We start from the raw sequence: 144179 nt of genomic DNA, 5'->3' as shown, positions 1-144179 counted from the left end.
TTCACCCAAACTTTCACTCATACAAAAGCTGTCCTATCAGTGGCCATTAGTCAGTATCACTAACAAGTGGGATGCTAAGTGGGCAACTATTATTGGATGGGGCAGTGTGGAAAGATATGGAATGGGACAAATGCAGAGGACAAATTTCACCACATCTAGTGTGTGTGTGACAATCATTGGTACTTTAATCTTAATCTTTAATACTGAGCAGGTCACTGAAAAAATAGAATCCATCCATTTATTTCCCCACACAGCTGATCTTATTTAAGTATTCATGTTTAAAGGCACTCCAACCTTGGCCCGTGACTTCTAAACTCTGAACCTAAGTGAAAGCAATGAAGTAACCCGCCAACAGCTGCAAATTCCTGCTCCAACGTAGCAAACTTTTGGTTATGCAGAGGCTAACTATTGGCATGCCAACTTTGGCAGCCAGCGGAAACTTACTCACATTCCATCAATTAATGTTGTAAATATTTACGGTGATGTAGTTTTTACAACAGACTATTTATTGAATGGTTGCACACTGAAATTTATACTTTTTATTCATGTTTACTTGCTTATTAGATTTATGCAGCAACCTGTTTCGGCAACAAAGTAGTCGGGCCTGAATTAATTTTGCCCTCTGCTGGTTATTGTTGAATATTTATATACAGGGTGACCCAAAAACAGAAACCATAAACATTTATTGTATCCTATAAATGTCCAAAGAAATATGCTGACCTTGAACTTCAGTCCGTGTATGATCATTCCCCAAAGTTTCAGTTTTCTTGGTCACTTTGCGTAAAAGTCATGTTCTTTCCATTATATGCTTCAAATGGTCTCTGTGGTGAAAGATGGTACAGACAGGTTTGACGTAAGCAAAGTGTGATCCTTGGAAGTGTTTTAATGTTCAACTTTTTGTATGTGTGTAAAACATAAATACATTTGTGGGACCCGCAGTCTTTTTGTTGTCATGCGACAGCTGGTCTATTCTACTTTAGAGTGGGCCAGGACTGACAGCCACTGTTCCTTTGTTTTATTTTCATACATAGATGTTGTAACATCCCTTTAGTCAATTTCCATTTGTAGGGGCACTTTGAAGGTACAGTAACCTGTAATCTGTCAACTACCTTGAGTGATCTGTCATGAACATGTCTTTTACTTATTAGCGCTTCAGGGGTTAGTCTCAGACTGCTATATTGTACCAAGTTGCGACCTAAGATCCTTTGACTGGCCTGACTGTTTCTCCCTGATTTACAATTACGTATAGGCATTGTCATGAAGCAATGAAGCTAAAGGGTGGCCCAAATGACCCAGAACTAGTGTTGTCCCGATACCAATATTTTAGTACGGGTACCGGTCCGGTACCAAAATGTATTTCAGTACTTTTATAAATAAAGGGGACCACAAAAAATTGCATTATTGGCTTTTTCTTAATAAAAACTCTTAGGGTACATTAAACATATGTTTCTTATTGCAAGTTTGTCCTTATATAAAATAGTGAACATACAAGACAACTTGTCTTTTAGTAGTAAGTAAGCAAACAAAGGCTCCTAATTTAGCTGCTGGCATATGCAGTAACATATTGTGTCATTTATCATATTATTTTGTCAAAATTATTAAAGACAAGTGGTAGAAAATGAATTATTAATCTACATGTTCATTTACTGTTAATATCTGCTTACTTTCTCTTTTAACATGTTCTATCTACACTTCTGTTAAAATGGAATAATCACTTATTCTTCTGTTGTTGGATACTTTACATTAGTTTTGGATGATACCACAAATTTGGGTATCAATCCGATACTAAGTAGTTACAGGATCATACATTGGTCATATTCAAAGTCCCCATATTTCCTGAGTTTATAAACATAATAAAAACATTTAAAAAATGAAATAAGATTTTGTGGTGCTAAAAAATATCGATGTAATCATAGTAGTATCGACTAGATACGCTACTGTTCTTGGTATCATTACAGTGGATGTTAGGTGTAGATCCACCAATGGCGTTTGTTTATATTGTAGCATCCCGGAAGAGTTGGTGCTGCAGGGAATTCTGGGAATTTGTTCTGTAGTGTTTATGTTGTGTTGCGGTGCAAATATTCTCCCAAAATGTGTTTGTCATTGTTGTTTAGTATGGTTTCACTATATGGCACATGTTTATGACAGTGTTGGCGTTGTTATTACGGCCACCCTTGGTGTGACATGTATGGCTGTTGACTAAGTACTTCATTCACATGTGTTTAGTGTGGTCAAAATTAAGATAATCACCATAATGGTTAATGATCAGACATAATGAAATGATGTCTTGACTTTGTCAACTATAGACAATATTGAACACGTACATTATCATGACTCCGGTGTGCTGCAGTGTGTAGTGAAGCCTGTATAGCTATCACTCGTCCTACAGCAGGGGTGTCCAAAGTGCGCCCCGGGGGCCATTTGCGGCCCGCAGGTAATTTTTTAACGGCCCCACGGCACATTCTAAAAATACAATGAAAAAAACAACAAAAAAACATAAAAAGTGGTATAAAAGAGCAAACAGGTGAAATGTAACAAGAAAATGTTGCATTATTTACTCTAATAACACAAAGCTGCAATGCAGGTAGTTTCTTTCTTTAAAAAATAATAATGAATCAAAATCAATGTCATTATGAATTATTGACCTATTCAAGGCTCCATTTACTTCACATTAAATATTCCACTTTGAGATATTTTGGGGGGAAAATGTTGCATATTTTTTGGTTGCCATTTAAAAAACAAAGTTTTTTAAAGAAGGGCCTAAAACGAACAACCAAAAAACATAAACAACAATAAAACTTATAATTGACGGATAGATCTAAAGTTGATCTTGAGACTATTGTGGTAAAAGTTAAAAAAAATGTTGGATTTATTTTTTTAAACTTTACTGAGCAGTACCATTTTGGATCCCCATTAATTTTAGTGGGACTTTTTTTTTTTTTTTTAAGTGTCATTGCTTAAAAAAATAATGAATTAAAATCAATGTTGTTATGAGTTATTGACCTTTTTAAGACTCCAATTATTATATAATCTCAAATATTCTAGTTGAAAATTTTATTGGGGGAAAATATTGCATATTTTGTGTTTTTTTCCCTAAAAAAAACACGGTTTTCCTTGACAAAAATGGCATACAACTTAAATCTTTAAAAGCGTTATATTGACAGATAGACCTAATGTTGATCTAGAGATTTAATTCTTGAATAATAATAATAATAATAATACTAAATAATGACACATTTGTAATATTTTTTTTGACCAAAACCTTTTGGGGTCCCCAGGATCAAGTCTGAGTTTAGGCCAAAATGTATCTTTTTTATACATATATTGTATTGGTTTTTAAAATAAAAAATATCAAAATGGCCCCCGCTTGCTTTGATTTTTCAGTGTGCGGCCCTCAGTGGAAAAAGTTTGGACACCCCTGTCCTACAGGGTTGATACTTCAAATAGATGTACTTGATTTGTCTCCATGGAGACAAGGACCAGTGATTTTGAAGTATTTAAAATACTGCGGACAGACATTATCCGCTAGCTAGCTAGCCATGTCTTAAAGCACCTTTTCCTGAGGGCGTTTCAGTGTTACAACTTCACCTTTATCTTTAGTTATCAAGCCAACATTTGTCCGTTCTCCCTTCTCTGTCTACACACTGTGTCTGCTTGCAAGTACTCCGTGATTGTACGCTGGCGAACATGCTCGTCTGCATGACACGACGTGACGACGACAGGTGGGGGACCGGTACTTTTTAGAGGCGGTATAGTACCGGATATGATTCATTAGTATCGCAGTACTATACTAATGCCGGTATACCGTACAACCCTACACAGAACCCATACATCTTTGATTAAATCCTACAAAGGTCCAGCAAATTTGCTGAAACTAAACTTCAGCCTGTATACGAGCCTATCCCAGGGTACACCCCGGACACGTCGCCACCTCATCGCAGCTATGTATGAAAATGAAACAATGTAACAGTGGCTGTCAGTCCTGGCCCAATCTTAGGTTAAATAAACCAGCTGTCGAATGACAACTGTGTGTACAACAAATGTATTTATGTTTTACACACGTTAAAACAAGTTCTACTACCACCCCTCCCTTACAACATACTCTGAGTGCGACAAAAATACCTTGATATTTAAAACCTGGTTGTCTATATGAAGAGTCCAGACACGAAAACAGTTAACTCAATTTTCCCTGTTGTGAGGAAATCAGTGTTTTTTGTAGCGCTTGAAACAGCCATCCTGCTGATGTGGGTTGCGATTGAATGGTTTCTAACAACTAAAATGATAGTCTCAATTTGAAAAATACACATTTATTACAAAAATGCAATTTTGATAGTTTTGTACAAATATTGCAACAAAAACAGATAACTCCAGACGGCGTTTTTTTGTTGCCAAAATAGACTAATCCTATATGGTGCCAGACTAGCCCTAAAAATTTGTGAAAATACATCATTTTTTCAGATTGATTGATTGATTGAGACTTTTATTAGTAGGTTGCACAGTGAAGTACATATTCCGTACAATTGACCACTAAATGGTAACACCCGAATAAGTTTTTCAACTTGTTTAAGTCGGGGTCCACTTAAATTGATTCATGATACATATATATACTATCATATATACTATCATCATAATACAGTCATCACACAAGATAATCACATTGAATTATTTACATTATTTACAATCAGGAGTGTGGAGGGGGGGTGGGGGGGGGGGTGGGGATATGGACATCAAGTAGTGGACATAGAGAGAGAGAGAGAGAGAGAGAGAGATCAGAAGGCATAAGAAAAAGAATCTGCATTTGATTGTTTACATTTGATTATTAGCAATCCGGGGAGGGTGTTAGTTTAGGGTTGTAGCTGCCTGGAGGTGAACTTTTATAGCGGTTTTGAAGGAGGATAGAGATGCCCTTTCTTTTATACCTGTTGGGAGCGCATTCCACATTGATGTGGCATAGAAAGAGAATGAGTTAAGACCTTTGTTAGTTCGGAATCTGGGTTTAACGTGGTTAGTGGAGCACCCCCTGGTGTTGTGGTTATGGCGGTCATTTACGTTAAGGAAGTAGTTTGACATGTACTTCGGTATCAGGGAGGTGTAGCGGATTTTATAGACTAGGCTCAGTGCAAGTTGTTTAACTCTGTCCTCCACCTTGAGCCAGCCCACTTTAGAGAAGTGGGTAGGAGTGAGGTGGGATCTGGGTTGGAGGTCTAGAAGTAACCTGACTAGCTTGTTCTGAGATGTTTGGAGTTTAGATTTGAGGGTTTTGGAGGTGCTAGGGTACCAGGAGGTGCATGCGTAATCGAAAAAGGGTTGAACGAGAATTCCCGCCAGAATCCTCAAGGTGCTTTTGTTGACCAGAGAGGAAATTCTGTAGAGAAATCTCGTTCGTTGGTTAACCTTTTTGATTACCTTGGTTGCCATTTTATCACAGGATGAATGCTTATTCCATCACTGACATTAATTAATTTCATCCCAACAAACACATTTTTGGGGTGATCCCTGGACAGGGGGTCTGGGGTTCACGGGTGTCATGATGCATCATGACATCATTACATTGACAGCTGCATCACAAGACAACAACAGTAGAGTAAACACACGATTCAGTGTCATTAGAGATAATAGTGGCTGCACACAAATAAATGAATACATGGACCAAATGTTTTCAAATATTTACCTTGGTCCCAAAAAACTAAACTAAATTAAATGAATAACTTTTTTCCCGCCATGGCAAGACACTCGCATAATGGCTTGATGGACGAATACCATCCCCGACGCAACTGTGGCTAGGTATTGAACCCATGGTCTCTGCCATGAAAAACAGAAGCATGCACATTTACACCTCCAGGGATTTATAAAAGACTTGGTGAACACTTTGTGATTTGTATTCTCTCATTAGTGACAGCAGGACAGGGCTGGGAATTAGTTTGCTGTAAAATGTCCTACAAAGAAACTGTCAGCACTGTTATTTCTTAATTCCATTGACATTTTACAAACTATTGATGATTTTTTTTTTACAATATTACGGCACAAAGTGTGTATTTCTTAGGCTCAATGAAGGACATGTACTTTTGTTTCTGCCTTTGGAACGATTCCGTTTTTCAAAGAGGCGGTTGGCAACGCTAGTGGGGCTAGCAGAGTTATCTGCAATGCTAGCAAGTTAGACTTTCTAGTTCGCTTCACCGCTTTAAACCGTGACAGAACAACTTTCTGATTGCTTTAATTTTAGTTTAGAAGAAGAAGACTATTTCAAAAATATTTTATTGAGCGACTGTAATGCCTTATCTCACCTGCACGCCACAATCAAAGAACTATATGTCTAATGTTTAGACTGGTGTTGTCCCGATACCAATATTTTGGGACCGTTACTTTTTAGAGGCAGTATAGTACCGAATATAATTCATTAGTATCACGGTACTATACTAATACCGGTATACCGTACAACCCTAGATTAGACATTGTTTCTTTTGACACACAAAATATTAAGAACAACTGCAAAAATATGTTTTTTATATCAAAGCTTCTATACCACAGGCCATGGTTCCTAGCCGTAAAAAGGTAGATTGCGTCCTTTCAGATTGGAAGTAAAGTCTTACCCTAGGTGGAGAAGTACAATATCTCAAGATCTTGTTCACGAGCGAGGGAAGGCATGAACACGAGATCAACATTCAAATTTTGCACAGCGTTTACAGACACGCAGTTTTGTAAAGGACCGTTTTGGTGATGCCCAGCCAGAAGGAGGTCCCGAGATAGAACTAGGACACGCTGGAGGGATTATGTCTCGCAGCTGGCCGTGGAACGCCTCGGTTGTTACAGCTGCATTAGGTGGCCAAAGACCAGGAAGTCTGGGCTTCCTTACTGAGAGCGCTACCCCTATAACCCCAAGTGGAGGAAAATGGATAGATGAATGGATGGACACTCTTTCAATAGTATTAAATTAGGGGGAAGTGACAAGACACTGACGAAAGGGAAAAATACAGATGCTAGTTTTGTAAACATTTTGAAAAAAACACAAAATGTGTATAATGTTGATATAGACCTACTTTAACATGACAAATATATGAAAAAAGGGCCTTTTGAAAGTGCTAAACTTACCCTCCAGACCTTAAGCCAAATTCTTACGAACTAAGCTATTGTTAAGGCTTGGCTAGTTTTGTAAGCGATCACACCAAACTATCACTAACAAAACAAACAGTAAAATAGCTACAGTGTTTCACAACTATATCAATAACTGTGGTAGTTTGTTACACACCATATGTAACTACGTCTACAGCAATGTGCTTCAGCAAGTATAGAGTTGCCAAAATTAACAGCTGTGCGACACCATCTCAAGTATCAATTAACCGCAGAACAAACCCACAAAATGTCATCGTATTATGTATAACCTGAATCATATGCTTCTGTTGGATTATATAATCACGGGAGTCTTTTTTGTACATGTTTGTTTGGTTAATAACTACTTAATGAACATCTATTAATAGTCATTATTAGATTGCAGATTAAAAAAAATAGAATGGTAATTCTGAAGGTGTTCAGTGCAGGGAAATTAGATCAGACATGTGAGAGTCACTTGAGACGCATAGCAACAGGTTCTAAGGTCCAACGGGAAGGTGTCACAGTCTCCCACTGTGATACCATTACCATCGATTCCCAACAGCTCAACACCATTCACTTCTGCGCCCTTAAAAGCACATCACACTTCTGAACATTAAAATAGCAAATCCTCCGACGTCCTTATAACATGTTTCAATCAGCAGTGTATGAATCTAGCCATGGTCTGAAGAAACTTGAAATCAGGCACATTGTTCCCCTTTTACATGTTAGTTAATGAGTTTGAAGGAAAAAACTTTATGATAAGACATTGAAGTCCAGTATACACAGCCTAAGAACTGGGGTTGTATGGTAAACCTGCATTTCGATTGCTATCTCTGTAAATTCATACATTTTTACGGTTACTGCAATTGATATGCATGCAAAGGTTTAATACATACTGTATGTTCAAACCAACACAGTTATTATAGCAGATTGCAGAACAATATGCCACATTGTAACTCTAAGTAAAATTGAAACAGAATAAATAGGGGCATCTAGATTGCGAAATGTAGTGTTACCCAAGCCTGATTCTCTGCTATGACCTTTCAACTAAACGTAAGAGCCTCCTCTTCTCGGATTGGACCACTGCTTTGTGCTTACATTAGAGCATTCCTTGCTTCCTTTTAAGGAATAAGGTCAAACATGTCTTGGCGTGCTCAGCTTACACGGGTCTTCTTGCGTAGGTTGCATGTTTATTTCTGGTGGACAGCAGCTTTATGTTGTAAAATTATTCAGCAACTCAAACACCTGTGTTGTTATGGAGAAAATTGAAATTGTATTACAATAGATTTGCACTCAGTTGCAAATATACAACATAATTAACAGTCAAAAATGAGATAAAGTGCTTAAACTTTGTCATCATGACTTAAAATAAAATATTTCCATACCTTTGTACAGTATAACAATGTTGGGCTGATGCTGATATCAGACTGTGAAGTGTAATTTTAAATTGTACTTATTTTGAGACTATCAAACACTCTAACAATTATTCAAGACAAGTTGACATTCTTAAATATTTAGAAATAAAAACATGCCGTCGAGCATGCACAGAAATATAGAGCTACAAAATAATCTCCAAAATTTAGTCAGAGCTATTTATCTTTAATTAAAAAAAAACAACCTAAGAATATGACCAAAAATAGTTTTCATAGATTCCAAAAATATTTCCTACATGTCTTCATTTGGTTCTTATGCAACACTACCACTCAAGGAAACACAAAAATACACCACTAGGTTCTGTACATTTGAAGCAAATAGTTTAATTTTTTCATTAAACAGTATGGATATGGAACGTTGTTTGACCCTATTTATTTTCTAATAAAGAGTTTAAACCCTATTTATTTTTTAATAAGGATGGAATGTTTAGCGATGTTTTTAGAGAGACTTAGACTTAGACTTCATTTTATTGTCATTCAAATTTGAACTTTACAGTACAGATCAGATCAGAAATACTTTATTAATCCCCGAGGGGAAATTAAAATTTTCAGCACAATCCCATTCAAGATCAGACAAACATTACAGGGAGATAGAACAGGATCGCTGACGGGTCTGCCAACTTCCGGCGCCCCTTACAAAAAGGTGAGATACAGGTAAACAATGGGGGGGAGGGAGAGAAAAAAAATAAATAAATCGGTCTAAACCTGGGCCCCTGGAGAGGGGGTCCAGACTGAGGCCAAGGGAAAAACCAACTCATAGCCATAGCACACATCCCTCTTACATGTGTGTAAGAGGGAAACATCAAACATCAAAGAACACAAAGGACATTAAATCCTGCATACAGCTATGAATAAAAAGTAAAATAAACATATACACTACTGTTCAAAAGTTTGGGGTCACCCAAACAATTTTGTGGAATAGCCTTCATTTCTAAGAACGAGAATAGACTGTCGAGTTTCAGATGAAAGTTCTCTTTTTCTGGCCATTTTGAGCGTTTAATTGACCCCACAAATGTGATGCTCCAGAAACTCAATCTGCTCAAAGGAAGGTCAGTTTTGTAGCTTCTGTAACGAGCTAAACTGTCTTCAGATGTGTGAACAGGATTGCACAAGGGTTTTCTAATCATCAATTAGCCTTCTGAGCCAATGAGCAAACACATTGTACCATTAGAACACTGGAGTGATAGTTGCTGGAAATGGGCCTCTATACACCTATGTAGATATTGCACCAAAAACCAGACATTTGCAGCTAGAATAGTCATTTACCACATTAGCAATGTATAGAGTGTATTTCTTTAAAGTTAAGACTAGTTTAAAGTTATCTTCATTGAAAAGTACAGTGCTTTTCCTTCAAAAATAAGGACATTTCAATGTGACCCCAAACTTTTGAACGGTAGTGTACACTGTGGTGGCCTCTGCTGTGTTCCACGCCATCGTCTGCTGGGGTGGAGGGAGCATGGCCAGAGACAGGAGCAGACCCAACAAAGCAACCAAGAGAGCCGACTCCACTCTCGGCCGCCCACTAACTCGGCCAGTGTCCAGTCCGCATGGATGAGCGAGGATGCGTCTTAGGAGACTGAGGTGTCCGATACCTGCTCATTCAGCCAAGACACTGTGAAGCTTGTCCGTCCCGGTGCTCAGCGCTAGCTCCGCAGCCCTGTCTCTTCATCCACATCTCCTCTCCTCCAGTCTCTCCAAACGGACTCTGGTGTGGCAGAGACCCAGCAGCTGGTCTCCATGGCCAAAAGGCTCCCGGGAGGCAGAGCCAGAAGTGCACAAAAAGCACAGCAGAAGTCACGAAAGTGCCACCCCTTGTCACACAGTCCCAAAGGGTCCCGAACCAAAAGGCAAAAAAAAAAATAAATATATAATAACGATAAGATAAGAACACAATTTTGTTGCATTAGCTCGTTGTAGTGCAGGATAAAATATTTATGTTATTAGTTTGTATGAAGGCTGTCAAAGTTAATACAATAATGCATGCAATTAATCATACAAAATATTGCATTAATCATGTATATATGCAGATTAATCACACCATTTATTTTGACCGCACATGCTCCTTTGCCTTAAGACAGGGGTCGGCAACCTTTACCACTCAAAGAGCCATTTTGGCAAGTTTCACAAATTAAAGAAAGTAATGGGAGCCACAAAAAAAATGTTTAAATTTAAAATGAAAAACACTGCATACAAAGCTTAAACGCTTTGTGCTATGTTAACTAGGGGTCTCCGACACACGCACCAGCACGCACTTTAATGTGGAAATTTGATGTTAGAGCAGCCCACGAGTTTTGAATGAATGGCGCTTGATAGCGTCATACTTGCCAACCCTCTCATTTTTCCCCCCTCTCATTTTTCCCGGGAGACTCCCGAATATCAGAGCGTGATGACACTGCATTTGGCGCCCTCTACAGTCTGCCCTAACAGTGTACCTGCTCGACCACATGTAGAATGCAATTTCAGCTTGCTCACGTAAGTGACAGCAAGGCGTACTAACTCAGCAGCCACACATCTTACACTGACGGTACCAATACCCAGAATCCCATGCAGCCCTAACTCTTCCGCTCAACCAACGCACGGAGAGGAGGGGGGGGGGTTGATGTGTGGGGGGATTTGGTGTTAGCGGTGGTGTATAATGTAGACCGGAAGAGTTAGGGCTGCATGGGATTCTGGGTAATGGTTGTGTTGTGTTTATGTTGTGTTACGGTGGGATGTTCTCCAGAAATGTGTTTTTCATTCTTTTTTGGTGTGGGTTCACAGTGTGGCGCATATTTGTAACGTAACAATGTTAAAGTTGTTTGATACGGCTACCGTCAGTGTAAGCTGTGTGGCTGATGAGTAACTATGCTTTGCTGTCTCCTGTGTGTGCAAGTAATAACAATGTGCAACATGTGGCTGGACTGGCATGCTGTATGTAAATGCTATAGAGGACAATTACTGCAGTGCAATTAGGGCGCGCCCTTTATTTAGTAATTAGAGTGTAAATAGGATTATTTTTTCCCTGGGAGTAATCTATGAGGGACACTGAGATCCATAAATCTCCTGGGAAAATCGGGGGGGTCGGAATGTATGTAGCTGAGCCGCATCAGAGTGGTCAAGGATCCGGAGCCGCGGGTTGCCGACCCCTGCCTTAAGACATCGCAAATATGAGTGAGGAGACTTTATATGTTCGCTCACTGGTAAGTTTTGTTTCAAATTACACTCTGACAGGTCTTTAGTTCACCAAGTTTTGAGCAAATAAATGACGTGCTTTCAAGTAAAACATATAAAAATAGTTGTGTATGACATTCTAAAAATAAGATATTTGGGTCTTTTTTTAAAAAAAATTATGCAAGCAAGTAATTTACTGGGATTAATCAGGTTTGATCAGAATTCAAAAAAGTGATTAATCTGTGTCTAACTGTGCCTCCACCCCGTCAGCCGTGTTGTATTTTTCAGCACTTCCATATCGATTCGACTGACAGATATAAGTTTGAACTATATGCTATTTTTTATTGGAAATGACATGGGAGCATTTTAGCATACATGTATGCGTAGGAGCCAGTCTGCCCCACAAGAGAATAGAGAAAAACGAGGAACTTCTTTGGGAGAACTGGGATAATCGCTGGCGTAACCAAGTCAAAATATGTCACCAAAGTTTAAAATTCCAAAAGGCTTGTTTGCAAACAAAAAGTTATATCAACATAAAAATACCAGATGTAGCGATACCAACACCGATATTCCTTATCGATACAGGTATTCCTTATCGATGCCAGTAGTCATCTGTATTCTTATTGGTACTATATGTAATTAATTAAAAAAAGGTTGTGATTTTTTTTTTTTTATGACAGCACAAGACGTTGTACACCAACAACATATTGTAACATCTCACAGCAGGAAAGTCTTTTATCATCACCTGCTTTTTAAGTCCTAAAAAAAGTCAACTATGTTTGCAGTGCAAGGTGCAATGCTGTTGTTATGTCATCTTCTTGTAAAGACCTCACAGATCCATCACTGTATTGATATTAATTCATAGCAACACAGTTAATTACAAGTATACTATTAATTAAAATTACACTCAGTTGATAATTATATTTATGTATGGCATTCATGTGCAGAGCACAGACCTTTTACATGATATATCCTATAAAATATATAAAATACATCAATACAATCAATAGGCCTTTTAGGTGGGCGTGCAGTGAAGCAAGGTGTGTCCTCAGATGGCGACGAGAGACCTGTCAGCGAATGCTATCTTGCTTCAGAGCAACTTTATGGATTATTATACTACTTAATTTTTTCACTTTTTTGAGTGGATTAAAAGTTCCCTGTGGATTACTCAATGGTCTAAATTTTTAAGAGAATACAGATTAAGAGAGTAAGAGATTATAATAATAATAATATAATAATATAATATATATATAATATAATAATATTAAAATAATAATAATATAATATAATATAATATATAATATAATATAATATAATATAATATAATATATATATATATATATATATATATATATATATAATATATATATATATATATATATATATATATATATATATATATATATATATATATATATATATATATATAATATATAATATAATATAATATAATATAATAATAAGAGAGTACAGTTCATGAAATTCGCTAGTGGTGGTCGAGAGTAAAGCGTGTTCACTTCAATCTGACACTAACTCTTAGTAGCGTGTGTGACTTTTAGGGACTATTGAGGAGGAAATGTTGTCTTTTGTGTGGTGTTGCTTCCTTATTTGTGACTATTCCAAGCTGATTATTTGATCCTACTCGTGTAATTTTTTATGCATCATCTGGATTAAAAAAATACAGATAGTTGTATCAATTGTCCAGAATCTAAGATCTTTCTCGTTATCTGGCTTAACCAAGCTAAACCTCCAAGCTGAGGCTTAAGCAGTCCATCTCCACGAGTAAAAGTTGCTGTACGTCACTGTTAAGTAAATGCGTAGAGGGTGTTCATGTTCGAAAGAGCTGAGATTGTCGTGAACCGCCCTCTTCCAGGTTTCAAAGCATCAAAGATATTCCCTACCTATGATCACACATGGAAAAAAAGGACAACGCCTCTTTGTTAGGGTGGTCTCGCTAACCACCCTAAGTAGCAGCTATTTTTTTTTATTTCATTCATTCATTTATTTCAGGCAATGAAACACAAAAAAGTACAAGGTACACAACACATAATAATATAAATTAATATAATGCAAAAGGTAATGCACAGTATGTATGTATGTATGTTGGGACGGCGTGGCGAAGTTGGTAGAGTGGCCGTGCCAGCAATCGGAGGGTTCCTGGTTCGATCCCCACCTTCTACCAACCGAGTCACGTCCGTTGTGTCCTTGAGCAAGACACTTCACCCTTGCTCCTGATGGCTGCTGGTTAGCGCCTTTCATGGCAGCTCCCGCCATCAGTGTGTGAATGTGTGTGTGAATGGGTGAATGTGGAAATACTGTCAAAGCGCTTTGAGTACCTTGAAGGTAGAAAAGCGCTATACAAGTATAACCCATTTATCATTTATGTAAGCATGATGATCCAGTTTTGTCTGAAAGGGAGTGAGAAGAAGATAGTTTATTTAATCCCACCCCCAGTTCTCCATTCAGTGATTAATACATTGAGCTTCACTGTGTTGTATCATGGTGGCATTACCACAAGTAACAATAATTATTACACTGTAACAATAATTTGTAGCAACAATGTAGGAAGAGTGAACCATACCAATAAAGGTAAGGGATACAATGGAAATAGACAACATAGCAATAATGGTAAGGAAACATTTAGCACATGTTAACACTATGAGACAGAGTACAACAGCAAGTCAAATTAAATACCCTCATCTCTATATTTTAACCAGACCCCATGATTGTATAACAGTTTAAATCGATTAATAGTTTAGCATTGCTTGTGTTGTAAGTCCTGGTTGTTCCAGAGTTTTATTCCGCATACAGACACACAAAAACGTTTACGAGTGGTGTGAGCTCTCGGCAATGAGAAATATCCAAAACCTCTCAAGTTATGAGCCTGCACCCTTGTTATAAAAAAAAAAGTTGTAGGTTAGGCGGCAATAATTGGTTAAATGCTTTATATAAGATTATTGATGTATTATATTTAACAAGATCATCAAATTTGAGCAACTTTGATTGCATAAACAGATTATGAGTGTGTTGTAAATGATCCACACTGCTCTTTTCTGTCATACAGTATGATCAGAGGATTAATTGTGTTGTGGTAAGTATTCCCCCACATTTCAACACAATATGTAAGGTATGGGAGTACCAAGGTGGATTATAGAGTGCTGAGTGCATTTTCATTAAAGTATCGTTTTGCTTTGTTTATAATTGAGAGGCTTTTGGAGATTTTTGTTTGAATGTGTCTGACATGGGGTTTCCATGATAGTATACTATCAATTATTACTCCCAAAAATGTATTCTCATTTACAATTTCAATTTGGGTACCATCAATACTTATTTTTTGTTCAGACTTTATGTTGCGATTACAAAACATCACTATCTTAATTTGATTTATTTTCAAAGATAATTTATTTGTGTCCATCCATTTATTTATTACTATTAGTTTTGTGTTTACTGTATGTATGAGCTCATAATAGTCATCACTACTGTAGAATATATTTGTGCCGTCTGCAAATAGTATACATTTCAGTACTTTGGATGTATTAAACATATCAATAATATACACATTAAACAGTTTTAGCCCCAACACGGACCCTTGGGGGACACCACATGCAATGCCAAGAGTATCTGATAAATATTGACCCATTTTTACAAACTGTACCCTCAATGTTAAATAACTTTTTAACCAGTCTCCAACCAGCCCCCTTTTGATTGATTGATTGATTGAGACTTTTATTAGTAGGTTGCCCAGTGAAGTACATATTCCGTACAATTGACCACTAAATGGTAACACCCGAATAAGTTTTTCAACTTGTTTAAGTCGGGGTCCACTTAAACTTATTCCATAGCTTTCCATCTAATCTTGTAGAATTGATGATTAATGGTATCGAAGGCTTTTCTTTAGATGAATAAAGATACCAACTGCATACTTTTTAGGCTCCAGTGCATTAGTAAAGTTAAAGTTAAAGTACCAATGATTGTCACACACACTAAGTGTGGCAAAATTATTTTCTGCATTTGACCCATCACTCTTGATCACCCCTTGGGAGGTGAGGGGAGCAGTGGGCAGCAGCGGTGGCCACGCCCGGGAATCATTTTTTGGTGATTTAACCCCCAATTCCAACCCTTGATGCTGAGTGCCAAGCAGGGGGGTAATGGGTAGGGTTGGGTATTGAGTATCGAGTATCGATTGGAACCGGGACTAACTTTACGATTCTCCCGGAATCGTTCAAAAGTTTAAATTTCGATTCCTATTTTTGATACACGCCGACCGGAAAAAAATATGTCCCCCGAACTGGAGGAAGAAGCCGCTGAGCACCAACGAAGAAGCGCCCACCGCCGGAAGTGTTAGCATAGCCGAGCGAGTCAGTCAAGCTCAAGCATGGATAGCGGGCGTCGGCGGTCGAAAGTGGGGCTTTACTTTACAAAAAAAAAATGAAATAACCGCGAAATAACAGAGCTCCATGTCCATCAACAAACGAGTGGAGAGAGAGCTGCAGATGTACCAGGACGTTCCACCGATACTTATGTCTGACGACCCTGCTGCATGGTGGTGGTCCGGTGGAACCAACAAAAGACTTATCCTTTGCTGTCAGATCTCGCTTTCTCCTATTTGTGCGTTCAAGCTTCTTCCACACCCAGCGAACGTGTATTTTCCACAGCAGGAGACACTATCTGTCCAGAACGCTCACACATCCTGCCTGAGAAGGCGGTTATGGTCATTTTCCTAAACAAGAACTGTCTCTGATTTTAAACTGTACCTGCTGCTAATCTGGACTGGGTTTTGCAAGTTGTTTCTTATTGTTTATTTGCTTTTCTGCACCAGGTTAGCCCATCAGTGGGAGCACGGTAACATTTTTAAGTACCTGCAGCATCATACACTTGTGTGTGTAAATGTGTTTTCATGAGGTTTCCTGCAGCATCATACACTTATGTGTAAATGTGTTTTCATGAGGTTTCCTGCAGCATCATACACTTTTGTGTAAATGTGTTTTCATGAGGTTTCCTGCAGCATCATACACTTATGTGTAAATGTGTTTTCATGAGGTTTTCAAAAATAAAGCTCTCTTGAGGAAAGTGTACCCCTGGGAAAATGTATTCATAATTTATAATATTTATATTCAAGTTCATATATTTGATATTTATATTCTAGTAGAAAACAGCCCTGTGAGGAATTTATAGTAAAGTTCATAAACAGTTAATAGAATTAAAATTGATGGAGAATGTCAGACTATTTCATTCAGAAAGACTGTAGGTTAGCTAGCTCATTTAAAATATCCTAAACTTTTTTTTTACCCTGCCCCTTAAAAGAATCGGAACCGAGAATCGTCAGGAATCGGAATCGAAACAAAGAATCGGAATCGGAATCGTTCGAATTCAAACGATACCCAACCCTAGTAATGGGTCCCATTTAATTACTTCAATAGCTTCAGTTATCGCCATTGAGGTTGTTCTTTTGGACCTAAAACCATACTAACTATCATTATTATATGATGTTTCTCAAGAAACGTTTCAAGTCGAGAATGAAATAGCTTCTCTAAAATTTTGGGGAAAAACTGAGGCAAAAGAGAAATTGGTCTGTAATTGGTAAAAGTGTGTTTGCTGTCACTTTTGAAGAGTGGAGTTACCTTAGCGATTTTAATTTTACTTGGAAAGCGGCCAGTCTGGAATGACAGGTTACTTTGAGGAACAGTTTGTAGAGATTGTTTTTGTTTTTATAGGCATTAGTTATCCCTTTTGTGATTCAAGGGCTTTTTTAATGTTTTCCTTTTATAATATATTGATATTTACATTCTGCGTTTATACATGTTCTAGGTTGCAGGCATTAGGATTTTCTATTTTAAGAGGGCAGAGTCCTCCCAGATTTTTTAGTTCTAATGCTTTCTGAATTGAAGTTTAACTATTTATTCTACAAAATAGGAGTAAGTACAAACAACAGCAATACCACACTATCTAAAGGTCAGGCAATCTCCAAAATGGACATCCGTTTCTCTTGCTTTTGTAGGTTTGTCTGCCTTTGGCAGGAGTCGAAACTGAAACTTAAATTGACTATTAATAACGAGTACATGCATAACACAGTGTGTATTCATTGTGTTTATATTATTTTAGCAGACTGAAGGCCAATTCTAAAGCATTCTTATTTTGCCAAAAAGAGGGAAAATATTCCCCAACAGTTTCCGCCTTTTCTAGTCACTTTGCAACAACAAACAATGAGTAGATGACATACAGGGATGGGAATTGATAAGATTTTTCTGGTTCCGATTCCACTAATGATTCTGATTAACGATTCGATTTCCTAACAGTTCTCCTATTGATTCTTATTTGGGGAAAAAAAGAAAAGAGAGGGGGATTGGCATCAATTTTGTTTAGTTTAGAGGTGATATGACCTTACAAAGCTAACAATGATGTTTCAAGGGGCACATACGTAGTATAGAAGAAAAAAACTACTTTTTTGTAAATAATTGAGTATTCTTCTGTAGAATTTAATCATGTGCACGTTACACAATGATGCAGCATTTAGTAACATGTGATAATAACTTATTACATGCAAACTGGTTATAATGGAAAAATATTGTTATGATTGTGATGATAATGGCTTACAGTTTATGAAAACTTTGAATTGATTTAAGCCATGATGATCAAAGTTAAAACAAATAAAGACTTGACATATCTCAAGTTGTGTATATTAAGTTAATATCACAGATTAGTTTCATATTTGAAGTTAATTGCTGACATTTCCACCATATCCTAATTTTATGAGTTTCACCTCTATACTATAATGACTGAGAGAAAATCTGGTTGCAGGAAAACATGCAACTTTCTCTGGCTGCAACTGAACATTCACCTATCGAAAATGCAAACATTTGACCACAAACTTACTCTCTGCTCGGTGACATTTGTTTAACGGCAGACGTGAAGTGGGGCTGCCCACCTCGGAGCGAGTCAGAATCTGTCTCTCGTCATGCTCATCTAAATGAGAAGGCATTCATTTCAATTTAACAAATAATTGTGCTAACATGATAGGCAATGAGTTAGTACTTGTTGTATTCTATGCTGCCTGAGATGAGATAGGAGCGATTAAAACACAACTTGTTATGATCCGTTGCCCAGATCATGTTTTGTTTAGTCATGTTCTGTTTAGTTTTGGACTCCCTTAGTTCCTGTTTTGTGCACCCCATGGTTTGTTTTGGTTACCATGGGTGCTGATTGGTTTCACCTGCCTCTGATTAGTGTTTGGCACGCTCACCTCCTGCCGGGCACTAATCAGAGAGCTATTTATTCACGTTGTGCGCCACACTCGGTCTGGCTTTGTTGTGTGCTATATGCAACAGTTACGTTTGGTTATTCCTGTTTCCTAGTTCATTATTCCTGTGCTAAGTTATTACCGTAGTTTCCGCGTGCGATCGGCATGCATGCATTTTGTTTGTTTCCTTCATGTTTGTATCTCTTATATGATTTATGACAAATAAATCATCTCCTACCTGCACGCTTCGTCCGGAGTTGTCAGTCTGCACCCTGGGAGAACAACCACGCAGTAAGATGCGACCCCGGCGCGACAGAACGAAGCCAGCCATATACCGTTCTCTCGCAACGGACTTTGAGGAAGTTGATGAAGGTACAAGCAGGGTGCTGGGAGCGATGGAGGCAGAGAAGCTCCGCTATTCCCCTGAGGAGCTTGACAACATGGTGTGGGACCCCGGTGGTTCGCTGGTCCCATCGGCTCCCTTCGGCCCGGGGACATCGCCACACTGCTGTACCGGACGCACCAGCGAAGACGGAAGCCGTCCAAAAAGGCTTCGTCTCGCCGTCAGGACACGCCAATCCCGCAATCTCCCCCTCCGGACAGAAGCAAGCCACAAGCAGCCCAGTCATCCTCGTTGCCGATGTTTGGTAATACAATCACTCATTTTGCCAAACATTTCACCAACTGGGCTGTGAGCCAAATGGACACCGGCGCCAATGACGTCACTCCGCTGTCACCCTCTGATGTCATCACCCCGCCCACTGGTAATGACGTCAGAGAGCAAGTTTTTTTTCTGCAATTCTTTTTGTCAGCCTCCTGATAAGGACATTCTTGCAACCATAGCGGAATATAAACAAAAATGTTTACGGACTCGCTCACCAGGTCTGTCCCTGTCCTCCAGGACTCAAGCTCCACCCTATAATGACTCTGGCAATGCCCCCAATGACTATTGCTCCGCCCACGGCACAGACTTTTTCCTCCTGTTCTCCCACACAATCTCAGGTGGGGGGTTGGAAATAGACTTTTTGTACAACCGAGAAGGGAGGAGTCTACACCCCTCCTAACCCCTCCCCCCCACTCTTAAAGACTGTTCCAGATATCACAGGAAGCGTCTGGTATCCGCTTCCTGAGGGGGGTGGGGGGCTCGTGCTAGGAGCTGTACTAGTGGGGTGGCACAGCTGCGCCCAGCCAGGCAGCAACCTCCGGCCTGGCCACCACAACCTATCCTTCGGCATGCTAAGCCGCAACCCCCAGCCAGGTCACCTCCGCCAAAGTCACAGCTAGCAACTGCTTCAGCACCAAGGCTGGTTCCCGTACCAGCACCTGCTCCAAGACTGGTTCCTATACCAGCACCTGCTCTGGACTGGTTCCCGTACCAGCGCCTGTTCCAGGACTTGTTCCCGTGCTGGTGCCTGCTCCGGGACTGGTTCCCTTACCAGCACCTGCTCCAACTGCACCACGGCTGCTTCCGGTCCCTGCCCCAAGGCTGCTTCCGGTCCCTGCACCACGGCTTCTTCCGGTTCCTGCACCACGACTGCTTCCGGTCCCTGCACCACGGTTGATTCCGGCCCCTGCACCACGGCTGCTTCCGGTCCCTGCACCAAGGCTGCTTCCGGTCCCTGCACCACGGCTGCTTCCAGTTCCTGCACCACAACTGCTTCAGGTCCCTGCACCACGGCTGCTTCCAGTCCCTGCACCACGGCTGCTTCCCGCGCCAGTGCCTGCTCCATGGCTGGTCCCCACGCCAGCGGCTGCTCCACGGCTGGCCCCCGCGCCAGCACCACGGCAGCCTCCTTCGACTGCCGCTCAAGCTCCAGGGTTGCCTCCGCCTTCCTCCTCTACGGCGGGCCGTCCCACTGCGCCGCCTTCGTTTCCAGCTTCGTTTCCACCGCGACCTCCGGCTGGCCTGATGTACGCCCTTGGCACAGACAGCACCGAAGGCTGCTGGGGTTCTGGCATTGCTCGCTTCTGCCTACTCAGCGGCCACAGATGTGGCCGTTCTGTGGTCGCCCGCCTCGCCTGCTGGGGCGGCGTTCTGCTCGCCGCCGCCACTTGACTTGTCCTCTGTGGATTTGGGGACACTTAGCCTGGTGACCCACCGCCAAGTCCTTCCTCCACCCTTCCCTGACTTTTGAACTGTCTCTTAGTTTTTTTTTCAAGGGACATCTGGAATCTGTCCTTTAAGGGGGGGGTACTGTTATGATTCGTTGCCCGGATCATGTATTGTTTAGTCATGTTCTGTTTAGTTTAGGGACGGCATGGCGAAGTTGGTAGAGTGGCTGTGCCAGCAATCGGAGTGTTGCTGGTTACTGGGGTTCAATTCCCACCTTCTACCTTCCTAGTCACGTCCGTTGTGTCCTTGAGCAAGACACTTCACCCTTTGCCTCTGATGGCTGCTGGTTAGCGCCTTGCATGGCAGCTCCCGCCATCAGTGTGTGAATGTGTGTGTGAATGGGTAAATGTGGAAATACTGTCAAAGCGCTTTGAGTACCTTGAAGGTAGAAAAGCGCTATACAAGTACAACCCATTTATCATTTAGTTTTGGAATCCCTTAGTTCCTGTTTTGTGCACCCCTGGGTTTGTTGCGGTTACCATGGGTACTGATTGGTTTCACCTGCCTCTGATTAGTGTTCGGCACGCTCACCTGCTTAATCAGAGAGCTATTTATTCAAGTTGTGCGCCACACTCAGTCTAGCTTCGTTGTTTGCTATATACAACAGTTACGTTTGGTTATTCCTGTTTCCTAGTTCATTATTCCTGTGCTAAGCTTTTACCGTAGTTTCCGCATGCGATCGGCACGCATCTCTTTTGTTTGTTTCCTGCATGTTTGTATCTCTTATATGATTTATGAGAAATAAATCATCTCCTACCTGCACGCACCGTCCGGAGTTGTCCATCTGCATCCTGGGAGAACGACCACGCAGTAAGATGCCACCCCGGCGCGACACAACTTCATTATAATTATAAGACACTGTGTGTTCAAATGTTTCAGCATATTGCTCACATGTCTTCCTCTTGATGAAGTAGCAGCCTAAAATTTTTACAAGTAGTGCTTGAAATCTTTTTGCAATCTTGTAATATGTAGTCAACTTCAGAGCGTTTGTAGTACCCGGGCTCTGCCATTTTGAGATCTGACGTCACCACCCACGTTGTGTAATGACGTCATCTCCACCCGGAAGAATTGATAAGAGATGGCATGCGATTCCAAGGAATTGATACACAGAGAACTGCAACTTTGCCCTGCTAGGAAACAAGCTGCCTGACATGTAGTCTCTTTCCAACATCATCCCAGTGCCCAAATCTGGAAACCTCTCGAAGCCAGACAACTTCCGGGGCATCAGCCTGACCTGTATCCCTGAAAAGGTCTACAATCGCATGATACTGAACCGCATCCGGTATACCATCGACCCTCTTCTGAGGGAAAACCAAAATGGCTTTCGAGAGGAGAGGACCACATAATTAGCCCAGATCTTGGCCCTGAGGAGACTAATCGAGGAGGTGAAGAAGAACAACCTGACGGCTGTATTGTGCTTTATTGACTTCAAAAAGGCAATTGACTCAATACACAGAGGCACAATTATGAAGATCCTGAAGGCCTACGGTGTCCCTCCCAACTTGCTCCGGGCAATAGAGGCAATGTATGGAGGAACACGGGCCAAGGTGGTGTCCCCACATGGCGACAGTGAGGAGTTTGACATCCTGGCCGGGGTAATACAAGGAGACACCCTAGCCCCCTTCCTTCTTGTCATAATCTTGGACTACCGCGCTCAGGAATGCCATCAATGGACGTGAGCAGAATCTTGGCCTTACCATTACAAGGCCAAGACACCCTGCAGTAGTCTTGACAGACCTAGACTATGCGGACAACATCAGCCTGCTCTCCAACCACATGGAGCAAGCACAAAAGCTCTTAAGCAGAGTGGAGTCAGAGTGCGCCAAGGTTGGCCTTTGACTAAATGCCAAGAAAACTGAGGTGATCACCTATAACATCCAAGCGGAACACCCACCTTTTACAACAACAGGAGGCACTGCTCTGAAGGAAGTCAATGACTTTAAGTACCTGGGCTCATGGGTCAACTAAACAGGGCGGAATCTAAAAGTGAAGAAGGCACTTGCATGGAGGGCCCTGAACGGCATGGCCAGTGTGTGGAACTACAATCACCCCAGACAAATCAAACTCAGCTCCTTCTACGCGACTGTGGAATCTGTTCTCCTATATGACAGTGAATGCTGGACCCTGAAGCCAACCCTGCAGAAGTCTCTAGACCGGTGCTACACCAGAATGCTACGTGTAGTGCTCAACATCAGCAAGAGTACACGTTACCAACGAGAATCTGTATGCTGGGTGAATGACAAAATAGCAGCCAGCAGATAAAACTTCACAAACGTGTGAGGTGTAGCCCAGCATGCTGCCACTACACCTGGAATGCACACTCAAACCTGGAGGGGGTTGCACTCCCTTACAAGTGTAGGCCAGCAACATGGCCTCCACAATCCAGTGAGACCGCCCCTGTGTAGAAAGTGGTTTGTCTTTTTGAGGTGTGGCCTATCACACAAACCGCTGATCCACTCTTCTGAACTCCACTGTTCTTGCAATGCCCTAAGAGGGCACAAGTTAAGCTTCTGCTCCTCCACTGATGCAAATGGAGGAGAATGAAAGGCCCTCAACTCCACAGTGGAACACCTATAAGATGAATCCACCACCTTAGGTACAAAAGCAGGGTTAGGCTACATGCAGACATTCGTCAGCCCAGAAGCAAATTGTAAACAAGCTGGGCTAATCAAAAAAGCCTGGCGGTCACTCACACGCTTTGCTGTAGTCAAAGCTAAGAGCAATACTGTCTTTGAAGAAACAAATCTAATTTCCACAGCATCAATTGGCTGGAATGGATGATGTGAAAGGACCAAGGGCTGAGAAACCGGGAGTTTACGACCTGCCCCTTTCAATAAATGGCATACCAAAGGGTGCTGCCCAACTGGCTTATCTCCAATGCCCACATGTCAAGCGGAGATGGCTGCCAAGTATACCTTAAATATGGAAATACCCTTCCCTCTTTCCATCAAATCCTGAAAGAAACACAACAGGTCCACCACTGAGCACTGAAAAGACATGATGTTCCTAGAAGTACACCATTCTTTAAAAACACGCTACATCTAGTTATACAAGAAACACGTGGAAACGGCTCTTGTACTCTGAATAGTGTCAATGACCTGATCAGGCAAACCTGCAGCAGTTTAATTCCACCTCTCAGGGACCAAGCCCAAAGTGCTACTCAATCCGGGTCCGGGTGTAGATCTCCCCTCCCGCCTGAGACCATAGATCTCTGTGTGCAGGAAGAGGCCAGGGTTCCCTGTGCGGAAGTTGAAAAATCTCAGCAATCCACAGTTTTAATGGCCATATGGGTGCTACGAAAATCAGTGACAGGCCCCGTTCCCTCACTCTGACCAGAGTGGGGAATATTAAGCTCAAGGGGGGAAGCATACAGCAACACATCTGGCCAGGGATGTGCTAGAGCGTCCATCCCCATCGATGCATCCGCGTCTGACACGGATTTTGCGTTTATCCACGAGGCGAAGAGATCTATGGCTGCCTGGCCGTATCTGCACCACATTTGATCCTCCACCTGTGGATGCAGAGACCACTCCCCTTACAGAAGGTTTCCTCGTGACAGAAGATCCGCCCACTGGTTGAGCACTCCTGGAGCATGATTCGCCCTGAGGAACAGGAGCCTTGTGCTGCACCATAACAGCACTCGCTGTGCCAGCCTGTGTAAGCGAAGCAAACAAGTGCCCCCCTGCACAGTCGTGTTTTGTGTTTTTTACAAGGACATGCCGACCCCTGAGATACAGCAGAAAGCGCCGCAGAGCCAAAAAAACGGGCCAAAGCTCCAATAGGTTTATGTGAAGCCGAGTTAGTTCCGGACTCCAAACACCATTCACAGTCCTGCCCAACAATGTTGCTCCCTAGCCCGGCAGGGACACGTCCGTCGTCATGGTCACCCTTGATGACACTGCTCCTTGCGCGACGCCTGCCGCAATGTGAGCGGTGTTCCTCCACCGCCGGAAAGCTGTCACCACCCCCATTGTGACTTTCACTCTGCGTGCAAGATGGCGACGTGGAAACAGATGCAGTGCTGCAACCCAGCGCTGTGCCTTGGTGGGCAAATCTCAGAAAGCGGAAAGACCGCGATGTGGAAGTATGCATTTGACAGGTCGATTTCAGTGAACCTATTGTCCATTTGAATGGAGCGGCATAACACTTTGTGAGTCAACAATTGAAAATTGTACCTTTGTAGGTGTCTGTTTAACCCCCGAAGATCCAAAATAGGCCAAAGAAATGCTCCTCCTTTCTTTGGAACAAGGAAGTAACAGGAGTAGAAGCCCCGATGCATCTCCTCTTTACTTTAAAAATCATTAATATGTCTTTGTATATGTCATATGTCAGTGACAATAAACATCAACAAATAAAGTACATTATACCAATTGGATGAAAGTTGTGTTTATGTTCATATTTCTGGGGAAGAGGGTCCACAACTTTCTTCTGATTCTCTAAGGGGTTCATGATTATAAAAAAGGCCACTGGTCTGCTGTACCTACTATACTGTAACAACTACATTATTTCAAATACATTTTCAATTTCAGGTTTTAAGTTTCATTAACCTTCCTTGTTATTGAAACAGGGCGATTGAAAATGAATTTGAAATTTTAAAAAAAATGTAACTTGTAACAATACTATTATCCTATTTTTTTTTTAAATATCTGAGTGAATGTGAGTGATTGATAGACTATAATTTATTTAAAGTACAAGTAACAATTGATGTAAAGGCTAAACACCAAGAATTACCAATCCTTACTTATGTGATTCTTAAAGTATGAAGCATTTAAATACCTGTTTTATGTCAGCCGTAAACACTAAACTGTGGAATGAATTCCATGTGACAGCCTGTGCAAACACTTTAGGTGTGTGGTGACATCTTGATGTTGACGGCCTCTTTTTTTCTGGTATGGGGGTTATTATCATCTTTTATAAGTCCAGTGCAATTTCATAAGTCCGTTTTCTTAATTCTGTCAATTTTTGCTGAGGTCGATATCAATCTATAGGGTAATAAGTCGAAACCAATAAAACTGCCTAAAGCAATTTTAGTTCAATCTTATTAATAGTTAAATGCAGTAATGCAAATTACAAGTCTCTGTGAGTGAGCCTGTGGTCTGCAACAGTATTGCAAATTTGCAAAGCAGCCCAGCTGCCATTCAATGACAATTCAAAGAGTTCTTGGTAAAATAAAACAATTTGTTGATTATTTTTATTTAATGTTATGTATATTGTTATTAGTGTTTCCCAAATTTGTTTTATACACATTTAAGTTTGTAGACATGTTCAATGAGTATTGATTCATTTCTTTGTAGGCTAGTGTGTCTTTTCTCTGTGCTGATTGCATTATTAGTTATGGTAAATGCACAATTGAATACAGCCAAAATAACTGAAGCTTTACATTTACCCTTGAGAAATTATGGTATGTCATTGTACAGCATAAAAGGCTAAGAGACTATATGACGCTTAAAAGGGAGTTCTCAATATGCCATTCAAGTTTGTAAGTGGTCTTCTAACTGTCTTTTTGAAGAAGCAGCAGCAGCAACTGTCCTGAATCTCAAAACTTTAACCTCCATCACCTGACCTTTAACCTGCAACACAGCTTCACTTTTCATTCTGGAAACTTGAGTTACATTGACCAAGTGTAATTAGATAGAGTGCAGCATACCAAATAAAATCCACATGCATGCTTCTCTTTTCCAATTTAAAAAAAGTTTATTTATTTTGTTTATTATGTTTGAATAGCAAATACATATTGGAAATTATGCAGATTACTTTGTTGTCTGTTATTTTTGTTTCCAATGTAGTGTAAACAGCGTCTGCTCAAGTGAATTAAACTGCAGAGTGAGGGATTTGCTAACAGTGACAGCCATCAATCAGTTACCTTGCACCAAACAAGAGTGGTTCCGCGCAGGCACATCAAGTGTTTTAATCAAGTCTTGACGAACAACAATGAATTACGCAAACTCAAATAGACTGTCAGCACATCAGTGTTCCAAATGTCTACATCAATGGAAAAAGAAAACATGTTAAAATATAAACTGGACAATCGCTGGTTAGGAAGACAAATCAGCTGCTCTGTTATATAAAAGCAATGAAATATAACAGACAGTGAACATGGATTTGCTGTAAGCATAAAATGTGCTACAGGGTTTGGTGACTGTGAGTACTTCTAGATCTAAATCAATTACTGTATTGATTCATTTGAATAAATCTCTGTTGCTTAAACAGACAGTTGAATTTTCCACAGGGAAAACGGCAAGTGCATGAAACTTTTCATATTTAGTGTCTAGTCTCAGCTGTCATTGTAACCATGTTTGGCATGTTCAATTTTTAAATCAGCTTGGTAAGCAAACCAAACCAAATATAAGGAGTGGAGTTGGAGCTTCACGGTGTGTGGCAGTTAGCTGGTGACATTCCTACTGGTGGTAAGGCATTTTTAGCTTTGCATTATAACCTTTGTTCAGATTTCTTGGCATTTTTAACAATGTAAACATTGTTGTGTTGACAAAGAAAGTTACATTTGCTATATTTGCTACATTTACTAGACTAACTAAACCCTTTTTTTTAAAAAAACAGAATTTTGGAATACAATATACTTCTCACTGGCAGGAAAGGTAAGGTATATTTTACATTAAAATTATAGTGTTTGTAAAATACTATCAGGAAGACATTTTGTTTTATTTAAAAAAATGTAAGTCATGGATTTTGATATTTGGGTTCTTCAGAATGCTGTGCACAGCTGGTACCAGATTGCTTTTACGGAGTTCCGTACAAAGTTTGCCCATTGGCCCCGAAGGAGCCAAAATAATTGTCATGTTTCTCAATTGGTTCTTTGATCCAGACCTAAACCACCACCATGAGTACCGACGCAGAAATGGCCTTATATGGCAAAGCTAGCATCTACCTTCGTAAACCAGAGAAGGAGAGAATTGAGGCTCAGAGCAAACCATTCGATGCCAAGACAGCCTGCTATGTGGCTGATACCAAAGAACTGTACTTGAAGGGAACAATCATCAAGAAAGAAGGTGACAAAGTCACCGTCAAAGTCCTGGACACTCAGCAGGTTGGAATATTCTTTACATTTTTCAGCTCAAAGGATGTGATCAATTCTTACTGTGACTAATGTCATCCTTTAGGAGAGGACAGTTAAAGAAGATGACGTCACTCCGATGAACCCTCCCAAGTTCGACAAAATTGAGGACATGGCCATGATGACCCATCTCAATGAAGCCTCTGTCCTGTATAACCTCAAAGAGCGTTATGCAGCATGGATGATTTATGTACGGAAATAAGCCCACTGAGAAGTATAGTACTTGTATGTATAGTTTTAAGACATGTGGTTGACTGTGTTACACCTCTGATCTCTATCAGACCTACTCTGGGCTGTTTTGTGCAACTGTGAACCCCTACAAGTGGCTCCCGGTGTACGATGCGGAAGTTGTGGCTGCTTATAGAGGCAAGAAGCGTATGGAGGCTCCACCCCACATCTTCTCCGTCTCTGACAACGCATATCAATTCATGCTTACCGGTATGTAACAGGCTGACTAATATCAAATTTCTACTTATCAAAATATTGCTGCTGCAGAAATACGCAATTGATGTACTTTTCTATTTTAACAGATAGAGAGAATCAGTCTGTCTTGATCACGTAAGTGTTTGTTTCTATTTAAATTAATACAAAAAAAACATGTTTAAGTTAGTTTGCCTTTATTGCCAGTGGAGAATCTGGTGCTGGAAAGACTGTGAACACCAAGCGTGTCATTCAGTACTTTGCCACAATCTCAGTTGGCGGAGATAAGAAAAAGGAGGCTGCGGGATCAGCACAATTCAAGGTATGTAAATTTAGGAACAAGTAAGATATATTTTAAGAGAAAAACAATTAGTTTGCTGATCTTATTTCTAAACCTAATTGCAGGGCTCACTTGAGGATCAGATTATTGCTGCCAATCCTCTTCTGGAAGCCTATGGTAATGCCAAAACTGTGAGGAATGACAACTCTTCTCGTTTTGTAAGTATAGCTACCTTTTGCTAGAGAATAACTATTTTACTCTTATCCAATGAATGTCTGTTAAACAACCATTTGTTTAAAACAGGGTAAATTCATTAGAATTCATTTTGGTACAACTGGCAAACTGGCTAGTGCTGATATTGAGACTTGTAAGTACAAAAAAATCAAACAGTAAATTTATGTTGCAGTAGAAGTGTGCTAGACTGCAATTTCCATATTTTATTTGCAGATTTGCTGGAGAAGTCCAGAGTGTCATTCCAGCTTCCTGATGAGAGAGGCTACCACATCTTCTACCAGATGATGACCAACCACAAACCAGAACTAATTGGTATGGAGTGGAACAGTTTAATTTAATTTTAAAAAGCTACATCATTCCAAATTTGTCCAGTGAAAAAGTTTGCTAATTATTACATTTGAATTTGCAGAACTGTCACTCATCACAACCAACCCCTACGACTTCCCTATGTGCAGCATGGGACAGATCTCTGTGGCCAGTATTGATGACAAAGTGGAGCTGGAAGCCACCGATGTAAGTCAAAGTATCTTACAAATATATTCAGTTATATGAACCTATGTTTGTGTAATCTATATATAACTTCATTGCACACAGAATGCCATTGATATCTTGGGCTTCAGCCATGAGGAAAAGATGAGCATCTACAAAATGACTGGTGCCGTCCTCCATCATGGTAACCTGAAGTTCAAGCAGAAGCAACGTGAAGAGCAGGCTGAGCCTGATGGCACAGAGGGTACATAAAAACAGTCATCTCAGTCAAAATTTGCAGAGATAGTACAGGTGTAGCAAGTTACTGTGATCGGAAAACTATGGCAGGTTTATTTTAACAGTACTTTTTCCAAAACAATTTAGAAGCTGACAAAGTTGCCTACTTGTTGGGTCTGAACTCTGCTGACATGCTGAAGGCTCTGTGCTATCCCAGAGTAAAAGTCGGAAATGAGTATGTCACCAAGGGACAGACTGTAGCTCAGGTAAATATTACATTTTTGGTGAGGTATGTTTACTTACATGTAACAGTATGTACATAATATGGTTTGAACTGAGGTCTGTAATGCAGGACATTATGTGTAACTACCTATGTAGAACATTATTTCACATTAATTGTAATGTATGTGCCTCAATCAATCACTACATCTGTTTCATTCAGGTCAATAACTCAGTGACAGCCCTTGCTAAGTCCATCTATGAGAGGATGTTCTTGTGGATGGTCATCCGTATCAACCAGATGTTGGACACTAAACAGTCAAGGCAGCACTTCATTGGTGTGCTGGATATTGCTGGTTTTGAAATCTTTGATGTAAGCTTCATTCTTAAAAAATTAGTGAACCATATTTTCGGACATTAGTCATGGTGATGGACTGGTGTATATTACTTGTCTTCCTGTAGTTCAATAGCATGGAGCAGCTGTGCATTAACTTCACTAATGAGAAGTTGCAACAGTTCTTCAACCACCACATGTTTGTCCTGGAGCAAGAGGAGTACAAGAAGGAGGGCATTATCTGGGAGTTCATTGACTTTGGCATGGACCTGGCTGCCTGCATTGAGCTGATAGAAAAGGTAAGTATTTGATTCAGAAACATATTTATATACATGTATATACATATATAAAGTGGAATGGTGTACTTAAAATGTGTATTTCTACTTATTATTTAAGCCCATGGGTATCTTCTCCATCCTTGAAGAGGAGTGCATGTTCCCCAAGGCCAGTGATACATCCTTTAAGAACAAGCTGTATGATCAGCATCTTGGCAAAACCAGTGCATTTGAAAAGCCAAAACCCGCAAAGGGCAAGGCTGAGGCCCACTTCTCCCTGGTGCACTATGCTGGCACGGTGAACTACAACGTCGGTGGCTGGCTGGACAAGAACAAGGATCCACTGAATGATTCTGTCATACAACTGTACCAGAAGTCTCCAGTAAAACTTCTGGCTTTCCTGTATCCTCCTGCTCCTGCTGAGGGTATGCTAATATTCGCGTGTAATAAGGTTTTGTATGCCGACAACAAAAGTGACATTTGTTGTAATGCTTTTTCTCCATCAAATTATAAATAGACACAAGCAAGAAGGGAGGCAAGAAGAAGGGTGGTTCTATGCAGACTGTGTCCTCACAGTTTAGGGTAAGGTCTAGTTTTCATACAGTAGATCTGGTATGATTTCTAATTTCAATGTGCAATACTTGTTACATTGTGTAACAATATTACCTGATCTGGACTTTCAGGAGAACTTGGGCAAACTGATGACCAACTTGAGAAGCACTCATCCTCACTTTGTGCGCTGTCTGATTCCTAATGAGTCAAAGACTCCAGGTAATAAAATCAATAAAATATTAGTTTGTGAGATAAATAAGATTTAAATTGATGTTATTAAATTCTGAAAGTTGATCAAAAATAATGTTGTTGCCCTTTACATCAGGTCTGATGGAGAACTTCCTGGTCATCCATCAGCTCAGGTGTAACGGTGTGCTGGAGGGTATCAGAATCTGCAGGAAGGGTTTCCCCAGCAGAATCCTCTACGGTGACTTTAAGCAGAGGTATATTTAAAATAGTTTTCATCATCATTATAAATCATCTATGACTACTAATAACATCCACTGACTCATTCCCTTAAAAGGTACAAGGTACTGAATGCCAGTGTCATCCCGGAGGGACAGTTCATTGACAACAAGAAGGCTGCAGAGAAGCTGCTTGGTTCAATTGATATTGACCATGACCAGTACAGATTTGGTCACACCAAGGTAAACAGATTATTGAGTTTAAAGTTCTATGTGTAATGTGATTAGTTGTTTTCTAAAGATTGATTGTATTCTAAAGGGTACAAACCACAAATATGTGTTGATTTTTCATTGATGTTGGGTAGATGAACACCTGCTGAACTGTACTTTTCAATCTGGTCAGGTCTTCTTCAAAGCAGGTCTGCTGGGTACCCTTGAGGAACTGAGAGATGAAAAGCTGGCAACTCTGGTCACAATGACTCAGGCCCTCTGCCGTGGTTATGTCATGAGAAAGGAGTTTGTGAAGATGATGGAAAGGAGGCATGTTGAAAATCCTGAAAACACAATCAGTATCAAAATAAAATAGTAAATTAGTCGAATGATTTCAAATACACAGTGTCCATAACTAAACATTTATATCCACAGAGAGGCCATCTTTACCGTCCAGTACAACGTCCGCTCATTCATGAATGTCAAACATTGGCCATGGATGAAGGTGTACTACAAGATTAAGCCTCTGCTGAAGAGTGCTGAAACTGAAAAAGAGCTAGCCCAGATGAAGGAGAACTATGAGAAGATGACCACTGACTTGGCTACGGCACTTGCTAAGAAGAAAGAAATTGAAGAGAAAATGGTGTCTCTTCTGCAGGAGAAGAATGATCTGCAACTGCAAGTGGCATCTGTGAGTACATATCAATTCACAGATAAAAATGTTTGTTCTTATCTACAGAAAATTGTGTGTTGACCTATTTTTATCCAACATGAAACAGGAGTTTGAGAATCTGTCAGACGCTGAAGAGAGATGCGAGGGTCTAATCAAGAGTAAAATTCAGCAGGAAGCAAAACTCAAAGAGACTACTGAGAGGCTGGAAGATGAGGAGGAAATTAATGCTGAGCTTACTGCAAAGAAGAGAAAATTAGAAGATGAATGCTCTGAGCTCAAGAAAGATATTGATGACCTGGAGCTTACCTTGGCCAAAGTGGAGAAGGAGAAACATGCCACTGAGAACAAGGTAAGGAATTATCATTTTATATACAATTGTGGCCAGATGTTAACATGCAGTACACTCATCATGAACATGAATATCATATTAATTTGGGATTCTTGTAAATGTACATGTGAATGAGCTATCCTGTCCAGGGTGGAATGATTATACAACATAAATCATCGATGGTTGTTGCACATGTTTGACAATTTATAATCTGCACAGGGTCAGAAATATATGCACAGATTCTTATATATAAATGTTCCTTTGCAAGTTTCACCTCAACCAGAGGTTTTTTAAAAGGAAAAATTGGGTAGATTTAATTTGGTAAGTTTCCCATCTAAATCAGGTTATGGTCAGGGTTTTGGAAAGGGCTGTGGGAATCTATTAAACTCCAGTTAAAGTAGGGGCTTTGGTGAAATGTTATTACAAATACAAGTACAGGGCTAAAAACAAACTCAAGACAAAGTAAAACAAAAAGTAACTGATTTAAAATAAAAAAGCAATCGATCTAAAATATAATTAGAGTAAATATACAACACACAAAATAAGCATGCCTTCATTAATCAATGTGGAAAAAAACGCTAGAGTTTTTTGCTGTGAAATATGTTACGAAATATTGATTAGTTTTAGGCAAAAATATCATGGCCTCACAGTATCTCAGTATTGTAATTACAGCTCTCATATTTACTATTTTAAAAATGTCTTTATTATTATATAAATAACATTTTTTTTTTTTAGCTAAACAGTCTTCTTTAAACAATATAAAAGAACATGACGAAAGTCAAGCGTATGTGTATAAAACAAACAAAAACAACTGCATTCCTTCTAAATAATGCATGCAGTCTACTGTTGCAAAACCTGCGACTCAAGTGATAACAACTTAAATATTTTCAAAAACTCCATTTATTTGATGAGTTTTGATTACATTTTCTGCCTCAATTGTAACTATATTTTAGCGTGAAAGTAAAACATAACATTATGTCTGTGCTTCTATTCTTACTCAAAGCTCCAATATCAGACGTGTAACAGTTGTATCGTACCATATACACATTGCAGCAAAACAGCACCATAGCATGATGAGTACCACCACCGTGTTTGGTATTTAGGACAGGTATTTTAGGTTTGAAAACATTACCTTGATTATTCCAAATTTTTGTCAGTGCTGTCAAGCGATTAAAAACAAAAATTAATCAATTATGACCTGTAATTAATTAATCTAATCAAGCTCTAATTTTAATCCCTCCTAAATGCTCAATTCTGAGAAAAGCCGTCAATTACATTATTATAAAAATAGATACCCAGCCAAAATAAGTGGCTTCATGAAGTCATTGGATTTTAACAAGCATACAGCAAACAGCCATTTACTAAAACAAAACATCACGTTAATTTAAAATACTGAAGGAAACACATCAAAAAACAGTAAAAAACATGTTTTGAGTAATACAAAAAGAAGTATTGAATGTTGAACTTTTCATTGAACTGCTTTTTGTCGGTCTCAGCTAAAATAAAATAAACAAAACAGACCCATCAGTTACATTGCTGTAGGTTACAGTGGAACAGCAAAAACGTACCATTGTTCATCATTACAAAATAAAGTGATTGGGGTGCAGGGGACATATAATTGTTTTTGTTTTTTTCTTTGGGGAGGCAAAGTGCTTTTCATAGGCTCTGAGTTATATGTATGCTGATTTGGAGTGTTCATATACAGGGTGTTCTCCTCCAGTTCAGTTTGGCAAAGAGCTAATGCTATGTTATTGCTGTCTTGCTAAATTGCTAACATCCTCGCTGCTAACGTTAGCTGTGGTTTCAGTGTGATTGACTGGTTGTGCTACTTTGGTAGTAAACAAGGCCACTTCCTTAAAAAACTCTACTACAGATAGAGGCGAAAACCCCAATGTTGTTATTGCGGGGCGAAAATTCCTCTACGACCCTCACTGAGCGATCGCTGTTATCAGCCTGCAGCAAACCATATCACAGAACACAATTAGTGGCCTCACCTTTGATTAGTAAAATAGAATAACAGAATACCTTGATCATGCACATCATTGAACATAATTAGATGAATACATATACATATATATATATATATATATATATATATATATATATATATATATATATATATATATATATATATATATATATATATATATATATATATATATATATATATATATATATATATATATATATATATATATATATATATATACATATATATATATATATATATATATATATATATATATATATATATATATATATATATATATATATATATTCATCTAATTATGTTCAATACTTTGATCATATATGTGTATATATATATATATATATATATATATATATATATATATATATATATATATATATATATATATATATATATATATATATTCATCTAATTATGTTCAATACTTTGATCATATATATATATATATATATATATATATATATATATATATATATATATATATATATATATATATATATATATATATATATATATATATATATATATATATATATATATTCATATATATATATATATATATATTCATCTAATTATGTTCAATTATGTGCATGATCAAGGTATTCTGTTATTCCATTTTACTAATCAAAGGTGAGGCCACTAAACGTGTCGACATAAGACTGTAATTAATAAATTGCAATTAGCACAATCATGTGACACCCCTACTTTTTGTTATTGTAGCCAAATAGCATAATCCTACTTCAGCTTGTACATGTGGGCAGTTACACATTTCAGAGTAAGGGTTTTTTCTTTCTTTACTTTTCTAAAACTGGCTTCTTTGTGGATTTTGACACTCTAACCTAGTGGTTAGTGTCTGCCCTGAGATCGGTAGGTCGTGAGTTCAAACCCCGGCCGAGTCATACCAAAAACTATAAAAATGGGACCCATTACCTCCCTGATTGGCACTCAGCATCAAGGGATGGAATTGGGGGTTAAATCACCAAATTATTCCCGAGCGCGGCCACCGCTGCTGCTCACTGCTCCCCTCACCTTCCAGGGGGTGGAAGAAGGGGATGGGTCAAATGCAGAGTAATTTCACCACACCTAGTGTGTGTGTGACTATCAGTGGCATTTTAACTTTAATGTTCACACAAATTCCAGTTAATTTCAGGCTTGATAGAGCCTTGGTGGGTATTGCCATTTGGGAAATGACAACTTATCATACCAGAAACCTCAAACTATCATATTTTGAGGAAGATTTCCATAAATATCCAATTTGATGTTGGACCATCTGCTACAGTAAAACATTACAACAGACAACATATTGTAAAGCTTAAAATGCATATTATCTTTTTCTTTTCTCTATTTAAAACACTTTCTTGTGATCGACATAACATGTAATGGTGGTTGTTTAATTAAACTGCTAGATAAATTGTTTTTTACAGACCATCTCTGTCTCCATGATTTGATTTAAACAAAAACAGATACATAGGTAAGAAAAGTTGGTTTTGTATATTAGGTCACTTTCAAGTGGATTAAGCAAAGAAATCAAACAATGTACTAATATGATGCACTTCAAGAAACTCTTCAAACTCAAAATATTTACAAAGTACAAAGAAGAAGAACCATGATAAACATTCTGAATTTATCTCATCCATCCATTCATTTTCAAGATTAATCTTACTCATCTCACCATATGAAATATAACTAACTTACTTCACCAATTATTATTTCTTTATTTTTATTGTCATTACTTATGGAGTATATTGTGAATAAATTGAGAACAGGAAGTGAACAAAAGTTTTAGCAACTGCCAGGGGCGGATTAAGAAATTTTGGCCCCCTGGGCCTGACATGGTCTTGGCCCCTCAACCCCCCGCGCGTGTGGGCGCACACACACGCACGCACTATGCAAGAAATACTGTATACTGTGAACAGACATGCACACTGTACTGTACAGAAGAGTGCACATACTGCACACACACTATTAGGTATACCACACAGACACTGACAAGCACAGGTTTCACACAGACACAGGGGGAGGGGATAAATGGCCTAAAAATAAACATTTTTGAAAATGATTACGCCCACTTCAGTGATGGTGCATTGGGTCATTTGAGAGATATTATGTATTGGAAGTTGGTAGCTATCATGAAATAAACCCCCCAACCCACCCAAAAAACTAAATCGGACATGATTTTTGCCCCCTTTTCCTCCCTTCTATCATTAAAAATAAAATAATATCTTAGGAAAACACATTGGCATAACGGCAGCTGTGCAGCAAATTGAGGCTCAAAGTCTGTATCTATTTGTGGTTAAGCTTGAGGAGAAGGAGAAAGGTAAAATGATAACATGCATCGGAGAGCACCACAAAGAAAGGTGTAGGCCAGTTCATGGTACAAGGGCTGCATGCAGGTCAAGATAGCCCATTTCCAAGAATGCTATAGTGGCTGGACAGGCACTGGACATGTCCTGAACTCAGTGTCAGACGTGGCTGCCGAATACTTGGATGAAGTGAAGCAGCTGACAGATCTCATGCTGCCCCATCTGAAGACTGTCCTGGCCAGGCAGAGGATGGATGAGGAGACCTTCCCAATGGACCCTGTCAGTGAACAGGCTAGTAACATTGATGGCACCCCTGTGCACAACATTGGGATGGAGAGACAATGTGGCAAGGTGGACTACAAACTGAAGAAGTTGGGCACACTGAACGCAGTCAATAGGTCAATAATTTTACAGAAGAGCCAGGAGCTTCAGAGGTTTCAAGGCAGCAGCACAAGCAAAAAGGGAGGTTGAACTCAACTGGAGTAAATTCATGAAGGCAAAATTCGAGAGTAGGGCAGATGAGAAACAAGAGATGGCTCAAAGAAAGGAGAGTAAGAGACTAGACATGCTGGACACACTGAAATCTTTTGATGGCCCCTTCACGATAGTGGGGAAGTTGAAAAGTTCCTTGTGGATGAAAGTCTGCACAAGAATGCAAAGCTGCAGAGAATGAAGCTTGAGGTTCAGTTTGCCAGAGAAAGCACCAAGCTTCTGCCTAAAGTCAATCCTATCTTCACAATCCAGGTGACACTTCCCAGAAATGGCAAAAGTGCAATTCTCCAAGTCATAATGGATACTTAGAATTTTATGGTGGTGGTAAGTATTCATGAAAACAGGTAGCCTAACATTAGTGAATGGGTGAATTCTGGAAATAACCTAAAAATCTTACACAGTGCACCTTTAAGCAAGGGGTTTCTTTCGTGCTTTCAATTTTGCAAAATCATCCACCACATCATTGAAGTCCAACTCTCTTGTCAGCTCACTCTCAATTGCCATTAGAGATAACGCATTTAATCTTTTCTGAGTCATTCTTGTGCGCAGCTCATTTTTTACTCTTGACAAAAGAGAGAATGAGCGTTCTCCCTCACAGTTACTGACCGGTAGAGTGAGAAAAATCTGTAGCGCAATGTATGTATTAGGAAACGTAGGCTGTAGTCCAAAATGTATTATTGTTTTGAGCAGTCCTGAAGGGGTCCTCTCCTCATCAGTGTTGTTGAGCTGTATAAAAGATTTGAACTGTATAAGCTCCTGTCCAAGACTTTCATTGAGGTCAGATGGGTATGATTCAGTGAGAATCTTGGCCTTGTGAAGGACTGAAGCATTGGACTCTGTATCCAAAGAGAAAAGGACACTGAACAAATTGTTCAGATGTTTGTAGGCCTCCAGACGGTGATTAAGGCTTGAACTCAGTTGATCAATAGAGGCAATAAATGTCTCTATTTGAAACAGTTGCCTTCCCTCAAGCACAACATCTGGGGATGCTGATTCATCAGCAAACTTTTTACGTTTCCTCGTCCGTTCAGCCCTGTAAGATGGGGTGCCACCCAACATGTTTAAGGCTTTCTGCTCAAAATGATCAAATAGATCTCTTTGGGAGAGAACAAAGGTGCGCAGAGATTCCAGCAATCTAACTGCTGTACCAAGGTCCATGTCTGCTTTTTGAAGTTGCAGACTTGTGGCCTGAAATCTGGACAGAACAGTGTCCCAAAAGCCTGCCATGAAGGCCATCTCAAGTGAATCCAGCTTCCGCACTAGACTGTCAGCTTCAGTTCGTGTGTCTCGTTTCTCTGTGTCATCAGTGGAAATAACCTGTAGTGCTGCTTTTATTTTACTGTAGTTCTGCCACAGTGCTTTGGTAGATTCTGCACGGCAACTCCAACGCGTGTTGGATAAAGCTTTAAGTGTGAGATCTATGTTGGAATTGCCAAATACCCTGTCCCATCGGTGTGTGGATGCAGTTGTGAAGTTGTAAATAGACTGAATCAAGTCAAAATACTTAGAGACTTCATTTCCACATCTGTCAATGCTGTTGACTCCCACCAAATTCAAAGAGTGAGCTGCACATGGAATATAGTGTATTAATGGGTTGCTTTTCTTTAAGTGAGCCTGCAACCCATTATACCTCCCTGACATGTTGCTGGCATTATCATAAGCCTGCCCCCTGCAATTTGACAGCTCTAACCCTAGATTTTCCAACACAGACATGACACAGTTAGCCAAACTTTCACCTGTATGGCTAGTAATGGGCTCAAAACCCACAAAGCGTTCAACAACACTGCCCTCTTTGCTAACAAAACGGAATATGAATGTCAATTGGTCCACATGAGATAAATCTGGGGTTGAATCCACAATGATAGAGTAGTATTTGCTTGCTTGCAGTTCATCTGCTATAGCCTGTTTGGTTTTTGCACCCATCAATTCAATGAATTCCTCACAAATGGTGGAGGACAGATATGAGGTATTACCTCGACCCATCTGCCCAAACTTTCTGATGTGATCCTTTAGAAAGGGATCAAATTCAGCCAGGACCTCCAGAATACCAAGGTAGTTCCCATTGAGAGGAGACCCTAACGATTCATTTTTACCCCTAAATGCAAGGCCCCTTTCTGCAAGGAATTTAATGACTGCAACAACTCTTTGTAACACCTGCCTCCAATAGCTGCTCTCTGCCTGAAACTGTTTGAACAGGTCTGCATCAACTGTGGCACCTTTGGCGCGGTTCAAGACTGCTTGCATGCAGGTTATGTGCTCAGCACTTCGCTCATGTTCACCAAATCTTTCTGAGTGTTTCCAATCACAATAGCCTGTCACAAAAGAATGCGTTTTTGGGGAAAACAGTTTGCATGCAAAGCAGTAAACATTACCAGTAGAGGGAGAGTACATCAGCCACTCTCTTTGTACTCGTTGTCCATTGGGCAAGTGTGAAGTAAAATGTTCATTGTTTAGGCATCGGGTTTTGCCTCCTAGCCCACTGTTCCTCACAGAAGCTGGATAATGGCTGTGACGGTTGTGAAATGATTTTGCACCTCTTTGAATAAGAACTTCCTTCATTGACTCAGTGAGGGTCTCAGCCCATTTAGCGGGATCACTAGGTAGAGTTGTCACTGTAGATGGTGTTGAAGAAAGATTCAGCTCATTTTCTATGCTGTCCAGAGGTGCAGTGACCTCACATTCATCCGAGCAACTGGCTACTGCTGAATTGGTTGAATCATAAGCATCAGAAGCATTTGGTTCAGTGTCTACACTTGTAGTGGTCTCAGGATCTTGGGAGCTACATGCTAGCTCAGGTGCATTGCTAACCTTAGCTGAATTTGCAGTAGCATTTATAGAATTGCTTTCAGCAGATGTCTTTGTACTGAAGAAGCTGGAGATATTTGGAACACTCTCAAGTAAAACTGATTCCTTTTTTTTCTTTTCTTGCTGAATTTTTTTTCTAGCTCCTCCACTTAAACGTTTATGATCCATATTTCCCTTCTTTCTTTGCACATTGGCTCTTTGCCTATCACAACAGATAAACCAACTATGTGTGTGTGTGTGTGTGTGTGTGTGTGTGTGTGTGTGTGTGAGTTTGTTTGTGTGTTTATGATCGGTGCTGCTTCCTTCAAGTGTGTGAGGTGATTTAGAAAACTAGCAACCCAGCATCAACACTCCAAAGCAGAGAATAACAGCTTACTAGCATAGACAATTGAGAGCAGAGAATCAACTGATTCGTCTGATAGACAGCAGGAGAGCAGAGTGGTCAGTGATGATCGAATCAAGAAAATGTCTAAATGGCAAGGGAACAGACTGATTTGTACTGAGGAGAAAGAGAGAGAGAGCCAATTACAGTGAAATATATTCCAAAGGAGCCAAGTGACTAGCTGAAGGCAGGGACAAATGCCTTGGAGTGACCAACAAGAGTGCAAAGTACCAAATGGCAAAATGTGGAAAGACCAACAGGCAGATCTGCTTTTACCTCTTATCTTCACAACCAAAAAGTTGCTAAATGATGTTTTCAGTCGCTAGCCAGGTATGGCCAAAAGACGCGAAATCTAGCGGCAAAGTCGGTCAATCACACTGACAGTGAAACAAATATTTTGAAAAGATAATAATTGTACACCTTTGTGCACTTTAGTCTTCTATCTAAATATTTTCACAAAGGACACCAAGGCAGCTTGCTAGCTATGATGGGAGCAACAATGTCTGATAGACAGCAGGAGAGCAGAGTGGTCAGTGATGATCCAATCAAGAAAATGTCTAAATGGCAAGGGAACAGACTGATTTGTACTGAGGAGAAAGAGAGAGCCAAGTACAGTTAAATATATTCCAGAGCCAAGTGACTAACTGAAGGCAAAGACAACAGCCAGATACCTTAGCAGAGACCAACAAGAATTCAAAGTACCTAATAGCAAGATGGCGAGACCAACACAATAAATTGTATTAGGATTTAATTTATTAACGTTAATCTTAACAGCCAAAAAGTTGCTGAATAATGTTTGTAGTCGCTAGCCAGGTATGCCCAAAACAAGAGTCGCTAAACCTAGCAGCAAAGTTGCTTAATTGCAACACACTCTAGGATTCAGGGGAATTAAGGATAATAAAGATATTAATTGTACAACTTTTTGTACTTTTTTTCTAGTTTTTTGAGTCGCCAGCCATGTATGGCCAAAAGTCGCTAATTGAATGCCAACGTTGCTTAATCGCCAACACACTGGGACTCACTGAAGGACTGACTGAATAAAAAAGATAATTAAGATAATTGTGTACTTTTCTCTTCTGATATTTTCTCTAAGGACCCCAAGCTATCTGCAAGCAGCAATAATGTCTGACAGACAGGAGAGCAGAGTGGTCAGTGATGAATGGCAAGGGAACAGGCTGATTTGTACTGAGGAGAAAGAGAGAGAGAGAGCCAATTACAGTGAAATATATTCCAAAAGAGCCAAGTGACTAGCTGAAGGCAGGGACAAATGCCTTGGAGTGACCAAGAAGAGTGCAAAGTACCAAATGGCAAAATGTGGGAAGACCAACAGGAAGATCTGCTTTTACCACTTATCTTCACAACCAAAAAGTCGCTAAATGATGTTTTTAGTCGCTAGCCAGGTATGGCCAAAAGACGCGAAATCTAGCAGCAAAGTCGGTCAATCACACAGTGAAACAAATAATTTTAAAAAGATAGTAATCGTACAATGTCTTGTACTTTTGTCTTCTTTCTTAATATTTCTCAAAGGACACCAAAATGTCGCTATCTGCAGGCAGCTTGCTAGCTATGATGGCAGCAACAATGTACCTTAGAGTGACTGACCAACAAGAGCTCAAAGTACCTAATGGCAAAATGTGGAGAGACAGACACAATAAATTGCATTAAGATGAAGAGAACTGCTGCTATTATTAATCTTAACATCAACCAGAAAGTCGCTAAATGTCACCAGCCAGGTATGGCCAAAAGTCGCTTAATTGGCCACACACAGTAACAGAGAAACTAACAAAAAAAAGATCATAAAGATAATAGTTGTACAACTGTGTGTACTTTTGTCTTCTTTCTAAATATTTTCCCAAAGGACACCAAAATGTTGCTATCTGCAGGCGGGAGCGTGCCTATGTTCCCCGGGTCCTATGTTCCCCGGGTCCTATGTTCCCCGGTTGTTCCTGGGTCTTTGTATGCGACCGGGGAACTTAGGACCCTTTTTCTAAAAAAGGGTCCTATGTTCCCTGCATTGTATCTGGCGAAATTGCGAAATTGTGCCCTGACCAAAACCATCCCTAAACCTAACCTGTCACAGGGCGTTGTGGAGCACTTTTTTTTGGCGAAATTGTGCCCTGACCAAAACCATCCCTAAACCTAACCTGTCACAGGGCGTGCGGCAGCAGATAGAGCAACTCAAACGCGAACTTCCTTCCTTCGACAACTTAAACGCGTCTCTGTCATGCGTGTCTGCGTGCGTCTTACTTAGTCGCGCATTGGAAGCAGCGGGGAACATAGAACCCTTTTCTGGAAAAAGTGTTGTACGTTCCCCGCAGCGGGGAACATAGAACCCTTTTTTTTAAAAAGGGTCCTTAGTTCCCCGGTAGAGGGGAACATAGGACCCGGGTAACATAGGGACGGGGAACATAGGGATGACCCGCTGCAGGCAGCTTGCTAGCTATGATGGCAGCAACGATGTCTGCCAGACAGGAGAGAGTGGTCAGTGACGATCGAATCGAGAAAATGACAAAATGGGTCAAAGACCAAAAAGTTATTAACTGACAGCAGTGACAAATGTCAGACTGTAAACTTTCTCGAAAGAAAAGGACAAAATGGGAAGATGCTGATAATAACAGCAAAATGGAAAATATAAGAATTTCCAAGTAATGCTCAACTCAAGTGTGTGTGTGTGTGTGTGTGTGTGTGCGCGCGTTAAACTTCTTGTTGAATGATTTCAAATTATCTCTGAGTCTGAACTGAGGGAAAGGAAACCAAATTTTGAGCAGTCTCTCACGAGTTCAAAATACCAAATGAGGAGATTCTAAAAGAACAGACCGGTTTATGAAAGACTTGATGGGGGAGGGGCACAGCTAAGAATACTTGAGTGAGATTCTGTGATCCAAATTCGAGATAGAGCTTTTTGATAATGATAATTTGTCAGAGTAAGGTTGTGTAATCAAAATTTGAGAATGAGCTTTGTCAATCAATCAAGAATATTTGCATTAAGTTCTGTGATCAAAATTCAGAAACAACCTTTAATAATTGATAAAGAATATGTGAGTGAGGTTGTGTGATCCATCCAATTTGAGAATTAGCTTTGATAATAATGATTGAGAGCCTCTGGCCCTCTGTGGATCATGGCCGCGGGGCCAATTTTGCCTGGCCCCTTGGGGCCTCTGTGGGTCGTGGCCGCGGGGCCAAGTTGGCCTGGCCCCTTGGGGCCTCTGACCCTCTATGGATCGGGGCCAAGTTGGCCTGACCCCTCGGGGCCTCTGGCCCTCTATGGATCATGGCCGCGGGGCCAAGTTGGCCTGACCCCTTAGGACCTCAGGCCCTCTGTGGGTCGCGGCCGCGGGGCCAAGTTGACCTGGCCCCTTGGGGCCTCTTACCCTCTATGGATCGTGGCCGCGGGGCCAAGTTGACCTGGCCCCTTGGGGCCTCTGGCCTTCTGTGGCTCGCGGCCGCGGGGCCAAGTTGGCCTGGCCCTTTGGGGCCTCTGGCCTTCTGTGGGTCGTGGCCGCGGGGCCAAGTTGGCCTGGCCCCTTGGGGCCTCTGACCGTCTATGGATCGTGGCCGCGGGGCCAAGTTGACCTGGCCCCCTGGGGCCTCTGACCCTCTATGGATCGTGGCCGCGGGGCCAAGTTGGCCTGGCCCCTTGGGGCCTCTGACCGTCTATGGATCATGGCCGCGGGGCCATGTTGGCCTGGCCCCTTGGGGCCTCTGGCCCTCTGTGGGTCGCGGCCGCGGGGCCAAGTTGACCTGGCCCCTTGGGGCCTCTTACCCTCTATGGATCATGGCCGCGGGGCCAAGTTGGCCTGGCCCCTTGGGGCTTAAGATTATTATTTTTGCAAAAGTAGTTTTGCTTGGGTCGCGGCCGCGGGGCCAAGTTGGCCTGGCCCCTTGGGGCCTCTGGCCCCCTGGGCCTGGGCCCGGTAGGCCCGGTCATTAATCCACCTATGGCAACTGCTATGTAAAGGAAAAGGGGTTGGATTAAATAAACACTGCTTCTTCCTACTCTTTTTCGAACATGTTTAATAGAGAAACTGGAAATTGTGATGTATCATGTTGTATGCATGCATGTTCCAAATAAACTCAAACTCAACTCAACTCAAAGTAAACTAGCAGCTACTGGCAGAACAGCGCCCCCACTTGGCTGTAAAAAGACATGTGAGACAATGCACAATACCTGGAGCGATGCAGGTTGAATGCTGTTTGTGTTTGCTAATTGCCATTTATTAAAAGGGGTCAAATTATCGTACACTATGTAATTTTTCATCGTACAGAGGGTGAAATTATTTTACCAATCAGATAATTATTGTACGCTTGGCAACGCTGCTTGGTGATTATGAAGCTGTTCCTTAACATCCCAATTAATTTCCTTTCATCTGAGTGTGACCGTTTTGGTCTATTTCCAGACAGTGGCGTAGTTGGAACACATTCACTTACCTTATCCACATACAATTGTGTGAACTGATCTTAGAATCTACGTTTTTATTGAACTGTCCAAAAGGTACAACACATTAAATCCATATTTGTCTTTGTTTGATCTTTACGGAGCCCCTAAAGGGACATGGGATTTTTTTTATTTTTTTTAGACATGTATCTCGTGGCCACGAGAAACTTTCTCGTGGCCACGAGAAACTTTTTATTAAAAAAAAATAAAAATAAAAAATATATTATTATTATTTTTTATTTTTATTTTTTATTTTTATAAAAAGTTTAATATAAATATAATAAGTTTATATAAATATATATATGTATATGTGTATATATATATATATATATATATATATATATATATATATATATATATATATATATATATATATATATATATATATATATATATATATATATATATATATATATATATATATATATACACGGTATATACACGCACACACACACACATATACATGTATATTGTATAGGAAGAAACACACATACATATATACAGTATACATATATACACACAAACACTAAATTTGACAAACAAAATAACTACTATTTTTAAGAACAAGTTACAGTAATATATAATATATATATACACTACCGTTCAAAAGTTTGGGGTCACCCAAACAATTTTGTAGAATAGCCTTCATTTCTAAGAACAAGAATAGACTGTCGAGTTTCAGATGAAAGTTCTCTTTTTCTGGCCATTTTGAGCGTTTAATTGACCCCACAAATGTGATGCTCCAGAAACTCAATCTGCTCAAAGGAAGGTCAGTTTTGTAGCTTCTGTAACGAGCTAAAGTGTTTTCAGATGTGTGAACATGATTGCACAAGGGTTTTCTAATCATCAATTAGCCTTCCGAGCCAATGAGCAAACACATTGTACCATTAGAACACTGGAGTGATAGTTGCTGGAAATGGGCCTCTATACACCTATGTAGATATTGCACCAAAAACCAGACATTTGCAGCTAGAATAGTCATTTACCACATTAGCAATGTATAGAGTGTATTTCTTGAAAGTTAAGACTAGTTGAAAGTTGTCTTCATTGAAAAGTACAGTGCTTTTCCTTAAAAAATAAGGACATTTCAATGTGACCCCAAACTTTTAAACGGTAGAGTATATATACATACATGCTTATACATAATATGTATATATATATATATATATATATATATATATATATATATATATATATATATATATATATATATATATATATATATATATATATATATATATATATATATATATATATATATATATATAAATATATATATATTTATATATTATATATACACATATAAATTATGTGGGTAGATATTTGTTCTAAAAAGGGTATTTCAACAAGTAAACAGTACAGTAGGTAGTTGATGTTGATATATGTAATGCACATAAGGGTATTATAGTCAGATGCGCGTGTGTAAATATGCGATGTGTAAATATCAAAATATTACGTACGTCAAATCACTTTTTGTCAGGCAATATTACATTTAATGACAATTTTACATAAATGAATACATCCAAACACGTTGTACATATTTATTATTTGCAGGAAGAAATAACAGTTACAATTGTGTGTGTATCTTCCAAGCAAGAAAGAAGTTTGATCACATCAACATGGGACTAACTGACACACTCCGCTTCGCTGCAGGTCTGCAAGCCTCGCCCACTCCCCCACAGCCACAGAAGAGGAAAACTGTCCTTTCCCGGGCATGATAAAGTCTTAAATAATGTCAAACACGTAGCGTTACAATAACCAGGAAGATAAAGTGTTTGTCTCACACCTACTAATCAAGCATTCACATTTTGCCACAACACACATGGGGGAAAGTCCTAATTGGAAATACAGCCATATTAACTCCTAAACTGCCATTTTAACACACACCAAACCATCAGCACGCATCCAATGCTTTCTCGTGGCCACGAGAAAGTTTTTCGTGGCTGCGAGAAAGTTTCTTGTGCGCACGAGAAAGTTTCTTGTGGCCACGAGAAAGTTTCTCGTGGCCACGAGATACTTTCTCGTGGCCACGAGATACATGTCTAAAAAAAAAAAATTCCCATGTCCCTTTAGGGGCTCCGTAGATCTTCACTGACCTTGGAGACTTTTATCAATCTAAGTATTGGTCCATTAAATTATGGTTGTCAATAAATCCTATAAAGAAACCACTGCAGTAAATCATGATCTCTAACTGAATAATAATTGTAGAACGTTCAGCAGCATGCACTCATTAAAATATTTAGGTGAATGTTCCGAAAGGTACAAGCGGTAGAAAACGGATGGATGGAGATTTATTTATGTTTATGATTATTAATATCAATATTATTATACTTTTGCTGACTACAAAATCCGTAAAATCCTAAATATGTATAAAATTGTGCACTCAATTATTTTTTGGAAAAAATATTTTAAATGTATGTTGTTGTACAATCAATACCATTTGGGAAAAAAATGGGTCAAATTATTCTTTAAAAGCCCTAAATAAAAATAAAATTCATGCTCATAATGAGTGCTTGTAAGCCCCTGAATATAAGTTACCTGTATATTTACAGAAAAGCTCACATTATAACATGTGCATTTTGAAAATAAATAAAAACATCTTTCCATTATAGGTGAAGAACCTGACTGAAGAGATGGCTTCTCAGGATGAGAGCATTGCTAAACTGACCAAGGAGAAGAAAGCCCTTCAGGAAGCTCACCAGCAGACTCTTGATGACCTGCAGGCTGAGGAAGATAAGGTCAACACTTTGACCAAGGCCAAGACCAAGCTGGAGCAGCAAGTGGATGATGTAAGAGTTATATAGGTTATTAAGTGACGTTATTAAGTTATATAATTATCTGTGGTATAAAAACAAAATGTGGTTTAAATGTCATAATGACTGAATAATTTTACTGTACAGCTTGAGGGATCTCTGGAACAAGAGAAGAAACTCCGTATGGACCTGGAGAGGGCCAAGAGAAAGTTTGAGGGTGACTTGAAACTGGCACAGGAAACCTTAATGGATCTTGAGAATGACAAACAGCAGTCAGATGAGAAACTTAAGAAGTAAAAACAATATACTTAAATATGATTCTTGACATGTAATAATAATAATGTAAGATTATGCCATTTTACATATTCACACTTTTCCATTTTCACAGGAAAGACTTTGAAATTAGTCAGCTTCTTAGCAAAATCGAGGATGAGCAGTCAATGGGTGCTCAATGCCAGAAGAAGATCAAAGAACTTCAGGTGAGGTTTTTTTGTCTTGTTTAAGATATGATTGTTGTATGTATGCTTTATATTGCATTTTAAAAGATAAAAAGTAAACTGGTAACATGTCTCATTAGGCCCGCATTGAGGAACTGGAGGAGGAGATTGAGGCTGAGCGTGCTGCTCGTGCCAAAGTTGAGAAGCAGAGAGCTGATCTCTCCAGGGAACTGGAGGAGATCAGTGAAAGGCTGGAGGAGGCTGGAGGTGCCACTGCTGCTCAGATTGAGATGAACAAGAAACGCGAGGCTGAGTTCCAGAAGCTGCGCCGTGACCTTGAGGAGTCCACCTTGCAGCATGAGGCCACTGCTGCCGCTCTGCGAAAGAAGCAGGCTGACAGTGTTGCTGAGCTGGGTGAGCAGATTGACAACCTCCAGCGTGTCAAGCAGAAGCTTGAGAAGGAAAAGAGTGAATACAAGATGGAGATTGATGATCTCTCCAGCAACATGGAGGCCATTGCTAAAGCAAAGGTGCATAAACATGTTACATTGTCTTCAAACAAATGCTTTAATACTGTAAAATATGTAAAAAACGGACCAATGATTTCCATAACTTTTTGCACACTAGGGTAATCTTGAAAAGATGTGCCGTACTCTTGAGGACCAATTTAGTGAACTGAAGACCAAGTATGATGAAAATATTCGTCAGCTCAATGACCACAGTTCACAGAAAGCTCGTCTTTTGACAGAAAATGGTAGGCATAAGCCAACTTTAGATTACACTGATTTCCTGCTTTTAGATGTAAAACTGAACACACACTAACGTGATGATGATGTCCAAAAAAGGTGAGTTTGGCCGTCAAATTGAAGAGAAGGAAGCTCTTGTCTCACAGCTGACCAGAGGCAAACAAGCCTACACACAACAGATTGAGGAACTGAAGAGACAGATTGAAGAGGAGGTCAAGGTGAGTTTTAATGAATAAATATTACAGTACCCAGTGGTTAACATGTTGTAACACAGTCAGGAGACCATGAATTTGATTAACGCCATGGCATTGTTTTGTGCAGTCTGCATGTTCTCCCTGTGCATGTGTTGTTTGTGTACTCCGGCTTCTTGACACTTTCCGAAAAAGGCACGTTCAGCTTATTCTATAGAGACTCAATTGTTCATAGGTGTGACAGTGAGTGTGAATGCTTGTTTGTCTATACGTGCCCTGTGACTGACAGGTGACCAGTTCAGGGTGTGCCCCACAGCTCGCCCTTTGTCAGCAAGTCAACAAGTGGTATTGGAAATTAATGAATGAATGTTGAAAAACATATGTATTTTACAAGGCAAAGAATGCCCTTGCCCATGGACTGCAATCAGCACGCCATGACTGTGATCTGCTGAGGGAGCAGTTTGAGGAGGAGCAGGAGGCTAAGGCTGAGCTTCAGCGTGGTATGTCCAAGGCCAACAGTGAGGTGGCTCAGTGGAGAAGTAAATATGAAACTGATGCCATCCAACGAACTGAGGAGCTTGAGGAAGCCAAGTGAGTACATTCAATTACATGTCTATAGATTAAGGTTTTGACATCAATAGCTAGCTGTTTTTTTAATACATTTTTGTTTCATCATATTTATATGAGCCCTGCTTTAACAGGGTTATTAACATTATTATACAATATACCTGCATGCCCCTAGATGCAGATATGTATGCATACATGGGATTTGAGAATGCTAATTAAGAAACATGTTTATAAACAGGAAAAAGTTGGCACAGCGCCTTCAGGAGGCTGAGGAACAGGTTGAGGCTGTGAACTCCAAGTGTGCTTCTCTGGAGAAAACCAAACAGAGGCTCCAGAGTGAGGTGGAGGACCTCATGATTGATGTGGAGAGGGCTAATGGGCTTGCTGCCAACCTCGACAAAAAGCAGAGGAACTTTGACAAGGTAAAACTTCTTATTTTGTGCTATCAAGACATATTAAAAGTCAGATAAATACTATATGTATTGATCAAAATATATTGTAAAAATGGCTGAACTAGGTGTTGGCAGAGTGGAAGCAGAAGTTTGAGGAGGGACAAGCAGAGCTCGAGGGAGCTCAGAAAGAGGCTCGTTCTCTTGGCACTGAGGTGTTCAAGATGAAGAACTCTTATGAGGAAGCTCTGGATCACCTGGAGACCATGAAGCGTGAAAACAAGAACCTGCAGCGTAGGTTTTTCATATACTTTAGCAACTTTCAATAGATTCAACATGTGATCTACACTATGTGTTTCAATAAATATTTATCATTCTTCATTTTAAATACTTTCTTATGTTTCTGCAGAGGAGATTTCCGATCTGACCGAACAGATCGGTGAAACGGGGAAGAGCGTTCATGAGCTCGAAAAGGCCAGGAAACAGGTGGAGACAGAGAAGTCGGAGATTCAGACAGCTCTTGAAGAGGCTGAGGTGATTGAAACTAATATACTGGGACTCTAGATGACATACATCAATTCTTATATATCAGTACAAAGACTAATATATAATTCTCAATGGCAATAGGGAACTCTGGAACATGAAGAGTCTAAGATCCTGCGTGTCCAGTTGGAACTCAACCAGATTAAAGGAGAAGTGGACAGGAAGCTCGCCGAGAAAGACGAAGAAATAGAGCAGATTAAGAGGAACAGCCAAAGGGTGATTGAGTCCATGCAGAGCACTCTGGATTCTGAGGTCAGGAGCAGAAATGATGCCCTGAGAATCAAGAAGAAGATGGAAGGTGACCTGAATGAGATGGAGATTCAGCTGAGCCACGCCAATCGACAGGCTGCTGAGTCTCAGAAGCAGCTGAGGATCGTACAGGGACAGCTGAAGGTATTGAGCTTTATCTCACACTGTGGTGACTGGTCCTTAATGTTATGTCGATTTTAACCAGGATGCACAGCTGCACCTTGATGATGCCGTCAGAGCCCAGGATGATCTAAAAGAACAGGCCGCTATGGTGGACCGCAGGAATGGTCTCATGGTTGCTGAAATTGAGGAACTTAGAGCTGCTCTGGAACAAACAGAGAGAAGCCGTAAAGTTGCTGAGCAGGAGCTGGTGGATGCATCTGAGCGTGTTGGACTCCTGCACTCTCAGGTAAATAGTTATTTAATAATTTAAGAAAAAAATCAGCTTTGTTATCACTAGACTGTACACTGAAAATATACATATTTTTATATCTTAGAACACAAGTCTGATAAACACAAAGAAGAAGCTTGAGTCCGACCTGGTCCAGATCCAGGGTGAAGTGGATGACACAGTTCAGGAAGCAAGAAATGCAGAAGACAAAGCCAAGAAGGCCATTACTGATGTACTTTTTTTTTTCTTCATAATGTTTTCCTCACTTCTCTTCTAAATAATTTCCTAAAAACAGTAAATTTCGTCCTTCTAGGCCGCAATGATGGCTGAGGAGCTGAAAAAGGAACAGGACACCAGTGCTCATCTGGAGAGAATGAAGAAAAATCTGGAGGTTGCTGTCAAAGACCTTCAGCACCGTCTGGATGAGGCTGAGAATCTGGCCATGAAGGGTGGCAAGAAGCAGCTTCAGAAACTTGAGTCCAGAGTAAGATAGTTATGTCGAGAAAAAATGCTATCAGAGAGTATGACTGTTGCATAAAACCTTATTTTCTCCAGGTGCGTGAGCTTGAGGTAGAGGTTGAGGCAGAGCAGAGACGTGGTGCTGATGCTGTTAAGGGTGTCCGCAAATATGAGAGGAGGGTGAAGGAGCTCACTTACCAGGTGATTATTGCCATTAGCATCCAAAAAAGTGACCTTGAAGTGATATGTACTTACATTTGCAAACACATATTTCTATTACAGACTGAGGAGGACAAGAAGAATGTCAGCAGGCTGCAAGATCTGGTTGATAAGTTGCAGCTCAAGGTGAAGGCCTACAAGAGGCTGGCTGAGGAAGCGGTAAGGAAACAATCCAGAGTGCAAAAAGTTACACTATTGATCCACATGTATTTTTAACTGGATGTTGTGTCTCACTTTGCAGGAGGAGCAGGCTAATGTTAACATGTCCAAGTGCAGGAAGGTCCTGCATGAGCTGGAGGAGGCTGAGGAACGTGCTGATATCGCAGAGTCTCAGGTCAACAAACTGAGAGCCAAAAGCCGTGACTCTGGCAAGGTAATTATCAGTATGGCAACTAAATTAGATATAATGTAAAAGTATAATATTGATATCATTTCTGTTGAAGTAAATATTTTGGCACATAATCTCTTATTTAGTCTTCAATCAGTTGGAAATAAGCCTTTTTTTTCCGAAATTAGTAAGTACAACATTTACTCTGTTTACAGGGAAAAGAAGCTGCTGAATAAAGCACACTGTGTTTTATTGTGATCAATCACCATTGAAAATAAAAGTTGAGATCTGCTCTTAAACTTCTGTCTATTGGTTTTATATTTATACATGCTGTTTTGTTTTACCACCAAAATATTTCTACAATTTACTTTGTCGACAGAACTACACAATGACGTATTCATATGACTGTGACATCTAAGTTATAAGCAAACCCAGCGTCAAATATCAGGTTAAACAATACTTAATATTGTACCTCAGGAGAAACTGCAGAAACAAAATAGATTTACATTTACATTGGATTTAATTTGTATTTGGATAACAAATACTGATGGGGTAAAAATAGCATCAATAATGAACTCTTCTAACTTTTTGGAAGTTACACTCAGTTTGGTATCATGGGTTGTCTGTGACATTATGCTTAGAAAGCATTCGGCTGCACTTCTCTACGTTGTTGTCAGGTATTGAATCATATTTTATAAATGTCAAATAAAAACCTCACTATATCATATCTCCCTCAGTCGGGCCATTTAAATATTATAGACAATCACACCACAGAGACTTGAATCGTCCACATTGCATTATAAGGAACACAATTCAATAAAAATGATCTATAAAACCCATCAAAAGAACAAAATAACAACATTTAATTTGGTTAACTTTAAACTTAACTGAAGATGTTAAAATGTACCAAAGAAAATTCAAAACAACACCAAAATGACAGGTACTTCTAAAAAAGATATTCAATGGATAGTCAAATGATAAAAATATTCAGGGTTTGTTTATGCGCAAAATGATCAAATTACTTTTTAACAACAGTGTTGCATGCGAAGCCAAAAAGGCACATGTAGCTATGTCTGCAGATTCGTTATACGTGTTAATGGCTTGAAATGCGTGTGAATGCCAGAGACATATCTGTTACACAGAATTACAAATAACTGACATGTCCTTTGTAAGTCAAAATAAACTTCTAACAGAGTTACCGATACAATATTCACTTTTTTTCTTCTACTAATTTGTTATTATAAAACATTTGCTTTTGATGTTTTCTTTTTATCATTTTGTGAGAATCCTCTACTTGATTTGACTCATGGTTAATTAGTTCAACTTTTTCGAATAGAATTAAAGCTCAAATTCTGAACTACTATCAAAGTGCATCTCTGGAATATGTATCTCATACGGTACTTGGGATCTGTTGTTGTCGATGGTAATCTGATTATTTAGGTGAATGGTCCCGCGACAAATGTTCTAAGTCATGTAAGCATCAGCTGTCCTGCTGGTAATATTTCTCATGTGTCCCAAATTTAATTTCCGCTTAGTAAGTGAAGCGTGTTCATACACAAAAGAAGAATGAACAAGTGGGGTGGATTGTAAATGCTAATGATTTGATTGTAGGCAAAAAAAAACCCTCATATTTTAAAATTTTTACAACGATATATATATATATATATATATATATATATATATATATATATATATATATATATATATATATATATATATATATATATATATATATATATATATATATATATATTTTTTTTTTTTTTACAAATGTTTGTAATGTATTTAACATTTTGCTGGTAAAAGTAAGGTGTTTTTTTTATGGGTTCTGCAAAAACCTATTCACATTCGAAAACCATAAGATCCAACAGTAATCAGTGATTTAAAGCTCTCAAAAATTAAGTTCTCAAAAAATGTTTGCCAATTATGAAATGGTTTAGTAATGAGCTTACAGTGTATGTACAAGTATAACCCAATGGACGGAAAACAAATCCAGTGATGGTTATCTTTTCCAGCAGATGTTTAATCAAAATTATTATTTCTGTCAATTTAGGTCATACTACATGTTGGTCATTTGGGAACCTGCAATGCTAAAAATGATACAATCAATAAAACAGTTTACTTTCAGAAAAATGAAAACTTTAGGTCAGCTATTCCAAAAGTATTACATTTGCACAGAGGGACTACATAAACTTGAAACTGTTAAAGCTGGGAACAGCATTCATGAAACCGGAGTTGCCACACAGCCTGTGAAGACAGCTGTCTTGATAAAAATACAATATAATAGTGTGCCAAAGACAAATGAAAATGCAGCTGTAGTGCAGTCAAATTGACAATGTCTTCAGAGTAAAGACCACAAAGGAATGGAAGCTATTTGTACTTGCAGGTGTCCAAAACAAAAGTATAATAATAGCGGCCATAAACAACACTTTCAGTACAGACCACATTTTTCGAATTTGTTTGGAATATATTAATAACACACACTCTTTAAATTAATTACAAGTAAAAACATGAAGCTATTATTTAAAAAAAAAACATTTTTTTTTCAAACAAGAAAGCAAAAAAAAAAAAATGAACTGGTGCATATAAAATCAAAAAACTAGAATGTATCACCCCATATTTCCATTGACGTCTGCTTTCACAGTTATTCACACCACATTTGGCTTGTGTTCCCTATTTAACACTTGCCTTATATGCGAACAAGACTCAATATAAAAGGAGACCGAGAGGACACAGCAGTGTGTGGTGGTGGAGCCTTGAAGACCCCAGTTTGTGGTAAGTATAACTGTTATGCCGGGTTTAAGAATTGTATCTTCCTTGTTTAAAATATGCATTACAATATTGTTTGAATACATTTTTTTTCTGTATTACACTAAACACTAATTCTTTGTTATTTCAACAGGACTGTGACATTCAACTAATATTTAACGAATAGACAGTCAGGTATGAACACATTTCAGTTACATTTAAATTGTCGTTCTTAAGCTTCTTCCTCCAGTTGTCACCACAGCCAGTCACTCACAGGATTTTTGGTTTACTATTTATATGGGATGCAATGCTCGCATTTACAGTATCCAGGCTTGAGGTCTGTGTATTTGAGCATTATTGAACCAGCTCCTTCTGTGCAACAGGCAGCAGCATGTGCACCTGCACAATGTTTATTTTGCATTAATAATTTGAACAAATGTTAAGTTGCGCAGTACAATTATGTATTATAAGTTAGTATCCATAGAGAACTAAAAAGCAAACTCATTAACAATGAAGAAAATAACAGCACAGGTGTGAATATGAGTTTGAATATTTGTTTGACAACTGTATCTACAGTATACTTTAAGTCCCATGGTACAGGCTTATATGGTTCAACATATGTGGTAGTAAAATGTATACAAAAAAAAAGATATTCATTTATTTATATACAGTGCGTTTAAATGTAAACGTAGGTAGTATACTTGTAACTTTATTGGTTCCGAACAAATAACTGGTAAATTATATATTTGGGTTTTTACAAGGCTGAACACTGCTGATACCAGATTGCCTTTATGGAGTTCCGTTCAAGGTTTGCCCATTGGCCCCGAAAAAGCCTTAAATAATTGTCGTGTTTCTCAAATGTTTGTTTGACCCAGACCTAAACCACCACCATGAGTACCGACGCAGAAATGGCCTTATATGGCAAAGCTGCCATCTACCTCCGTAAACCAGAGAAGGAGAGAATTGAGGCTCAGAGCAAACCATTCGATGCCAAGTCAGCCTGCTATGTGGTTGATACCAAAGAACTGTACTTGAAGGGAACAATCATCAAGAAAGAAGGTGGCAAAGTCACCGTCAAAGTCCTGGACACTCAGGAGGTTGGAATCTTCTTTCAATAATTCTGCTCAAAGGATGTGATCAATTCTTACTGTGACTAATGTCAACTTTTAGGAGAAGACAGTTAAAGAAGATGACGTCACTCCGATGAACCCTCCCAAGTTCGACAAAATTGAGGACATGGCCATGATGACCCATCTCAATGAAGCCTCTGTCCTGTATAACCTCAAAGAGCGTTATGCAGCATGGATGATTTATGTACGGGAATACGCCCACTGAGATGTATAGTACTTGTATGAATAGTTTTAGGACATGTGGTTGACTGTGTTACACCTCTGATCTCTATCAGACCTACTCTGGGCTTTTTTGTGCAACTGTGAACCCCTACAAGTGGCTCCCGGTGTACGATGGGGAAGTTGTGGCTGCTTATAGAGGCAAGAAGCGTATGGAGGCTCCACCCCACATTTTCTCTGTCTCTGACAACGCATATCAATTCATGCTTACCGGTATGTACCAAGCTGAATAATATCAAGTTTCTATTTATCAAAATATTGCTGCTGCAGAAATACACAATTGTTACTTTCCTATTTCAACAGATAGAGAGAATCAGTCTGTCTTGATCACGTAAGTTTTAGATATTAATTTAAATGAGTAAATAACAAATAGAACACTTGAAAACATGTTTGAATTAGTTTGCCTTTATTTCCAGTGGAGAATCTGGTGCTGGAAAGACTGTGAACACCAAGCGTGTCATTCAGTACTTTGCCACAATCTCAGTTGGCGGAGATAAGAAAAAGGATGGTGCAGGATCAGCACAATTCAAGGTATGTAAAATTACAACAAATGTAGGATTTGTTTTAAGAGAAAAACTAATAGTTTGTTGATCTTATTCCTAAACCTAATTGCAGGGCTCACTTGAGGATCAGATTATTGCTGCCAATCCTCTTCTGGAAGCCTATGGTAATGCCAAAACTGTGAGGAATGACAACTCTTCTCGTTTTGTAAGTATAGCTACCTTTTGCTAGAGAATAACTATTTTACTCTTATCCAATGAATGTCTGTTAAACAACCATTTGTTTAAAACAGGGTAAATTCATCAGGATCCATTTTGGCACAACTGGCAAACTGGCCAGTGCTGATATTGAGACTTGTAAGTACAAACCCCCCCCCCCCCCCCAGTAAATTTATGTTGCAGTAGAAGTGTGCTCGACTGTAATTTCCATATATTATTTGCAGATCTGCTGGAGAAGTCCAGAGTGTCATTCCAACTTCCTGATGAGAGAGGCTACCACATCTTCTACCAGATGATGACCAACCACAAACCAGAACTGATTGGTATGGAGTGGAACAGTCATTTAAAAAAGCTACATCATTCAAAGTTGTCCAGTGAAAACGTTTTTTCTAATTATTACACTTGAATTTGCAGAACTGTCACTCATCACAACCAACCCCTACGACTTCCCTATGTGCAGCATGGGACAGATCACTGTGGCCAGTATTGATGACAAAGTGGAGCTGGAAGCCACCGATGTAAGTCAAAGTACCTTAGAAACAATGTAATTTAAATGAATGTCCCACTTAAGTTAGGATACGAGTTTTTTTCCCCGTAATCATATTATCGTCTTTGTGAATAACTTATTTGCACACAGAATGCCATTGATATCTTGGGCTTCAGCCATGAGGAAAAGTTGAGCATCTACAAAATGACTGGTGCCGTCCTCCATCATGGTAACCTGAAGTTCAAGCAGAAGCAACGCGAAGAGCAGGCTGAGCCTGATGGCACAGAGGGTACATAGTTACAGTCATCTCAGTCAAAATTTGCAGAGATAGTACAGGTGTAGCAAGTTACTGTGATCGGAAAACTATGGCAGGTTTATTTTAACAGTAATTTTTCCAAAACAATTTAGAAGCTGACAAAGTTGCCTACTTGTTGGGTCTGAACTCTGCTGACATGCTGAAGGCTCTGTGCTATCCCAGAGTGAAAGTCGGAAATGAGTTTGTCACCAAGGGACAGACTGTACCTCAGGTAAATATGAGCTCTTTATAGAGTTACATGTTCACTTACATGATATGTTCTTTACATTACAGCCTACGGTATGAAATAAGGACTTTGATTCAGACAATTATATGCAGCTCCTTGTTTTCAAATTTATTTTATACTAGTTGTGAAGTATTTGGATTGTGCGTAAATTGCCCAAATACAAAAAATATTACAAACTACCTCACCCAAATACTATTGAGCATTATAAATGAAAAAAGAACTGTCAAATATTTACATTTATTCTCAGCTCATTAAGATACTGTATGTTAATCTTATTGTATGTACAGAATGTGTTATGAATGTGCCACACAAGTTTTCAAGTGATTATTATTCATAAAATGATCCGTAGCTGACCTGTTTATACAATTCCATTGACATTAGTTTTAATGTATTTACATTGTGTGTCAGTTACCGAAATGTATTAATATAAAAAAAATACAATACTGTACTTCAAATAAATTAATACATTTAATACTGTTCAATTACTACATCTTTTTCCATTCAGGTCAATAACTCAGTGACAGCCCTTGCCAAGTCCATCTATGAGAGGATGTTCTTGTGGATGGTCATCCGTATCAATCAGATGTTGGACACCAAACAGTCAAGGCAGCACTTCATCGGTGTGCTGGATATTGCTGGTTTTGAAATCTTTGATGTAAGCTTCAATCGTATGAAATGAGTAAACCATATTTTCAGACAGTCATCGTGACACATTTGTTGTAATTTACTTGTCTTCCCACAGTACAATAGCATGGAGCAGCTGTGCATTAACTTCACTAATGAGAAGTTGCAACAGTTCTTCAACCACCACATGTTTGTCCTGGAGCAAGAGGAGTACAAGAAGGAGGGCATTATCTGGGAGTTCATTGACTTTGGCATGGACCTGGCTGCCTGCATTGAGCTGATTGAAAAGGTAAGTATTTGATTGAGAAGAAAAAAAAAAAAAAAGAAAAGAAAAAAAAAAAATAAAATAAAAAAAAAAATATATATATATATATATATATATATATATATATATAGTGGAATAAAGTACTTAAAATATGTATTTCTACTCATTCTTTAAGCCCATGGGTATCTTCTCCATCCTTGAAGAGGAGTGCATGTTCCCCAAGGCCACTGATACATCCTTTAAGAACAAGCTGTATGATCAGCATCTTGGCAAAAACAGAGCCTTTGAGAAGCCAAAACCCGTAAAGGGCAAGGCTGAGGCCCACTTCTCCCTGGTGCACTATGCTGGCACGGTGGACTACAACATCACTGGCTGGCTGGACAAGAACAAGGACCCACTGAATGAGTCCGTTGTGCAACTGTACCAAAAGTCTCCAGTTAAACTTCTGGCTTTCCTGTATCCTCCTGCTCCTGCCGAGGGTATGCCAATATTCATGTGTAATAAGGTTGTGTTTGCTGACAATAGAATTAACATTTTTAATACACAGCTATTACATTTAGTTCTAATGCTAAATATCCACCAACAATATTCCACAGAAGCTGGAGGCAAAAAGGCAGGCAAGAAGAAGGGTGGCTCTATGCAGACTGTGTCTTCACAGTTTAGGGTAAGGTCTAGCTTTTGATATGTGATGTATGATTTTTAATTTCAGTAAGTAAAAATGTGTTACACTTTTCTACAATATTCCCTGGTTGGGACTTTCAGGAGAACTTGGGCAAACTGATGACCAACTTGAGAAGCACTCATCCTCACTTTGTGCGCTGTCTGATTCCTAATGAGTCGAAGACACCAGGTAATGAAAGATATCAATAAAGTATTTCATGTAAGATACTTAAGTTTTAAAATGCTGATATTAAATACTGAATGATGATTAAAAAAAATTAACTATTGTATTTTACAACAGGTCTGATGGAGAACTTCCTGGTCATCCACCAGCTCAGGTGTAACGGTGTGCTGGAGGGTATCAGAATCTGCAGGAAAGGTTTCCCTAGCAGAATCCTCTATGGTGACTTTAAGCAGAGGTATATTAAACAAACGTTTAATCATAATTATACATCCTCTATGACTACTAGTAATATCCACTGACTCATTTCCTGAAAAGGTACAAGGTACTGAATGCCAGTGTCATCCCTGAGGGACAGTTCATTGACAACAAGAAGGCTGCAGAGAAGCTGCTTGGTTCAATTGATATTGACCATGACCAGTACAGATTTGGTCACACCAAGGTAAGCCGTTGAACAGATAAGGGAGTTGAAAATTCTCGATGCTACTTTATTTGTTTTTTGTTTTTTAAATATTGATTATATTCTAAAAAGGTTATAACCACAATTGTGCGTTGTTGACTTTTCATTTATTTTGTGTGGATCAACTAGTGTTGAACTGTATTTTTCAATCTTTTCAGGTGTTTTTCAAAGCAGGTCTTCTGGGTACCCTTGAGGAACTGAGAGATGAGAAGCTGGCAGCTCTGGTCACAATGACTCAGGCCCTTTGCCGTGGTTACCTCATGAGAAAGGAGTTTGTGAAGATGATGGAAAGGAGGCATGTTGAGAATTCTAAAAACATAATCGGTATCAAAATAGAATAGTAAAATAGTCACAGTGTCCATAACTAAACATTCATATCCACAGGGAGGCCATCTTTACCATCCAGTACAACGTGCGCTCATTCATGAATGTCAAACATTGGCCATGGATGAAGGTGTACTACAAAATTAAGCCTCTGCTGAAGACTGCTGAAACTGAAAAAGAGCTAGCCCAGATGAAGGAGAATTATGAGAAGATGACCACTGACTTAGCTGCTGCTCTTGCAAAGAAAAAAGAAATTGAAGAGAAGATGGTGTCTCTTCTGCAGGAGAAGAATGATCTGCAACTGCAAGTGGCCTCTGTGAGTACAAATCGACCTAAAACGTCATGTTTTTATTTGTGTCCATAGGATAGTGTGTGTTTACAACCCACATGATATCCCAATGTAAAACAGGAGTCTGAGAATCTGTCAGACGCGGAAGAGAGATGCGAGGGTCTAATCAAGAGTAAAATTCAGCTTGAAGCAAAACTCAAAGAGACAACTGAGAGGCTGGAAGACGAGGAGGAAATTAATGCTGAGCTTACTGCAAAGAAGAGAAAACTAGAAGATGAATGCTCTGAGCTCAAGAAAGATATTGATGACCTGGAGCTTACCTTGGCCAAAGTGGAGAAGGAGAAACATGCCACTGAGAACAAGGTAAGTAATCTGTATCTATCCATCTATCTGTCTGTCTGTCTGTCTGTCTGTCTGTCTGTCTCCTAAGCTATCTATCTTCATTTAACACAATCTGCCATTTGATAATAACAGTTTATTTCTCTTAAAGGTGAAGAACCTGACTGAAGAGATGGCTTCTCAGGATGAGAGCATTGCTAAACTGACCAAGGAGAAGAAAGCCCTTCAGGAAGCTCACCAGCAGACTCTTGATGACCTGCAGGCTGAGGAAGATAAGGTCAACACTTTGACCAAGGCCAAGACCAAGCTGGAGCAGCAAGTGGATGATGTAAGAGTTAATAAGTTATCTGTGTTCTAAAAAGAAGATTTGGTTTGAATGTCATAAAGACTGAATCATATTACTATACAGCTTGAAGGATCTCTGGAACAAGAGAAGAAGCTGCGTATGGACCTGGAGAGGGCCAAGAGAAAGCTTGAGGGTGACCTGAAACTGGCACAGGAATCCATCATGGACCTTGAGAATGACAAACAGCAGTCTGAGGAGAAAAATAAGAAGTACAATCTTACTGTTAATATGAATAGAAATCCTAATATGTATAAAGTTTGTAAATGTTCTAAATGTTTGTACTTTAACATATTTTCAGGAAGGACTTTGAAATTAGTCAGCTTTTGAGCAAGATCGAGGATGAGCAGTCAATGGGTGCTCAGCTTCAGAAGAAGATCAAGGAACTTCAGGTGAGTTTTTTGTGTTTATTTGAGATGCCGTTGCTGTATATATCTTCAATATTGTTCAATGTTTCAAAATGTAAAAAGTAAACCAACAACATGTCTCAATAGGCCCGCATTGAGGAACTGGAGGAGGAGATTGAGGCTGAGCGTGCTGCTCGTGCCAAAGTTGAGAAGCAGAGAGCTGATCTCTCCAGGGAACTTGAGGAGATCAGTGAAAGGCTGGAGGAGGCTGGAGGTGCCACTGCTGCTCAGATTGAGATGAGCAAGAAACGCGAGGCTGAGTTCCAGAAGCTGCGCCGTGACCTTGAGGAGTCCACCTTGCAGCATGAGGCCACTGCTGCCGCTCTGCGAAAGAAGCAGGCTGACAGTGTTGCTGAGCTGGGTGAGCAGATTGACAACCTCCAGCGTGTCAAGCAGAAGCTTGAGAAGGAAAAGAGTGAATACAAGATGGAGATTGATGATCTCTCCAGCAACATGGAGGCCGTTGCTAAAGCAAAGGTGCATAAACATGTTACATTGTCTTTATTTAGTATCACACACACACACACACACACACACATGCATATACAGGTGCATCTCAATAAATGTTAACATATTTTAAAAGTTAATTCCTTTCAGTAATTCAATTTGAAAAAAGTACATCTATTATATTCTCTAGATACACAATACACAGTTAAATATTTCATATGGTTATTTGTTTAAATCCCTAATAATTTTATGATTATAAATTACAGCTCATAAAAAACCCAAATTCAAATTAAATGTATTTATGTAATCAAATGTTTGTCATTTTCAAAAAATAAATTGTCAATTACTGTTCTGCGCTCTAATCAGTAAATAAACTGCACAAACTTCCTAAACCTTTTAATTGCTCTCAAGGTCTAAAATCAGCTATCTTTCGCACAATATTTACATTTATTAAAATGCACCTGAATATGTATGTATAATACCGAAATTAAATAAATACACATTCCAAGATCTAAAACAGATATATTAAAATCTACCAATTGGTGTTAATAATGCTTTCCAAAAAAGGGAAATCTTGAAAAAATGTGCCGCACTCTTGAGGACCAACTTAGTGAAATAAAGACCAAGAATGATGAGAATCTCCGCCAGAACAATGACCTGAGTGCACAGAAAGCTCGTCTTTTGACAGAAAACGGTAGGCATGTGAAACAAAATTGTAGTTTTTAGGTGTGAGACAAAACACACCTAAAAAGCTAAACATTGATCTCCAATACTAAACATTGATTTCCAAACAAGGTGAGTTTGGCCGTCAAATTGAAGAGAAGGAAGCTCTTGTCTCACAGCTGACCAGAGGAAAACAGGCTTACACCCAGCAGATAGAGGAACTGAAGAGGCAGATTGAAGAGGAGGTCAAGGTAAGAAATATTATTTACCAAACATTGCCTTGAGGTAAAAATCAATTCATACATTGTATTTTACCAGGCAAAGAATGCTCTTGCCCATGGACTACAATCAGCACGCCATGACTGTGATCTGCTGAGGGAGCAGTTTGAGGAAGAGCAGGAGGCTAAGGCTGAGCTGCAGCGTGGCATGTCCAAGGCCAACAGTGAGGTGGCTCAGTGGAGAAGTAAATATGAAACTGATGCCATCCAGCGAACTGAGGAGCTTGAGGAGGCTAAGTGAGAACAATTTTAAAAAAACTGAAATTCCATGACCACAAGGTCTAGACTGCATCCTTCCTATAAGTTTTATATTCCAATTTAATTGAAAAACAAATGTATTTGCAGCCGTTTTCAGCTGGTCAACATTGTCATAATATACATATTAGAGATTTTATTGGATGTAGATTGTTATCCAAAAATGCATTTAGGAATTGAAAATGCTCATTGAGAAACATGTTTGTAATCAGGAAAAAGTTGGCACAGCGCCTTCAGGAAGCTGAGGAACAGATTGAGGCTGTGAACTCCAAGTGTGCTTCTCTGGAGAAAACCAAACAGAGGCTCCAGAGTGAGGTGGAGGACCTCATGATTGATGTGGAGAGGGCTAATGGGCTTGCTGCCAACCTTGACAAAAAGCAGAGGAACTTTGACAAGGTACAACTTCATATTTTGTGCTATCAAGACATACCAAAAGTCAGATAAATACTATATGTAGTGATCAAAATATATTGTAAAAAATGGCTGAACTAGGTGTTGGCAGAGTGGAAGCAGAAGTTTGAGGAGGGACAAGCAGAGCTCGAGGGAGCTCAGAAAGAGGCTCGTTCTCTTGGCACTGAGCTGTTCAAGATGAAGAACTCTTATGAGGAAGCTCTGGATCACCTGGAGACCATGAAGCGTGAAAACAAGAACCTGCAGCGTAAGTTGTTCACATAATTTGTCAACTTGCAGTGTATGATATTATATGATTTACAGTATGCGGTGAAATACAAACAATGTCCATCCTAATTGTTAACCTTTCTTTATCTTTCTGCAGAGGAGATTTCCGATCTGACCGAACAGATTGGTGAGACTGGGAAGAGTATCCATGAGCTCGAGAAAGCCAAGAAACAAGTGGAGACAGAGAAGTCTGAGATTCAGACAGCTCTTGAAGAGGCTGAGGTGAATGAAACTTATATACTGGGACTCTAGATGATGTACATCAATTCTTATACCTCAGTACAAAGACTAATATATCATTTTTAATGGCAATAGGGAACTCTGGAACATGAAGAGTCCAAGATCCTGCGTGTCCAGTTGGAACTCAACCAGATTAAGGGAGAAGTGGACAGGAAGCTGGCCGAGAAAGATGAGGAAATGGAGCAGATTAAGAGGAACAGCCAAAGGGTGATTGAGTCCATGCAGAGCACTCTGGATTCTGAGGTCAGGAGCAGAAATGATGCCCTGAGAATCAAGAAGAAGATGGAAGGAGACTTGAATGAGATGGAGATTCAGCTGAGCCACGCCAATCGTCAGGCTGCTGAGTCTCAGAAGCAGCTGAGAATCGTACAGGCACAGCTGAAGGTACTTTATTGTGATGATCTATACCACACACTAGCTATGTGCACATGGACACATTTTAACCGGATTGAAAGCCTAACCGGAATAAAAATGCTTCATGTAAACACGCCATTCTGAACATTCTGACTCGATCACACACATCAAAATTTCATGCGGATTGAGACGGGTGGTGTATGCTGAAAGTCATTCGGATTGTAGCGCATGAAAACACATCTTCCGAAATTTGGGTTAGAATTATCTTTACTGCGCATGTTTTCAATGTCAGATATACTTTGGTGGTGGAGCGGCGACTAAATTAAATAGTCTCGGAATGAAGCGATTGTCATGCTGCTGTCTCCCCCCATTCAACATGTACAGATGTAGCGTTGTATGCTGTTGAGTTTGTTGCTTTAAAACGAGACTAGCAAAAATCCAAGTATGTTCTTGAGTGTGATGTGTAACAATAAAAGAAGGGATCCAGTTGTCGTCTTAACGATATGTTTTATTCACAACGTTACAGCTACTCCAAGTGCTAACTGCTAGCCTCAAACACATACACAGAATGTCATAACATAAAGACGGGCCTCAAACTGTATATAATCACAACATAAAAAGAACAGAACAGCTCCATTTCAAAAAGAGAGGTACAACATAAGTTGTGAACAGAAGAAAAACATGATGAATAAATACCTTGATAACGTTGGACAAGTAGAAATGCACATAGCCATGCTTAATCAGCACCTGCAGTGAGCCAACTTGTCCAAAAGATGGCGCCATAGCACAAATAATAACACCTTTCTGTTCATGTTAGGTTCTGCGCATTTCAAAGTAAAGTATTCCGATTTAAGGTGTGACGCATGAAAATGCATGTCATAATCAGATCATTTTTTCAGGGTCCATGTACACAAGAACATTCTCATTTGAATGCTGACCAGATTAAATAAATGTTGTCCATGTACACCTGGCTACTGTGGTGACTGGTCTTTCATGTTTCCTTTCATTCACCTATTATGTTAATATGTTGTTAACCAGGATGCACAGCTGCACCTTGATGATGCCGTCAGAGCCCAGGATGATCTAAAAGAACAAGCCTCTATGGTGGACCGCAGGAATGGCCTCATGATGGCTGAAATTGAGGAACTTAGGGCTGCTCTAGAACAAACAGAAAGAGGCCGTAAAGTTGCTGAGCAGGAGCTGGTGGATGCATCTGAGCGTGTTGGACTCCTGCACTCTCAGGTAAACAGTTAGTTTGAAGAGTAAAGTTTTAGTTTGGATGTCTTGAGGCTGTTCACTCACAAGAAAAGTATTTTGATATCTTAGAACACAAGCCTGCTGAACACTAAGAAGAAGCTTGAGTCTGATCTGGTCCAGATCCAGGGTGAAGTGGATGACACAGTTCAGGAAGCAAGAAATGCGGAAGAGAAAGCTAAGAAGGCCATTACTGATGTACTTTTCCCTTCTTTTCACTTAATAACATTTAGTCAAATGTGCAACTAGATACACTTTTCAAAAACAAACAATGGTGTCCCTTCTAGGCCGCAATGATGGCTGAGGAGCTGAAAAAGGAACAGGACACCAGCGCTCATCTGGAGAGGATGAAAAAGAATCTGGAAGTTGCTGTCAAGGACCTTCAGCACCGTCTGGATGAGGCTGAGAATCTGGCCATGAAGGGTGGCAAGAAGCAGCTTCAGAAACTTGAGTCCAGAGTAAGATAGTTATGTCGAGAAAAAAGCTATCAAAGCGTATGCCTGTTGCATAACACATTGATTTGTCCAGGTGCGTGAGCTTGAGATAGAGGTTGAGGCAGAGCAGAGACGCGGTGCTGATGCTGTTAAGGGTGTCCGCAAATATGAGAGGCGGGTGAAGGAGCTCACTTACCAGGTGAATATAATTTAATAGGTGTCGATCAAAAATACGGCCTTAATTTGAAATATACTCACATTTGCAAACGTCCTAAATTGCAGACTGAGGAGGACAAGAAGAATGTCAGCAGGCTGCAAGATCTGGTTGATAAGTTGCAGCTGAAGGTGAAGGCCTACAAGAGGCAGGCTGAGGAAGCGGTAAGGATGAAAAATAAAACCCCAAGGGCAAAAAGTTGTACTCTCTACCTTTATGGGTTTTTTTTTTACCTTTACATGGTATCTCTTTCCAGGAGGAGCAGGCCAATGTTCACTTGTCTAAGTGCAGGAAAATCCAGCATGAGCTGGAGGAGGCCGAGGAACGTGCTGACATTGCAGAGTCTCAGGTCAACAAAATGAGAGCCAAAAGCCGTGACTCTGGCAAGGTAAAAAATGAATGGGTCAATCAGATGCTTCATTATCATTTCGTATTTCTTTCTGGAGTGACTTTTCTAAAGTGATTTAGGGAAAATAATGGTTGTTATTTTCTTACAGGGGAAGGATGCAGCTGAATAAAGTATATAATGATTGATGGGATGTTTCAACTCATATAATATGATTTGAAATATACCGAAATAAAATGTCTGTAATTAAAATATCTTTGATAGTTATTTGTGTCTGTCAATGTATTCTTTAGAATATAAATCTTTCTCAGCCTAAAACATCAATGCAATATACTTTATGAATTAAAACACACGAGTGGTGTTTTAATTTATAGAGTATATTATTTAAAATATTATTTCACATGGATCTAATTCAAAGTTTTTACAAACCAACTGGCTATTTAGGCAACAAAATCATTTAGTTGGGTTATAAAGGGAATTTTGAGAATTGTGTCAACTGCATTTACTGTTTTGTTTATTGTTTTACTGTGGCTCCCCATTCAACTTTACTGTATAGCTAAGACTACTTTCCCTGGGGTCCACATTACACACATACAGTAAATAAAAACATACAGTAAAGCATAACACAGTTTTGGTACATTTACTTTAGACATTGACAACATGTTATATAAACATGCAATTAATGATACAACAAGACATTTTGCATTAAAATGTGGTCATCAGTTAAAAGTATGACATATATTTTACCTGTTTTAACATTAAGAAGACAATTTTTAACATTGCTTTTAAAATATTATATTATATATGATATATTATATTATATTGACTTTATAAATGATACATAAATAAGTAAATGAAAGTTAAATAATTCTGAGGTAAAATGGCACTGTGACGTTTGCTTATTAATACAGTAGTAGAAAGACACCTGCATTTTGTTTTCATACTGGTTGTAATTTGGCAGCCTACTGCAAAGCGAGCTGCTCTATTCTGGATTGTAGCTTTTTTTTTTTTAGCTTTTTTGATGCATTTTACCAGGTATTGGAGCAATAGTCTGAGACAACTGACTCAAGACTTTAAAACCACTTTAAGGTACTAGTTTATTTAAAACATGCATCGAGTTATTATAAAAACAAAACAATTAGTTGTTATGCTGGTTAAAAAACAAGAAAATTATCTTACACCAAGTCATGTTTTCCTTTTTCCTTTCAGCACATATTTGTCTATTTCCTAGCCAAAAAAATATTATTATTTATTTTACTAAACAAACTGCAGTTGTATTAGCCACCAGATGAGACCAAACCAATTAGAGCGCACTGTTCAGTATCGTGGCAACCGATTGGCTCAGCCTCAGGCAGCATTATTACATTGAATGAAACAAGTGTAAAAGTGACTGTGGGTGTTATTTCAAGTCCAGCGAGCCTTCATAATGTTAAAAAACGTATTTAGAAAGTTGTAAACAGTGATGAAAACATTACATTTATAAGTAATGATTCCTACTTTGCCGAAATTAATTTACCAGACTATTATTTATCAGGCTGATGAATTAATCAAAAGCTATTAACAAGGGTTTACCACAATACCATTTTTTTAAGAAAAAAACCCCCAAAAAACCTGTATTGCTTTGAAAATGGAAAACCAAAGCTCTGAACCCCGACCCTGAACCAGCTGTGAAACAGCTGCAGTGGAAAAAGGGCCTTATAGTTTATGCCTCTCAGCTTACCAGCATCTCGGAATGGAGAGCGGCAAGAATGTAGCGCCGATCCTTAGTACAGGAGCAGGGGTTATGCTCATCTTCAGTGGAAACACCAACATGTTCTACTAAAAAAGGAGGTTGTGCAATTAGGAGCGCGGTTTGGAGTCTTTTTTGCACCTAAAGAACAAGTGTGAGAGTGCGTCCGAAAATCGGAACATTTAGAGATCAGTTGGCATCTTAAGTTCAGTTTCTTGTCCGACGGGTTCCTGTGATCAGTCTAACCCAGCAATGGCATCTTGGCCCCCTTTAACCAGTGCCACCACTCCTACAGTAAGTTCCTCATTGCCGATATCATAATTCCTCTAAGAATGGGAGATGGGGCGGTAGAAGAAGGTTTAGGGGTGAAGATTCTAGTTGGTGGCCTCTCCCCTCTCACTTTCTGTGCTCCTCTGCCCTGCCACTCCACAAAAAAAGGGGTTGTGGAGTGATTATTATTATTATCTATTGATGATAGTCATACGTGAATGAGCTCAGCTCCTGTTCTCCTCCATGTGTAAAGTGAGAAACACAGCTGATGCTCCAGAAGGAAGGAACCCCAAAGATAGCAAATGGTAAAAAAAAGAGTGCACATTTAACTTTATAAATAACCAGGACCTTCATGATGCATTTCAGGCTAACTAGCTAACTAAGTAGCAGCATTGTTTTAGAGCGGGAATGTAACTTTTGGCTGCAAAACAACAAATGTACGACATGCACAGAGGTTGTCTATAGTAGACAAGTTTTTATTTGTCAAACACAGACCTTGTGTAAAGTGGAGCTAATACATTTTACGACAAGCAGTGATGAATACTTACTTTCTTGAAAAAGTTGATGTCCATTTGAATCCGTTCACGTTCTTGTTCTGCAGCGCTGTGTGCTTCAAAGCTGCAGACCTGCAAGGTCGGAGAGAAAATGTGGACTACATTTTGAGTGATGTGGGCATTTTCTATATGAACAATTGTGGAATGGATTGGATACCGACGCACTAAGGGGGCTCTCTACCTTACGCTATGAAGTGAGGGGAAAGTGAGTGAATAATGACAGGTTATATGATTATATATTTAAACTCATATTGGGGACACTTTATAATGAATATGTCGGCATGTATTTGTAAAAAAAAAAGAAGAAAAAATAAATAAATAAAATATAACACCAAATTATTTAGGGGGGCTTAAGAATATTTTAGGGGGGCTAGAGCCCCCCTAAAATAGGCCTAACAATGCCAATGTTCACCAGTAAAAATTGGCAAAACCATAGAACCTTTTGCATGAAGACCTTTGCAAGGGCCGTCATATTGTCATGTAGCAGAAACCTTGGCGGGGTTCATCTGGAAGTGGTTTTGTGCTATGAAGAAATTCAAAGAATGAAACACAGGCATGAAATTAGCATGTTTTCGCTTTAATGTGCAGCGAGTTGTCGGGCAGTCGGCGTAAGAAAGCCCAGACGTGAATGATATACTCCTCTGATGTTTGGAGAAGATGAGGATGGTCCATGTACGAATGATCCATGTACGAAACAGGACGCTTGCACATTCGGCACTATTTTTATTTATTTTGTATCTATTAGTGTTGTACGGTATACCGGTATTAGTATACTACCGCTATACTAATGAATCATTTTTGGTACTAAACCGCCTCTGAAACGTACCGGTCCGCCACCCCTCCCACGCCCGTGTCAAAGTCACGTCGTGACATTGCTGGTTTACGAGCAGAGGAGCATGTTCGGTCGCACACAATCACAGAGTACTTAGGAGCAGACCGTGTGTAGACAGAAAATGTGGAACAGACGCATTTTGGCTTAAAAACTAACGATGAAGGTGAAGTTATAACACTGAAATGCCCTCAGGAAGAGGTGTTTTAAGACATGGCTAGCTAGCTAGCGGCTAACATCCATCCGCCGTCGGCAGGGTTTTAGCTACTTCTAAATCACTAATCCTCGTCTCCATGGCGACAAATAAAGTAAGTTTCTTACAAGTATCATCCCTGCAGGACGAGGAATAGCTAAATATGCTTCACTACATACTGTAGCTCAGCGGCGTCACAATGTAAACAAACACCATTGGTGGATCTACACCTAACATCCACTGTAATGATATCAAGTACAGGCACCTATCTAGTCGATACTACTATGATTACGTCGATATTTTTCGGCATCACAACATCTTCTTTCATTTCATTTATAGACTCAGGAAATATGTCCCTGGACACATGAGGACTTTGAATATGACCAATGTATGATCCTGTAACTACTTGGTATCGGATTGATACCCAAATGTGTGGTATCATCCAAAACTAATGTAAAGTATCAAACAACAGAAGAATAAGTGATTATTACATTTGAACAGAAGTGTAGATGGAACATGTTAAAAGAGAAAGTAAGCAGATATTAACAGTAAATGAACAAGTAGATTAATAATTCATTTTCTACCACTTGTCCTTAATAATTTTGACAAAATATTAGAATGAGAAATGACAATATGTTACTGCATATGTCAGCAGACTAATTAGGAGCCTTAGTTCGTTTACTTACTGCTAAAAGACAAGTTGTCTAGTATGTGCACTATTTTATTTAAGGACTTAACTGCAATAAGAAACATATGTTTAATGGACCCTAAGATTTTTTGTTAAAATAAAGCCAATAATGCAATTGTTTTGTGGTCCCCTTCTATATATATGTATATATACATTACATGTATATGTATATATATACGTACAGTCGAGGTCAAAAGTTTACATACACTTGTAAAGAACATAATGTCATGGCTGTCTTAAATTTCCAATAATTTCTACAACTCTTATTTTTTTGTGATAGAGTGATTGGAGCACATACTTGTTTGTCACAAAAAACTTTCATGAAGTTTGGTTGTTTTTTGAATTTTTTATGGGTCTACTGAAAATGAGACCAAATCTGCTGGGTCAAAAGTATACATACAGCAATGTTAATATTTGGTTACATGTCCCTTGGCAAGTTTCACTGCAATAAGGCACTTTTGGTAGCCATCCATAAGCTTCTGGCAAGCTTCTGGTTGAGTTTTTGACCACTCCTCTTGACACAATTGGTGCCGTTCAGCTAAATTTGTTGGTTTTCTGACATGGACTTGTTTCTTAAGCATTGTCCACATGTTTAAGTCAGGACTTTGGGAAGGTCATTCTAAAACCTTAATTCTAGCCTGATTTAGCCATTCCTTTACCACTTTTGATGTGTGTTTGGGGTCATTGTCCTGTTGGAACACCCAACTGCGCCCAAGAACCAACCTCCAGGCTGATGATTTTAGGTTGTCCTGAAGAATATGGATGTAATCCTCCTTTTTCATTGTCCCATTTAAAGCACCAGTTCCATTGGCAGCAAAACAGGCCCAGAGCATAATACTACCACCACCATGCTTGACGGTAAGGATGGTGTTCCTGGGATTAAAGGCTTCACCATTTCTCCTCCAAACATATTGCTGGGTATTATGGCCAAACAGCTCAATTTTTGTTTCATCTGACCACAGAACTTTCCTACAGAAGGTCTTATATGTGTTCATGTGATGTCAGATGAAACAAAAATGTAGCTGTTTGGCCACAATATCCAGTATGTCTGTAGGAAAAAAGGTATGACCTTTAATACCAGGAACACCATTCCTACCGTCGAGCATGGTGGTGGTAGTATTATGCTCTGGTCCTGTTTTGCTGCCAATGGAACTGGTGCTTTACAGAGAGTAAATGGGACAATGAAAAAGGAGGATTACCTCCAAATTCTTCAGGACAACGTAAAATCATCAGCCCGGAGGTTGGGTCTTGGGCGCAGTTGGGTGTTCCAACAGGACAATGACCCCAAACACACGTCAAAAGTGGTAAAGGAATGGCTAAATCAGGCTAGAATTAAGGTTTTAGAATGGCCTTCCCAAAGTCTTGACTTAAACATGTGGACAATGCTGAAGAAACAAGTCCATGTCCGAAAACCAACAAATTTAGCTGAACTGCACCAATTTTGTCAAGAGGAGTGGTCAAAAATTCAACCAGAAGTGTGCCAGAAGCTTGTGGATGGCTACCAAAAGCGCCTTATTGCAGTGAAACTTGCCAAGGGACAACTAACCAAATATTAACATTTCTGTATGTATACTTTTGACCCAGCAGATTTGGTCAACTTTTCAGTAGACCCATGACAAATTCATAAAAGAACCAAACTTCATGAATGTTTTTTGTGACCAACAAGTATGTGCTCCAATCACTCTATCACAAAAAAATAAGAGTTATAGAAATGATTGGAAACTCAAGACAGCCATGACATTATAAGTGTATGTAAACTTTTATATACAAAACAGTATCAGCATTGGTCTGACCAATAGTGTCCCTCTAACTACTTGGTATTCGATCAATGCTCAAATTTCTAGTATTACCCAAAACGTACGTGAAGTATCAAACAACAGAAAAACAAGTAATTATTACGTTTTAATATTAGTATATATAGAACCATGTTCCAGCGGAAAGTAACCAACTATTAACAACAGTAAATTAGCTTGTTGTTTAATATCAGTTTTGAAAAAATAATACAAGCGGAAATGACGTAACATGTTACTACGTATGTCAGCTGCTAAATGAGGTATAAACACACACACACACACACACACACACACACACACACACACACACACACACACACACACACACACACACACACACACACACACACACACACACACACACACACACACGCGCACACATATACAGTATATATATATATATGCTGCAATATATATCACAATGTAGATCAAGATTTTAGGCCATATCGGCCATCCCTAATTCAGACTTGTATTCGCAAATACTCAATATATACATACTCAAATGAACTTGCCAAGCCTAGGTTTTTAACGGCCCCTCCCCTACATGCCTTGAAAGGTTGACTGGCAGGAACATGTGAAAGATCTGCACTGATGAGCAGTTTCTGCACCTGTGCCTGTCTTTTAGATTTATTATCTGTTTGAAACTATTTTGCTTGTAATCTTATTTTTTTATTATGATTGTCACATGGCAATTTTAGTCAAAAAGGTGCTCCTAATATCCTATTATGCTATGTCATGTCCCATTTATTTGCATTTACTTACTGGTTTCAAGAAAGATTTGGACCATTAAGTCCAAGTGTGCAATTAATTTTCCCAGCTTACTTTTCAGACCTCAGTCTTTTTTTGGCCTCGTTTATAGCTTAATCATATACTTGAGGACAAAATAATTAACCCCCTTATTGAAATCAAATACAACCCCTTTCTTTTCAATGAAATGGGTCATGAGCCAGACTGTTCATAGTTTGTGTGTGTTCACTAGAACAAAGTTACGATCTACCAAACTAACATTTTAGTGAGATAACATATTATTGAGATTTTTATTTTGATGATGCGATGAGGTGGCGACTTGTCCAGGGTGTACACCGCCTTCCGCCCGAATGCAGCTGAGATCACCCTGCAACCCCAAAATGGACAAGCGGTAGAAAATGGATGGATGGATGATACTATTATCAAGTGCTGAGCAAATACATGAAGAGCATTTAAGTAAAGTATTTAAAACATGTATGCGTATGACATTCTGACAATAAAATTGAAAGTGGGCCAAAACATCGGATTATTTTTTTCATTTAGATGATGCAAGAAAGTAATTTACTGTCATTCATCGGGATTAATCAAAATTAAAGAGTGTGATTAATCTAAATTTTCAAAATTAATCATTAGACCACACTGTTTGTTTTTATTGATCGGATGATGTCTTACTAACAGATAAGCATGACCATGTATTAAATCACTCAACTCAAATCAAAAATGTGTTTGATTGTACAAACCCCGTTTCCATATGAGTTGGGAAATTGTGTTAGATGTAAATATAAACGGAATACAATGATTTGCAAATCATTTTCAACCTATATTCAATTGAATGCACTACAAAGACAAGATATTTGATGTTCAAACTCATAAACTTAATTTTTTTTTTGCAAATAATAATTAACTTAGAATTTCATGGCTGCAAAACATGCCAAAGTAGTTGGGAAAGGGCATGTTCACCACTGTGTTACATGGCCTTTCCTTTTAACAACACTCAGTAAACGTTTGGGAACTGAGGAGACACATTTTTTAAGCTTCTCAGGTGGAATTCTTTCCCATTCTTGCTTGATGTACAGCTTAAGTTGTTCAACAGTCTTTTAGGCTTCATAATGCGCCACACATTTTCATTGGGAGACAGGTCTGGACTACAGGCAGGCCAGTCTAGTACCTGCACTCTTTTACTATGAAGCCACGTTGATGTAACACGTGGCTTGGCATTGTCTTGCTGAAATAAGCAGGGGCGTTCATGGTAACGTTGCTTGGATGGCAACATATGTTGCTCCAAAACCTGTATGTACCTTTCAGCATTAATGGCGTCTTCACAGATGTGTAAGTTACCCATGTCTTGGGCACTAATACACCCCCATACATCACAGATGCTGGCTTTTCAACTTTGCGCCTATAACAATCCGGATGGTTCTTTTCCTCTTTGGTCCGGAGGACACGACGTCCACAGTTTCCAAAAACAATTTGAAATGTGGACTCGTCAAACCACAGAACACTTTTCCACTTTGTATCAGTCCATCTTAGATGAGCTCAGGCCCAGCGAAGCCAACGGCGTTTCTGGGTGTTGTTGATAAACGATTTTCGCCTTGCATAGGAGAGTTTTAACTTGCAGTTACAGATGTAGCGACCAACTGTAGTTACTGACAGTGGGTTTCTGAAGTGTTCCTGAGCCCATGTGGTGATATCCTTTACACACTGATGTCGCTTGTTGATGCAGTACAGCCTGAGGGATCGAAGGTCACGGGCTTAGCTGCTTACGTGCAGTGACTTCTCCAGATTCTCGGAACCCTTTGATGATATTACGGACCGTAGATGGTGAAATCCCTAAATTCCTTGCAATAGCTGGTTGAGAAAGGTTTTTCTTAAACTGTTCAACAATTTGCTCACGCATTTGTTGACAAAGTGGTGACCCTCGCCCCATCCTTGTTTGTGAATGACTGAGCATTTCATGGAATCTACTTTTATACTCAATCATGGCACCCACCTGTTCCCAATATGCATGTTCACCTGTGGGATGTTCCAAATAAGTGTTTGATGAGCATTCCTCAATTTTATCAGTATTTATTGCCACCTTTCCCAACTTCTTTGTCACGTGTTGCTGGCATCAAATTCTAAAGTTAATGATTATTTGCAAAATAAAAAAATGTTTATCAGTTTGAACATCAAATATGTTGTCTTTGTAGCATATTCAACTGAATATGGGTTGAAAATGATTCGCAAATCATTGTATTCCGTTTATATTTACATCTAACATAATTTCCCAACTCATATGGAAACAGGGTTTGTACATTAGTGCTACAATATTCTTGAAAAGTGCAAAATTTAGATTTTGAAAAAAAGGAGGCCCATTGTTCCTCATACCACATTGGTTAAACTTGCCAAAATGCACCGTCAAAAAAGGTGTCTTTTTCCTGCCAATTACATTTTAACATATTTTAATACGACAAATATTGAATTACAAATATATTCGATCTAGTGTTTTCACCAGTCGTTAGTTAGTCACCTGCTTTATACAATGTGTTTGTGGTGTAACGGCGTTTGAAGCATCTGCCACAAAGAGAGGAGACTGACAAGCTCAAGATACTCTAATAAACTGCAGCTGAGCCTGGAAACCTCAAGGCTGCAGTCGATGACTAACTGTTGGCAAAATAAGCCGTTCCAACTGTGTGATTTATTTTAAAAGTTGGTAAGCATGTAAAAATCCTGCAAAAAAGTTAAGTAATATCAAATATTAGGTTAAATAAGTTATTTGAAGTGTTAAGCATACAACAACTTTAAGTTACTTAATTCCCATGTGTATGTCAATTACAAAACTGTATTATTTACATACTACATGAAGCACAGCATTGATACTGCCTACAAAAAAAAGATGTCTTTACGTCATCGGTAAAAGAAAATGTAACTTAAACGATAATGAGAATTAGGTAAAAATACTCAATTTGTTATATATAGTATTTTATTTTTCATTTTATTTTCACTTAAAATTTAAACAGTAGAAATCACTTAAAGCCTAACAGATCAAACAGTACAGTATGAGGTGGGGTTTTTTTAACCTACAAATATATTCAGTGTACTGTGAACTTTGTCAGTATTGAATTTATAGATCATAGCCAATTTATATCATGTTTCCCTAAGAACGCTGAATTTCTATTTAAGATTAATTTCAAACCAGTCCCTTGTGATTATGTTGCAATTTAACCATGCTGGGAATAATTAGCCTGTTTTTGGACACAGGGCAAAAATACTTTGTTGAAAGTTTAATTAAACTATTGACAATTTGATTAATTGGTAATCAAGTACCTATTGCATGTGCAAAGTAAGTTCGGCAATATAGAATTTTTTTTAATCATAACTCAATATCGTGTTAGACAGTAAAGACATGCAGTGCCTAACATTCTTGAGCGACAAGCCAGACATGGAACAACAGCTGCATGTTGTCGTTTATAGCTTAGGATCACAAGAGTCAAATGACTCAATGAATGAAATAACAAATTAATATCACTAACACTACATTAAGTTGAGGAATTTAACAAGTAATATCTGTCTGACACATAATAAACACATAATTACTAAAGGTATATATGGACAAACAGTGTGGAGATAACCCAGGAGTTCCTGCTTAAGGTAAATATCTTCATAAAGCCAAGATATATATGTAAATATTTTATATATTAATTGAACCTTGATATTTATAGAATATAATATTTTGGGATCATTGTACCTCATTTGTATGTGTCTATCGGATGCCCTGTGTACTTTAATACAGTGATTAGTAAACCACTTATATTATTAACTATGATGCTAAAACATTTTGTAATCATACTTAATAAGGCATGACATATATTAAAACAACAAAACTAAGTGGTTTAAATTGTTGAAACCCCGAAACGCCACAAAAATATACACTTCCAACATGTTTTAACTGAAGCCACTACCTGCTGTGGGCCATACCACATTTGGCATGTACACCATATTTAACCTTTGCTGTGCAAGCAAACCTCATCCAATATAAGGAGGGTTTGAAGAGAGAAACAGTGTGGCGACAACCCAGGAGTTCCTGCTTAAGGTAAAGATCTTCATATTTATATTCACTTGGTTTTCTTTAATGTGTAAAGTGTCTTGAGATAACTTGTGTTGTGATTTGGCACTATATAAAGAACATTTACTTCACTTCATATTTTGCTCACACTATTGAATACATTTGTGGTATATAGACTCTAGACCAGTGTTTTTCAACCACTGTGCCGCGGCACACTAGTGTGCCGTGAGATATTGTCTGGTGTGCCGTGGGAAATTTTGCAACTTCACCTAATTGGTCCAAAAAATATTTTTTTGCAAATAATGTGCCGTTGTCTAGTGTCTGTGCTGTATAGAGCTCAGCAGGTTAACCATGTAATACTCCATATAAGTAGGTGGCAGCAGGTAGTTCATTGCTTTGTAGAAGTCGGAATGTGTTGAGTATGGTTTTGTCGTGATCCCAATATGCAGAGCACAGCGGAAGACAGCGTGCAGGTAAAATGGTATGGAATGATAAAAACAAAAATGAACAAAAGGGAAAGGAAAAGGAACTGTAGCGTAGGGATGGCTATGCAAAACGAAAGTAAAACTGAACTTGCTACAATGTAAACAAAAACAGAATGCTGGACGACAGCAAAGACTTACAGCGTGTGGAGCAGAGATGGCGTCCACAAAGTACATCCGTACATGACATAAAAATCAACAATGTCCCCACAAAGAAGGATATAGTACGCACAACTTAAATAGTCTTGATTGCTAACACAAATCAGGTCAGGTAATAGCACTCAAAGGAAGGCGTGAAGCTGCTACAGGAAAACACCAACATAAAAGGAAGGATGGGTCACCAAAATAACAGCGCAAGACAGGAACTAAAGCACTGCACACAGGAAAACAACAACAAACTCAAAATAAGGCACGACAACCTGGTGGAGTTTCAAATTTTAATCTTTTCTGCTGGTGGTGTGCCTCCGTAAGGTTGAAAAACACTGCTGTAGACTACAATAAGTAGTATATTTTTTCTGTTAGACTATTATATTATTGCTGAAGACATTGACTAAATCAAAATATGTTTTAAAGGTACACTGACTCATACTGTTTTGAACAGTATTGGACCACAGAATTAACAGGAAAGGCGTCAACCAGGTAGGTCCAATCTGAACGGCTGTTGAAACGATCTAATCATACATTTTGTCTAAATCAAAATTCACACCATTTCTAAAATGACTGTCCCTTTTAAATATGAATGTTTTTAACATATTTAAAATAATCTTACAGGCAAACTTCCACCATGAGTACTGACGCAGAAATGGCCCTTTACGGCAAGGCTGCCATCTACCTCCGTAAACCAGAGAGGGAGAGAATTGAGGCTCAGAGTAAACCTTTTGATGCCAAGTCAGCCTGCTATGTAACCGATGCCAAGGAGCTGTACTTAAAGGGAACAATCACCAAAAAAGACGGTGACAAAGTCACTGTCAAAGTTCTGGACACTCATGAGGTTGGAATCTTTAAACTTCTAAAAAAAAATATGTTGAACTTTTATTTTTAACGTGACTAATGTGTTCTTGTAGGAGAAGACAGTTAAAGAAGATGACGTCACTCCGATGAACCCTCCCAAGTTCGATAAAATTGAGGACATGGCCATGATGACCCATCTCAATGAAGCTTCTGTCCTGTATAACCTCAAAGAGCGTTATGCAGCATGGATGATTTATGTATGGATAAATGCCCACTGAGTAGCATATCAAAGGATTGTATGTATAGTATGAAGACATGTGGTTAACTGTGTTACACCTCTGATCTCTATCAGACCTACTCCGGGCTTTTCTGCGCAACAGTGAACCCCTACAAGTGGCTCCCGGTGTACGATGCTGAAGTTGTGGCTGCTTATAGAGGCAAGAAGCGTATGGAGGCTCCACCCCACATCTTCTCCGTCTCTGACAACGCATATCAATTCATGCTTACTGGTATGTAGTTAGCTAGCAATTTTCAATTTTGACCAATCAAAGCTTTCAGCAGCAGAAATGCAAAATTGATTGCACTTTTTTGTTTTAACAGATAGAGAGAACCAGTCCGTCTTGATCACGTATGTTTTTGTTTGTTTTAAAATGAGTTGGTTTTTTTTAAAAACACCTGAAAACATGTTTGAATTAGTTTGCCTTTATTGCCAGTGGAGAATCTGGTGCTGGAAAGACTGTGAACACCAAGCGTGTCATTCAGTACTTTGCCACAATCTCAGTTGGCGGAGATAAGAAAAAGGATGGTGCAGGATCAGCACAATTTAAGGTATGTAAAATTACAACAAATTTAGGATATAGTCTAAGAGAAAAACAAATAGTTTGCTGATCTTATTTCTAAACCTAATTGCAGGGCTCACTTGAGGATCAGATTATTGCTGCCAATCCTCTTCTGGAAGCCTATGGTAATGCCAAAACTGTGAGGAATGACAACTCTTCTCGTTTTGTAAGTATAGCTACCTTTTGCTAGAGAATAACTATTTTACTCTTATCCAATGAATGTCTGTTAAACAACCATTTGTTTAAAACAGGGTAAATTCATTAGGATCCATTTTGGCACAACTGGCAAACTGGCCAGTGCTGATATTGAGACTTGTAAGTACAAAAAAAAACAAAAAAAAACAGTACATTTATGTTGCAGTACTATTGTGCTCGACTGTAATTTCCATATATTATTTGCAGATCTGCTGGAGAAGTCCAGAGTGTCATTCCAGCTTCCTGATGAGAGAGGCTACCACATCTTCTACCAGATGATGACCAACCACAAACCAGAACTGATTGGTATGGAGTGGAACAGTCGTTTAAAAAAGCTACGTCATTCAAATGTGTCCAGTCAAAACATTTGCTAATTATTACATTTGAATTTGCAGAACTGTCACTCATCACAACCAACCCCTACGACTTCCCTATGTGCAGCATGGGACAGATCTCTGTGGCCAGTATTGATGACAAAGTAGAGCTGGAAGCCACCGATGTGAGTAAAAGTATTTTGTAAACACTGTATTTTAAATATATTTAAATATATTTGAAGTTATGTTTAGTTAGTTTTTCTTTTCTGAGTTATATTATCATCTTTTTAAATAACTTCATTGCACACAGAATGCCATTGATATCTTGGGCTTCAGCCATGAGGAAAAGATGAGCATCTACAAAATGACTGGTGCCGTCCTCCATCATGGTAACCTGAAGTTCAAGCAGAAGCAGCGTGAAGAGCAGGCTGAGCCTGATGGCACAGAGGGTATGTAGTAACTCAATTACAATTTGCAGAGGTAGAATGGGTAAACCAAAGAATCTTAACATTAGTCCATTTTAAGTCTAACAAAAAAAAAAAAAAAACTTTTCAGAAGCTGACAAGGTTGCCTACTTGTTGGGTCTGAACTCTGCTGACATGCTGAAGGCTCTGTGCTATCCCAGAGTGAAAGTCGGAAATGAGTATGTCACCAAGGGACAGACTGTAGCTCAGGTAAATATTCAATCTTTAGGGTGGTATGTGTTTAAATTTAGAAAATGATATATAGATTATTTTTTATGACATTTTAGTGTAATGTATTATCATTTTGTTCAAGTTAATCATATGTTCAACATGTTAAAAAAAACATTATAACATTTAAATTAAAAAAAAATAAAAAAAAATTAATCCCTTCATCTATTTCATTCAGGTCAATAACTCAGTGACAGCCCTTGCCAAGTCCATCTATGAGAGGATGTTCTTGTGGATGGTCATCCGTATCAATCAGATGTTGGACACCAAACAGTCAAGGCAGCACTTCATCGGTGTGCTGGATATTGCTGGTTTTGAAATCTTTGATGTAAGCTTCATTCGTATGAAATGAGTAAACCATATTTTCGGACATTAGTCGTCGTGGTGACAAATTTGTTGTAATTTACTTGTCTTCCCGCAGTTCAATAGCATGGAGCAGCTGTGCATTAACTTCACTAATGAGAAGTTGCAACAGTTCTTCAACCACCACATGTTTGTCCTGGAGCAAGAGGAGTACAAGAAGGAGGGCATTATCTGGGAGTTCATTGACTTTGGCATGGACCTGGCTGCCTGCATTGAGCTGATTGAAAAGGTAAGTATTTGATTCAGAACAAATATTTCGAACTAATTGAATGGACAAAATAGTGATTTATTGCTATTGCACTTAGAAAAATACAACAAGATAATTGGACTGGATCACTTAAAATGTTTATTTCTACTCATTATTTTAGCCCATGGGTATCTTCTCCATCCTTGAAGAGGAGTGCATGTTCCCCAAGGCCAGTGATGCATCCTTTAAGAACAAGCTGTATGATCAGCATCTTGGCAAAACCAGTGCATTTGAAAAGCCAAAACCCGCAAAGGGCAAGGCTGAGGCCCACTTCTCCCTGGTGCACTATGCTGGCACGGTGAACTACAACGTCGGTGGCTGGCTGGACAAGAACAAGGATCCACTGAATGATTCTGTTGTGCAGCTGTACCAGAAGTCGCCAGTTAAACTTCTGGCTTTCCTATATCCTCCTGCTCCTGCTGAGGGTATGCATAGAGTTGGTTGTTTTCTGTTAGAACAATGAAAGTTACATTTTTATCACATGAATATTACATTTTACTCTAATGTGATTGCAATGTCCACCAAAATAATTCACAGAAGCGGGAGGCAGGAAGGGAGGCAAGAAGAAGGGTGGCTCTATGCAGACTGTATCCTCACAGTTTAGGGTAAGATCATGTATTTTGGACAGGTCATGTCTGATTTTTATTTTGAGTGTGTAAAAACGAGTTACATTGTATGACAATAATCCCTGTTTGTGACTTTAAGGAAAACTTGGGCAAGCTAATGACTAACTTAAGAAGCACTCATCCTCACTTTGTGCGTTGTCTGATTCCTAATGAGTCAAAGACACCAGGTAATTATATCAATAAAGTATTTTATGTAAGATAATTAGGTTTCAAAATGCTGTTAATGAATATTGATAGCTGATAAAAAAAAAATAGTTGTTGTCTATTTAAACAGGTCTGATGGAGAACTTCCTGGTCATCCATCAGCTCAGGTGTAACGGTGTGCTGGAGGGTATCAGAATCTGCAGGAAAGGTTTCCCCAGCAGAATCCTCTATGGAGACTTTAAGCAGAGGTATTATTTGCAATTTTTAAATATTTGTTTGATTATTTTTTATAAGACTAAACTAATGTAACAATATCCACTGACAAAAAAGGTACAAGGTACTGAATGCCAGTGTCATCCCTGAGGGACAGTTCATTGACAACAAGAAGGCTGCAGAGAAGCTGCTTGGTTCAATTGATATTGACCATGACCAGTACAGATTTGGTCACACCAAGGTAAACAGATTATTGAGTTTAAAGTTCTATGTGTAATGTGATTAGTTGTTTTCTAAAGATTGATTGTATTCTAAAGGGTTCAATCCACAAATATGTGTTGTTGACTTTTCATTGATTTTGGGTGGATGGACACCTGCTGAACTGTATGTTTCAATCTGGTCAGGTCTTCTTCAAAGCAGGTCTTCTGGGTACCCTTGAGGAACTGAGAGATGAAAAGCTGGCAACTCTGGTCACAATGACTCAGGCCCTCTGCCGTGGTTATGTCATGAGAAAGGAGTTTGTGAAGATGATGGAAAGGAGGCATGTTGAAAATCCTGAAAACACAATCAGTATCAAAATAAAATAGTAAATTAGTCGAATGATTTCAAATACACAGTGTCCATAAGTAAACATTTATATCCACAGAGAGGCCATCTTTACCGTCCAGTACAACGTCCGCTCATTCATGAATGTCAAACATTGGCCATGGATGAAGGTGTACTACAAGATTAAGCCTCTGCTGAAGAGTGCTGAAACTGAAAAAGAGCTATCCCAGATGAAGGAGAATTATGAGAAGATGACCACTGACTTGGCTACGGCGCTTGCTAAGAAGAAAGAACTTGAAGAGAAGATGGTGTCTCTTCTGCAGGAGAAGAATGATCTGCAACTGCAAGTGGCATCTGTGAGTACATACCAATTTACAGATAAGCATGTGTTTACAAAAAACAATAACACATTTCGGTCCAACAGGAGTCAGAAAATGTGTCTGATGCTGAAGAGAGGTGTGAGGGTCTTATCAAAAGTAAAATTCAGCAGGAAGCCAAACTCAAAGAGGCAACCGAGAGATTAGAAGATGAGGAGGAAATTAATGCTGAGCTTACTGCAAAGAAGAGAAAACTAGAAGATGAATGCTCTGAGCTCAAGAAAGATATTGATGACCTGGAGCTTACCTTGGCCAAAGTGGAGAAGGAGAAACATGCCACTGAGAACAAGGTAAGTAATTATTGTACATAGTTACAGTATCTGTCTGTTTGTCTGTCTATTTGTATATTGATCTATCTGTCTATCTACAGTTATCATCTGTCATTTGATAATAACAGTTTTGTTTTTTTTAAAAGGTGAAGAACCTGACTGAAGAGCTGGCTTCTCAGGATGAGAGCATTGCTAAACTGACCAAGGAGAAGAAAGCCCTTCAGGAAGCTCACCAGCAGACTCTTGATGACCTGCAGGCTGAGGAAGATAAGGTCAACACTTTGACCAAGGCCAAGACCAAGCTTGAGCAGCAAGTGGATGATGTAAGAGTTATTTAGGTTATTAAGTTACATTATTAAGTTATATAGTTATTTGTACTACAAAAAGAAGATTTGGTTTGAACGTCATAATGACTGAATGATATTACTATACAGCTTGAGGGATCTCTGGAACAAGAGAAGAAGCTGCGTATGGACCTGGAGAGGGCCAAGAGAAAGCTTGAAGGTGACCTGAAACTGGCACAGGAATCCATCATGGACCTTGAGAATGACAAACAGCAGTCAGATGAGAAAATTAAGAAGTAAAAAAAATAGTTCTTTATGTCAATATAAATACAATTTATGACATGTATAAAATGTGTAAACATTCTGAATATTTGCATTACGTCTATAAATTATGTAAATATTCTAAACATTTGCACTTTAACATCCTCATAGGAAGGACTTTGAAATTAGTCAGCTTCTAAGCAAGATGGAGGATGAGCAGTCAATGGGTGCTCAGCTCCAGAAGAAGATCAAGGAGCTTCAGGTGAATGTTTTTGTCTGTCTTTCGAATTGTATGCATGTTCTACGTTGTATTTTACAACGTAAAAAGTAAACCAACAACATGTCTCAATAGGCCCGTATTGAAGAACTGGAGGAGGAGATTGAGGCTGAGCGTGCTGCTCGTGCCAAAGTTGAGAAGCAGAGAGCTGATCTCTCCAGAGAACTGGAGGAGATCAGTGAAAGGCTGGAGGAGGCTGGAGGTGCCACTGCTGCTCAGATTGAGATGAACAAGAAACGCGAAGCTGAGTTCCAGAAGATGCGCCGTGACCTTGAGGAGTCCACCTTGCAGCATGAGGCCACTGCTGCCGCTCTGCGAAAGAAGCAGGCTGACAGTGTTGCTGAGCTGGGTGAGCAGATTGACAACCTCCAGCGTGTCAAGCAGAAGCTTGAGAAGGAAAAGAGTGAATACAAGATGGAGATTGATGATCTCTCCAGCAACATGGAGGCCATTGCTAAAGCAAAGGTGCATAAACATGTTACATTGTCTTCAAACGAACGCTTTAATACCGTAAAATATGTAAAAACTGACCAATGATTTCCATAACTTTTTGCACACTAGGGTAATCTTGAAAAGATGTGCCGTACTCTTGAGGACCAATTTAGTGAACTGAAGACCAAATATGATGAAAATATTCGTCAGCTCAATGACCACAGTTCACAGAAAGCCCGTCTTTTGACAGAAAATGGTAGGCATAAGCCAACTTTAGATTACGCTGATTTCCTGCTTTTAGATGTAAAACTGAACACACACTAACGTGATGATGATGTCCAAAAAAGGTGAGTTTGGCCGTCAAATTGAAGAGAAGGAAGCTCTTGTCTCACAGCTGACCAGAGGCAAACAAGCCTACACACAACAGATTGAGGAACTGAAGAGACAGATTGAAGAGGAGGTCAAGGTGAGTAATAATACTCACCAAATAATGTCTTGCACAGGAAATATGTTCATAAAGTGCAATATTTATTTTACCAGGCAAAGAACGCTCTTGCCCATGGACTTCAATCAGCACGCCATGACTGTGATCTGTTGAGGGAGCAGTTTGAGGAGGAGCAGGAGGCTAAGGCTGAGCTTCAGCGTGGTATGTCCAAGGCCAACAGTGAGGTGGCTCAGTGGAGAAGTAAATATGAAACTGATGCCATCCAGCGAACTGAGGAGCTTGAGGAGGCCAAGTGAGTGCAATTTAATTTATAACAATTATGCAGGCATATATTTAGTTTTCACCTTAGCTAGCAAGTTGTTGCTACTAGTTCACATTGCAGCATATTAAATATTGACCTTTTTTCACATGATTATCAACATAATTATACTACATACTAGGATTTCCCTGGATGCAATTTATGTACAGCATGTACTTACAATTTTAACACAAATGCTCATTGAGAAACATGTTTGTAAACAGGAAAAAGTTGGCACAGCGCCTTCAGGAAGCTGAGGAACAGGTTGAGGCTGTGAACTCCAAGTGTGCTTCTCTGGAGAAAACCAAACAGAGGCTCCAGAGTGAGGTGGAGGACCTCATGATTGATGTGGAGAGGGCTAATGGGCTTGCTGCCAACCTCGACAAAAAGCAGAGGAACTTTGACAAGGTAAAACTTCTTATTTTGTGCTATCAAGACATATTAAAAGTCAGATAAATACTATATGTATTGATCAAAATATATTGTAAAAATGGCTGAACTAGGTGTTGGCAGAGTGGAAGCAGAAGTTTGAGGAGGGACAAGCAGAGCTCGAGGGAGCTCAGAAAGAGGCTCGTTCTCTTGGCACTGAGCTGTTCAAGATGAAGAACTCTTATGAGGAAGCTCTGGACCACCTGGAGACCATGAAGCGTGAAAACAAGAACCTGCAACGTAAGTTCCTCCTATACTTGAACTGTGGAGTCATCATATAATTCACAGTATGTGTTACAATGATTAATTCCGATTCTTTATTTGCAAACTCTCTTTCCATTTCTGTAGAGGAGATCTCTGATTTAACCGAACAGATTAGTGAGACCGGGAAGAGCGTCCATGAGCTCGAGAAGGCCAAGAAACAAGTGGAGACAGAGAAGTCTGAGATTCAGACAGCTCTTGAAGAGGCTGAGGTGATCTAACATAATATACTTTAGCTCAGTGTTTTTCAACCACTGTGCCACGGCACACTAGATACAGTCTGGTGTGCCATGGGAGATTATCTAATTTCACCTATTTGGGTTAAAAATATTTTTTGCAAACCACTAATTATAGTCTGCAAATTATGTGTTGTTGTTGTTTAGGTTATTTTTTTTTGTCCTGTCCAGCTTCTCAGGCAAATCATACTGTTGATGTAGATGCCCATATCGGCTGTACAAATTTACTTTACAAAAGAAAAAAAAAAGTGTTGTTGTTAAGAGTCGGTGCTGTCTAGAGCTCAGCAGAGTAACCACGTACTACTCTTCCGTATCAGTAGGTGGCAGCCGGTAGCTAATTGCTTTGTAGATGTCGGAAACAGCAGGAGGCAGTGTGCAGGTAAAAAGGTGTCTAATGCTTAAACCAAAAATAAACAAAAAGTGAGTGCCCCTAAGAAAAGGCATTGAAGCTTAGGGAAGACTATGCAGAACAAAACTAAAACTGAACTGGCTACAAAGTAAACAAAAAGAGAATGCTGGACGACAGCAAAGACTGTGGAGCAAAGACGGCGTCTACAATGCACATCCAAACATGACATGACAATCAACAATGTCCCCACAAAGAAGGATACAAACAACTGAAATGTTCTTGATTGCTAAAACAAATTAGATGCGGGAAATATCGCTCAAAGGAAGACATGAAACTGCTACAGGAAAATACCAAAAAAAGAGAAAAAGCCACCGAAATGGGAGCGCAAGACAAGAACTAAAACACTACACACGGGAAAACAGCAAAAAACTCTAAATAAGTCCCGGCGTGATGTGACAGGTCGTGACAGTACACCTACTTTGAGACAAGAGCTATATTGATGAATGGTTGGTTATGGTTTAAAGTCATATCCAACAATTGCGACAACGACTTTTTACTGTCAACTGAGTTTCGTTTTTTAATGTTTTCTGCTGGTGGTGTGCCTCTGGAGTTTTTCAACGCCAAAAAGCACCTTGGCTCAAAAAAGGTTGAAAAACACTGTTCTCGCTGAAGTATATGAATTATCATATCTGAGTACAAAGAATTATATATCCTTCTCAATGTCTATAGGGAGCTCTGGAACATGAAGAGTCTAAGATCCTGCGCGTCCAGTTGGAACTCAACCAGATTAAAGGAGAAGTGGACAGGAAGCTGGCCGAGAAAGATGAGGAAATGGAGCAGTTTAAGAGGAACAGCCAAAGGGTGATTGAGTCCATGCAGACCACTCTGGATTCTGAGGTCAGGAGCAGAAATGATGCCCTGAGAATCAAGAAGAAGATGGAAGGCGACCTGAATGAGATGGAGATTCAGTTGAGCCACGCCAATCGACAGGCTGCCGAGTCTCAGAAGCAGCTGAGGATCGTACAGGGACAGCTGAAGGTATTTAAATGTGATGATCTATACCACACACTGTGGTGACTGGTCGTGTTGCCATTCATTGATTACCATAACCATTTTACCATGAACTAACTAGGATGCACAGCTGCACCTTGATGATGCTGTAAGAGCCCAGGAAGATCTGAAGGAACAGGCCGCTATGGTGGACCGCAGGAATGGCCTCATGATGGCTGAAATTGAGGAACTTAGAGCTGCTCTGGAACAAACAGAGAGAAGCCGTAAAGTTGCTGAGCAGGAGCTGGTGGATGCATCTGAGCGTGTTGGACTTCTGCATTCTCAGGTAAACAATTATGTAATTAAGTAAGAAAAAAATCAGCTTTGTTATCACTAGACTGTACACTGAACATATAAATATTTTGTTATCTTAGAACACAAGTCTGATAAACACAAAGAAGAAGCTTGAGTCCGACCTGATCCAGATCCAGGGTGAAGTGGATGACACAGTTCAGGAAGCAAGAAATGCAGAAGAGAAAGCCAAGAAGGCCATTACTGATGTACTTTTTTTTTTTCTTCATAATGTTTTCCTCACTTCTCTTCTAAATTATTTCCTAAAAACAATGAGTTTTGTCCTTCTAGGCCGCAATGATGGCTGAGGAGCTGAAAAAGGAACAGGACACCAGCGCTCATCTGGAGAGAATGAAGAAGAATCTGGAGGTGACGGTCAAAGACCTGCAGCACCGTCTGGATGAGGCTGAGAATCTGGCCTTGAAGGGTGGCAAGAAGCAGCTGCAGAAACTTGAGTCCAGAGTAAGATAGTTATGTCGGAAAAAAATGCTATCAGAGAGTATGCCTGTTGCATAAAACCTTATTTTCTCCAGGTGCGTGAGCTTGAGGTAGAGGTTGAGGCAGAGCAGAGACGTGGTGCTGATGCTGTTAAGGGTGTCCGCAAATATGAGAGGAGGGTGAAGGAGCTCACTTACCAGGTGATTATTGCCAGTAGCATCCAAAAAAGTGGCCTTAAATTGATATGTACTTACATTTGCAAACACATATTTCTATTACAGACTGAGGAGGACAAGAAAAATGTCGGCAGGCTGCAGGATCTGGTTGATAAGTTGCAGCTCAAGGTGAAGGCCTACAAGAGGCAGGCTGAGGAAGCGGTAAGGAAAAAAATCCAGAGTGCAAAAAGTTACACTGTTTATCCAAATGTATTTTTAACTGGATGTTGTGTCTCACTTTGCAGGAGGAGCAGGCTAATGTTAACTTGTCCAAGTGCAGGAAGGTCCTGCATGAGCTGGAGGAGGCTGAGGAACGTGCTGATATCGCAGAGTCTCAGGTCAACAAACTGAGAGCCAAAAGCCGTGACTCTGGCAAGGTAATTCTGTTTAGTAGTAACTAAATGCAATCAAAATACTAAAACCTAGAAAATACTATAAAATGGAAATGAAATACAATTGTAATGATTGTCCAATTGTTTACTTGTTTGCAGGGGAAAGAGGCAGCTGAGTAAAGAAGACTTATAATACCAAAGGTTGCATAACATTCTTTAAAAATAAAATATGTGATGCTCTGAAACATGTGTATTCGCTTATTTCTGACTTTTTTATTTTAAAAACAAGCTGTCGACCAAAAATGGCTGCACCCCTGGTCTAAAGAGATCACACACATCGTAGTGTGTTCTTTTCTTGTGTGGCATACTTGAACAGGCCCGACATGCTGTATGCTGCACACCACACATCGCACACGATAATGACGGCGGCCCCTGGCGCTCAGCCCCTGGCAGCACGGGAATGACACCAGACCGGCCCGCGGCTTCATTACAAAACATTGGAAGAGACTAACATTTTTTAGCAGATTCCTAAAAACAATCCAGCATTGTTATATAAATGATCGTTGACTAACTTTTTTGAAGTCCTTAAAAACTTTTCATACAATTTTTATAGCATAACAAACTCAATAGAAAAACCTCATATGTCCACAGCAGTGGACGCTGGTTCTCAGGAATATAACAAATTACAGCTATGACATGAACAATACCATTTCTAAAATCCACCTCACTTTTATCTTTGCATTGCCTATAATAGGGTTGTCCCGATACAAAAAAATATTTTTATACTTTGAAAAAATAAAGGGAGACAAAAACTAATGAGCACGAGCAGACTCTTTTTCCTGAGGAAGCTTAGGTCCTTTAATGTGTGCAGCAAGCTGTTGGAGATATTTTATCAGTCTGTTGTGGCCAGTGCCCTGTACTTTGCAGTAGTGAGTTGGGGGAGCAGCACCAGCAAAAAGGACTCAGACTGGATTGATAAACTGATCCGAAATGCCGGCCAAACTATTGGCACGCAGTTGGAGGCGTTTGTGTCAGTGAGGGACAGGAGGACACTGGACAAACTGCTGGCCATCATGGACAATCCTGCCCACCCACTCCACCTGACAATTGAGGGACAGCGGAGTTCATACTCCAACAGGCTCCTTCAGCTTCCGTCCCGCACTGTGCGATTCAAGAACTCCTTCATTCCGCACTCCATCCAGCTGTATAATCACTCGCCATACAGCAATAGATGATATCTGCCTATTACCTGACACCTTCTATGTCAGCTACTTCTCTTTTTTATGCTGTTGCTGTCACATATACTGTAATATTGTACATGGTCATTGTTATATATTGTATATATGTTATAGACATAATATAATATATCTGTATATATAATATACTGTACACATATTATGTATATATTCGTATATATGTTTTATTTTATATTGCTATATGTCAGGGGTGTCAAAGTCAAATGGACGGAGGGCCAAATAAAAAATTTAGCTACAAGCCGAGGGCCGGACTGTTCGAATGTTCATTGAAAAAATTTTAAATGACGCATATAGTCTAGTGAACCTAATTGAACCTACTGAAAACCTAACAAATATATTCCAATATGATCAGATAAATAAAGCAATATTTTCTTATGGCTCTGTCAGTAATCTTTAATTTTCAACAGACACAAAAGACAAATTTCCTTTATATAAAAATCCCCATAACATGAACATTAAATGAAAGAAACCGGTATTCAAGGCACCATCAGTAGCCTATATTTTCTATTTTAGCAAAAGTGGGCTAAATTTACTTCAAAGAAAAAAACAATAATAGCAATTTTCTATCATCCACTCAACTGAAATATTTTTAAAATATAATTAAATTGAAATACAATAAAATAAAGTGCAAAAATCTATAAATCAAAAACAACACTTTGTTTAAGGAGAAGTAACATGCAGTGAAAACAAATATTAAACTTTAACTTTTAAACTTGAATTGAGTAAAAACTCTAAATATGTGATTGCACAGTAATGTTCACATTAAACCCCCCTCCTCCCTCCGTGGGAGGGAGGCGAGTTGGGTGCCCGAAACCCCCCGCTGGTTTCGGCCCGCCCCTTGGCGCGCGTGGCACGGCGGGCTCCGCGACCCGACGGCTGGCCCTCGTGGCTTGACGGCGGGCGCGTCCCGACGGGCCGCGCGTAGGGGTCAAACGCAGAAGTCTCAGGGCCTCGTGGTGAGGGGGTGGCCTGCGGGTTTCGGCCCGCTTGACCCCCCCGCTCCGCTTGGCGCGCGCGGCACATGACGGGTTCCGCCACCGACGCTCGGGCTGCAGCCCGACGGTGGTGCGGGCCCGGCGGTGACGCGCGGTTTGGGGAAACAAAGCAGAAGTCTCAGGGCCTCGGGGCCGGGTTTCGGCCCGCCCCCTTGGCGCGCGTGGCACGGCGGGCTCCGCGACTGACGGCCGGGCTGCAGGCCTTCGGCCGGCAGGCGCGTCCCGGCGGGCCGCTCGCCCCCTTTCGGAACCTTGGACCGGCATCCGCTTGGTGCGTGTAAAAGATCTGCGGTCTAAAAAAAAAAAAAAAAAAAAAAAAAAAAAAAAAAAAGATCTGCGGTCTGCGGGCCGGTTCTAATAATAAATCAAGATCATCCCAAGGGCCGTAAAAAACCTTCTCGCGGGCCGGATATGGCCCGCGGGCCTTGACTCTGACATATGTGCTATATGTAGTCTATTTATACCTGCATTGTCCTTTCCATCCTTACACTTTCCATCATTGTAACTGAGCTACTGTGTTGAACAATTTCCCTTGTGGATCATTAAAGTTTGTCTAAGTGTAAGTCTAAGTCTAATGTTATTATTGGCTTTATTTTAAAATAAAATCTTATGATACATCAAACATATGTTTCCCTTTGCACTGAAAGCACAATTTTAGAAGGTTAAAATAAAAATGTAATGCATTTAACACTGAGCTTTTCTTATTGCACTAAAAGAACAATTTACCATTTTATATATTACATATAGTCTGCCATTATCTAGGATTAGGTTAGAATAGCATAGATTATTGACATTGTATTAAATGCCTCATCATTTATGGTGGCCACTCTTGGTCTGTGTTTTAAAACAAATACTATTACATACTAAAAACAATACCATGGCTGAAACTACATGGATAAGACATATTGCAGGTAAAAACCACCCATTGTTAAGGATTAAACACAAATTGTAGGAATTTGTAAAAAAATTCAGTCATTTATCTTGCATTAGTGTACGCTACGTGGACGGTTTTGACTGCGCTAACAATTGGCAACAAGCCAGCTGTGTACGCGTCTACGTAGCTGTATGTGCGTAGCAGGGAAGCTGGTTAACTGCATTACCTTTAAACTCCTTGTGTAGGTCTGGATGTTAAATCTAAACCTAAATCTTAAATCTAAGGCTATGCCTACCATAAGCCGGATAACCCCTTAAACGAATAATTATTTAGCCTAAGCCCCGTTTCAGCCACACTAAACCAGCGTTTAAGGTCCCCCTACTCGGACAATTTTTCACACGGGTAAATCAGCCGTATATTCCTTGAATCTCCGGCTCTTAGCTTTGTATGGACTCATTGATCGTTTACAAACTGAGTTCGGAGAGGAAGTGACGCCAGAAAGACCGCGCCCCACACAGGAAGCAGAGGTGGGACCAAGTCATTGCTTTGCAAGTCACAAGTAAGTCTCAAGTCTTTGCCCTCAAGTCTCGAGTCAAGTCCCGAGTCAAGACAGGCAAGTCCCGAGTCAAGTCCAAAGTCAAGACTGGAAAGTCTCAAGTCAAGTCACAAGTCCTGCATTTTGAGTTTCGAGTCCTTTCAAGTCCTTTTAACCACAGACTAATATTTTTACACAGATTGTGTATGCTTTTAAACCGCTGTATTTATTTATTAAAACAAGTGCATTTGAAATTGCAGGGAAAAAAATAGTACTGACATTGCAATTCATAATAGCACTATTAACCAGTCATTTTAATAGTTTAAACAATTTTAAACATTTAACTCATTCCTTTACAGAATAAACACATTTGCAAAACCAAGTGCAACTGTACTTATTTGTACAAAAGTGTTAACATTGCATTTCCATGGCATATTGCATTGTAACTAGTTCCACAGCAGTTTCTATTCTGTTCTTACCTTATCTCATTGATCTCATCTCATACTGTATGTGTGTTGATGTGTGCGTACACATGAAAAACATAAATACATGAACATAACAATGAACAGAGTTGTACTTTTTAGATGTCAGGGCCCTATGCAATATGTACACATATTCTTAATATAGTATACATTATAACTGACCTTTATTTGACTATGTTTGTCTTTTTGTAGGTGGCTAAAATATGCGGTGCTGCTGACCGCCGTCTAACGTTATGTTACTGTGTGTGATACATTGACTAACGTAACGTTATGTTTGGTACCTCATGCAACCCTGCTTAAAAAAATCACTTGACAAAAAGTATGAATAAGGTAGCAAACTGCAGTGGACGCAACATATTGCTGTGTTTGAAATGATGTTATAACCATAGACATCTTATAAGTAGACGCAGTATTGGTTGCTGTGACGCGAGCAAATTGCCACCAAAGTGGTGATGAGGAGCCGGCGAGCAGCCTAAACTGACAGTTGACAGGTAGGAAACAAAGATGGTGTTCAGCGTTTTCCTGCTCAAATGAGCAGACTGTTGAAAATAGGAATCGGGGGATTACTTTTCACAAGTAAAATTTAACATTAATGTACTATTGGTTGTATTTTATGAAAATAACATCACCACCGAGTTGAGAAGGAGCAAAGATCTTCAATATTTGTATGTGAAAATCACAAATAAATCTTCTGGGGGAGGATGACGCCCCTACAGGGGTTTGGTTTACAAACTTTCAGCCCCACCTAAAACAAAATTCACAAGCCGCCACTGATTATGATGCATTCTCATTTTAGGCAAAATATAAGACAATACTTTCTTAACAGTATAATTGTAACCAGGAATAAGTCTTCAAGTAACAATATTCAAATACTAACATTGTTGGGTAAGACAGCATTTGGTTTTATTCTGAATCCAGTGAAACAGATTGGTGGTTTTAGCTGATATAAAGAGTTTCATGTGTTTATATAAGTTTAAGTATTTGGCAGACGCTTTTATCCAAAGCGACATACATAAAAAATACATATATAACAATCACTGTAAACATTATCATTTGAGGGAAGAATGGAATACAAAATATCAATACAAAGTGTCAAGACAGAATAAACTCTCTGCTGCTGCAGCAACAGAGATACGGTCTATAAGATATATAGATATCTAATGTATTCATACATTGTTTATGTGGGATATACGCATGTATATATAACGTAATCATATTGTTTCTTCAACTTAAAAATAGCTGACCGTTTTTTTCCCCTTTCTCTGGGCTTATATTCCCAGTTTTGATCTCGGACGTCTGGTCACTTATAGCATATAAGGATATTATATTACTGTTAAGCAAACTATGAATAATAAAACATGTGTCCGTTATCATAGCTACACGTATGACAAAAAAGCGTGTGAAAATGAATTGGTATTCAGTGAGGTAAAATGAATTAAATGCGCTGACAGTTCATTGCTCCTGCCAAATGAATTGCACTGAGTGGAGCGGATCACCACTCCAAGATGGCGGCCCCACGTCTCGTCTGCGCCAGTAGGCAGTAGCGCTCGATGCTGCGTCTACTTACAAGATGTCTATGGTTATGACGTTAACAGTGAGTTTACAGCCTCACTGATTTAACTACACAGCAAATAAAAGTCACGTTACTTAGCCAATAAACGTTATCTTACATTCAAAACTTACCCTTCTTTGTGCAACTTCAAATGTCGAACGAAGTTGGAAGTTGTTGCGTCTCCGTCTGTAATATTCGAACTGCGTGATTTGCATACGGCAATTAGTTTTAAGTTGACCAAGTCGTAGTTTTTATACCCGAACGAAACCAACTTTGGTATAAATCTTTCTCACTGGCGCGTTGTTTGACAACTCTTGTTCATTGGTTGTCCTGCAATTTGATTGGCTGAATGCTGTGTGATGAAAACAATGTAGATCTAATTTGATTTACCCTGGATAACCTTAGCCGGCTTAGTGTAAACAGGGCCTAAATGTGAGTGCCAAATGTTAAATCTAAACCAAAATGTTAAATCCAAATCTTAAATCCAAATGTAAATGTAAGCTTTAAATTTTAAATGTGCGCGCTCAATGTTTAATTGAAACGTCATTCCTAAATCCAACCCTAAATCTTAAATCCCAACATGAATATTAAAACTAGACCTGAATCTTAAATCTAAATGTGAGCGCTAAATGTTAAATCTGAACCTAAATCTCCCACCAAGTGTAGAGATGAATCTTTATAGGATGTCATTATTCCACATCTAATAATAATAGTAATAATGGATTAGATTTTATATCGCGCTTTTCTATTATTAGAAACTCAAAGAGCTCATAGAGAAGTGAGAACCCATCATTCATTCAAAACTCTGCCTCTTGGAGCAGACACTCCTACACCTTTCTGACTGCGGAAGAAGGAAACATGACAGATTAATGACAAATAATTCCAATAAAGTTGCATAATTTAAAAAAAAATTAGCTCCAAACGTGTGCGTGTACAAGGTGTGTTGCATAAAGACAATTAGACACTCAAACACGTCGACGCTGCACTTCCGCGTTTGACAATGAAAGGAATTGATTGTAATTACATTGAGGCATGCAGTGTGCCTGAATACACTTATTTCTATTTGTGTGTGTCTTTCATCATTTCACTGCATTCTTACTTCATGATTGTGTCACATATGAACTGTTTGGATCTGTTCTGAAGAATGTGTCTTAATTGTGAGATAAATGGTTGAAACATGATCATAGCAAGTGTGATTTAATCATCTTACTTCCTTTTAAATCACACTTCTCGGACAGTGGTGCTTTGTCGTGCTGCGAGGAGCAGCAAAATGGAAAATAAGTACATTAAAAGGCGCCTTTTAGAGGGTACAGTACAGGGATGTCTGATAATATCGGACTGCCGATATTATCTGCCGATAAATGCTTTAAAATGTAATATCGGAAATTATCGGTATCAAAATTATCGGTATCAGTTTCAAAAAGTAAAATTTATGACTTTTTAAAACGCCGCTGTGTACACGGACGTAGGGAGAAGTACAGAGCGCCAATAAACCTTGAAGGCACTGCCTTTGCGTGCCGGCCCAGTCACTTAATATCTACGGCTTTTCACACACACAAGTGAATGCAAGCATACTTGGTCAACAGCCATACAGGTCACACTGAGGGTGACCGTGTAAACAACTTTAACACTTTTACAAATATGCGCCACACTGTGAACCCACACCAAACAAGAATGACAAACACATTTCGGGAGAATATCCGCACCGTAACACAACATAAAAACAACAGAACAAATACCCAGAATCCCTTGCAGCACTAACTCTTCCGAGACACCACAATATACACCCCCCGCTACCCCTTAACCCCCTCCCCCACCTCAACCCCGCCCACCTCAACCTCCTCATGCTCTCTCAGGGAGAGCATGTCCCAAATTCCAAGCTGCTGTTTTGAGGCATGTTAAAAAAAAATAATGCACTTTGTGACTTCAATAATAAATATGGCAGTGCCATGTTGCCATTTTTTTTTCAATAACTTGAGTTGATTTATTTTGGAACACCTTGTTACATTATTTAATGCATCCAGCGGGGCATCACAACAAAATTAGGCATAATAATGTGTTAATTCCACGACTGTATAAATCGGTATCGGTTGATATCGGAATCAGTAATTAAGAGTTGGACAATATCAGAATATCGGATATCGGCAAAAAAGCCATTATCGGACATCTCTAGTACAGTTGGCTGGGCTTGCACAGCCTCATCTGCGGTTTCTGGTCTGTACTTGATCTGGAAACATGCAAATTCAGCGATTTATAACGAAAATGTTGAAAACCATTGGAATGCTACAGAAAATACATGCATAATTAAGTTCAACGGATAAATATTCATATTTATTTGATGTTATCATTATTTGTGGTTTTTTTTTTTTTTTTTACTCATGCTCTGGCTCTGTTTCACCTCCCTCACCTGACTGCACATCACAGTTGCATAAGTCAGACGGCAAAACCGGTAGATCAGGTGGTGCAACTGTAAGGAATGTTACAAAATAGAATAAATAACTGTTCAAAATTAAAGGGCTTTAAAAGAGAATGTAAAAATACATTACCAGTTGCTCTGGATTTCATGTTTTAAATATTGTGCAATATTTGATTTTTAAAAAAAAATAAAACCAATGGTGATTGCAGCTATTTAAAGGCCTACTGACACCCACTACTACCGACCACGCAGTCTGATAGTTTATATATCAATGATGAAATCTTAACATTGCAACACATGCCAATACGGTCGGGTTAGATGAGTAAAGTGCAATTTTAAATTTCCCGCGAAATATTCTGCTGAAAACGTCTCGGTATGATGACGTTTGCGCGTGACGTCACGGATAGTGCGGACAATTTGTTCCATCTAAAAACTACATCCATCCATCCATTTTCTACCGCTTGTCCCTCTCGGTGTTGGCGGGGTTTGCTGGAGACTATCCCACTTGCATTCGGGCGGAAGTCGTGGTACTCCCTGGACAAGTTGACAAAAAAATGTATAATAAAAAAAAGAAGTTGTTTGTCCAAAAACTGGTATTACGCAACAATATATGTATTTCTTCAATGTATTTTAATAACATTTTTGTTTAGGATTTTCGTAAACAGTTCCATCAACAAAATTAAAAATATGTGACTCTGAAAGTGCACAAGGTGGTGCTGAAAAGACCAAGTACAGCAATATCAAATCCATAGGCAGCAGGAGTAAAGCGCTGAACCCCTAGATGGCAGCCTAGAAATAAGAATAATCAAGTGAATGTATTAGACTACAGTATGGACTACAGCATTGATTCATTTAAAAAAATAACTGAACACCAAAACATGAGATTTTTGAACTGTCTGCACAAACAAGGCTTTCCATATTGTTACCATGTTGAGAATATTGTTAAGAAGAACAAATGTGGTCATAGTAGTTTGTTGTAAAATAAAAGTGTGTTTAAACCCCACCTGCTGAATGTAAAAAAGTAATAAAGGAATCCAGAAGTTGTATATACATAACTCAGATAAGTAGGTCATGCCATCTTGCTATTGGCTGATGGGCTGAGAACATCATAAGACTCCAGTGCTTGTCTTCTGAATGTTTGTCCTTCTTCACCGTCAACTGTCCAATCAGGTGTTTGGAGGGTTTCCTACTTGAGTGAGTCTCAAAAACAGAGACCAAAATTTTACACTCTTGCAAAGCAAAATCTGGTAAGTGGAATACAAGAACCTCATTGAAAACGGTCAATGCCCCACATTCCATTGCACAGGTTTTCTGGTACTTCAGCTTGCAGCTGTTGCACTGCACGCTGACCCTGGCATACAGAGCTGGACAACATGAAGAAATGAGCTATCAAAACCGCTATCTGCATTTGTGTGGAGATGTGCAATATTTACCTGCGCCCAAGTGTAGCTCCTTCTGGACTGTTTGGACCTTTAACACTCCAACCTCAAGTCTTTGAGAGATGGGGAGAAACTTAAGCGACAAAAGCACTTCTCCTACAAGATCCTATTATATGAAAGAATTAACACATCAGCATGATGGGTATTTACCCACACAATAAAAACATTGCCTTTCCTTTACATTCAACTTTCCATCATAAAATAACACCAAACCAAAATAAGTTGAAAAAAAAACTAGATTATATCACTTCCTGCTGCTTGACTTGTTTACATTTCATAAACATCTTCTAAGTGCTGACCTAGGGGTCAGGCAGACAATATTTACAAGTGATCCTTGTTTTTCAACGTTCCGTGTTATGTTTTTTAACGACCATAATCCATAGTTGTACCTCAATTTACGAGCACACTGCGTTCCACGACCGAGTTCATAACTCAAACACTCATCCTAACCCTAACCCTAACCCATAACCCGCCCATTGAAATGAATTTCAAAATCCGTATTTGGTCTCCCAAAACAGCACAACTGCTTTTTAGTAAGAAAAGCACAATTTTAAGTAAGTATTGTTAAAAAAAAAAATTGTATGTACTGTACTACAAACAATTACAGTAGTTCTATGAATTGCTGTAGTAATATTGTTTCGCATTTACCTTGTGAAGCAGACTTTTGTAGTGGAAGTGTCTGCTTCTCGGTCACGTAACATTAGGAAAAACAAATATAAAATCACTGTTTATGTTACACATGGACATATTTGAGTGACGGACCGAAGAGGTTAGAGTTGACAACAAGCGATATATACTGTCAATCAATCAATCAATGTTTACTTATATAGCCCTAAATCACGAGTGTCTCAAAGGGCTGCACAAGCCACAACGACTATATGTCTGTGCACCAAAGGTAATGCTCGACCGTGTGGTTTGTTGAGTCAGGACGAGACAGAACAAACAGACACACGTCAAACACAGCAACTTCTCAATATTTGTATGGATAAATGTTTGTGGTTTCTGGCTGCGTGCCGCAGACGCTGGTTGCAGCACCTGTTATACGGACTAAAAATGCTGCGGCGAGGCTGATTTGCCAGGAAAGCTGCTAACTGGTAAAACATGTTTTTAATAGATTGTTTGTCTGATTTGGTCATCCGCATCTTCACCTTCGCACTAACGAACTAACCGGTCGCTGGAGGGCAGGATTGTGTCGATCTCTGAGTGGCGATCAAATGCACATGTCATCTGTCTAAAAAACGAATGCTTGTGTCTTGTGTAGACGAAGCAGGAAACAACATTTTGAATATTATATATGCTATAGTTTATTCCAGCAATTAGATGTACAAGGTGGAATTAATTATAGGTTCGTAACACACAACACAAGATATTTCAAGCCTTCTTTTGATATAATTTTGGTTATTATAGCTTACAGTTTATGAAAAACGTAAAAAATATACAACATAAAGTAGCAAGAAACACGTCAATAATGAATAAAGCAAAACATGTTCTAGACAAAAAATCACTACATAGTCTATACTGCTCACTAGTGTTACCATATCTGAGCTACTGTGTAGAAATATGGGGAAATAATTACAAAAGTACACTTCATTCATTAACGGTGCTACAAAAAAGATCAGTTCGAATAATACATAATGTTGGATATAGAGAACATACAAACCCTTTATTTATTGAATCAAAGATACTGAAATTCCACGACATAGTGAATTTGCAAACAGCTAAAATTATGCACAAAGCAAACTATAACCTGCTACCCAAGAATATACAACAATTCTTCTAAAAAAAAAGAGGAGAAATATAATCTCAGAGAGAAATGTAATTTAAAACATTTGTACGCACGTACAACACTTAAGACCTTCAGTATATCAGTATGTGGAATTAAATTATGGAATGGATTAAGCAAAGCAATCAAACAATGTACTAATATGATCCACTTCAAGAAACTCTTCAAACTTAAAGTGTTTACAAAGTACAAAGAAGAAGAACCATGACAAACATTTTCAATTTATTTCATCCATTCATTCATTCATTCTTAAAGTAATCTTACTTATCTCATCATATGAAATATGACTTTCTTCACCAATTATTATTATTAAATTCTTACTATTATTTATTTATTTATTTTTATTGTGATTACATATGGAGTTTATTGTGAATAAATTGAGAACAGGAAGTGAATAAAAAAAGTTTCAGCAACTGTTATGTAAAGAAAAGGGGTAGGATTAAATAAGCTCTGCTTCTTCCTACTCCTTTTCGAACATGTTGAAAAGAGAAACTGGAAATTGTGATGTATCATGTTGTATGCTTGCATGTTCGAAATAAACTCAAACTCAAACTCAAAATCTTGAATTGGAAATCTGAGAAAACTTGGGGTTTTCAAAAACAGTAAGCCACGATCATCAAAAATTTAAGAAATAAAGGCTTGACATATTTCACTCGGCCTGTAATGAGTTTGTATCACATTTTAGTTTCACATTTGAAGTTGAATTGATGATACGTATGAACTTTTGCACGACATTCTAATTTTGAGTTTCACCTGTATTAACTCTTTCAAACGGCACAACTCTGTGATAAATACTACTTCAACCGGTGGTGGAATGGGTTCATAGCCCTCTCTTCTAGGGGCAGCACATGAAATAAAAAGCAAAGTAAAACGTGAAGTGAAAGTAGACATCGTAAAACGTTCCGTGGACAAATCAACATTGGCTGCATGCCCGGTCCAAGCCGCTCAAACACCGCGAGCATCATCAAGAATAGAGATGGCATCTTTGACCACATTAGGGATCTTCCAGTATGAAATGAGCAGTGTTGAGAACTAAGGAGGGTAGTGGTCTCATTATTGAGACTTTCTCCTTCCAATAAGACTACCCGTGTCTCCTTTGCGATGTTCCTTCCCATGTGTAAGAAAACCACACGGATACAAGTAAGGAGTTGTTCTCGTTCCTGGTATCAACTTTGTTAATGCTGGCCCTAAAATTAGGGTTTATGTAAAAATGTATATGATTTAGTTTTTACCTTCCTGGGAGTGTGAAGCTTTCCCTTTAGCTCCAAAGGGTAGGAAATGTTGAATTGTTCTAAAGAAGTCCTCACATCTCCCAATGTTGTGTGTCTTGAGTATTTATCATAGTCTCTTACCTGTGACACAGACAAACAAATGGGGGTCATATTTATGTCACACTGGTGAGAGGATCAAATTCTCAGGGCATTCTGTCAGTCGCAACTGGACTGTTCAGTTTGTCGTAGAAGACGTTTCGGCTCTTATTCATCAGTTCCCAGTAGGGATGTAACGGGTGATCGAAACATCGATAGACCGATTTATACTCCTAAATTTCAAGTGTATCGATCTGTGAGCTGCAACTTTGCCTTCCAAGAGATAGGTATCGATCCAAGGTCATTTTAAAAGGCTATCAATCGATTTTATCTATACTGGAAAAACAATAGACTTGATAATAGAGATTTCCGATAATATCGGACTGCTGATATTATCGGCCGATAAATGCTTTAAAATGTAATATCGGAAATTTTCGGTATCGTTTTCAAGAAGTGAAATTTATGATTTTTTAAACCGCTGCTGTACGGAGTGGTACGCGGACGTAGGGAGAAGTACAGAGCGCCAATAAACCTTAAAGGCACTGCCTTTTAGTGCCGGACCAATCACACAATATCTACGGCTTTTCACACACACAAGTGGATGCAAGGCATACTTGCTCAACAGCCATACAGGTCACACTGAGGGTAGCCGCATAAACAACTTTAACACTGTTACAAATATGCGCCACACTGTGAACCCACACCAAACAACACATTTGGGGAGAACATCAGCACCGTAACACAACATGAACACAACAGAACAAATACCCAGAACCCCTTGCAGCACTAACTCTTCCGGGACGCTACTATAACCACCCCCTGCTACCTCCTAGTAAATTTCCCGCTAAACTTCCGGTTGAAAAACTCCTTTGGATATGACGTATGCGTGTGACGTCACGACGGCAACGGAAGTATTCGTACCCAATGTGTCACCATACAAAAAGCTCTGTTTTCATCGAACAATTCCACAGTATTCTGGACATCTGTGTTGGTGAATCTTTTGCAATTTGTTTAATGAACAATGGAGATTGCAAAGAAGAAAGTTGTAGGTGGGATCAGTGTATTAGCCGCTGGCTGTAGCAACACAACAAAGAGGACTTACTTGGATAGCAGACATCTGTGATCGGGTGAAGTCCTTCGTCGCGCCGTCGATCGCTGTAACGCAGGTGAGCACGGGTGTTGATGAGCAGATGAGGGCTGGCTGGCGTAGGTGGAGCGCTAATGTTTTTATCATAGCTCTGTGAGGTCCGGTTGCTAAGTTGCTAAGTTAGCTTCAGCGTCGTTAGCAACAGCATTGTTAAGCTTTGCCAGGCTGAGAATTATTAACCGTGTAGTTACATGTACATGGTTTAAAAGTATTGTTGATCTTCTGTCTATCCTTCCAGTCAGGGATTTATTTATTTTGTTTCTATCTGCATTTGCTATCACGTTAACTCAGTAGCTAAAGAGCTTCGCTGATGTATTGTCGTGGAGATAAAAGTCACTGTGAATGTCCATTTCGCGTTCTCCACTCTCATTTTCAAGAGGATATAGTATCCGAGGTGGTTTAAAATACAAATCCGTGATCCACAATAGAAAAAGGAGAGTGTGTGGAATCCAATGAGAGCTTGTAACTAAGTTACGGTCAGAGCGAAAAAAGATACACCCTGCTCTGCCTCTCTAGTTCTTCACTCTAACGTTCCTCATCCACGAATCTTCCATCCTCGCTCAAATTTATGGGGTAATCGTCGCTTTCTCGGTCCGAATCTCTCTCGCTCCATTGTAAACAACGGGGAATTGTGAGGAATCCTTCCTCCTGTGACGTCACGCTACTTTCGGTATAGGCAAGGCTTTTTTTTTATCAGCGACCAAAAGTTGCGAACTTTATCGTCGTTGTTCTATACTAAATCCTTTCAGCAAAAATATGGCAATATCGCGAAATGATCAAGTATGACACATACTGGGGCGGTATAGCTCGGTTGGTAGAGCGGCCGTGCCAGCAACTTGAGGGTTGCAGGTTCGATCCCCGCTTCCGCCATCCTAGTCACTGCCGTTGTGTCCTTGGGCAAGACACTTTACCCACCTGCTCCCAGTGCCACCCACACTGGTTTGAATGTAACTTAGATATTGGGTTTCACTATGTAAAGCGCTTTGAGTCACTTGAGAAAAAGCGCTATATAAATGTAATTCACTTCACTTCACTTCACATAGAATGGATCTGCTATCCCCGTTTAAATAAAAAAAAATTCATTTCAGTAGGCCTTTAATGCATCCAGCGGGGCATCACAACAAAATTAGGCATAATAATGTGTTAATTCCACGACTGTATATATCGGTATCGGTTGATATCGGAATCGGTAATTAAGAGTTGGACAATATCGGTATATCGGATATCGGCAAAAAAGCCATTATCTGACATCTCTATTTAAGAACATTAAGAACTTTAGACTTTATATGAAGTTGATCACTACTAATAATACAAATGTTAAACGTTACCTCTATTTTCCCATTGTGACATCAAAACAAAAATGTCGGATATCTACGGTGGTCAAGAAAGGTCATAACAAACGCCAACGCCACAAGACAATAGTGTAATATCTGTGTGTGTGTGTGTGCCTTTAAGAGGCGGTGCTGTTGTGCGTGACATGCGCTAGTGCGGCAGACTAGTGAACGGATTCCCGCTAGAGTTTGGATGTCTGCGTGTTCAGCGTGTAAACGTGAGTTTTGGTGAACAACAGCTCTTGTATATGTGTACTTTCACTCCCTGAGTTTCTTACCGCTTGTTAGGAAAGCGTCTGAGAATGTATGTCCGACTATGTCTCTCCTTCTTCATTGCCAGGCATTACAATATCATAACTTTCAGCTACAGCACGATTACAAAAGCCACGACATATGCAAACACCATAACACAAGGATAAAGCCACAATGCAACTTAAACCACAGAAGAAGCGGCCGAAGTGACAGCGATGCAAGTTAGCGCGACGCACCAACTCTCGGAGAACAAGGAGAAGCCATTTAATGAGAAAGAAAAAAATAGAAGAGATGGATGAAGGAGGCTATGAAAATTGGGAAGCGAGGGGCCAACACTATCAACAGGGATGGGGGGCCTACATGCTTCTGCACACCTGGGACGCTGTCCTTTATTGGCGATGCCAGAGGCGGAGAACAGATACTGTATGGCCGGGTTGGGGAACTTTATTTAGCAAATAAATCTAAATATGTTGGTTGCTGTAATTTTATTGAAAATTGCTTGAATGCGTAAAATGTGAGCAGAAAGGGTTTCCTCCTGTTGATTCAACCTAAACTGTTGGGTGCACTTAATTTAAAGGCCTACTGAAACCCACTACTACCGACCACGCAGTCTGATAGTTTATATATCAATGATGAAATCTTAACATTGCAACACATGCCAATACGGCCGGGTTAACTTATAAAGTGCAATTTTAAATTTCTCGCGAAACTTCCGGTTGAAAACGTCTATGTATGATGACGTATGCACGTGACGTCCATGGTTCAAACGGAAGTATTCGGACACATTGTATCTCAATTCAAACAGCTCTGTTTTCATCGCAAAATTCCACAGTATTCTGGACATCTGTGTTGGTGAATCTTTTGCAATTTGTTTAATGAACAATGGAGACTGCAAAGAAGAAAGTTGTAGGTGGGATCGGTGTATTAGCGGCTGGCTGCAGCAACACAATCAGGAGGACTTTGAGGATAGCAGACGCGCTATCCGACGTTAGCCGCCGACCGCATCGATGATCGGGTGAAGTCCTTTGTCGCGCCGTCGATCGCTGGAACGCAGGTGAGCACGGGTGTTGATGAGCAGATGAGGGCTGGCGTAGGTGGAGAGATAATGTTTTTATCATAGCTCTGACGAGGTCCCATAGCTAAGTTAGCGTCAATGGCGTCGTTAGCAACAGCATTGCTAGGCTTCGACAGGCGGCACAGCATTAACCATGTAGTTACAGGTCCAGTGTTTGGTTCGGTGTCTCCTGATAGTAGTATTGTTGATCTTCTGTCTATCCTTCCAGTCAGGGGCTCATTTTTTTTGTTTCTATCTGCTTTTAAGCACAATGCTATCACATTAGCTCCGTAGCTAAAGTGCTTCGCCGATGTATTGTCGTGGAGATAAAAATCACTGTGAATGTCCATTTCGTGTTCTCGACTCTCATTTTGAAGAGGATATAGTATCCGAGGTGGTTTAAAATACAAATCCTTGATCCACAATAGAAAAAGGAGAGAGTGTGGAATCCAATGAGCCCTTGTACCTAAGTTACGGTCAGAGCGAAAAAAGATACGTCCTGCACTGCACTCTAATCCTTCACTCTCACGTTCCTCATCCACAAATCTTTCATCTTGGCTCAAATTGAAGGGGTAATTGTCGCTTTCTCGGTCCGAATCGCTCTCGCTGCTGGTGTAAACAATGGGGAAATGTGAGGAGCCTTTCAACCTGCAACGTCACGCTACTTCCGGTACAGGCAAGGCTTTTTTTATCAGCGACCAAAAGTTGCGAACTTTATCGTCAATGTTTTCTACTAAATCCTTTCAGCAAAAATATGGCAATATCGCGAAATGATCAAGTATGACACATAGAATGGATCTGCTATCCCCGTTTAAATTTAAAAAAATCATTTCAGTAGGCCTTTAAATAGGATGTGAATGCATTGGCCATTAATTGTTGTTTGCTTGTTTGTTTGTATCCATAATTCATTATACATAATTCATATAGAAAACTTAACCTGCAGTGTCCAGGTATCCACTATTTATTTCACAGTCACGCTGTTTGATGTTCTTTGTTAAAGAGTTACTGAATCGATTTGAACGCACTGAATCGTTTTGGATCGTATTGCTCTAAAAAAAAAAGATATAAATGAATCACTGATTTGTATTGGCACCCACAAATATTGAATCGAATCGTTGTTAAAACGAATCGTTACACCCTTAGTTCATAGACAGTTGCGGTCCAGTTTAAGTCGATGAGCATGGATTGTCTAAGCCTGCTTGGATGAGAGGCGAAACGTCTTCTAAGACAAACTGAACAGTCCAGTTGCATTCGATTGAATGCCCTGAGAATATAACGACCTGGATTTATGAGAACATCCATAGACATTAGAGTATTCACGTGAATATGCTTAGTAATATGAATATAAAAAGTTGAGATGGACTTTTTAGAGTGTTATTGTCTTGATCTGTAATCAAACCTGCCAACTAACAGACATAGGCACTGTAAAACTCAAACAAGAAACAAGAACGTTAAAATGCTGACAATGTGAAATGGGTTTGGATGTTACAGAACCTCCATCCTCAGGTTAATGTGATCCAGCGCCTTTTCATCTTGCAGAATACAGCTGAACTGGTCTCCAAACAAAGGGTTACAGGTGCCTTTCACAGTGCGAGTCCTCCATTCCTGCAGCACTTTGCACAGGGGAGGAGGTGTCCCTTCAACCTAATAGAATCAGAGCAGTAATCCACAGTCAATTCAGTACAAGGTTGTTGTTTAGTAGTTGGACGAGAGACACTTACATTTTGTTAAGCCCATAATCAAGCATTTAATGGCCAAAATTTTAGTCAAACGAGATTAATTACACCTTTTCTGACTGTAAATGTTGTTATAATGTCAGATACTCATGTTAAACAATGCCAAAGCATGAAATCATAAGGTTCCTGCCTTTTGGCCTGATCTTGCAAAGTGTTTTGGGTGCCTCTGTTCCCAGGGTTTTGCAGTCTGGAGGAGCTTAGGCCATTAAGTAACACAAAAAAGATAGGCTTAAGTATTATCTTCATCTAATTATGGCATGCGCAGTTGCGCACAATAACACCGTCTCCACTTCCAACTGCTCCAAATGCAAAAATCATAAAGAGTAAAAACAATGTTTATTCTACTAGCTAAATTATTTTATCTGAATAGCCACTTGTGATTTATAGCATGAAATAACAAATATCTTGCAGTCATGTTGATTATGTTTCAAAACGATTCAACTATTCAAATGTTGACATTTGTCATTATTACAGTATGTCTAACTCCACCTCTCATTGTGTTTTTTCATTTTCACAAAACCACTATCAATACATACATGCTGATATAGTTTATTTTGGTCTATAGCTGTAAAAAGGACAAACTCTAGCAATCAGTCTTTTAGAAATGTAATAATCCAAATGCCATTGAAGGTTTAATACGTATATTTCTTCAATAAAAATTTGCACAACACTAAGCAAATGGATGAAATCTTCAGTGCCCATCAATCATATTCATTATCATTCTAGGCTTGCTTTAAAAGAGCCCTTTTTTTCTACATTTAAAACACTTCTTTGTGGTCTACATAACAGTAATGGTGGTGCTTTGGTCAAAATTTTGCATAGATTATGTTTTACAGACCAAGTTCAAACCTCTTTCTGACTGTCTCTTCAGGATACAACGTTTTGTGGGCTATGTTATTTATGTGCCTCCACTTTGACTGCGTCTTCTCCCCGTCAGCCATGTTGTAGTTATTAGCGCTTCCATATCGAGTCTACTGACAGATATAAGTTGGAAATTGGAAATTGCAACAGCGGAAGATGCATGTGCATGTATGAGACAGTCCGCCCCACAACAAGAGAATAGATGGAAAAAAAAGGAGCTCATTGACTGCAGCGTCGGACTACAATGGTGGACTTGCGTAAAGCTCTTTGGGTAAATGTTTACTATACATGGAGATATCTGCTGACGTGACCGGTCAGAAAACGTCACAAGGCAGAGCAAATTCCAAACGGCTCATTTGGCGGAAAAAGATAATTGAAAAAATATATAGTTTGATTTCAAATGTTCGGTCCTATGCAGATCCCACATACACAAAAGCTGGTACTAATAGGTAATAAAAGTTGGCTTTGCATAATAGGTCCCCTTTCATTTTTTCGAGATCATTGGCTGACAATTGGGACTGATATAAGCTCACATTTACAGGAAAGTAGTGTCCTAACTAAAAACTTAAGTGTCAAATTACCCTATCATCGATGCAACGCTCCCTCTTATCAGATCCTTTCCACAGAAGCTTTATCTGGACAAACAGCTGGAGGCTGCTGATCTGGTTTTGTTGCTGAAGCCCCTCCACCTCCAAGACTGTGACCACAAGCCGGCGGTACTGCTGGTCATAGTACACAGAGTAGTGGAGCCATCCATTGACCTGGTGGAGGAGATCGTTAGTGAGATAGAGAAAATATGTTGCTGTCTGCTTTGTTTATGATAAATCCAAACTGTCTGAACACTTTATTTAGCCTATGAAGCGAATGTAAGGTCAAATGTTAAACAGCTTTTCCATATAGGACTAACTCAGGGGTGTCCAAACTTTTTCCACTGAGGGCCGCAAACGGAAAAATTAAAGCACGTGGGGGCCATTTTGATATTTTTCATTTTCAAACCATAACAAAATATATGGATTTTTTGTATTTATTTTACCTTTAGGGGTCCCGGGGACCATAAAGGGTCTCAGTTATTAAAATGTTAAAAAATAAGTCTAATTTGTATTGTTATTTTTTATTTAACGCTTACAGTAAATCTCGATATCAACTTAAAAAAAAAAAAAGGTTTTATGGCTTTTCTGTCAAAAACAACTTTGTTTTTTATAGTTAAACTGAAATATGCAGTATTTAGTAATTAGAGCCCTAAAATATAAATAATACAGGACACCATTGATTTTAATTATTTCATATTTTTGAGTCATCACAGTGAAAAGATAAATAAAATACCACTAAATATATTTGGGATCCAAAAGGTGCCCCACTCATAAAGTGATACATTTTTATTAGTTTTTTTGTTCTTTACTTTCATCACTTAAGTTACGAGATCAACTTCAGATATATCTGTCGATTTTACGTTTGAACTATTATTTTGTTTGTTTTATGCTCTTTTGTCAAAGAAAACTTTGTTTTTATATGGCAACTACACAATATATGCAATATTTACCACATAAAACATTTTAAAGTGAAAAATTTGAACTAATTGGAGCTTTGAAAATAATTAATTATAACATTGATTTTTTGTCTTTTTTTTTGTTTTGAGCAGTGGCAAAAAAAGAAAAAGAAAGAAAGACAAAAGAAAAAAAAACAGCTTGCATGGCAGCTTTGTGTCAACATTGCAACTTTTTCTCGTTAGATTTCACCTCATTCCACTTTTTTTAATGTTCATTTTTATTTTTTGCAATAGCATTTCCAGAATGTGTGGCGGGCCGGTAAACTATTAGCTGCGGGCCGCGAATGGCCCCCGGGCCGCACTTTGGACACCCCTGGACTAACTAAATTGTTTTAAATAACGCTGTAGATAGATTATTATAATGATACACTGATAAGGTGTATCATTATGTAAGACTATTTATGCTGCAAAGAAACAAATAAACTGACAAAGATGGTGATACAAAACAACAACACACATGCAAAACTGTTACATACTTTATTATCTGCTGGTGGGGGGCTGGATCCCAAGGAGGACTCAGATGAGACGTCCACATCAAAATCCTCCACCTGCAGAGTGCGCACACACATCAAACGTCTTATATTGGCTTTGGCAGAGTCCTGTGTTTAAACAACTTTTTGTATTAATATCTGTGTACACAGAAAGCATTTACTGTCCAATGCATCGCTGTTGGTTACAGCTTCCAGACAAATGCAAAAAAAAACAAAAAAAAACGAACAAACTGGAAGTAAACTACTTTTAGGTGTGATCAGTACGATGATGTCTTTCAAACAGGTTGAATTCTCATGTGTGCAAGCCACTCGCATGATCACTGTCACCCCAGTTTGATTACATCTGAAACATTCTATGGAAGCAACATTTCAAGTCACAGTATACGGTTCCTTGAAGCGGTCTCTGCTGATCAATTGGTTCATGTTTCCATACCTTTTAATTGTCTACTAAAGCAAAACTACAGAAGCCTACTGTAAGTAGTCAAAATAAATACGTTTCATTCATACACTGGTATTCCAAATGGTAAAAATAGTAAGTCATGGCGATTAGTTTTTTTTTTTGTTTTTTTTCATCACACAGATGACAAAACTCCTTCTCCACTAAAATAATGAGATGTTTTTCCCTCGTCATGTCAGATTGCCATAACTTGCTTGGTAATAATAAGTGACCTCCCATGGCCATTGTTGGGTTAGTTACCGAAAACCAGTAATGAGTTATAGTTACTAGTTACTTCATTTCAAAAGTAACTCAGTTACTAATTCAGTTACTTACACCAAAAAGTAATGCGTTACTTTGAAAAGTAACTATTTAGTTACTTCTTTTTTTCTTTTCTTTTTTAAAAGCTCCCATTAATGCCCTTTAGCCTTCATTTCAGTACTGTTATTGCACTGGAGAATAATACAATGTGTTGATCAACTTGACATGCATTTACATCACTGAACTCTGCAAAGCAATGTGCTCTACATACAACACACAAACAATGTGCTCTACATACAACACACAAAGACAAAGATATGTTTCAAAGGCCAATTTGTTTCTGGCCAGAACAAATTGACAAAACTATTTTAAATAGCTGCAACATAATGGCACTTCAACTTGAACTTGAAGTAGATAGGATATTTGATCCAAGACACAATTTACATTTAACTAAAATGTTATTTTCTTTGTGCTCGACAAAAGAAAAGTATTGAGAATTTCTCCTTGTTAAAAAAATCGACTCTTGGCTTCGCCTTGATGTCTTGTTAGTTGTTATGATAGTAGGGTCATTTTTTTTATATGGTGCCTTTTGCGTCCCCAGTATAAATCATGTCATATTTTCTCAAAATATTTACAATTGCTCATTCCATTAGTTTCTTTGTGTATGGTAAATTGTTGTCTATCATAAATACAGTGATATGGGCTTCAAACATTAGAATATATATTTTTTAAAGCTTTTGTTAAAGTTCTATTATGCGATTTTGCCATGTCCCTGGTGCTGTTTATTCAACTTTAATCTAGAAAATAACAAATAAAAACATATATTTTTAATTTTTTTTTGTTATGATATAATTATCATAGACAAGCTCTCTTTAGTCATATGGTGTATATTATCAAAATCGTAAAAAGAATTACAAAAAAATAAGGTTCTATGTCTGTCCCTGTGGTCGCTGTCCACTCTGTTAAGTTGCGTTACTGTCCCTTTAAGAAAACAACCACATTTGTCAGTGACATCATTCTCATCAGCTAACATCACACCAGTGGCGGGAAACTCAACTCTGGTAAGCTGTGTGGTTTTTTAGCTCTCTTACTATCTGATGTTGATGTTTTTACGAAGTGAATTTAATGTGGTTGAACATAACGTGTCCACTCTGTTAGGCCTAAATAATAAGGAGATCAATCAAATTGAAATTTTTCAAAACATGTTTGTGTGAAATTATAGATTTCTTATCAATTATTCAAGTCCATGCTAGCTGTTATGTTAACACAGGCAGGCTGAAGGCTAACTTTAGCTCAAAATGTCCACCGTGTTAGTGTCCACCGTGTTAGCCTCATTCAACTAACACGGTGGACATCAACCTAACAGAGTGGACATGTATATAGTAATGTTGACTTATCACAATGTATATGTAGTGCTATTATGCATTCAACAGCAGTTTCTTTCATAATTCTTGGTTAATCATCACTGCTGTTGCAAAATATCATATACAGCAAATACATTGGTGTTAAAAGTACAGTGTTAATGCTAATGTCACCTCTCATTAATATAGCTAAATATACTATGATTTAGGTGCCTGAATTCGACCAATATGTTTTTCAGCAAGTTACATATGTCATGTATACAATAGAACATAAAAATATTGGTAAATCAACTATTTATTTTTTACAAGTTATGAAGTCCAAATGGCACCCTATAAAAAAAACGACCCAGTAGCGTTTAGGTGTGTGCGTGTGTGTGTGTGTGTGTGTGGCCATTTAAGATATGACAGCATGTGGGTGAGGGACGTCAGTGAGTGAGTGGGCGAGAGAGGTGAGCGAGCGGCGACAGTGAGTGCTTGCAGGTGCTCTCTCTAGCTTGGTGGATGGCTGCGTCCAATAAAGTCACAAAGTTGCAACAAACCGCCGGCCTCGTCATTCACCCTCAGCTGTAAAGACCCTCTTCCGGGTAAAGTGAAGGTTGTTAGCCCCGAAGGAACATCTGCCCTGCGCTCCTCAACTACGGTATAGGAGTCCCCCCCCCCCCCCCCCCCCCGCCTCCACCCACACAAAGCACGTAAGCCTTTTCTTTTCCACCGCAGCGCTGCCACAAAACACACTCAGATCTTCAGTTTCTAGCCGATACTACATAAAAAATAACGTAAAATAACGCAGTAACGCATCATGTAGTAACGGTAACTGAGTTACTGAATATAAAAAAATAACGCGTTAGATTACTAGTTACCGCCGAAACTAACGGCGTTACAGTAACGCGTTACTTTGTAACGCATTAGTCCCAACACTGCCCATGGCACATGTCAATCATGCAACAGAACATTGGATAGACGTATTTTGAACAGTATGCATCTACAAAGTACAACAAGTAGTAATACAATGTTCATACAGCGTAGCCAAGGGTGCTAAGGCTATGGTTGTGAGGACTGGACCAATCTATAGTTGGCCATGGTTGGCCTGGTCCCATCAGCCCTAAAACTTAATGACCCTAATGAAGTGTGTGTGTGCACTGTTTATATCTACAATATGATTAAAATAGGCACGAGCAAACATGGCAGATGTGGGTGGTGGGATCCCACAAAGTAGTCGGTCTTCTTGAATAGATAAAAAAATTCCTATCCACGCTTCATAAACCCCGAGATTAAAATGAAACACACCACAGTGTTCCCTCAATCCAAAATACCCAAAGGCATCACCAGTGTACACCATCAGGCAACCCACCGTGGACATGACTGAGATCCAGAAGGTACTGCACAACTAAGGCAGAACATGGATACCCCCCATCGCCACTCAGCCCTAATTAAGGGATGTTCAAAGTGCGGCCAATTGTGGTCCGCAGCTCGTTTTTTTCATTGGCCTGGGAAACATTCTACAGACAGAATAAAGATGTCCTGCATTAAACATTACATAAAAAAAACTAAGCAAAAAAGCATCCGGTCAAACCCCCCTCCAAATAGGGACCTGACAACCAAAATGGACGACCTGTGCATCTTACGGTACACGGTTGTTAACTTCCGTGCGTTCTATCATGGTGTGTACACATTTCATGTTTTTGAACGCGCTAAAGCCTTCAAAAAGCCTGCTCAGTAGCCTCGTGGTTAGAGTGTTCGCCCTGAGCTCGGTAGATCGTGAGTTCAAACCCCGGCTGTGTCATACCAAAGACTATACAAATGGGACCCATTACCTCCCGGCTTGGCACTCAGCATCAAGGGTTGGAATTGGGGGTTAAATCACCAAAATGATTCCCGAGCGCGACCACCGCTGCTGCTCACTTCTCCCCTCACCTCCCAGGGGGGGGACCAAGGGGATGGGTCAAATGCAGAGGATAATTTCACCACACCTAGTGTGTGTGTGGCTATCAGTGGTACTTCAACTTTTTAAAAAGGTTTAAATTGGCCCAATCATAATATTAGTAAAGATGAATAATAATTAGGGATGTCTGATAATGGCTTTTTGCCGATATCCAATATCCCGATATTGTCCAACTCTTAATTACTGATACCGATATCAACCGATACCGATATATACAGTCGTGGAATTAACACATTATTATGCCTAATTTGGACAACCAGGTATGGTGAAGATAAGGTCTTTTTATTTTAAATTAATACAATAAAACAAGATAAATAAATTAAAAACATTTTCTTAAATAAAAAAGAAAGTAAAACAATATAAAAACAGTTACATAGAAACTAGTAATTAATGAAAATGAGTAAAATTAACTGTTAAAGGTTAGTACTATTAGTGGACCAGCAGCACGCACAATCATGTGTGCTTACGGACTGTATCCCTTGCAGACTGTATTGATATATATTGATATATAATGTAGGTACCAGAATATTAATAACAGAAAGAAACAACCCTTTTGTGTGAATGAGTGTGAATGAGTGGGGCAGGGAGGTTTTTTGGGTTGGTGTACTAATTGTAAGTGTATCTTGTGTTTTTTATGTTGATTTAATTAAAAAAATAAATAAATAAAATAAAATAAAACCATACCGATACCAATAATTTCCGATATTACATTTTAAAGCATTTATCGGCCGATAATATCGGCAGGTATTATCGGACATCTCTAATAATAATAATATGAAATTAAATATTTCAAGGGGGCTGGATTAGATTTTTTACTAATTTGCTTTGTTACCTACAGTGTAACACAAAGGGAAATTGTAGATGCTTTGTTCAGATAGTTTAGCCCTGTATATTAATTGGTTTTAGTATGTTGAATGTACAAAATGTGTCAAAGTGGCCCCCACATTGTCTGATTTTTTTTGGTATGCAGCCTTTGTTGAAAAAAGTTTGGACACCTGCCCTTGACCTATCTCCATTAATACGCCGGGCAACCCCAGACCTCATTTATTTTCAACATCACAGACATGAATTCACTCTTTTCCTGCCATGGCTTCTCACCTTAATAGTTGGGATTCCTTTGTATTGTCTTGATGCTTGAGATCCGTCATCTGCGTAACGCAACTCACCATTCGCTACATAAAAACAGCAAACACAATAATTTTTTTCCAGTCGTCAAACGTTGGACTGAATACATCTGGAATTGAGTGTTTTGACCTAATTGTTGGTGACCTGCTTCATGCAGAGTGCGTGTGGTGCGTTTACTTCGAAAGCATCTGAAGGCCTGCCAGACCAAAATTCCCAGTGCCACCAGGAGAAGAGAAACAGACAAACCAAGGATGCTGTATTTAACTGCATCTGAGAAAGGAAAATTCAGGGCTGCAGCTGATGACAGCAGCCTAGTAGCGGTAAAGTGTTCCGTTGGAAGGACCATCATGTTGTACCTCCATGTGAGCTGCAGATGAATAAAACACGAACAATGTGAGGACTCAAGAGCAGAGAATACCTTTTAGTGCAGGGGTGCACACACTTTTTCAGCAAGCCAGCTACTTATCTATACACACACACACATATATATATTTATATATATATATATACATATATATATATATATATATATATATATATATATATATATATATATATATATATATATATATATATATATATATATATATATATATATATATATATATATATATATACACACATACGTTGACAGCCCTAATATACATGTATACTGTATATATATATATGTATATGCATATATAGTCGAGGTTTCTGTGTTTTATCCGTTATACATTGCTCAATACCAGGGTAGAGCGGAATATACGTTAGGTCAGGAAAAAACACAGAGGCTATTTCATCCCTACAAGCCTGTTTCGCAGGTTTTTTCTGCTGTTCAGGGGATTTTATATAAAAGGCCAACATTTGGAAACACCTTCTCATGTCAATGCGTTTCCTATGTTTTCATGACTATTTACATTGTAGATTGTCACTGAAGGCATCAAAACTATGACACCTGTGAAGTGAAAACCCTTTTAGGTGACTACCTCTTGAAGCTCATCGAGAAAATGCCAAGAGTGTGCAAAACAGTAATCAGAGCAAAGGGTGGCTATTTTGAAGGAACTAGAATATAAAACATGTTTACAGTTATTTCACCTTTTTTTGTTAAGTACATAACTCCACATGTGTTCATTCATAGTTTTGATGCCTTCAGTCATGAAAATAAAGAAAACGCTTTGAATGAGGAGGTGTGTACAAACGTTTGTCCTGTACTGTGTATATATATGTAAACATATATATATATATATATATATATATATATATATATATATATATATATATATATATATATATATATATATATATATATATATATATATATATATATATACAGTGTTGGGACTAACGTGTTACTTTGTAACACGTTACTGTAATGCCGTTAGTTTTGCCGGTAACTAGTAATCTAACGCGTTATTTTTTTATATTCAGTAACTCAGTTACCGTTACTACATGATGCGTTACTGCGTTACTTTACGTTATTTTTTATGTAGTATCGGCTAGAAACAGAAGCGCTGCGGCGTCTTTCTTCTGAATCTTCCTCTGTCACACGGCGGAGAGAAAAAAAGAGGCGTGTGTGTGTGTCTGGGTGTGGGTGTGGCTGTGGGTGTGGGGAGGAGGGGGGGGGGTGTCTTCGGTTCGGCACACACGTGATCCGCGGTTTGATATATGAAACAAAAAAAAAAGGTGTCCGCACGTTCAGTCCACACACAGCGTGGTCATGGCGAGTGGAGTAACGGAGAAGCTTGAACGCCCCGCGCCATTTAATCGGTGTGTTTATAGGTGCAGACTCGGTTGTGCAAAACGAGGCTTTTAAACACATGCTGAACGTGCTTGAGCCACGTTACGACATCCCGTCGCGCAACCACTTCAGCGATAAGATTTTGCCAGATCTTTATGAGCAGGAGAAGAAAAAAGTTGTGGATGATGAACTATCCCGAGCATCACCTGTTGCGCTCATGACAGAAGGGTGGACGTCCTGGGGAACTATGTGACGATAAGCGTTCACTTCATCACAGCAGACTGGCAGATGAGAAGACACGCCCCCTCTACGAGAGTCACCTTGCGCAGGTACTGACACAAGCAGTGGAAGAATGGAGGATAAAAATATCCAAGTCACGTGATAATGCCAAAAATCAAATAATTGCAGTGAATGAGGCAGGACTGGGACCACAGGTAGTGCAAGTAGTGAATTTGGCATCACATCTCAGTCAATGGGATGGAGCGCCTCCTTGGGAGGATCAGGAAGGAGGTTACCTACTTCCACCCAAGCACAACAGCTGCTCATGTGCTTAAGACAAAGCAAGAAATGCTAAAGCTGCCTACTCATAAACCTCATACATGATGTCCCAACGAGGTGGAACTCCACTTATGATATGTTGCAGCAGCAGGCAGCTATATACTCTGCATTGACCCACAACACCCTGCAAAAAACTGTCTGATATATATATATATATGTAAACATATATGTAAACGTATATATATATGTATATATATATATATATATATATATATGTAAACGTATATATATATGTATATATTATATATATATATATATATATATATATATATATATATATATATATATATATATATATACATATATATATATATATATACATATATATATATATATATATATATATATATATATATATATATATATATATATATATATATATATATATATATATATATATATATATATATATATATACATACATACAAACCCCGTTTCCATATGAGTTGGGAAATATAAACGGAATACAATGATTTGCAAATCATTTTCAACCCATATTCAGTTGAATATGCTACAAAGACAACATATTTGATGTTCAAACTAATAAACTTTTTTTTTTTTGGCAAATAATCATTAACTTTAGAATTTGATGCCAGCAACACGTGACAAAGAAGTTGGGAAAGGTGGCAATAAATACTGATAAAGTTGAGGAATGCTCATCAAACACTTATTTGGAACATCCCACAGGTGAACAGGCAAATTGGGAACAGGTGGGTGCCATGATTGGGTATAAAAGTAGATTCCATGAAATGCTCAGTCGTTCACAAACAAGGATGGGGCGAGGGTCACCACTTTGTCAACAAATGCGTGAGCAAATTGTTGAACAGTTTAAGAAAAATCTTCTCAACCAGCTATTGCAAGGAATTTAGGGATTTCACCATCTACGGTCCGTAATATCATCAAAGGGTTCAGAGAATCTGGAGAAATCACTGCACGTAAGCAGCTAAGCCCGTGACCTTCCATCCCTCAGGCTGTACTGCATCAACAAGCGACATCAGTGTGTAAAGGATATCACCACATGGGCTCAGGAACACTTCAGAAACCCACTGTCGGTAACTACAGTTGGTCGCTACATCTGTAAGTGCAAGTTAAAAGTCTCCTATGCAAGGCGAAAACCGTTTATCAACAACACCCAGAAACGCCGTCGGCTTCGCTGGGCCTGAGCTCATCTAAGTTGGACTGATACAAAGTGGAAAAGTGTTCTGTGGTCTGACGAGTCCACATTTCAAAATTTTTTTGGAAACTGTGGACGTTGTGTCTTCCGGACCAAAGAGGAAAAAAACCATCCGGATTGTTATAGGCGCACAGTTGAAAAGCCAGCATCTGTGATGGTATGGGGGTGTATTAGTGCCCAAGACATGGGTAACTTACACATCTGTGAAGGCGCCATTAATGCTGAAAGGTACATACAGGTTTTGGAGCAGCATACTGTATGTTGCCATCCAAGCAACGTTACCATGGAAGCCCCTGCTTATTTCAGCAAGACAATGCCAAGCCACGTGTTACATCAACGTGGCTTCATAGTAAAAGAGTGTGGGTATTAGACTGGCCTGCCTGTAGTCCAGACCTGTCTCCCATTGAAAGTGTGTGGCGCATTATGAAGCCTAAAATACCACAACGGAGACCCCCGGACTGTTGAACAACTTAAGCTGTACATCAAGCAAGAATGGGAAAGAATTCCACCTGAGAAACTTAAAAAAATTGTCTCCTCAGTTCCCAAACGTTTACTGAGTGTTGTTAAAAGGAAAGGCCATGTAACACAGTGGTGAACATGCCCTTTCCCAACTACTTTGGCACGTGTTGCAGCCATGAAATTCTAAGTTAATTATTATTTGCAAAAAAAAAATAAAGTTTATGAGTTTGAACATCAAATATCTTGTCTTTGTAGTGCATTCAATTAATATGGGTTGAAAAGGATTTGCAAATCATTGTATTCCGTTTATATTTACATCTAACACAATTTCCCAACTCATATGGAAACGGGGTTTGTATATATATATATATATATATATATATATATATATATATATATTAGGGCTGTCAATGTTTAAGTGTTGGTGCATGTGATTAAAAAAAAAAATATTGTGTGATCATAAATGACTATTTGTTATGACTGCACGTAAACCTGGAAGTTGGCGCCTATTATTACACGGTGCAAAGATGAGTGATGAGAGGCGGCCAATTTCACTTCAAAACAAACTCTGATGGAACTTCTTAAAGAAAAACACATGCAGGCTTTTTGCAGGGCATTAAAAAACATTAAAAGTCATTAAATGCATTCTACGGAAGTTAAGGCATTAAGTGTAATTAAATACGATGTCCAGAGGCATTAAACAATATAATACAGTTGTAGATCTGCGCCAATCATCCATCCATCTATCCATTTTCTACCGCTTGTCCCTTTCGGATTGGTGGCCAATCAATTAAACTATAAATGAAAATTAACTTAATAATGTTGCGGTCATTGATAAATTGCTATGTCTGTGTGTTTATTTTCTTCAGCTCTGGTTTAAAACTGGTAAAGTCCAAAAGCCTATTTCTAAAGTATCCAAAGGGCTTTTTTTTCTCTCCAAATATAAGACATGCATCCTGATTAAAAGCATATCCTCCAGTTTGTGGCTATTATAAGGCATATTTTCAGATATGCATTTTTACAGGATGTTGTAAAGTGATACAATTTAAAAAAGATTTTAAGACTGTCATCTGAAAATGGTTAAAGGAAGAGTAAATGCAGATGTAAATGCTCCACTATGTAAAGTTGTTTAGGAGTGTGTTTACTATATGTACTTTGTTTGCTATATTCTTGCAAACACTTTGAAAATGTTCACTTGATTCTTACTATACTTACCGTCACAAAGGTTTGAGCAAATGAATGACTTGCAGTTAAGTAATACGCTAAAAAACGTTCCTGGATTACATCCTGAAAACAAAATTGCCTCTGTGTCCACATATTGAGGTACTTTCTTAAAGACCTTTTAGATATGCAAGCGAGTAATAATCTGTGATTAAATATGAATAATCACAGTTCAAATGTATGATTAATCTGATGAAAAAAATTAATCACTTGACAGCCCTAATATATATATATATATATATATATATATATAATATATATATATATATATATATATATATATATATATATATATATATATATATATACATACATATTAATGGACTATGTGCATTCAACATGTTAACAAAAATGTCCATTCTGATGACTTGCATTGACTGGAACCAGACAGGATTTACAGTATGTTCTGATATGTTCCACAACTTCTATTCCTTAATATGTTCCAGTTCTATTCACACATTTAAAAAACACTTTAAGACCAATGTCTTGAAAAAATATATCACTCTAGAATCAACACAGTAGTTAATACTATGATCAATGTTAATTCAAATACTAAATGTGGGTTATAAATAATAATGGAAGTACAATTGTTTGTATATAGTATATAAATTGGTACAAAGGTTTAACATGTCTACAAGGATATTTCACATGCCTTTACTGTGTATATAATTGAACTGTGTTTATGTTATGTATAATGTGTATTTATAATATGTTGTACAATGGACATTCAATAATTTTCGGAAGTTTATTTTGTACTTGACATTGTTTATAGGGTTAGGCGCAATAAGTGTTCAACTTCAGCCTAAACCCTTTCGGTCTGCAACATTTTCATTTTCAATTTAAGAATGTACAACTGTTTGTTTATTTTGTTGACGATTGACCGAAGAATAATAAACTTGAACTTCGAATTTACATTGTGGAGGAAAAAATATCCTCCTCTCTTTCCAATTGCGCATGAAAGTGGTTAGTTTTGAGCTTTTTATTTGTCCAGCTCTCTTAATCATTTTGCACACTCTCTTCAAGAAATATATTGGAAGCCGACTGTGTAGCTCACAAGCTTTTGTGTGCTAGTTTTTTTAAGACCCTTATATCTTAACGCAGGCAGGATGGAGCAGCACTTTTATTGTGAAGACAGGAACTGTGCGGTTGGTCTTTACACTTTTGACGGCAAGTGTTTGGGAGAGAGAGTGCTGTGCTGAAATAAAAAGTGTTTCTCGCGTTCCCGCCGGCCGTTTTTTTCTTCTGACTGAGCTCACTACCAGCCAGTGGTTATCTCACAAGACCCACGGTTTCCATGTATGTCAATTAAAGGACGAATGTGATGTCATAGGGAAAACTGAAGATGGGTCATTTGTAGGTCTATTTTGTCCGAGATCAACCGGTAGCTTGCGATCGACTTAACGGGCACATTGGCTTTAGTGCAACGAACCATACCTAATTCTAAGAAGAGAACTTACCCCCCACGTTTTCAGCGGTACGCAAGTATGTACCCTCACTACAGTGGTGCCTCGACTTACGAGTGCCCCAACTTCCGAGTATTTTGTGAAAGAAGTAGTCTCTCTGCTTTTTGGTCAACCTGAAGCAGAAAGAGTCTAACGCCAGCCAAGGACGTTAAAATCGTATCTAATCGGCTGACAAATATCCATGAAAATACGGAGAGACTGCTGATGGTGTGTTTGGCAGAGAAGCAGCCCGAATGAGATATCGTAGAAGTCCACACTCCAATTTAAATGCTGTAAATTCTTTTTACAGTACATGAATTCATACAAATACTGGAGTGGTTAGTTATACATTATATTGTATTGTCTTTGAAAGAACATTTATTATCCAGGCATGTTACAGTACATGCATCGATAAAATTGAATTCAATTCCTTTCAGTGAGCTTCATCATAGAACCAATTCAACCAATTCAACTCAGTGGCCTTGTGGTTAGAGTGTCCGCCCTGAGGTCGGTAGGTTGTGTGTTCAAACCCCTGCCGAGTCATACCAAAGACTATAAAAAAAAAATGGGACCCATTTCTTCCCTGCTTGGCACTCAGCATCAAGGGTTGGAATTGGGGGTTGAATCACCAAAAATGATTACCGGGCGCGGCACTGCTGCTGCCCACTGCTCCCCTCACCTCCCAGGGGGTGAACAAGGGGATGGGTCAAATGCAGAGGACAAATTTCACCACACCTAGTGTGTGTGTGACAATCTTTGGTACTTTAACTTTAACTTTAAGTTGAGGTACTACTGCATACTGTATTCTTTCATTTGGTTAGTAACCTTTTTTAGGACACTCATCAAAATACCAGGAAATTCAAATATACAAGACTTAGCCTCAGATTTCTCTAATAGTTGAGGTTCCACAGTACTGTTTTTTACCACTTCCACTCAAGTAGTTACAAAAGAAAGGGTTACTTGCTTTTTAAAGGCTTTCATATTTTTTATTTTTGTTTTTTTTATAAAGTTTGAATCCTATGAATATGACACACACACACACACACAAATACATTCTATTTCATTAAAACCAAAATGAATAAGTGGCCCACTAAAGGGAGGTAAATATTGTCTTAAACAAATATAAATAAATAGCACCTTTACAAAGCAAGATGTTCACATTATTGTACAGTTTGAACACTTGCGTTTAAATAGACTATAACCTTAATAAGAACAATGACTGTGCTGTACTTACGTCATCCCCCATGACACCATTTGAAAAAAAACAACAAAAAAAACATACTTACTTCATGTACTCACCGGCCCCTCTGTTGCTGTCAGTCCAAGTTCCAAAACAATATTGAACAAGCACTGAAACTGTTAAAAAGTGTTCTCCTTGTTTGACGACATAGGTTCACTCCTGTGTTGCAAGACACAGTACACACACACACACACACACACACACACACACACACACACACACACACACACACACACACACACACACACACACACACACACACACACACACAAATGACAGCGCATGACTTCCTGCACATGCTTCTGGTAAAACTAGTTAGTTTGGATTTTGATGATATGATGATAGCTTTGGAGACTGAATCCTTCTTCCTCCTGAAAATCCCTTAGATCTCCTGGAAAGCAGAGATCTATCCATCCATTTCCTACCGCTTGTCCCTCTCGGGGGTGCTGGAGCCTACCTAAGCTGCATACCGGCGGAAGGTCAAGTTGCCACCTCATTGCAGGGCCAACACAGACAAAACATTTACAAAATATCTGGATGTTTGTAAACTTATAGATGTTGTTGTATTGTACATGACCTCTGGAGGACATATTTGCATAAAACTAATTAAGCATTTTGTTTTGTTTTGAATGGCTGACATGGTTCCTGACACAACGCCTCACTCATGGGCAAAGCTTATTGAGGCTTCATCTACTCTTCTAAGCCACCTACTGGACAGAAAGTAGAAAACAGGCAACATTGTTACAATGACAATTGTTTTATTTGAGTGACATATTATTTGATGTCAGTAAATATATACAATACAAATACAAGAGAAAGGCACCTTACTGATAAAACAAGTACCTGCAGCCACAATTATCAAAAGTGAGATTGTAGCTTACACTTCTATCTTAAAATTGTACAAAACCCAAAACCGGTGAAGTTGGCATGTTGTGTAAATCGTAAATAAAAACAGAATACAATGATTTTCAAATCCTTTTCAACATATATTAAATTTAAAAGAATGCAAAGACAAGATATTTAATGTTCGAGCTGAGAAACAATTTAGATGCCACATTTTAGAAATGTCTGTGTTACTTTATTTACAATTAATACATAGATTATTGATTGTTGATGTTTACTAATCAATTCTATAATCACCCATGTCCGAATTGCCATGCATTTAAAAATGTATTATTTCCCCCACCTAAAATGTGTAATTATGTAACTGCTGTGTACCCGTCCATCCAAGCACCTACACACAAGTTGAAAAACTTATTCGGGTGTTACCATGTTGTGGTCAATTGTACGGAATATGTACTTCACTGTGCAATCTACTAATAAAAGTCTCAATCATGTGGTTCTTTACTGGGAGCTGCAATGAGTGATCAGAACACACACACACACACACACAATATGTACCGAGGATGTCGTTGTGGCTTGTACAGCCCTTTGAGACACTTGTGATTTAGGGCTATATAAATAAACATTGATTGATTGATTGATTGAATATGTGGTTAGCATCTCCACTGGTTTTGATGTGATTAGCAGAGTGCTGGAAGTCTGCCCAAGTACATAACATCTTAAAGGCCTACTGAAACCCACTACTACCGACCACGCAGTCTGATAGTTTATATATCAATGATGAAATCTTAACATTATAACACATGCCAATACGGCCGGGTTAACTTATAAAGTGACATTTTAAATTTGCCGCTAAACTTCCGGTTCGAAACGCCTCTGAGGAGCACGTATGCGCGTGACGTGGCCCGGGGAACACGGGTATGCCTTCCACATTGAAGCCAATACGAAAAAGCTCTGTTTTCATTTCATAATTCCACAGTATTCTGGACATCTGTGTTCGTGAGTCTGTTGCAATCATGTTCATTGCATTATGGAGAAAGAAGCTGAGCAAGCAAAGAAGAAAGTTGTCGGTGCGAAATGGACGTATTTTTCTAACGTAGTCAGCCACAACAGTACACAGCCGGCGCTTCTTTGTTTACATTCCCGAAAGATGCAGTCAAGATGGAAGAACTCGGATAACAGAGACTCTAACCAGGAGGACTTTTGACTTCGATACACAGACGCCTGTAGAGAACTGGGACAACACAGACTCTTACCAGGATTACTTTGATTTGGATGACAAAGACGCAGACGTGCTACTGTGAGTATGCAGCTTTGGCTTCTAAACATTTGATCGCTTGACCGTATGCAGCTTTGGCTTTTTTTTGCGTATGTACGTAACTTTTTTAAAATATATAAGCTTTATGAACCTTGGGTTAGGTGAACGGTCTTTTGGGCTGAGTGATTGTGTGTGTTGATCAGGTGTTTGAATTGTATTGGCGTGTTCTATGGAGCTAGGAGCTAGCATAGGAGCTAGGAGCTAGCATAACAAACACGCAGGTGTTTTTATGCAGGATTAATTTGTGGCATATTAAATATAAGCCTGGTTGTGTTGTGGCTAATAGAGTATATATATGTCTTGTGTTTATTTACTGTTGTAGTCATTCCCAGCTGAATATCAGGTCACCCCCGGCTCTCACAGCATCTTCCCTATCTGAATAGCTTCAACTCCCCACTAGTCCTTCACTTGCACTTTACTCATCCACAAATCTTTCATCCTCGCTCAAATTAATGGGGAAATTGTCGCTTTCTCGGTCCGAATCTCTCTCACTTCATGCGGCCATCATTGTAAACAATAGGGAACTTTGCGTATATGTTCAATTGACTACGTCACGCTACTTCCGGTAGGTGCAAGCCTTTTTTTTATCAGATACCAAAAGTTGCAATCTTTATCGTCGTTGTTCTATACTAAATCCTTTCAGCAAAAATATGGCAATATCGCGAAATGATCAAGTATGACACATAGAATAGATCTGCTATCCCCGTTTAAATAAAAAAAATTCATTTCAGTAGGCCTTTAAGTGTAAAATGGCACTCTAAGAAGCTTGATAAGTACGGCCCCTGAGCTCCTGGTCAGGACAGAGATCTTTTTGTAAATACACCTTAAATAAACCATCACAAGTCTAGAAGTATTCACATAGTACTTCTAACACCCAGCTTTTGACAACCATAGTTCGGCCCAACTTGGGCCTAATCAGTGAGGGCAGGTGTGTTCCCCTGCATCAAACACTCAGCCCCACCTTGACTCTCTTAGCCAGCAGTAGAGAGCCATGGTGAGTGACAGCTTGTCATTTGTTTGTTAACTGCATGTTTGTCACTGACTCAAGTGATTGAATGTGTGTTGTTTGTTCATGTTGTGTTCCTAACACATGTGCAGTGCGGGGTCAAACTGTCACAGCAAAGCAACACAAACACAATTGAAAGCAGCAAAAGCACACAATTGAAAGCAGCAAAATATACAATTGGAAGCAGCCAAGCACACAATAGAAAGCAGCAGAATGCAAGTGAAAAAGACAAAAGTATTACTCATTGTGAACAAAAACGGTCCAGTCCGCCTCAGTGTCAAAAGAATAATGATGAAGCACTGAAGGAGGGACTCAGGCGGAACTAAATAGAACTAATTAAACCGGGAACAGCTGTGCTGACGGGACGTGGAGCAGAAAGTAAAGGACGCAAATGATAGAGACCAAACAGGAAACAGTGACAAAACAAGAGCACCAGGACAGGAAGTGATTCCAAACACAGGAAAACCCAAACATAACCAAACTGTCCGTAGCACTTCTGACACAACTATATATATATATATATATATATATATATATATATATAGATGTACTCATATACATATATATACATATATATATATATATATATATATATATATATATATATATATATATATATATATATATATATATATATATATATATATATATATATATATATATATATATATATGTACTCATATACATATATATACATACTGTATATATATATATATATATATATATAGATGTACTCGTATACATATATATACATACTGTATATATATATATATATATACACTACCGTTCAAAAGTTTGGGGTCACATTGAAATGTCCTTATTTTTGAAGGAAAAGCACTGCACTTTTCAATAAAGATAACTTTAAACTAGTCTTAACTTTAAAGAAATACACTCTATACATTGCTAATGTGGTAAATGACTATTCTAGCTGCAAATGTCTGGTTTTTGGTGCAATATCTACATAGGTGTATAGAGGCCCATTTCCAGCAACTATCACTCCAGTGTTCTAATGGTACAATGTGTTTGCTCATTGGCTCAGAAGGCTAATTGATGATTAGAAAACCCTTGTGCAATCATGTTCACACATCTGAAAACAGTTTAGCTCGTTACAGAAGCTGCAAAACTGACCTTCCTTTGAGCAGATTGAGTTTCTGGAGCATCACATTTGTGGGGTCAATTAAACGCTCAAAATGGCCAGCAAAAGAGAACTTTCTCTGAAACTCGACAGTCTATTCTTGTTCTTAGAAATGAAGGCTATTCCACAAAATTGTTTGGGTGACCCCAAACTTTTGAACGGTAGTGTACATGTACTCATATATACTGTATATATATATATATATATATATATATATATATATATATATATATATATATATATATATATATATATATATATATATATATATATATATATATATATATATATATGTATATATATATATATGTGTATGTATGTATGTATGTATGTAAACGTCTTGACACACAATTATTACCTGCAATGAGTGTTTAGAACACACACACACACACACACAATGTGGTTAGCACCTCCACTGGTTTTAAAGGCCTACTGAAATGAAATTTTTTTATTCAAACGGGGATAGCAGATCTATTCTATGTGTCATACTTGATCATTTCGCGATATTGCCATTTTTTACTGAAAGGATTTAGTATAAAACAACGACGATAAAGATCGCAACTTTTGGTATCTGATAAAAAAAAGGCTTGCCCCTACCGGAAGTAGCGTGACGTAGTCTATTGAACATATCCGCAAAGTTCCCTATTGTTTACAATGATGGCCGCCAGAAGTGAGAGAGATTCGGACAGAGAAAGCGACGATTTCCCCATTAATTTGAGCGAGGATGAAAGATTTGTGGATGAGGAAAATGCAAGTGAAGGACTAGTGGGGAGTGGAAGCGATTCAGATAGGGAAGATGCTGTGAGAGCCGGGGGTGACCTGATATTCAGCTGGGAATGACTACAACAGTAAATAAACACAAGACATATATATACTCTATTAGCCACAACACAACCAGGCTTATATTTAATATGCCACAAATTAATCCCACATAACAAACACCTAGGTGTTTGTTATGCTAGCTCCTAGCTACTAGCTACTAGCTCGAGCTAGTTATAGCTCGAGCGGGTTATATGGACGGGATCCCGTATATATAACCCGCCAATACAATTCAAACACCTGCACAACACACACACTCACTCAGCCCAAAGGACCGTTCACCTAACCCAAGGTTCATAAAGCTTATATATTTAACCAAAGTTACGTACATGACACGCATGTACGGGCAAGCGATCAAATGTTTGGAAGCGCGCGGGTGGGACCTGATATTCAGCTGGGAATGACTACAACAGTAAATAAACACAAGACATATATATACTCTGTTAGCCACAACACAACCAGGCTTATATTTAATATGCCACAAATTAATCCCGCATAACAAACACCTAGGTGTTTGTTATGCTAGCTCCTAGCTCCTAGCTACTAGCTCGAGCTAGTTATAGCAAGCGATCAAATGTTTGGAAGCGCAGCTACGTACTCACGGTATCGCGTCTGTGTATCCAAATCAAAGTCCTCCTGGTTAGAGTCTCTGTTGTCCGAGTTCTTCGATCTTGACTGCATCTTTCGGGAATGTAAACAAACACCGGCTGTGCTGTGTTGCTGACTTCCCTCGCAAAATATCTGCTTCGCACCGACAACTTTCTTCTTTGCTTGCTCAGCTTCTTTCTCCATAATGCAATGAACAAATTACAACAGATTCACCAACACAGATGTCCAGAATACTGTGGAATAATGAGATGAAAACAGAGCTATTTCGTATTGGCTTCAATGGGGAAGCCATACCTCTGTTAAAGGCCTACTGAAATGATTTTTTTTTATTTAAACGGGAATAGCAGATCCATTCTATGTGTCATACTTGATCATTTCGCGATATTGCCATATTTTTGCTGAAAGGATTTAGTAGAGAAAATCGACGATAAAGTTCGCAACTTTTGCTCGCTGATAAAAAAAAGCCTTGCCTGTACCGGAAGTAGCGTGACGTCACAGGAGCTAGTATTCCTCACAATTCCCCATTGTTTACAATGGAGCGAGAGAGATTCGGACCGAGAAAGTGACGATTACCCCATTAATTTGAGCGAGGATGAAAGATTCGTAGATGAGGAACGTTACAGTGAAGGACTTGAGAGGCAGTGATGGACGTATCTTTTTTCGCTCTGACCGTAACTTAGGTACAAGCTGGCTCATTGGATTCCACACTCTCCTTTTTCTATTGTAGGTCACAGATTTGTATTTTAAACCACCTCAGATACTATATCCTCTTGAAAATGAGAGTCGAGCACGCGAAATGGACATTTAAAGTGACTTTTATCTCCAAGACAATACATCGGTGACACACTTAGCTACTGAGCTAACGTGCTAGCATCGTTCTCAAATGAAGATAGAAACAAAATAAATAAACCCCTGACTGGAAGGATAGACAGAAGAGCAAAAATACTATTAAACCATGTACATGTAACTACACGGTTAAAAATTCTCAGCCTGGTAAGGCTTAACAATGCTGTTGCTAACGACGCTAAGGCTAATTTAGCAACTTAGCAGCCGGAACTCACAGAACTATGATAAAACATTAGCGCTCCACCTACGCCAGCCAGCCCTCATCTTCCCATCAACAGCCGTGCTCACCTGCGTTCCAGCGATCAACGGCGCGACGAAGGACTTCATCCGTGGGTTTGGCGGCAAGCATCAGCTAGGCGTCTTCTATCAGGGTAAGTAGTCCTTGTTGTGTTGCTGTAAGTATTGTACTTAGCCGCTAAGACACCGATCGATCCCACCTACAACGTTCTTCTTTGCAGCCTCCATTGTTCATTAAACAAATTGCAAAAGATTCACCAACACAGATGTCCAGAATACTGTGGAATTTTGTCGAAGAAAACAGAGCTTTGTGTATTGTTTCCAATAGGGCCCAAACACTTCCGTGCATTTTATGACGTCACACGCATAAATCATATCCAAAGGAGATTTTCAACCGGAAGTGTGGCGGGAATTTTAAAATTGCACTTTATAAGTTAACCCGGCCGTATTGGCATGTGTTTCAATGTTAAGATTTCATCATTGATATATAAACTATCAGACTGCGTGGTCGGTAGTAGTGGGTTTCAGTAGGCCTTTAAACTGGCTACGTCACGCGCATACGTCATCATACCGAGACGTTTTCGAGCAGAAGTGTGGCGGGAAATTAAAAATTGCACTTTATAAGTTAACCCGGCCGTATTGGCATGTGTTGCAATGTTAAGATTTCATCATTGATATATAAACTATCAGACTGTGTGGTCGGTAGTAGTGGGTTTCAGTAGGCCTTTAATGTCTACAGGGGGAAATAATATTGACTTCAGTGCAAAATAATAATACATCTGACATGAGCAACTACCGATGCAAAACCAAAATGCACCAAGATAGCATTCTAACTGCTGTTAACTGGCTGTGCATTTTACAATAAAAACCTCACGTTAGCTTTCGTGTAATTTATAATAATTTGCTGTGCAATATCAGACGGTGGCTTATCTTAGCAGAGTGCCTGCTAACAGCGTCCGGGTTGCAGTCATATTTATAAACTTTTTAGATACCAGCAGATGGCGGAATTGGACCTTGCATTGCAGGACAAAACAATATCCATACTTTAGCAGGAATTTCACTTAAATAATCCAGAGATATTTTCCATATATATATATATATATATATATATATATATATATATATATATATATATATATATATATATATATATATATGTGTGTGTGTGTGTGTTGCAAACAGCGCCTGTTGGTGGCGACAAGAAGAAGTGCTCAGAATTGTGAAGCCTTCTAAGTGGTGAGACACATTTTTTAATTAATCATATGATGAATTCATATTTAGTATAGTACTTTGCAATGCACACATAAGAATGTTCGCTAATTGTTATTAACCAAAACTGTATCTTGCAGTGATATTTTGAAGACAAAAATGCACTTTTAATGTGTTGTACTAGCTCTTGATCGTTGATGTGTTATTTAGAAAATCCTGCGACGCAAGTGGACTCACAGTCTCACAATTTGCACTGTGTTGAAGGTAATACTATTTTTCATGCCGATGTAATTGTTTTATTGTCAATATAAGTGTCGTCCCTTGTTTCTATGATGATAATGCTAACGCAGCCTGGTTTGTCAACAGCATGGGTTGAAGCAGCTATCTTGTAATGCGAGGTGTGTTCAGGGACATCTTGGAAAATATTGTGAATGTGTTTTCTGTTTATTTTGCATATTTTAAAAAAAAGGATCATCGCAGATTTAACTAAATGTGAATATGATAATTACTGTGAATGAAGTCTGCTAGGGGAAAAGGTGAACAGGGCACAGCAGCAAAATGTTTAGGAAGAAGGCTATAGATTGCATCTGGATTCATAGTAACATCAATGGCACTATTCCTTGTGCCAAACTTCACAACATCTTTTGCTCTGCCTCTGAGGTAGACAAGCATGTCTTCTACCTGACTTTCATTGTGCCTCTTCCCCTTACACAGCTGGAAGTGCAGCCCAGAAGAACAAAATAAAGACATATGACTAACACTCGCATAAAGGTTGAAACACAGCATTTAAAAGGAGCAGCAACTTTACTTTCACTATCTGCTTAAGCTCACCAGTAATCTTGCCCAGAATGCGGACTTGCAGGCACTCAGAGAACGTCTACGTGACTTTATTGGTCCCGACTGGAAACATCAACACACCCACTAATTTAATCAGAAAAGGCAATTTTATATCTAAATATTTTTTAATCAGACTTTTTGTTTGTGTCTGCCAAAATTCAACTCCTTTGATATAACATGAACTAAACTAACATGTTCTTTTTGTTTGTTTGTGGATACATTTTGTCCCTGACATAATTGTTACATTTTTTGGACACATTTTACAGTACCTCAAATTCAAACTGCACTTTAATGTATTATCTCATAGCAGTCTGTCGGGCGCATACTTGCCAACCTTGAGACCTTCGAATTCGGGAGATTGGGGGGTTGGGGGGGCTGGGTTTGGTAGTAGCGGGGGTGTATATTGTAGCCCGGAAGAGTTAGGGATGCAAGGGATTCTGGGTATTTGTTCTGTTGTGTTTATGTTGTGTTACGGTGCGGAAGTTCTCCCGGAATGTGTTTGTCATTCTTGTTTGGTGTGGGTTCACAGTGTGGCGCATATTTGTAACAGTGTTAAAGTTGTTTATACTGTCACCCTCAGTGTGACCTGTATGGCTGTTGATCAAGTATGTCTTGCAGTCACTTTCGTGTGTATGCAGAAGCCGCACACAACATGTAACTGGGCCGACACGCTGTTTGTATGGTGAAAAAGCGGACGCGTAGACAGGTTGTAGAGGACGCTAAAGGCAGTGCCATCACGGCACGCCCTTAATATTGTTGTCCGGGTGAAAATCAGGAGAATGGTTGCCCCGGGAGATTTTCGGGAGGGGCACTGAAATTCGGGAGTCTCACGGAAAAATCGGGAGGGTTGGCAAGTATGGTCGGGCGTGACAATGACTGGAGTTGCTAGGTTGCAGTGTCAATCTTCAGTTCCCTGAAATTCCGTTAACGGTGTTCTTGTACCGTAGCCTTGGCTTCCTCGGTTTCGTTTCCCTTCATCCAGCTGTGAGTAGAGCAGATGCCGAGGGAGCCGCTCGTGGCTCATTCTCTCTACATGCCCGACCCATCTCAGGTTCGTTTGGGTTAGCATGTCATCCATCGATGGCAGTCCAGCACGACTTAGGACCTCTGTCTTCGGGAATTTGTCTCTCCAGGAGATGCTCATGATGGCCCAAAGGTGGCGCATCATGTAGGCATGAAGTTTCCTGACTTGCAACCTGTAGAGGGTCCAAATGTCAGCACCGTACAAAAGTGTAGCTAGCACAGTCGCAGCTGATAAGCAAAACCGTCATGCTGTGATTTATTACCGTAAGGTCAGAGGGTCACCATTGGCTGTGGGTGACAGAGTGCTGCTTGCCAATCGATGTGAGGAAGGCAACAGGAAAGTTTCAGACCGATGGGAATCAACCCCTTTTGATGTGGTGTCCATGAGGTCAATGATCAACGTGTACAGAATCTGTGATGCCATAGGAAAAGAAAAGGTTGTGTACTGGAATTTGCTGCTCCCAGTTGATTTCCTGACTTTCCAAGAGCAGGATGAGTTCCAAGCAGTCTCAGGGCAGTCACAGTCAGATCGTATTGTGGCGGTGCCCAGAGCAGCATTTTGTGTGATCAAGAGGACACTCGAGCGCACACTGAGGAATGGCTCATGCAGTCATTGGTTTTTGCAGAGGCGGGAAGTAATGAAGAATCTGAAGATGATAGTTCCAATAATGACTTTCAAGTGGATGCCATTGTGGAAGACCAGTCTTTGCAATTGTCGAACAACCTTCCTGCTGTCAGTACATGGACTATGATGCAGTTTCCTGCGTGGGTTGCTTTCCCGAGATGCAAACGAACTGAAGCAAACATGGCGTGGAGGTAAAAACATGATTTTATTCTACACTATCAAAACTCAAAAAAGGTACAAACAAAAGGCGCTCACAGCGGAGGTAAAAAACTTGACTATGACAAAACAAAAGGCGCGCACAATGGCGGAGAACTATGAACATTAAACAAAAACTTACGTGACAAGGAACTGTGAACATGGCATGAATGTGTGATGTCGCCAGGACGAACAACAGAAACAGAAAAGCCTATATAGTGACATGATAAGTGAAAACAGGTGCGTGACTAACTGTGAACAGGTGCGTGACATGACAATGTGAAAACGTGAGACAGGTGTGTGTGAGTCCAAACGTGGAACAGGTGAAACTAATGAGTAACCATGGAAACAAAACAAAACCAGGAAGTGAAACCAGGAACTAAAAAGTGTCCAAAAACCAAGCAAAACAAAAACAAGATCAACACAGACATGACAGAGCCCCCCCCTTACGGACAGATCCCAGATGTCCAAAAAACAAAACACAAAACAGGATCAAGAGTCATGGGAGGGCGGGAGGGGGACATGGCGGTGGGTCGCCAGGCCAAGTGGCCCCGAATCCACCGAGGCAGGATCAGGTGGCGGCGACGCGTAGACCGCCGCTGTACCTGACGAGGTGGGCGACCCGGGAATGGCCATATCCATGGCCGATGAGGAGGTGGGCGCACTTGGCGTGGCGGACGACCAGGCAGTGGCCACCTTCGTGGCAGACGAGGAGGCAGGCGTGTCGTCATCATGGCAGGCGGCGAAGCTTGGCGTGGCGCGTCAGGCGGCGAAGCTTGGCGTGGCGGGTCTTTGTCTTGGCATGGGTGGTCTTGGCCTTGGCGGTCTTGGTCTTGGCAGCGTGGGTCATGGTCTTGGTCTTGGCGTGGTTGGTCTTGGCGTGGTTGGTCTTGGACTTGGTCTTGGTCACTTGGCGGGTCTTGGTCTTGGTTACTTGGCGGGTCTTGGTCTTGGTCACTTGGCGGGTCTTGGTCTTGGTCACTTGGCGGTTCTTGGTCACTTGGCGGTTCTTGGTCACTTGGCGGTTCTTGGTCACTTGGCGGTTCTTGGTCTTGGTCACTTGGCGGGTCTTGGTCTTGGCTTTGGTCTTGGCGTGGGGCAGCCACGGGCGGCACTTGGCGGCGTGGGGCAGCCACGGGCGGCACTTGGCGGCGTGGGGCTGCGACGGGCGGCACTTGGCGGCGTGAAGCTGCGACGGGCGGCACTTGGCGTCGTGAAGCTGCGACAGGCGGCACTTGGCGTCGTGAAGCTGCGACTGGCGGCACTTGGCGTCGTGAAGCTGCGACTGGCGGCACTTGGCGTCGTGAAGCTGCGACTGGCGGCACTTGGCGTCGTGAAGCTGCGACTGGCGGCACTTGGCGTCGTGAAGCTGCGACTGGCGGCACTTGGCGTCGTGAAGCTGCGACTGGCGGCACTTGGCGTCGTGAAGCTGCGACTGGCGGCGCTTGGCGTCGTGAAGCTGCGACTGGCGGCGCTTGGCGTCGTGAAGCTGCGACTGGCGGCGCTTGGCGTGGAGCAGGTACTGGCGGCGCTTGGCGTGGAGCAGGTACTGGCGGCGCTTGGCGTGGAGCAGGTACTGGTGGCGCTTGGCGTGGAGCAGGTACTGGTGGCGCTTGGCGTGGAGCAGGTACTGGTGGCGCTTGGCGTGGAGCTGGGCGTGGAGCAGGTGGATCTTGGCATGGTCGAAAAACTGGTGGTGGTGGTCGTGCTGGTGGCTGTGGCTTGGCAGGTCGAAAGACAGGTGGTGGGGGTCGTGCTGGTGGCTGTGGCTTGGCAGGTCGAAAGACAGGTGGTGGGGGTCGTGCTGGAGGCTGTGGCTTGGCGTGACGAAAGACTGGTGGTGGTGGTCGTGCTGGGGGCTGTGGCTTGGCATGACGAAATTCAGGTGGTGGTGGCCGAGCTGGAGGCTGTGGCTTGGCATGGCGAATCTGACCCACCCCACCTGAACAATTCCCAGCCCTAGCCCCCCCCTCAAGGAGCGGATCCCAGACGCGCTCCCCGCGGTCTGGAACCGTCTTTTGGGGTGGGTGGAGGGAGGTCGGAAGGAGGGTAAAATCCTCCCCTATAAATTGTCCAAAATGTCTTTCTTTTTGTACCTGGGATCTTGTGGGTGAAAAAAAAATTTTTTGTGACTTGGGCGTGCCTTGAGTCATGGGGGGCGGGGCATGAAATCTGGGTGACTGTGAGGGACTTGCTCTAATGTCCAAAATCATGTTCTGATAATGTTTGATCATAGAAACAGAGTCCTTTGTTGAGGGCAGGTGATCGAAAGTAAAAGAGTTCAAAGAAAAAAAAATCTTTAGCTGTGATGTCATCCTCTGGTGATGGCGTGACGTCATCCTGGAGCAGCGGGGCTGGCAGCAGCCTGCTTCCGCCCGGAGTGGGAGGAGCTTGTGGGAGTGACGCGTCCTGCCGGCTCGGAGAAGCTCTTCCTGATGGCTTCCGCTTTTGCCGGCGCTTCCGGGAATGGAGCGACGCGCCAACGTCGTCGGGCCACACGGAGCTTATCGGAATAAGTTTTCCGCTTGGACCCCACATGAGGTCTTGATCCGCCATGGCTCCTAGTGCCTCCCACTTTCCTTCCTCCATCGATTGCCAGTCGTTTGCGGGATAGCTTTTTGCTGGCGACATACTGTCAGTACATGGACTATGATGCAGTTTCCTGCGTGGTTTGCTTTCCCGAGATGCAAACGAACTGAAGCAAACATGGCGTGGAGGTAAAAACATGATTTTATTCTACACTATCAAAACTCAAAAAAGGTACAAACAAAAGGCGCTCACAGCGGAGGTAAAAAACTTGACTATTACAAAACAAAAGGCGCGCACAATGGCGGAGAACTATGAACATTAAACAAAAACTTACGTGACAAGGAACTGTGAACATGGCATGAATGTGTGATGTCGCCAGGACGAACAACAGAAACAGAAAAGCCTATATAGTGACATGATAAGTGAAAACAGGTGCGTGACTAACTGTGAACAGGTGCGTGACATGACAATGTGAAAACGTGAGACAGGTGTGTGTGAGTCCAAACGTGGAACAGGTGAAACTAATGAGTAACCATGGAAACAAAACAAAACCAGGAAGTGAAACCAGGAACTAAAAAGTGTCCAAAAACCAAGCAAAACAAAAACAAGATCAACACAGACATGACACCTGCTGGATCTGAAAACAGCCACATGAGTCATGCACGCACTGAACTATCATTTAAAGCAGTAGTTCACACACCACATTTAACCTACCTATTGCCGTGAACAACTCGTTCCGTTTGAGGTTGAGTTAGAAGAGGTTGTCTACACACACCCATAAGACACACAAGGCCCTTTAGTTTCCACAAGCAGTTTGAGAAGTATTAGGTCACCCATTAGGCTTATTTGGGAGATGTCATTCCAGAGGGTTGTGCTATCACCGTTAGTATGGGTGTAATTGCTTCAATTGGGTGTTGTAACGAAAGGTGGTATTGTTAACTTGTATTGTGACAATTTACTAATGTGAACTGATTTGCTATGCTGGACCCTAAAAGCTGCACTACAGGGCATAGATACTGTATGTATGAGTATGTGAACTGTATATGGCATTTCTAATGGTCTATGATGGGTAGTTTTGTTACCATCCTGAGCCTACACACTTGAGGAAACATTTCTGACATTGACTTTTTCGATTGTACATCATTTCCCTAGGTCCACATATGATTCCTATTGTTAGTATTTGATGCTGTTCTTTGTGTTATGCCTCACTCTAGCATAATTTAAGGGGGGTGTATGTATCGATGCGCAAAACATCCATTATGATGTATTAAATTATGACCGAAGTGTTGCAATGGCCCCTGTTGCTGGCGACAAGTGGTATGTACAGTTACCTACAAGAAGTGCTCAGCATTGTGAAGCCTTCCAAGGGGCGAGACACATTTTATATATACATATAAATGTGAGCGCTAAAAGTTCAATCTAAATCTAAATGTGAGCGTTAAATCTCTCGCCAAGTGTAAAGATGAATACTTATAGAATGTCAATATTCCACCAATTCTATGCCTCTCAGTGCAGACACTCCTACACCTTTCTGACAGCGGAAGAAGGAAACATGACAGATGAATGACATATAATGCCAATAAAGTTGCATATGTTTTAGTTCCAAACTTGTAACATTTAGGTTCAGATGTAATATTTAGGTTTGGATTTCACATTTGTAAATGTCATAAAAATTTGCTAAATCTGAAAAAATATATATCTGCAGGAAAAGTGTGACTGAACATTTACATTCGGCATCCCATAATTAACCACCAACTACAAACCCCGTTTCCATATGAGTTGGGAAATTGTGTTAGATGTAAATATAAACGGAATACAATGATTTGCAAATCCTTTTCAACCCATATTCAATTGAATGCACTACAAAGACAAGATATTTGATGTATAAACTCATAAACTTTGTTTTTTTTTTTCAACTATTAACTTGAAATTTCATGGCTGCAACACGTGCCAAAGTAGTTGGGAACGGGCATGTTCACCACTGTGTTACATGGCCTTTCCTTTTAACAACACTCAGTAAACGTTTGGGAACTGAAGGAGACACATTTTTTAAGCTTCTCAGGTGGAATTCTTTCCCATTCTTGCTTGATGTACAGCTTAAGTTGTTCAACAGTCCGGGGGTCTCTGTTGTGGTATTTTAGGCTTCATAATGCACCACACATTTTCAATGGGAGACAGTTCTGGACTACAGGCAGGCCAGTCTAGGACCCACACTCTTTTACTATGAAGCCACGTTGATGTAACACATGGCTTGGCATTGTCTTGCTGAAATAAGCAGGGGCGTCCATGGTAACGTTGCTTGGATGGCAACATATGTTGCTCCAAAACCTGTATGTACCTTTCAGCATTAATGGCGCCTTCACAGATGTGTTACCCATGTCTTGGGCACTAATACACCCCCATACATCACAGATGCTGGCTTTTCAACTTTGCGCCTATAACAATCCGGATGGTTATTTTCCTCTTTGTTCCGGAGGACACGACGTCCACAGTTTCCAAAAACAATTTGAAATATGGACTCGTCAGACCACAGAACACTTTTCCACTTTGTATCAGTTCATCTTAGATGAGCTCAGGCCCAGCGAAGCCGACAGCGTTTCTGGGTGTTGTTGATAAACGGTTTTCGCCTTGCATAGGAGAGTTTTAACTTGCACTTACAGATGTAGCGACCAACTGTAGTTACTGACAGTGGGTTTCTGAAATGTTCCTGAACCCATGTGGTGATATCCTTTACACGCTGATGTCGCTTGTTGATGCAGTACAGCCTGAGGGATCGAAGGTCACGGGCTGAGCTGCTTACGTGCAGTGATTTCTCCAGATTCTCTTAACCCTTTGATGATATCACGGACCGTAGATGGTAAAATCCCTAAATTCCTTGCAATAGCTGGTTGAGAAAGGTTTTTCTTAAACTGTTCAACAACTTGCTCACGCAATTGTTGACAAAGTGGTGACCCTCGCCCCATCCTTGTTTGTGAATGACTGAGCATTTCATGGAATCTACTTTTATACCCAATCATGGCACCCACCTGTTCCCAATTTGCCTGTTTACCTGTGGGATTTTCCAAATAAGTGTTTGATGAGCATTCCTCAACTTTATCAGTATGTATTGCCACCTTTCCCAACTCCTTTGTCACATGTTGCTGGCATCAAATTCTAAAGTTAATGATTATTTGCAAAAAAAAAAAGTTTATCAGTTTGAACATCAAATATGTTGTCTTTGTAGCATATTCAACTGAATATGGGTTGAAAATGATTTGCAAATCATTGTATTCCGTTTATATTTACATCTAACACAATTTCCCAACTCATATGGAAACGGGGTTTGTACTTCCTGATAACTCTTTGGATCAATGGGTTCACCATCATTGTCAAATTTCACTTTGTTTTCCCATGAAGTTGCTCTTGGTTTACATTGAGCCATGTCAAATCGCTCCAACATTTTTTGCAATGCATCTCTTCTGATTCATTTTAATTTCAACCTCCTTCAGTGCAAAATCAATTCCTTGGAAATGTTGAATTTTTCCAAGATCTTTAGTTTCGAATTTGGTTGCTAACATTTACTTTACACTTTTGAGTGTGACCACTATCACTCGCTGTAATAAGAATAACCTTCTCCTTTCCATTTGTTTACTGTAGTAGTAATAATAACAACAATCAGCTGAATTTTGTAGGGCATCACTTTCAATAAGGATATTGTGCTTCATTTCATTCCGATTTCGCCCTGACTGTTTCAAGCTGTAAAGTGACTTATTAAGTTTACAAAGTAATTGTTTCCCTGCTTTGCTTGTACCTTGAACCCTTAAGGCTGTTCCATATACCTTTCACAGTCTATAGGTGCATGTAGATAAGCGTTTTGGACATCCCTTTGATGTAGTTCTCAGTCATACTGTGCTGAGAGCTGCATTAGAACACGTAAAGATGTCATATCAGCAGGAGGAGAAAAACACTCGTCATAAACACTATCAGACTATAACCTTTTGCCACATATCTGGTCTTATAAATTGTCTCAACAGGATCATCTTTAATTGTGCAAGCCCCTCTGCCCCCACTGCATGTTTACTCTCTGATAATGTCCATCCATCCATCTATCTTCTTCCGCTTATCCGAGGTCGGGTCGCGGGGGCAGCAGCTTAAGCAGGGAAGCCCAGACTTCCCTCTCCCCAGCCACTTCATCCAGCTCCTCCCGGGGGATCCCGAGGCGTTCCCAGGCCAGCCGGGAGACATAGTCTTCCCTCTCTCCAGCCACTTCATCCAGCTCCTCCCGGGGGATCCCGAGGCGTTCCCAGGCCAGCCGGGAGACATAGTCTTCCCAATGTGTCCTGGGTCTTCCCCGTGGCCTCCTACCGGTCGGACGTGCCCTAAACACCTCCCTAGGGAAGGCGTTCGGGTGGCATCCTGACCAGATGCCCGAACCACCTCATCTGGCTCCTCTCGATGTGGAGGAGCAGCAGCTTTACTTTGAGCTCCCCCCGGATGGCAGAGCTTCTCACCCTATCTCTAAGGGAGAGCCCCGCCACCCGGCGGAGGAAACTCATTTCGGCCGCTTGTACCCGTGATCTTGTCCTTTCGGTCAAAACCCAAAGCTCATGACCATAGGTGAGGATGGGAATGTAGATCGACCGGTAAATTGAGAGCTTTGCCTTCCGGCTCAGCTCCTTCTTCACCACAACGGATCGATACAGCGTCCGCATTACTGAAGACGCCGCACCGATCCCCCTGTCGATCTCACGATCCACTCTTCCCTCACTCGTGAACAAGACTCTGAGGTACTTGAACTCCTCCACTTGGTAATGTTGTTAATGTAAAAGTATGTTTTTCCATTGTGGTATATTTCTGGTCGTGTCACTCTCCCAGGACAGAGTGACTGTGTGATGGGTGATGGGCCAAGAAGACACCAACGAGGAATCGTCAAACAAAAAGCTTTATTTGATTCAGCGAGCCTCAGACTGGAACTGCAGCTTCCAGGAGGAGAGTATGGGCCTGATTCCTCTCCTCCCGTTTTCTCGGACAACTGTCCTTAAATACCTTTTACACGAAGACACTTAGTCTTTGTAGTTCTAGCCTGAGGCCGGCCAGTCTGGACAAAGCCCAGTTTGTTGATACCAGGTCAATCGCTTTCCTGGCCTTATCGCTCTACTCAGTATGAGTCGGGTGACCTCCAAACCCTGATCTCTACTCCTACCGGTGGGGGCTCCTAATGTGTTTATAATCCCTCCTAAAATCCAAACCTGCATTCCTTTAAGATTCCAATTGTTATGGGGGCAAGATCCACCACTCTCTGGATGAGCAGTGATGGACATCTTCACCTGAAGCTATCTAAGGGCATATTTCCTTAATAGAATAATCCAGGCCTGGCCCTAACCAATCTGGCGCCCTAGGCAAGATTGTAGGTGGTGCCCCCCACATTGGCAGTGAAGTGTATATACTCACAAGAAACCGAATAGCTTTGTCTTTGACCTTTTTTTTACTTAAAGAAAGCAAATTAACATATTATATGAGAATGTTATGTTATGATTATCTTTAACCGAATCACAGCAGTGCTCAAATTAAAAAACAGCATTCCCTCTCATGTGATATTGCTTAATTAACATTAATGATGTGCACTTTAGCAACTAGGCTTACAACTATACCTACCATATAAAGGGGTGGAAAAGTGACTATTACCTGCAGGGCAAACATTAGCTAACCAGAAGGCAATGACAATGTAAACAAAAAACACCTGTTAAAAGATCTAATACAAATGTCCCTAGGGATGTAAGGTGGGAGTACTGTAATTACCTAACATTACATTATTATTTTCCATAACAATTTAGCCCCCTCCACAATATTAACCCGACGTTAAAACAGAACTAGCTATTTATTGATTAGCAATTGCCGAATCATGTAACATTAGCTTAATGCTAAAAAGCCAGGTTACTATCACAATCTGTAACAGACAAATAATTTAATGTAGGCTAACGTTACCTACCTGGTACCTCTGTCTTTTTGTTGTTTCTCCTCCTCTTCTTTTCTCTTTTTTCTTCCCTGGGCACCTGACAGTTTTGGCCGTTTTGACATCTTGTGTTGATTTTTTGATGTGGTAAGAGTCATGATACGGGAAGGTAGGGGGCGCACAGTGCGGGGAGGGGGCGTAATGTTGTAACAAATAATATTTTCTATTAAATAGGCTATACTTTGCATTTTAATTAACGTGGGATTATTTTTTGTATTTAGAAATAATAGTACCAACTTTTTTTTTCTTTTTTTTTTTTTCTCCAACATTTGTGGCACTGGCGTGGCGCCCCCTGATGGACGGCGCCCTTAGCATTTGCCTTTACGGCCTATGCCACGGGCCGGCCCTGGAATAATCCCCTAAATGATTCTGTGACCAAATACAAATGTATGCTAGTTTACAATAGTAAAAAAAAAAAGTACACACGGCAATTTACCTCACCATCAGAGAACCTCTTACTCTCTTCATTGCCTCAGTCCGTTGTTCTGCTTTTGGTGGGCTCATAGCTTCATTTAAAGGCCTACTGAAATGATTTTTTTTTATTTAAACGGGGATAGCAGATCTATTCTATGTGTCATACTTGATCATTTCGCGATATTGCCATATTTTTGCTGAAAGGATTTATTATAGAACAACGACGATAAAGATTGCAACTTTTGGTATCTGATAAAAAAAAGGCTTGCCCCTACCGGAAGTAGCGTGACGTAGTCAATTGAACATATACGCGAAGTTCCCTATTGTTTACAATGATGGCCGCATGAAGTGAGAGAGATTCGGACCGAGAAAGCGACAATTTCCCCATTAATTTGAGCGAGGATGAAAGATTTGTGGATGAGTATAGTGCAAGTGAAGGACTAGTGGGGAGTTGAAGCTATTCAGATAGGGAAGATGCTGTGAGAGCCGGGGGTGACCTGATATTCAGCTGGGAATGACTACAACAGTAAATAAACAC

General features: G+C 39.6%; 4 protein-coding genes and 1 long non-coding RNA gene across 10 annotated transcripts; 3 read left to right on the top strand and 2 right to left on the bottom strand.

Annotated features, from left to right (window-relative positions):
• Positions 1-27860: 27860 nt before the first annotated feature.
• On the top strand, positions 27861-52643 carry LOC133641777 (myosin heavy chain, fast skeletal muscle-like). Its single transcript, XM_062035771.1, has 39 exons — positions 27861-28067; positions 28141-28284; positions 28376-28532; positions 28625-28652; positions 28722-28836; positions 28920-29012; positions 29098-29161; positions 29242-29340; positions 29438-29541; positions 29623-29761; positions 29881-29999; positions 30176-30325; positions 30415-30585; positions 30683-30986; positions 31079-31143; positions 31245-31332; positions 31439-31556; positions 31637-31760; positions 31921-32061; positions 32167-32418; positions 32507-32749; positions 47748-47924; positions 48036-48181; positions 48277-48367; positions 48466-48855; positions 48953-49079; positions 49171-49289; positions 49657-49853; positions 50068-50251; positions 50347-50512; positions 50628-50752; positions 50846-51154; positions 51216-51419; positions 51508-51633; positions 51715-51885; positions 51957-52061; positions 52143-52238; positions 52321-52452; positions 52623-52643. The coding sequence occupies exons 1-39, from the start codon at positions 27861-27863 to the stop codon at positions 52641-52643; spliced, it is 5811 nt and encodes a 1936-aa protein (XP_061891755.1).
• A 2489-nt stretch (positions 52644-55132) lies between these two features.
• Positions 55133-67574, top strand: LOC133641778 (myosin heavy chain, fast skeletal muscle-like). Of its 2 annotated transcripts, XM_062035773.1 has the most exons (41): positions 55133-55182; positions 55310-55350; positions 56031-56252; positions 56326-56469; positions 56561-56717; positions 56808-56835; positions 56921-57035; positions 57120-57212; positions 57298-57361; positions 57448-57546; positions 57638-57741; positions 57861-57999; positions 58119-58237; positions 58758-58907; positions 58995-59165; positions 59317-59620; positions 59738-59805; positions 59904-59991; positions 60103-60220; positions 60301-60424; positions 60601-60737; positions 60827-61082; positions 61176-61418; positions 61546-61722; positions 61804-61949; positions 62039-62129; positions 62232-62621; positions 63159-63285; positions 63387-63505; positions 63573-63769; positions 64000-64183; positions 64280-64445; positions 64563-64687; positions 64781-65089; positions 66098-66301; positions 66386-66511; positions 66601-66771; positions 66842-66946; positions 67030-67125; positions 67218-67349; positions 67459-67574. In XM_062035773.1, the coding sequence occupies exons 3-41, from the start codon at positions 56046-56048 to the stop codon at positions 67477-67479; spliced, it is 5814 nt and encodes a 1937-aa protein (XP_061891757.1). In that variant the 5' UTR covers positions 55133-55182; positions 55310-55350; positions 56031-56045; the 3' UTR covers positions 67480-67574. The 2 variants fall into 2 exon arrangements, with proteins under 2 accessions (XP_061891757.1, XP_061891756.1); XM_062035772.1 differs by lacking the exons at positions 55133-55182; positions 55310-55350; positions 56031-56252; positions 56326-56469; positions 56561-56717 and having other exon boundaries at positions 56797-56835.
• Positions 67575-79421: 11847 nt separating this feature from the next.
• Positions 79422-90242, top strand: LOC133641776 (myosin heavy chain, fast skeletal muscle-like). Of its 2 annotated transcripts, none has more exons than XM_062035769.1 (39): positions 79422-79628; positions 79702-79845; positions 79941-80097; positions 80189-80216; positions 80302-80416; positions 80501-80593; positions 80679-80742; positions 80830-80928; positions 81018-81121; positions 81247-81385; positions 81492-81610; positions 81807-81956; positions 82050-82220; positions 82360-82663; positions 82779-82843; positions 82944-83031; positions 83139-83256; positions 83339-83462; positions 83626-83762; positions 83868-84123; positions 84192-84434; positions 84560-84736; positions 84848-84993; positions 85130-85220; positions 85311-85700; positions 85797-85923; positions 86015-86133; positions 86208-86404; positions 86635-86818; positions 86914-87079; positions 87188-87312; positions 88415-88723; positions 88818-89021; positions 89110-89235; positions 89318-89488; positions 89560-89664; positions 89746-89841; positions 89925-90056; positions 90171-90242. In XM_062035769.1, exons 1-39 carry the CDS (start codon positions 79422-79424, stop codon positions 90189-90191), a joined length of 5811 nt encoding a protein of 1936 aa, XP_061891753.1. In that variant the 3' UTR covers positions 90192-90242. The 2 variants fall into 2 exon arrangements, with proteins under 2 accessions (XP_061891753.1, XP_061891754.1); XM_062035770.1 differs by having other exon boundaries at positions 82776-82843; positions 83626-83766; positions 83872-84123.
• Positions 90243-98732: 8490 nt separating this feature from the next.
• Positions 98733-124185, bottom strand: syt19 (synaptotagmin XIX). Of its 4 annotated transcripts, XM_062035227.1 has the most exons (10): positions 124051-124185; positions 116323-116560; positions 116167-116240; positions 111054-111125; positions 109613-109792; positions 107929-108078; positions 102576-102695; positions 99555-99666; positions 99178-99485; positions 98733-98910 (listed from the first exon to the last, which is right to left on the bottom strand). In XM_062035227.1, the coding sequence occupies exons 2-9, from the start codon at positions 116540-116542 to the stop codon at positions 99178-99180; spliced, it is 1236 nt and encodes a 411-aa protein (XP_061891211.1). In that variant the 5' UTR covers positions 116543-116560; positions 124051-124185; the 3' UTR covers positions 98733-98910. The 4 variants fall into 4 exon arrangements, with proteins under 4 accessions (XP_061891211.1, XP_061891209.1, XP_061891212.1 ...); XM_062035225.1 differs by having other exon boundaries at positions 98733-99485; XM_062035228.1 differs by having other exon boundaries at positions 98733-99485; positions 116338-116560.
• Positions 124186-132049: 7864 nt separating this feature from the next.
• LOC133642001 (uncharacterized) lies at positions 132050-138987 on the bottom strand. The gene is made up of 3 exons (XR_009824364.1): positions 137864-138987; positions 134150-134614; positions 132050-134059 (listed from the first exon to the last, which is right to left on the bottom strand). It is a non-coding gene; the product is annotated as an uncharacterized LOC133642001 (long non-coding RNA).
• Positions 138988-144179: the final 5192 nt, after the last annotated feature.

This window comes from Entelurus aequoreus, linkage group LG24, assembly GCF_033978785.1.
Source record: "Entelurus aequoreus isolate RoL-2023_Sb linkage group LG24, RoL_Eaeq_v1.1, whole genome shotgun sequence".
Classification (NCBI taxonomy): Eukaryota; Metazoa; Chordata; class Actinopteri; order Syngnathiformes; family Syngnathidae; genus Entelurus; species Entelurus aequoreus.
This window is presented reverse-complemented; position numbering and strand designations above follow the sequence as displayed.

Coding starts and splice junctions, on each gene's coding strand:
- LOC133641778 (XM_062035773.1), top strand. CDS start 56,046: ATGAGTACCGACGCAGAAATGGCCTTATATGGCAAAGCTGCCATCTAC. Junction 58,238..58,757: donor AGGGACAGACTGTACCTCAG/GTAAATATGAGC, acceptor TTTTCCATTCAG/GTCAATAACTCAGTGACAGC. Junction 60,425..60,600: donor ACAGATTTGGTCACACCAAG/GTAAGCCGTTGA, acceptor CAATCTTTTCAG/GTGTTTTTCAAAGCAGGTCT.
- LOC133641776 (XM_062035770.1), top strand. CDS start 79,422: ATGAGTACTGACGCAGAAATGGCCCTTTACGGCAAGGCTGCCATCTAC. Junction 87,080..87,187: donor TGAAAACAAGAACCTGCAAC/GTAAGTTCCTCC, acceptor CCATTTCTGTAG/AGGAGATCTCTGATTTAACC. Junction 87,313..88,414: donor CAGCTCTTGAAGAGGCTGAG/GTGATCTAACAT, acceptor CAATGTCTATAG/GGAGCTCTGGAACATGAAGA.
- LOC133641777 (XM_062035771.1), top strand. CDS start 27,861: ATGAGTACCGACGCAGAAATGGCCTTATATGGCAAAGCTAGCATCTAC. Junction 30,987..31,078: donor TCCTCCTGCTCCTGCTGAGG/GTATGCTAATAT, acceptor AATTATAAATAG/ACACAAGCAAGAAGGGAGGC. Junction 50,753..50,845: donor CAGCTCTTGAAGAGGCTGAG/GTGATTGAAACT, acceptor CAATGGCAATAG/GGAACTCTGGAACATGAAGA.
- syt19 (XM_062035225.1), bottom strand. CDS start 116,542: ATGATGGTCCTTCCAACGGAACACTTTACCGCTACTAGGCTGCTGTCA. Junction 111,126..116,166: donor AAGGAATCCCAACTATTAAG/GTGAGAAGCCAT, acceptor CGCACTCTGCAG/GTGGAGGATTTTGATGTGGA. Junction 102,696..107,928: donor ACATTAACCTGAGGATGGAG/GTTCTGTAACAT, acceptor TCTGTGTCACAG/GTAAGAGACTATGATAAATA.